The sequence below is a fragment of the Solea senegalensis genome, linkage group LG4, assembly GCF_019176455.1.
Source record: "Solea senegalensis isolate Sse05_10M linkage group LG4, IFAPA_SoseM_1, whole genome shotgun sequence".
Taxonomy (NCBI): Eukaryota; Metazoa; Chordata; class Actinopteri; order Pleuronectiformes; family Soleidae; genus Solea; species Solea senegalensis.
In genome coordinates, this window is record NC_058024.1 from 24,875,039 (window position 1) to 24,996,934 (window position 121,896).

General features: G+C 40.1%; 10 protein-coding genes, 1 long non-coding RNA gene and 1 other non-coding gene across 21 annotated transcripts in view; 5 read left to right on the forward strand and 7 right to left on the reverse strand.

The window, feature by feature from the left end:
• The window catches only part of LOC122768212 (cell death activator CIDE-3-like), a 4,955-nt gene extending 2,402 nt beyond the window's left edge, over positions 1 to 2,553 (reverse strand). Inside the window, exons 1-3 of one of the 3 annotated variants that reach the window (XM_044024040.1) lie at positions 2,283 to 2,553; positions 1,936 to 1,989; positions 1,299 to 1,440 (exon numbers count right to left, since the gene is read on the reverse strand). In XM_044024040.1, the coding sequence (XP_043879975.1) occupies positions 1,299 to 1,440; positions 1,936 to 1,989; positions 2,283 to 2,287 (201 nt within the window). In that variant the 5' untranslated portion in view covers positions 2,288 to 2,553. Of the gene's footprint in view, positions 1 to 1,298; positions 1,441 to 1,935; positions 1,990 to 2,134 lie in introns of all 3 variants that reach the window. The other 2 variants (XM_044024039.1, XM_044024041.1) reach the window with 2 other exon arrangements.
• A 1,787-nt stretch (positions 2,554 to 4,340) lies between these two features.
• LOC122768218 (urocortin-3-like) lies at positions 4,341 to 6,690 on the reverse strand. The gene is made up of 2 exons (XM_044024045.1): positions 6,355 to 6,690; positions 4,341 to 5,092 (listed from the first exon to the last, which is right to left on the reverse strand). Exon 2 carries the CDS (start codon positions 5,079 to 5,081, stop codon positions 4,704 to 4,706), a length of 378 nt encoding a protein of 125 aa, XP_043879980.1. The 5' UTR covers positions 5,082 to 5,092; positions 6,355 to 6,690; the 3' UTR covers positions 4,341 to 4,703.
• A 1,651-nt stretch (positions 6,691 to 8,341) lies between these two features.
• Positions 8,342 to 16,844, reverse strand: LOC122768190 (cytochrome b-c1 complex subunit 1, mitochondrial). The gene is made up of 13 exons (XM_044024002.1): positions 16,741 to 16,844; positions 15,151 to 15,291; positions 14,955 to 15,041; positions 14,560 to 14,689; positions 13,809 to 14,007; positions 13,383 to 13,462; positions 12,568 to 12,683; positions 11,875 to 12,018; positions 10,899 to 11,059; positions 10,739 to 10,824; positions 10,199 to 10,287; positions 9,971 to 10,046; positions 8,342 to 9,258 (listed from the first exon to the last, which is right to left on the reverse strand). The coding sequence occupies exons 1-13, from the start codon at positions 16,801 to 16,803 to the stop codon at positions 9,194 to 9,196; spliced, it is 1,437 nt and encodes a 478-aa protein (XP_043879937.1). The 5' UTR covers positions 16,804 to 16,844; the 3' UTR covers positions 8,342 to 9,193.
• Positions 16,845 to 17,209: 365 nt separating this feature from the next.
• Positions 17,210 to 21,909, forward strand: hmces (5-hydroxymethylcytosine binding, ES cell specific). Of its 2 annotated transcripts, none has more exons than XM_044024011.1 (7): positions 17,210 to 17,351; positions 17,460 to 17,671; positions 18,614 to 18,757; positions 18,856 to 19,038; positions 19,261 to 19,415; positions 20,658 to 20,826; positions 20,944 to 21,909. In XM_044024011.1, the coding sequence occupies exons 2-7, from the start codon at positions 17,483 to 17,485 to the stop codon at positions 21,115 to 21,117; spliced, it is 1,014 nt and encodes a 337-aa protein (XP_043879946.1). In that variant the 5' UTR covers positions 17,210 to 17,351; positions 17,460 to 17,482; the 3' UTR covers positions 21,118 to 21,909. The 2 variants fall into 2 exon arrangements, with proteins under 2 accessions (XP_043879946.1, XP_043879945.1); XM_044024010.1 differs by having other exon boundaries at positions 17,216 to 17,351; positions 20,658 to 20,850; positions 20,950 to 21,909.
• A 136-nt stretch (positions 21,910 to 22,045) lies between these two features.
• On the reverse strand, positions 22,046 to 28,349 carry LOC122768214 (ras-related protein rab7). The gene is made up of 6 exons (XM_044024042.1): positions 27,983 to 28,349; positions 25,862 to 25,924; positions 25,626 to 25,752; positions 24,369 to 24,587; positions 24,040 to 24,168; positions 22,046 to 23,560 (listed from the first exon to the last, which is right to left on the reverse strand). Exons 2-6 carry the CDS (start codon positions 25,912 to 25,914, stop codon positions 23,465 to 23,467), a joined length of 624 nt encoding a protein of 207 aa, XP_043879977.1. The 5' UTR covers positions 25,915 to 25,924; positions 27,983 to 28,349; the 3' UTR covers positions 22,046 to 23,464.
• Positions 28,350 to 29,050: 701 nt separating this feature from the next.
• trnaf-gaa lies at positions 29,051 to 29,123 on the reverse strand. Its single transcript has one exon. It is a non-coding gene; the product is annotated as a tRNA-Phe (tRNA).
• Positions 29,124 to 32,866: 3,743 nt separating this feature from the next.
• LOC122768191 (butyrophilin-like protein 2) lies at positions 32,867 to 71,289 on the reverse strand. 3 transcript variants are annotated; one of them, XM_044024004.1, is made up of 8 exons: positions 71,086 to 71,289; positions 44,367 to 44,699; positions 42,874 to 42,881; positions 41,533 to 41,557; positions 40,298 to 40,582; positions 38,014 to 38,298; positions 33,589 to 33,690; positions 32,867 to 33,135 (listed from the first exon to the last, which is right to left on the reverse strand). In XM_044024004.1, exons 1-7 carry the CDS (start codon positions 71,192 to 71,194, stop codon positions 33,611 to 33,613), a joined length of 1,125 nt encoding a protein of 374 aa, XP_043879939.1. In that variant the 5' UTR covers positions 71,195 to 71,289; the 3' UTR covers positions 32,867 to 33,135; positions 33,589 to 33,610. The 3 variants fall into 3 exon arrangements, with proteins under 3 accessions (XP_043879939.1, XP_043879938.1, XP_043879941.1); XM_044024003.1 differs by lacking the exons at positions 41,533 to 41,557; positions 42,874 to 42,881; positions 44,367 to 44,699 and adding exons at positions 56,818 to 56,892; positions 62,164 to 62,448; positions 67,271 to 67,603 and having other exon boundaries at positions 40,298 to 40,507; positions 71,086 to 71,286; XM_044024006.1 differs by lacking the exon at positions 71,086 to 71,289 and adding an exon at positions 49,329 to 49,522.
• LOC122768220 lies at positions 44,857 to 67,832 on the forward strand. Of its 3 annotated transcripts, none has more exons than XR_006360284.1 (3): positions 44,857 to 44,953; positions 47,783 to 47,911; positions 67,782 to 67,832. It is a non-coding gene; the product is annotated as an uncharacterized LOC122768220 (long non-coding RNA). The 3 variants fall into 3 exon arrangements; XR_006360283.1 differs by lacking the exon at positions 67,782 to 67,832 and adding an exon at positions 48,188 to 48,363; XR_006360285.1 differs by lacking the exon at positions 67,782 to 67,832 and adding an exon at positions 48,188 to 48,363 and having other exon boundaries at positions 47,828 to 47,911.
• A 1,111-nt stretch (positions 71,290 to 72,400) lies between the features above and the next one.
• On the forward strand, positions 72,401 to 74,074 carry LOC122767971 (tripartite motif-containing protein 16-like). The gene has a single exon (XM_044023549.1). The coding sequence runs from the start codon at positions 72,401 to 72,403 to the stop codon at positions 74,072 to 74,074; it is 1,674 nt and encodes a 557-aa protein (XP_043879484.1).
• An 862-nt stretch (positions 74,075 to 74,936) lies between these two features.
• LOC122767972 (tripartite motif-containing protein 29-like) lies at positions 74,937 to 76,563 on the forward strand. Its single transcript, XM_044023550.1, has 2 exons — positions 74,937 to 75,184; positions 75,363 to 76,563. The coding sequence occupies exon 2, from the start codon at positions 75,751 to 75,753 to the stop codon at positions 76,561 to 76,563; it is 813 nt and encodes a 270-aa protein (XP_043879485.1). The 5' UTR covers positions 74,937 to 75,184; positions 75,363 to 75,750.
• An 8,858-nt stretch (positions 76,564 to 85,421) lies between these two features.
• rbpjl (recombination signal binding protein for immunoglobulin kappa J region-like) lies at positions 85,422 to 103,239 on the reverse strand. 2 transcript variants are annotated; one of them, XM_044023992.1, is made up of 13 exons: positions 102,791 to 103,239; positions 102,025 to 102,145; positions 96,948 to 97,092; positions 94,883 to 95,011; positions 94,420 to 94,490; positions 94,172 to 94,287; positions 92,638 to 92,812; positions 91,918 to 92,055; positions 90,697 to 90,809; positions 88,252 to 88,392; positions 88,014 to 88,169; positions 87,291 to 87,394; positions 85,422 to 85,939 (listed from the first exon to the last, which is right to left on the reverse strand). In XM_044023992.1, exons 2-13 carry the CDS (start codon positions 102,059 to 102,061, stop codon positions 85,642 to 85,644), a joined length of 1,623 nt encoding a protein of 540 aa, XP_043879927.1. In that variant the 5' UTR covers positions 102,062 to 102,145; positions 102,791 to 103,239; the 3' UTR covers positions 85,422 to 85,641. The 2 variants fall into 2 exon arrangements, with proteins under 2 accessions (XP_043879927.1, XP_043879926.1); XM_044023991.1 differs by having other exon boundaries at positions 92,638 to 92,815.
• matn4 (matrilin 4) lies at positions 96,791 to 120,215 on the forward strand. 2 transcript variants are annotated; one of them, XM_044023985.1, is made up of 17 exons: positions 96,791 to 97,003; positions 107,255 to 107,392; positions 108,895 to 109,070; positions 109,169 to 109,327; positions 110,374 to 110,605; positions 111,501 to 111,623; positions 111,862 to 111,984; positions 113,267 to 113,389; positions 114,955 to 115,077; positions 115,279 to 115,401; positions 115,797 to 115,919; positions 116,394 to 116,491; positions 116,589 to 116,720; positions 116,886 to 117,069; positions 117,146 to 117,298; positions 118,522 to 118,626; positions 118,886 to 120,215. In XM_044023985.1, exons 2-17 carry the CDS (start codon positions 107,308 to 107,310, stop codon positions 118,942 to 118,944), a joined length of 2,121 nt encoding a protein of 706 aa, XP_043879920.1. In that variant the 5' UTR covers positions 96,791 to 97,003; positions 107,255 to 107,307; the 3' UTR covers positions 118,945 to 120,215. The 2 variants fall into 2 exon arrangements, with proteins under 2 accessions (XP_043879920.1, XP_043879921.1); XM_044023986.1 differs by lacking the exon at positions 113,267 to 113,389.
• The last annotated feature ends 1,681 nt before the right edge of the window (positions 120,216 to 121,896 follow it).

Consider the following 121,896-nt stretch of genomic DNA (forward strand, 5'->3'; position numbering starts at 1 on the left):
CAGTGTACATGCATACATGGTAATGGAGAGAAAGAAACAAACCCAACAGATCACACAACGGAGAGTAAGTGGAGACAGTGGATTAAGAAACTAAGGCTAATATTTAAGCGCAAAGGGAAATTTTAATCTAAATACGTGCAGTCAGTTGTTGCTAAGAAGAAGAAAGTTTACACAACACACGTCTGTGAAGGTTCTCGGTCGTCTTTTCTTTTCTTCAAATCCAGACTGTTTTTCATAAACGTGCTTGTAAATTTAATCTGGATTATTTTGTCTTGTGTTTGTGTTTTAAACGTGTCACTGTCGAGTTGAAAAAGAGGTTCTTAATCTCAATGGGATTTTCCTGGTTAAATAAAAAAAATAAAAACTTCTCATCTTAAACTGTCAGGCCACTTTATTAGGTACAACTGTTTTACTGCCATCTAATAAACCCAGTGCATTTAGGCATGCAGACCTGCTCACTGTTGCCGCAGATCTCCTATCACACAACCATCTGTAGAGTTTGACAGAATGGTCTGCAGCAGCAGTTCTCTGGATGATGTGATGCAAGAAGTCATGAGAGAATAACCAATGTGGCTCAAAAGGCAACAGTCGCTGACACAACACGACTGACAGTCTGCAGAAGATCATCTTTGAATACTTCAAACCTGGAAGCAGATGTTCTACAGGAGCAGAACAACACATGGAATTCTTCTCCTGTACTTTTATTAGATGCTCTGTAAGTGACGGGTCAGTCACTGGGTGAGTAAATGTGACCTGAAGGTCATGAGTCCAGAACACTTCGGGCCTGTTTCTCTACATGAAGACTAGAGGTCATGATTCTCATCACGTGTTTCGTGAATTAAATATTTAGTTTAGACATTGGTCTTATTCAAAATATTAAACTGCAGACAAAAATGCAGCTACTAGCATTATTCAATAAATCTAAGTGCAGTAGCAGTTAAATACGTGCCTGTTTTTTGAGAGGACAGAAGCAGCTCTTTTAGTGACTAAATCTCTTATTTCTTATCTGAATAACATCAGAGTTAGCGGTGAAGACACTGGTTCTCTGAGTAAGTTACTCGTCAAGTTTGATACAATTAACCGCGAACTGTAGAACAATGTTGCCGTTGCCTCTGTCTGTACTGACCTGAAACAAATCACTTCCATTTGTGCAAATTAAACTATATTATGAGACAGCTGCACTCATGTCTTAACATGAAGACACCACAGGGACGATGACGAATGGTGAAGGAGTGAGTCACAAACAACGTAAACCTTCCACGTGCTGCAGAGCGTGAACCCGCTTCATGGCTCCTCACCTTGTTCACGAGGGTCTCCAGCGAGTCCGCGATGATGCCTTTCTTTACGCTGCGGTCAGCGTTCGTGACTCTGAAGGATTTGTTTCGCACGGATAAACCAAACAGGAGCTGCTGGGTCATCAACGCGCTGGCTGACACACACCTGAGACAGAGAGACACAACTTACACAGTAAGAGTGAGAAGAACAGTTAATCCTTCCAATAAACTGCAGCTAAAATGAAATAAAAGGTTGTTTTTTTTAAATAATAATAATAATAATGATAATAATAATAATAATAATAATAATAATACAGACTGAAACCAATCCAAACATAATATCACAGTTTATAAGGGCTTTAGGAGTGTCATCATGATATTGTGATTCCCACCCCTACCGTTTGTTTTTGGTGTAGAAATGAATTAAAAATCGTTTCTTAATTGACTTTAATTTACCTGCACTGAAATATAAAGTTATGGAGGTTTTAGTTTTAGTACAGAAAGACACAGGACACAGTTGTTAAAGTTTACAGAATATTCAATTAGAGAACCTGGAATCCCACATAAAAGACAATAGAATTCAACACAATAAGTCTGAGCACCAGAGTAAATGTAAAGTAAATGTAAAGTAAATGTAAAGTAAATGTAAAGTAAATGTTACCTGGAGAGTGAAGACGGCGTCAACAGGCTCAGAGAGTTCATGGTGTAACTTGACCTGTGACGGAGACACAGGTGAGACAATCCCTTTAAAAACTGTCAAAAACTGCGAGACTTTAGCTTTAACTTGTCAACGTAACGTTGATTTAATCTCGAGGACAGACAAAGACTTTCAACAACAACACAACAGGGCGGAACTTCACCAGACGTCGTTTGTCATTGGCGTGTTGTTCCTAATCCACTCAGGATGATAAACGCTCGGTGTCGTCACTGAACTTTGTGCGGATTATAATCTCTGCCAAACCACGTTGACCAACTCTCCGTGAACATTCACCCTCATACTTCACTTACAACATACACTGATGGTTTAACAAACACCGTCAACTGTCCACAGCACGGACCTGTCTCACGGATGTGTGACTGTGCAGACGACAACTTCCACGGTCCACGGTCCACTGTCCTGTGTCACAAATAGCCCCGCCCCCTCCCAGCCTTAGCAATTAGCTGCAATGTAGCACTAGCTCTTTACACTTTGATCCAGAATCACAGGAAACAGAGAAAAGTGAAAACTTGAATCTCACTCTGTGTTTACACTCGTGAACTCTTACTGCCCCGCGTGCGCGCGTGCATCACTAATGCTGTGTGTGTGTGTGTGTGTGTAAATCACTGTCAATTATTCTGTTTTTATTATTAAATGTAGTTTCTGCATGTTAGTGTCCATAATGTTCTTTACATATCCTCATAACGAGCTGGTGAGACTGTAAATGTAAAACTGAAAAGTCCGTTTATCTTGTAAACTCTTGAACTTTGTGTCTCTTCTGATGTCACGTCATTGCACACACAGCTGCACAGAAGACTAAGTGTACGTGTGTGTGTGTGTGTGTGTGTGTGTGTGTAAATCAGTCTACTCAGATATAGCTGCATTTACAACTGTGCAGACTATGAGAAGCAGAACATCACACATTCTTAATCTAATCAAGTACATTAGTGTAATGTAAACATGACAAAAACATACACAGCAACAACACATGTTTACAACACTGTCTGATTCTCTTCTCACGTGTTATCACAGAGTGTGGGGTGGCCAGTGAATCACCTCTGTAATAATAATAATAATAATAATAATAATAATACAAGGGTTTCTTGTTCAACAAGGATTGTCTGTCTCTAAATAATTCCGTTAAAAAGTGATTGTTTATTTTTACATATAACCTTATTTTAATTAAAGAGCATTTTAACTAAAAAAAAAAGACACCTTTAGGTCATACATCAATGCAAACATGCAAATGTGAGAGTTACTGAAAAAGCACAGCAATTCCCACGGTTTCGTCATTGTTCAGGACATTATCTTACAAGTATAGTATGAAGCAAGCATGGTGCAACTCCCTGAAGTCACTGCGTCATTCTGCACAAGCAGAGCACACGCACATCTGTGTCACCTCACCTGTACGTCAGTTACAACCCAGTCATTGAATATGGAAATAATCTGCTGTTGTACGAGGGGAAACTCACAGCCACAGCCTTTAACATGACACAAAGCAGGAGTTAAGCTCCTTCCTTATTTAAGATGACTGTCTGTGGACTGGATCAGATGTGCCACAAATCGCTGCCCGGCTCAAGGGCACAATACACGAGTACGTACTTGCTTACTTGGGAAGTATATACTTGAGAAGTACGCTGGGAGTACACAAGTATGTGTCTGTTTCTTAATACTCAAGTAAGCAAGTATGTACTGCCCGAACCGAACCCCAGAGAAACTCTGTGATTTTACATCAAGGTAAACGAGAGTTTCTGACCCACCGCTGCCTCCATTATTGAGTTCAAATGTGTTATTTTGTGAAATCCTTCATTTGGATTTAAATAAGCAACATAAAGTCACCAAGTGAAGCAGCAGAGTTCTGACAGTGTCAACACTGGGCCTTTGTTGTGGATTCAGTTGATGAGTTAGTGTAATCTCTGACTCTGTTATTAAAGCAGCCGTAAGTGAGGCATGAACTAAGTCAAGGTCGTGAGTGTAAAACAGAGCAAACTGGAACGCAGCTTCTCGGATGAATCACGACGAATCACGACGAATCACACACACCCCCACACACAAACCCACACACACACCCACACACCCACACACACACACACACACACACACAGCATCCGCGCCTCAAATATCTGCCACTCATTCACCAAATTTATCAAGTACCACGTGAACAAAGGTGCATAGAAAGGGTTTGTTTCTACTTCAGAGGTCAATTTCCTGTCGGCGTCTTTGTCCCGCTATCACACATCAGGTCCCACTGTGGGTGACGCAGACTCATCTGACTCTCACCCATTCATGTGTGCCGTGCTGATGCTTGTAATCATCTTCAGCAGAAATGAATTAAGACTTGAGGGGAGGGGGAAGGAAAAACACGGGTGTGACGTGGAGTTTTATTTCTCTTTGAAATCAAGATTACAACATGCAAACAACAAGAAGCAGATTCCAGAACCTGATCAGAGTTTCTGAGCCACAGGTGAATCATCATTGAGACGAAAGACCTGCTTCATCTACTCGTCCACGGTGTCCTTTTGTGCGATGCTCAGTCCACGTGGATAACATGAGCTAACATGATAAATGACTTAAAACAAGTATGAAAGTAAAGCAGATCTAATCTCTAACGGGCAGATACTGACTGTTTTCTACCCTGACCAGTTACCTGGTGCCACATCGTGTTAACTCCACTGCAAGGTGAGATTTTCTTTTCCTTCAAGCCCCCAAAATGTGCTCCTACACAGGCCCGATCATTTCCGCTTGCCTATTCGTGCCATGAGTTCTGCGTTTGCTGCAGCCTTGGTCCTCATGTCCTGGTTCTTGGCCAGGTCTATGAGGACACTGAGGATGCTCGTGGGGACATCGAGGGACAAGGCAAAGCGGGAACCCTGCTGGGCTCTCTTTGGCACCGGGGAGGCCGGACGCTGGGTGCGCGCCCGCCGGAGCACCGCGTGATGCGAGTTCAACACGCCGCTGCGGTTGAGGATGTCGACGGCCAGCACCTCCCTCTGTGTGTCTTCGTCCAGTTTGGAGAGAGCGGCGCCGCCCCTCTGGCTGTGGGCGCAACGCAGCAGCAGCAGCAGCAGCAGCAGCAGAGGAAGACAGACGCACAGGCGCGCACTTGTCATAGTCAGACTGTCTGCAGGGAGACGAGAGAGAGAGAGAGAGAGAGAGAGAGAGAGAGACAAGGTCACAACTGTTTCACAACCGTTTCACAACCGTTTCACAACTGTGGCTCAGTGACGACATCCACCAGCAACTTTTACTTCTAGACTAAAGGAAGTCTCTTCAAAATGATGATTCTTTAATCATTTCATATAAGAAATTAACTGTCGTTAATGCTGAAAGTCAAAGGTTAAAAAGAACATGCATTACCCAGAAGGCCTGCACATGCTTAAAATATAAGAATACATTAATAATGAATACAAAAGCACAACAATAAAAGGAAGAATATAAATACACATAAAAATCAAAGAAGCTGATGACGAACTTTAGAAATCTCTGCTGATAAACCCTATTTTTCTGTTAACAAATAAATAAAATTCTTGCACTTAAAGAAACATTTATTCATACATTTTTTATCTCCATTCTGATCAAATGGTGCGTTTTATACAAATAATGTATAAAGTACATATTAAATATGTTAAACCAGGTCATAATTGGCTGATGCAGATTATTATTATTACATCTACTATTAGATTAGACGACATTAGATTACACCTACATTCACTTATTATTGCAGCAAAAGGGTCAAAGGTATAATACAAATATAAAAAGCAATATAAAAGAAAAAAGTAGTGATTACTAAAAAATGATAGAATTACCAATAAAAATGCATAAACATAAATAGGGAAAAGAATTTGCAATAAAATTAGGATAGGATTTTTACATATAATACCAAATTTTATATCAATCTGTGTAATCTAGAGGCCCCCACTGTGCAGTAGTTGGATTATTGTAGTTATTATTGTATGTCTACACAAAAAATAATTTGATAAACAATTTAAAGTATTACATAATTGATCATTTATAAACTCTTTTCACACTACTTTATTTTCTCAAGAAAAAAAACGACATTATTTTCTTATTTATGTGCAGATGACCTTGTTAATATACATGATAATATGGGTGAAATGTATGTATAATGTAACATAAAGCAGCAGGAGTGACGGACAACCCTAAAAACTCTAATATCAAACCAGACCATCATTTACCCCAATCTGTGTCGACGTCGAGATTAACTGAGCATAAATGTGTTTACACACAAAAGCATTCTGTATAAAAACTTTAAAATCATTACACAAATAATAACGAATGAATTACACATGAATCCACTTTTAGCCACTTATAAAATCATGCATTATGTTGTGATGTACGTGCAGATGAATCATGCAGACTCACTCAGTGTCACCACGTCTTCTTCTTCTGGACCAACACTCTGACCCTCACACGTCCTGTGATGCTGGATCTTCTTCTTCTCCTTGTTTGAGAGCGACCTGTGTGGATCACGGCCGGATGTTCAAGTGCACTCCCGCCCCGCTCGTGCTGCGACTTTGTCTTCAGCCACATCAGCCTTTTGTTGTGACACGAGCTCCTTCCACTCGCGGTTTATCTTTTACATCTCTACACTTCATCGCACCGCCCCTCATTTCATCTCATTTCCTCCACACTTATCGTCATCGTCGTCGTCCCTCTCTTTCTAAAAATAACAATGGTTATTTGGCCTGTAATGAATTGTGCCCCTTTATCATCATGTATCACCTCCACTTTAAAGAAGATAAGTACCAGAAAACTGCAATAAAACCTGTGGTGTTTCTGTTTCTGTGGCTTTAAAGGCCAGTCCTGTTTCACTTTAAGTTTTAACAACACGTCACATTTCCTCATTAAAGAGTCAGCCCACAGGCCAAACTGCATCCTACGTCACCAACAAAAAACAAAACAATTCTGCATCAAAGAACAGGCCATAAACGTGATTGTATTAAATAAAACTTAACCCTTAGAACACAGAAAATATCCTTATTTAAGCACAACCTAGACAATTTTCACCCACTGTGTAAACACAACGGAGCCAAAAACTACTCAAAATGTTTAAAATGGGATTGAATTTGTGACATTTTGGAAATGGGTTCACTTTCGCTCGTGAACCCATAGAGAAGAAATAAAAACGGTCTAATTTTGTGACTTCTGCACAATTATTGCTACTTTATATCATGACTAAAAATGCAATATAAAACGAATCATAACTTTGACTCAACAACACATAAGACACGTTTTTTAAAAGCCTGAATATGTGACTTAAACACACACCCCCAGGATGTCCATATAAGGACACGTGTATTATGATCACGGGTGCACCTGCGGCACAGATCCATGCCACGTGAGCACTAAAGGGTTAATAACAACAACAGAGTAAAAGCAACATGGATTTGTTTCCCCGGGTTTAAATGTAGAAAAACGGAGCGTGATTAACGATCTAATAATCTGAATAAGTGCTCTGTACTTAAAGGAACATATTGTATGATGACATGTCCGTCTATTTACAGAACAGAGGAGGAGGAGGAGGAGGAGGTCAGACTGAGGAGCCTCCACAAAGAAAGAAAGCCCTCTGGAGAACAAGGAGGAGGAAGAGGCTGTCAGGCCCAGGAGGGAGATTCACCAAGACAGAGTGCACCTCGTTTCCTGAATCACCTCCAGTCCAGCCCATCATGGGACTTATCCTCATCTGACTAATGATATGAATAATAAGTGCAGCCTGATTACGATAGTCGGGCCCTCGGGGGCCCTCAGGATTATGAGCCGTCTCGGTTACCCTCAGATAAAAACAAACACGGGTCAAAGAAAAGTCACACAATGACTGGGTCATACCAGTAAGGCTGTCGTTGTCATGGTTACGTGACGCAAGACGACACACGGACGCGACGTGACGTCACCGTGGGACTTGAAATCACAACACATCCAAGTAGGTGCTGGATAAATTCAACTACTTCATTTTCGCTTTTTTATTCTGCTGTGAGTTTCATATCTGAAATTGTTGTTGTACTCTGGATATATATACACACATATACATATACACATATATATATATATATATATATACATACACATATGTATATATATATATACATACACATATGTATATACATATACACACATATATATATACATATGTATATATATATACATAGTAAATTGTTCACATCTTTTTTATATACATACACATATATATCTATATATGTATGTATATATGTGTATATATATATATATATAAATATATATACATACATTAATATATATATACATATATACATATATAAATATATAAAAGAACGATGTGAACAATTTACCATCAAATTTCACCAAGGGAAATAGAGATATTAATTACACAATATTAATATTTAATATTTCCTTTAATTGTTCCGGGGTTCCTTGGCTGTGAAATAACTGAGAACTAGTGACAGAACACAACTGTCACAGGTCTTAAATGTCTGAAATGGTGAGGGAAGTTCAGCTGCTTCTTCTATTTTGTTCAATTATTATTTTTGTCCACACTGAGAACACTAGGTAACTGAAATACCATCGTTCAATTCTAGTATTTGGACGACAGAGTCGGCCAATGAAACTGTTCTGGATTTCAACTTCATAATTGTACTCATTGTTTTTTGCTTCCATTTGAAATGACTCATTGTTTCTCTAAAGTTATAATGCTAACCTGCGAGCTAAAACCGTTTTTAATTCCACTTTAATATGTGCGGTCTTTTATGATGTTAACACTGAACAAAAAATATCAAACTCATGCTGTATATATTCTTATTAATGCCTGTTATATGCTATTTATTATTATATTAATGGTCAATATTTTGCTGCTATAAGACCATAACTTGAAAATGAAATAAGTAACTTTTTTCTTACAGTCTTTTATTTTGCTGGAATGAGAGCTTCTGTTATGTACAATAGAGGACAGAAACAAATGTTACACAAATTATAAATATACTCCGAGCTGTGTGCAATATGGGCTGTATTGTGTCGATGATGATTTTAATTCCAATCCACCCTCTCTCTCCCTCTCACCCCCCCAGCCTCCCCCTCTGATGAGGACCTGTGTGAGTGGACAGAGGGTGGACAATCCTCATGTGTTCACTCTCACAGTGACGACAGGAGGAGAGTGAGTTAAGTTTTGGGAGGAGGATGAGCGGCAAATGTTGGACACACACACACACACACAGCAAAACCACTGGATGTCTTAAAACCTGAGCCAGTACATGGCACTGCGCATTCTGTTGTAGTCTGGGACCTGCTCGACGGGACCTAGAGGACAGACAGGAAGGTCATATTAGACAAAAAAACAACAAAAAAAACATCACAAAATGTAAATGGAGCAGTTTTTCTGTGCATGAGCAAAGTGTGACGACTTCCTGTTCCTGCTAATGTATGACAAGAGTCGTGGCATGACTATTAAAACTAAACATGAAGCTATTTTTATGGCCGAGCTGTGACTGGAATCCTGATTTCTGAATAATAACGAACACCCTGTTACCACTGATGCATTATGTCAGTTGTGGAATGACTAACAAGACTAAAAATAACAATAACATAAAAACCTTTTAATGACTGGAAGCTATTTTTTAGGTTGATCATAGACAGCGACACTTATTATGAAAGCCAGGTTAGAAGGAAACAGTGTAATGTTACAATTGGCTGAAAATGAACTCCCAATAACTGGTAACGGTCTTGTTTTAAGACGCACAGTATAGATGAACATAACTGCTCTGTTACATGACTGTGGATTTTACAACAAGCTGCATATGTAAAAATGTAGATTTGATTTAATAAAAAGCACTACTAAACTGAAAGAACATGAAAAAGTGCATTTATTTTGTAAGAATAACTACTAAAAACATAATACAATACATTATTTTTTATTTCAAATAAAATCCCTCTATCTGCTGTAAATTGTTTGAACAGGAAGTAGTCATACTTTGCACACATTGGGCAGTGAAAACCACACGGCAGAACTCACCGACAGCTGCTACGGCGAGACATTTGTCGTAGATGTATTTAGAGCAGATGTCGCGCACCATGCTGGGGGTCACCGCCTAAAAGCAAGGATGAGGAGGAGGAGGAGGAGGTCAGAGCTCAGAGCTGCAGGAAGACTGCAGTTTTTACCTGATCACACAATCAGTTCTTTTTTTTACGATAAACAGTTTCACAGTCCAGGGAAAAAAACTACTCGACACCATCAACTCACATCGATGCGAGCGTCCCACTCAGCCAGAGGAATACGTCTGCCGTAGTTCAGGATGTGTCTGCCGATGTCGTCACAAATTGGTGTCGTTCCTAAACAACAACAAAAGATTTGTGGAGTTGTGATTCAGGGAGACTTGGGTGTGACCTTCCACGACCAATTTCCTCAAATACAAGGACTGAATGTGCTGACACAGCTTATGATGGGAGGGCAACTTGTCAGTGATTGTCAGTGATTGTCAGTCTTTGGTGAGACAGATCTTGGAATTTTCCAGGCATCACAGACATTTACGTAAATATCAACCTAACTTATTTCTTTTTTCCCAAAAAGAAAAGAAATTTCAAAAACGTTCAAGGGCCTTGATTTATTTATTTTTTCAAATTCACAAACGTTCAAGTATTTCAAGGACCCGTGGAAACCCTGTTATACTGTGGCTTTCATAATATAATGCACGTTATCCTGGGTCACATCATATTAAAATTGTGTCTCTACAGACACTGAACCGTCCTCTAACACAGAGACGAGACAGACGTGTTCACGTACCGTTGAGCTGTCCAACCAGACTGGCCTTCAGAGCGATCTTGCCTCTGGCGACGTCGCTCTCCGTCACTGTGGTGCACAGGTTGATCCTGCGTCGACACAGGAGTTATTAACACGTGTGTCGTTAACTGACCTAACATTTTACACTTTACACTTTACTCACCAGGCGTTCTGGGTCCAGTGAACCATGTCTTCGATGTGCATTTTATCAGCGACAAAGTAAACTCCGAACAGACCCGTGTCGCTGTAGGAGGAGTGAAAGGCCTGGAAGCTGTGACACAGGTTGTGCTCCACTGCCATGCGAGCGAGGCGGCTGCTGAGATGCTGCAAGTGAGAGGAAGGAGAAGATACTCGTGTTCTACTGTTTCACTGACCCGTTCACACCTCGTAGATATATACATGTGCAGTTCTGTGAGGTACTGGCACACGGACCTGGGCCACACTGGGTGTGTGAGCAGCACTCAATGACTCTCTTTAGCTACCAGCTTCATTATTTTACTTGTGACATTTATCCTTGGTTCGTCCACAGTGAAATGTTTCCATAACTATCTCAGGCTGGTAGAAAGTGTGATGTCATTAAAAAAGTTAATTTTTGATTTACATAATTGACACAAACTCCGAACACAAGAAGACAACGACGACAAGGACAGTGAACGCGAGAGTGAGAGACAGGTTTTTTTCACATTCTTTAGATTTTTAGAAGTGTTTGAAGGCTCCCATGCAGGTTTTCCTTCAGCAGCCATGTTTTCAGTGAGAGCAAGTGCTCGTATGTCAGGCTGGTTTCCCGGCAACAGTGGTGTGCACACACAGTCAGAGCCTCATAGAGCCGCACTTTTAAAAGAACAGAATTATCACTCCAAGATCCCTGCTGAGCTAGTCACAAATCACAGGTGGTTTGGAGACGTGCGGCCTCGTTGTTTAACGCGTGTTAATGAATGTCGGAATCTGCTGTGTGTTTCAGGTCTTATTCCTCCCAACAGGTCCAGAGGCAGAGGTGAGACCCCTGACCCAGGGTCTCAGAGAGAACGATAATCTACCCCTCCATCATGGCCACTCAAGGCATCAACAACCTCGAGTGGGCAAAGCTTAAAGGGGACAGAACTGAACCAGTGCGAGGAATTTATTTCAGGAGTTATTACCGGTCCACCGCCGAAGGTGAGGTCATAGCTGCCGATGATGGAGTTGGCCACCATGAGAGTGACGATGTCTGGGCTAGCAGCACTCGCCCCCTCCACAGCGATGGCAACATGTGCCAGAGGGATAGCATCATCACGCATACGGATCTGAGGAAGGATCAGCGGAGAACAGATCAGCCACGCTAACTGTGGTTAGAGTCCAGAAAATGTTTACACTCTTAAAAAGGCAGACACAATCTCAAGTCTACCAAATATCTGCACTTTAATCATCTGGCTCATGGCACTGGAATAATCTTCAGGTAAAAAAAGATCCCTTTGAATGATTTTAAATATAAAATAAAGGAAGTAATATCTGAGTTGTAGCTGCTTATAGAGCTGCCCCCCAGACACACACAGAGCAGCTGCAGAAATCAGCCCCGTAGTGGTGTGACAGGAGCTCTTTTTCTTTTTTCTCTCTCTAATATCTTCTCTATTCTCTAATTTATTTACACACATATATATATATATACACACACACACACACACACACACACACATATATCTATACATACACATATATGTGTATATATATATACACACACACACATACACATATATATACATATATATGTATATATATATATATATATATATGTGTGTGTGTAGTGACGAAGCTGACAAAAGACAGTGAAAAACTCTCAGTAACGGGCGTCTCACCTCGCTGCCTGTATATCTGCAGGGTGGCAGCACAGGGACAGCATCGTCCTCGTACTCAAAGGAAACCCCACTGAAGTGAGACTGGGCCAAACCGACCAGCTCATCGTGGTTCACACCTGTAGAGGAAGCACATGAAAAAAACACGCCAACTCAGTCACGTAATCCAGGGACAACAGATTAACCCCACACATCATTGGTATAAAGCAAAGTTGACGCTGCTCTACTTTCAGAGTCAGAGGATCACTGTGCGTCCAACACTACAAGAAGTCTTTCTGAGTTCTCACTAAATGAGTGACCAGCAGGAGGAGCTGCTGACTGATGTCACAGAAACACACATGAAAAGTGACACGTGGACACATAATGTGTAAAACCAAAGAATAGGAGCTAAACCAATGTCAGCATCTGCTGTGTATTTCAGGTCTTGTCCCTCCCAACAGGTCCAGAGGCAGAGGTGAGACCCCTGACCCAGGTTTTTAGAGAGGACAATAATCTACCCCTCTATCATGGCCACTCAAGACACCAACAACCTCGAGTGGGCAAAGCTTAAAGGGCACAGAGCTAAACCAGGAAGAGCGATGCTCTCCGTCTCTCTGATGTACCACCGTTTTATTTCCGTCAGCCTTAAGTTGTCACAGACATGAATTCATTTAACACTAAGCTGGAAATAAGATCTGGGTTAAAGGGTCATTGACGGTCTTTAAATATTTCACAATCTGCAAGCGGCTGAACGCGTGCCGATTGTCTGTGACGTACAAAACATGTCGGGCTGAAAATGATGTCGCGTGAACTCGACTTTAGGAGGAAGACGGTTTTACCTCCAGCAGCAGCCAGCACCATGCGTGGGGCCTTGTAGTGGCTGTTGACGTAATCAACTAGGTCCTGACGGGTCAAATTCCTGGAAGAAATGAAGATGAGCTGTGGTAAGTTTTATTTTACTTATGCTTCTCTGGTAAGGACAATGCAAAAAGGTGTCCGGCATATTTTTGTAGCCAAGGCTAAGTTGCAATCAAGATTTCTGAAAAAATATAACAATCACCAAAATGTCAATATTTACATGTTTGTTGATGTGTTACTTAAAGAATCATCACAGACATTCTCTAAACACTGCGTTGTTTTCAAGGTGTAATGATTATATTGTTTCAACGTGATAATTATATAAAGGTGATGACAACAGTTGAAAAAGTTGCACTAAGATGATGAAGACTAATGATAAACTGTGTCTGAGCTGCTGTTCCTCCTACTTGGCATTTTCAGAGGGTCCCAGCACACTGTGTCCCAGTGAAGTTCCCTGGAAGGCCGTGGAGTGCAGCAGGTCCAGACAAACGTCCTGCAGGTTTCCCTCAGCTTCCTCCAGCTCACGCAGCACCACCTTCCTCTGCTGCTCGATCTCTGCCTCGTTCAGTGAGCAGCCCTGCACCACCTCTGACAGCAACTCCACGGCTGGAAGAAGGAAAGATGGTCGTGGTTACTGATCTACCGAGCTTATTTCACTTCCACTGCTGTTATTTATGCTCCATCAGTGGTTTTTAGCTCAGCAGACTGGGAGTGTGCTCTTGTTTGATCAGCTGATGAGAAATCGGCTGATGCTCTGAACTGTATTCTCATGGATTCTTAACTTGTAACAGATAACACTAAAGGATGAGATTAAGGGAATTCTGGACTTTTTTTCTCCACCTGTAGCACAGCTGAATCACAGACGTATGCAAAATCAACACATTTTGAAATCACAATCAGTTCAGGCTCTGGTTCTTTCATGTTGGCTAGGCTTTTTTTCTTTCATGTCAATGTAGTAATGGTAATTTATGCTGCACATGGGCCTGTTAACAATGAGCATACAACAGTAACTTATTCAACTGAATTCCAATTATTGCAATGGTATCAACAGTTTTTCAAACTTGAAAACAATTATCTACACCCAGACAGCTTAAATGTCAGGTTATCAAAACTTCAGTATTGTTAATTCCACTACTTTTAAACAACAGGTCAAGTCACCTTTGGGCAGGTCCTTGGCCAGAGCCTTCATGTAATATGCTGTGTGCTCCCGAGATGTGTAGGAGCTCAGGTGAGCACCCATGGACTCCACCTCCTGCTCCAAAGCTGTCTGGGGGTATTTCTTTGTTCCCTGAGGAAAAGTGAGAAAGGTGAATAAAATGAACAGTGCTCTGTGGAAATATTCATTAACACATACAGTACCTCTGTCATCAAAACAAGGTCAAAACTTCTAATATACCAATGGAGCACATTTGATACCATGTGGCAGTTTTGGAGCAGGGCTGTTGTAAATCTGCCCCATGTTGGAAACACAGCCTGTAAAAGCCCTCATGACATGACATAACAAAACCCAATATTACACAATATAAAAGGTCATAAAGTTTAGTGATGTCCACCTTGAAAGCCAGGTGCTCCAGGAAGAAGCCTGTTCCATTGTTCTTCTCCCTCTCATAGCGACTACCAGCATTGATCCACAGCCCAACCTGTGACAGGAGAGAAACAATGAGAATGGAGGACACGTTCATCTACAGTTCTCTCTGATCAAAACAGTTTTAACAAGTCAATGAAAACCCCATGGTGCTGTGTTCTTACAGTGCATGTGGCATGTCCAGTCTCCTCTGAAGCAACCTTCAAACCATTTTCCAGGGTAGTAAGTTGGGTTTCAGGGGCTCCTGCGATGCTCTGTGCATAACTAATGGAGGCTTGTCCTCGCCTGAGAGACAGCAGAATAGGCTACAAACAGAAGAGAAAAAGGCATGAGCTGTGAAAACAGGGCATTACTCACATTCACATACTTTTCATATTAAACGTGTGTGAGAAACACTTTCAAATATCCATCACACTACACATGATATCATCTGTTGCTGTTCTTTTTAAACGTAATCCAGGAACAACAGATTAACTCCACAAATCATGTATAAAGCAAAGCTCACACTCCTCAGTGTCAGACGATCACTGTGTGTCCAATACTACAAGAAGTCTTTCCAAGTTCTCACTAAATGAGTGACCAGCTCCATCTTTTAGCAGGAGGAGCTGCTGACTGATATGCCATGTGTCACAAAATCACAAATGGAAAGTGACACATGGGGAATGATGGGTAAAATTACAGAATGGGAGCTAAACCAATGTCAGCATCTGCTGTGTATTTCAGGTCTTGTCCCTCCCAACAAATCCAGAGGCAGAGGTGAGACCCCTGACCCAGGATTTTAGAGAGGACAATGATCTACCCCTCCATCATGGCCACTCAAGACACCAACAACCTCGAGTGGGCAAAGCTTAAAGGGGACAGCTAAACCAAAACATCTTCTAAATGCAGTCCACTAGTACCTCGAGTTGCCTCCTGGGGACAAATACAGCTTTATGTAATTGGAACTGAAACAACTACACGTCTGCTAGGATATAGTTGTGCAGATTTTATAAAACATAAAAACTTCCTTTTGCATTTTATGTCTTTAGTATTGTGATATGTACTCAAACTCTTGAGTACAAAGACGTACATATAATTATTTTTGTTTTGTATTTATTGATTAATTTTGCATCATACATGTGTTTATATAGATAACTATTTATCTTCCCATTAAAAAAACAACACTTTTAGGAAATTTAATTATGTGAAATATCATTAATATCTTTTTTTCCCTCAGAAAGCTGGACTTTATTTTCACATGACCGGACCCGTGCTGACCAAACCAGACTCTCAGTGGCACATGTTAGTGTTCGCGTTATAAATCAATGTGCTTAAAATGTGCATCTAAACCAACCAAACACTATACTGTCGTAAAACAAGCAGGATGTCAACTAATGTCTTTCCAAAGTCACTGAGCTAAAGCAGTTAGCCAGGAAGCTCAGCTGAGGTTTGGGGGCAACTGAGGACAATTGACCAGCCTCACGACTGCTGACCTTTAAATACTAACATATACGAGTGAAGCAACAACACTGTGGTTTAAATTAAACACGTTTAAACAGTTAAAATGACACTAAAGTGGCCTTAAATACATGTTTTACCGGAGTTGTCAGGTGACCTTGCATTCGCTGCTAGCCAGCTAGTGCTAACCGGTTAGCGCCCACCTCCCCTTACGCAACTGTACAGCGACCCATTAAACAGACTAAAACCATTATAATGTGAATACATGCGTCATTTTAAACATATATTACGGACTGGTTTTTAAATTAAACACTTACACTACGGGTTTTGGCGAGGGTTTGACCCACGGTGCTCCCGACACGGCACAGGGACGCCGCCATTTTTCAGTCCAGTTATTGAAGAAGACAGGGGGGAGATTCTTCTTCGTCGTCCCAATACAATACATCATAGAATGTCGCCACCTGCTGGACATCATATGTCGGTGTTATATTTGTCTGTGGGGTTTTGGCAATAATTATAATAATACGGTGGCCCTGGAGTGCAAATCACCACAACACAAATAAGAAGCCACAACACAGCGACATTAACTGAAACACGACAAAAATGTATCTGAATTTATTTTGAATTTAATTTAAGTTTTTAATTAACAATACAATGGTTCTATATATAGTGTATATCGATTGACGCGTTCCACACTCCAAAACAGAAGGTGGCAGTAATGCGCCTATTACGCTGGGTTGCCAACCGACATTACAACCAACAAAGAAGAACCTAGGGGTGGGCCTTCGCGGCAAAAGCGCGGGTGGGGCTGCTGTGAGCGCATCTACGTCATACTTCGTCCCGCGTTAGACGAACTCTGTCCGGGCGAATCTCTGCGCAACATCCACTCACAGTCTACACAGTCTACGCAGTCTACGCCAACACAGAGGTAAATAAACACTGTGACAGGTTTTTTAAAAAAGTGTTTCTGCAGCAAATGTGTTCCCTAAAGAGTAAAAGAAGCTAGCGTGCTAATACTGTGGACTTGTTTACTTAGCTTTTCGTTCCTGAGACGTAAACATGTGTGGAAGAACCGCCTGCACTCTGGCTCCCGACGAGCTGAGCCGAGCCTCGTCCTACAGAGACCGAGGTGGACGGAGGAGACAGCCCCGCTGGAGGGACGGAGATGCGGAAAAGTACAAGCCCTCTTACAACAGGAGTCCGCAGTCCATGAGTCCCGTCCTGCTGTCCCAGCAGCACTTCGATAAGGTCAGTAGTGAACAGAACCTGGTTTAACTGAAGGACAGTAAAGTGGACAAGTAGACATGTGAGCAGGGGCGGTTTACAGACTTTTGGGGGCCCGAGGCAAAAGCTTTCCAGTTTTCCAGAAAGATGTGCCTTCTGGGGAAATTTCCAAATAGTTTATATATTATAGCTCATTTTGTTTACATTATAGTTACGTTTGATGAATAGATGAATAAAAATCCTGACTGAGGTTGTTATAATTCATGCATTAAAGGGATATTGTTTAAAATGTTTAGTTTTTTATTGGGTTATCTTTATTGCAATGTTTGTGTTAGATGCACTCGTGGGCACTTGGGGGACTCATAAGTATAAAGACAGGAGTGCACCTGGGTGGGGGGCATATGTTTTTTTTTACCAGAGCAGAAGAGACAGTGGATTTGTTTGTTTTACTGGATTAAAAAAACAATTCAAACCTCAATAGCCCAGTGTGTACATTCAGCTTTCTTTTGCATGAGTATACTACCTGCCCAGGGTGCAATAGTTTTGACATTTCATTTAGTTAAATTGACACACGGCCACTACACTAGTGATGGGAAAATTATTTTAGGGTTTTTAGAATCGGTTCTCTAAACAGTTTTGTTTACTGAATGGTTCGGTTCGTTCTGCATGACTGCAGCGCAGACTCAGTATGACTCAGTGAGTGAAGTGAAACACAGCTGAATGGATTGTGATTCATTTCAGTGTTTCCGGCTTTCGTCAGTGCTGTCGCTAAATACACCAAACAGTTTAGAATAGAAATGTCCGAGTTTAACCGTTAGTGCTCTGTGCCGCAGGTGCACCCTTGGGAATAATACACAACTCCTTATATGGACATCCTTTAAAATATATATATAATATTGTTTTTGTTTAAATCTACCCTGTGGAATAAGTAAATAAATGAAATGTTGAGTCCTTGTGTGTCCTCAGGATGCTCCTGTGGACGAGCGTGTGTTGGCTGTGATGCGCTGGGGTCTCGTACCTGCTTGGTTCAAGCAGGATGATCCGAGCAAGATGCACTACAGCACCAGCAACTGCCGCAGTGAGAATATCCTGGAGAAGAAAACCTACAAGGTGCGTACAGTTACAGATACTTCAGTGTGGAACGCTACTCGCCTCACCTCACCTCACCTCATCTTACTTACCCCATCACTCTTTTTTTCTCCTCCAAGTACCCGATGAACAAAGGACAGCGCTGCGTCATCCTGGCTGATGGTTTTTATGAGTGGAAGAGGCAGGAGAAACAGAAGCAGCCGTTCTTCATCTACTTCCCTCAGGGTTCATCAGGATCCAGTGACCCTGCAACCTCAAAGAAGGCACGCTCTGCAGAAAAGGTCTCCCTGGACATGACAGAGGTTTGTGCCAGGTTGTCTTTAGTTTTGAAGAAAGTAGAGTGAATGCAGCTGTAGCGGAAATTGGAGCGGCTGAAAATCTCCTGCATGAATCCACCAGGTGGTTCCGTAATCACTGGGATTTCCAGCTGTATAATAAAACCTGTTGTTGTGTAGTTGTGGACTTTTCCAGCACTTGAGTGACTCACTCTGCCCGTCTGATCTCTGCTGTGTTGTGTCGGACAGGAAGGAGAAGCTCCACGTGAGTGGACTGGTTGGAGGCTGCTGACCATGGCTGGACTGTTTGACTGCTGGACACCACCAGAGGGTGGAGAACCTCTGTACACTTACACTGTAATCACTGTGGATGCTTCACCCAATCTGCAAGACATCCATGGCAGGTAATCACACCTGTGGTCTGTGTGTGTGTGTGTGTGTGTGTGTGTGTGTGCAGTGCATCTGCGTTGCTTCTCGTTAACATTGACACAAGTTATCGATTAAAAAATAATAAAGTTATCGATTAATAAATCAATGTTCAATGAATTAGATTTTTGGTTTGAGCGTTTTAATAAGTGAGTTTTTCAGCATCTTAAATGTGATTTGTTTTTATTTGTTTCTTTGCTCCATTTAACAAGGAAAGAATTAAACTGATTCATTTTGGTTTGTGGACAAAAAAGACTTTTGAGATCATCATCATCATGTCAAGGTTTGAGAAAACACCGAAACAACATTTCTGACATTTTCTGGTTATAGGAAACAAACGTTGACATCGTTCTTTTTCCTGTAACTTTTAAATGCTGTTATGTGTTATACATGTTCCATGCATGAATAATGGATCTGGGAACTTCTGGGTTATTCTGGGCATTTAATGGTAAGACTACTTGATAAGGTGCTGGCCCCTTTAAGAGTTAGACATTGTTAATGAGAGGCTCCAGTTCACTGTTCACTGGCTGACAAGCTGCAGGTTCTGTCTCCTGTTTAAGGACGGTCTGTGTAGTCTTGTATAAAGTACCTTAAAGGGATACTTGAGTAAAAGTACAAGTATCTTACCAGAAAATGACTTTGTGATTCTCTGACCAGAGTCACATGTGCCATAAACAGTGCTGACTCTATCTCAGCACAACTGCAGAGCCTCTCTAAGAAAATAATAGAAGAATTAATCGTTAAAATGATTAAAAAGTGTGAGTTGCAGCCATACATTCACAGCATAAATAGATGGAGGAATATAATCTGAAACCACAGTTTTAGTGTCTAAAGATCTAAAGTGTCAAAACAACACTTGCTGTAAAAAAAGGAAAACTTTTGTCTTTTGTATCTCTAGATTTCTTAAAACAGCTTTTATCATAGAATAGTCCATTTAAATGTTATTTGGTTAAGGGCCTTGCTTTACGGTTTTACAGACATCTTGTGTTGCCGTTTTTCTACAGTGGACTGAGTGTGCGTCTTACATTCTGAAACTGATGCTTACTGCACGTATGAATGAGAACAGCATTGTTTCTGGTGCAGGTCAAAGGTCAAACATCCTTTAAAAGAAACAGCAGCTCTGTAGCTGATACACTCACCCTGTGTGATGCAGCAGATCAGCGACGACACTGTCCCACACACACACACACACACACACTCACTCTTCATTTGTGTTCCAGGATGCCGGCCATCCTGGAGGGAGAGGAAGAAGTGAGGAGATGGCTGGACTTTGGTAAAGTGAAGTCTCAGGATGCTCTGAAGCTGCTCCAGTCCAAAAACACTCTGACCTTTCACCCCGTCTCTTCACTCGTCAACAACTCGCGCAACAACTCTCCAGAGTGTCTTCAGCCGCTGGATCTCAACAGCAAGAAGGTAAAAATAAAGATAATACTGTGTTTATTCATCAATCACACATTCAGAAAACAGTTGAAACATGTTTCAACTGTGAAATCTGACCTTTGACACCCGCAGGAGCCCAAACCCACAGGCAGCAGCAAGATGATGATGAGCTGGCTGAAGAACGGGTCACCTTCAAAGAGGAAGAAGTCCAACACGTGTGAGAGCGAAGAAGAAACAAAGAAACGACCCAAATCTACAGGAGCTCTTCAGGGAACCAATAAGAAACCAAGAATCCACTGAAGTTCTGAACCTGGACGTAAAACTCAAGTTCTGAACATAGTTTACGTCTCCTCTCTTCTACTTTACGTTTGAGGGAAAACATCTTAACATTTTTCCTTAAATTAGAGGATATCTTAAGTTTAAATCAGATTTTTCAGACAGACTATCACTCGTTAATTGCACAGTGTAGATGTGACCGTGTTTGAGGCACAGGTTTCAAACATGGATGAAATTCAAAATGCAACGATTCATCGTTTTATTCTAAAAAATGGTTTCTTTGCTCCACACACCAAAGAAAACATTTAAACTGAATAGAAGTTTGGTTTGTGGACAGAACCAGACACTTGAGAACATCATTTTGTGGTTTGGGGAAACATTTGTTTTACATTTTCTGGACCAAACTAATCCATTAAATGGGTGAATAATTAACAATCAATCAAAAGTGTATGAACTCCTTGTGAAGATGCCTCGTACAAACTTCTCCATCAACAATGAAAGAGACGGCTATACATTTTAATCTTCCATGTTGTAGTCATGTTTGAAACCATATCACTGAGATTTTACTCTTGCACTGGAGTTCATTAGTTTATGTTTTGATGATCATTTATGTGTTAAAGCTTTATTTTGTGTTCAATTCAACACAAGAAACACTGAACTGAAGTTTGTGTTGAGGAAAAAAGTATCACAATAGATATTTTGATCCAAATCGTTCAGCTGTGCTTCACTTTGATTGTTTTTGATGTGTGGGTCACATGGTGTGATCCAAGACTTCTGATTTGATCTGATTAATAAACAAACAAAACCAAAACAAAATCGGATTCCATGTGTTTGTGCTGTCCAGATTGTCAAAACAAATTTGGATTAAAAAAAAAAGAATTCTGTTTTTCTTCAGATTCACAAAACATAATTTTTCCTGAATAAATAAATAAATAAATAAATAAATACAATGTGCTTTATCCAAGATTTTTTATTACCCTTATTACTTGAAACGCAAAGACACTGAAACGATGTAGATGCAATGCATTGATCATATTAACGATATAATAACGATGAATGCCGGTCCCCCCCCGGCACATTTTTGTTGTTGTATGTAATCTGTGATACATTTTCAAAGTTTAAACACGAACAGATCGGTCAGATATCAAGCACTTTTACTGTTTGCCAACACGAGCATCTGGCAGTCAGATATGAAGATTTACAACACAACTTTTTCATTTCTTTTTAGCCCCAAAACCCATAATGATCGAGAGGTTTGCAAATATACAAAGTCTTGCGGCAGCCGACAGTAAAGAGAAAATGTACTAGTGAACGGTACTGACTTAGAAATGATATTTATACTGTATTATACTGAAAAAGAAAGAAACAACAATCCCTCGTGTCCAGGACTATTTGGTTCATTTCATGTCTATTGTTTCAAGAATAACGAGAAAAACAGCACTCGTGATTTATAATCTGGATTCACATGATGTCCTCGCGCTGGGCTACAACTGCGTTTATTGTCGTAGATTATTGTTTAAAAAAAGAAAAGCGAACAAAAAAACATCTGTACAAACTCGTCTGATGGACTTGGATTTTTCCACTTCTACTCTAATGAACCAGCGCGTTAACGCGATCCACACATGCACCTTCATGCGCTCTGATGATCCTTCACGACTGCAGTGTCCTTGTATTTGTTTCCTTTGTTTTTAAGGTTGCATCAGGTAAATTGAAATCGTGGTGTCGAGTGTTTTTGAGTGCGAGACAAAATTTTAAGCCACAAAATGAGTAAAATGAGAAGGTGGGGAGGGCAGGGGAGTGGAGGGGGGCGTGGCCATGCGGCAGTGGCAGGCTGTGAAATGTACGAAAACAACCAGCACTGCTAAAGAAGCTTTGATTAAAAAGAAAAATAAACAAATAAACAAAAAAAAACCTCCAACACGAACATATATAGAGATAATGCTTCAATCTACTACTTTGAGTATCCAAATAAAAGCAATTAGAACCAAAAGAACTGGGTGTGACAGCAGCATTGTACAAGGAACTGGACTGAGATTGGCCCAAAACCACCACCTGGAGACAAACTGGGAAGTAATAAGCGTCGTAAATGTCATGTTTCCTATAACGTGTTCTTTGGGCTAGGAGACTTGTATTTTATAAAAATGTGTAACTTGTATACATAAGGATGGGAGTGCAGCATGTTCGTGTGTGTGTGTGTGTGTGTGTGTGTGTCGTAGTCGTAGTATACTCTATGAGTGGCTTGCTGCTTGTACGTTGGGCATCAGGGTTTAACACAGTGGGCGATGGGAAAAGGGATATATAGACAAGGCAAGACAGGGTCGTGGGGGCAAAGGTCAACCCCCTGCCACCACACTGGCGATCCCCGGAGTCCTCAGCAGCTGCAGGTCTCTGCCGACGGCTTGGCTCGTTCGTGCCTGTCCAGCTTAAGTGGTTCAGGGAACTCGTTGTACAACTCCACCTCGGTCTCCTGCAATGAGACGGTATCATGTGAGAGTCTGGCAGAGCACCTCCCATCTCTAAAGAGATAGTTCAGGCTTTTAAAGGGTGGTTTTACGTTTTTACTGTTAATACTGTCACAGAGTCAGAGCTGTGTGCAAACACACACATTTTAACCACTTAACTATAAAACACACACATGCTTATATCTAGGACATCTTAGCTCCAATGTCCCGGTGAGCTATGATTGCTGATTTTCTCGATAGACTTTGGTGCAGGAGAGTGGAATCAGTTCACAGTAGGGGCTGAAATATGATTTTTCAATTGCAATTTGACTTGTGACACATTTTGTCCTTGAGTTGACAGATTTTATCAGGTGAGCCTTTTGCTAAGTGGCTAAAATCAGTTTTTCCCCTTGTGAAGCTGCTGGCAGCCATGTTCTAGACAAAGATGGTGCTGACTCAGTGTCAGTCCCTCAGAGACGAGATCAAACTGCCGGCCTCCTGTTACCTGTTTAAGAGCGTTGCGTGCAATAGTCTGGAAGGCCTGCTCCACGTTAATTGCCTCCTTGGCACTGGTTTCAAAATATGGGATGTTGTTCTTGCTCTGACACCAAGCCTGCGCTCGCTTGGTTGTTACCTGAAACACAGAAGAGCGAAAGTTACATTTGGAAACTTTAAATATCTGAGAAGTACAGACGATAAAGTACTTTAAATATGTCTTTTGTCTCGAGATTTAAAGACATATTTAAAGCTTCACTTGTGGCCAATTGTAAACATGCATTTCCCTGCAAATCATGAGAAATAAACACAAAGCTGATGATCCCATGATGGACCCACCTGTCTGTTCTCCAAGTCGATCTTGTTGCCGAGTACCACAAAGGGGAAGTTCTCAGGGTCTCGAGGGCTGGCCTGGATCAAGAACTCGTCCCTCCAGCTGTCAAGGGTCTTGAAGGTGTTGGGTGCAGTCACGTCGAACACCAGGACGCAGCAATCTGCTCCGCGGTAGAACGCAACACCTAAAGACTGGAACCTCTCCTGACCTGCTGTGTCCCAGATCTGTGACACAAAAACAAGGAGAGACAAACGGGTTCAAACTCTGATGTTCAGACTCATTTTTCACCAATTTTGTTATTTTGTAAAGAGTAACTGTGGTTCCAAGCATATACATCTCTGGCTGGACACTGTTATCATTACTAGTTAGAGGTATAAAAAATACCTCTACATGGTATTTTGCATACACCAACAGCATAGCAACATGTCCGAAGATAAAACATGGAAAACTACTATGTAAATGACTGACTTAATGTAAAACAAATAAGACAGAGGTGCGGCTAACCGTAAAAAGTAGCAGTTTTTACGACTGACGTGAGGATATGTGAGGTTGCTCCAACTTTAAGTCGGACATTCCGACTTCCGACTACAATTGGAAGGTACCAAATAAAGGGTACCATTGGGTAAAAGGTGCCGATTTACCTGATTTATTTTTATTCTAGCGTCACGTCAACTCACTTTGTCATCCAAGTGGTTTATGTAATAGATATATAATTGTATTATGAAAGCCATAGTGTTAAATAAATTTGATTATATGTATATATATATATATATGACAATCTATATATATATATATGTATATATATATATGTACATATATATATATATACATATATATAAAATGCTGCCTCCATTTTACTCATCCAGCATTTTAATATAAGTTAGGCTATAACGATTCATCGATTATCAGTTACCTTTTAAGCTAACTGAATTTTCAGGGTGTTAAATGTGAATATTTTGTGGTTTCTTTGCTCCATATGACAAAGAAATGATTAAAACTTATTGATTGTAGTTTAAGACTTTTGAGAACATCATTTCAAGTTTGTAATCGTGAGTTGCAGCCCTCGTCATATGTTATGTTATAGAAACTTGAAGCTTTTCATTAAATCTTCAAATAGACTTTTCTCAAAGGTTAAAAAACATTAAAAGACGAACAAGTTCATTATCATTATGAGAAATACGTATCACATCAGTTTATCACCACTGCTTCATTCTTCTGATTATTTTAGATTTGATCATTTCAATGAGAAAAAAAGTCATTACCTGCATTGTGACAAGTCTGTCATCGACCATGACTTCTTTTGTGAGGAAATCTGCGCCTATTGTTGCTTTGTACTGGTTACTGAACTTCTTATTCACATACTGGTTCATCAGTGAGGTCTTCCCAACTCTAGAGGAAAAAGCATCACAAGACATCGATGAAGAACATGGCAGAGAATCTAATGCGTTGTCTTTACAGTGACACCAGCTGTCGTTGTTTGTTTTTCAACAACACTCACCCAGAGTCTCCCAGGATGATGACTTTGAGAAGAACTTTCTTCCTTGACGTCATTGTGCCACAGCTGAAAAAGACAACATCCAGATTATTCCTTACAGACGCAGACCAGTGCTGGTGCTGCTCACAGACGATGAATACGGCCTCTCCCTCTTAATGACCCCTATGATATCAGCCAACAGTTTTTGCTGAAAGATGATCCGCTCTGCGAGCATCTTAAAATACACCCATTCAAAGAAATGAACAAAGTTCTGTGAATGAAACTAAGAAGTATTTCTTTCACTTCAGAGACAACAAAAAATGTTTAGTTACAGGTTATGAGTAAAGGTGGAGCTGATATAAACCATTTTTAAATCATTGGCATGGGCTGATTAGTATTTATTAATCAATTGAGGCTTTTTTTTGCTCTCATTGATTAATTGATTAATATTTCCAGGTCATCCAAAAATGCATTTCTTTAGGTATCTGGTGACCTGTTTTATGTACTTAATATGTAGTGTATGGGATTGTTTTCATTGAAAATACTGTATATAATTGCTCTGTGGTACAAACCATTAATGGTCAACAGGCATCGGCCATGGAAAACCCCCACATCAGTCAACCTCTACCCATGGGCATTAACAATATGCTGCAAGGCATTGTGTCATGACAAATGAACACAATTCATGGAACGAACAATGCTTTACAATCTGATTTCTCTTTGGAAATAATTTAAACAAAGCAGTACTGGAGCTGCCAAGCTGAGCTGACGTTTGTGTCAACGCTCTGATAATTATGCTTCTTACAAATCAAATCAATAGAAACAAACTCACAATTCTCTTGAATGAAGAAACATGAACATTACAATATATTAGAAAATGGAACATGAGTGGAATTAGTGGAAAATTAATTTGTGTGACCATTGTGTGAGATAATTGTTCTGTATCATAAATCCATGAGGATATCTTTGGTGAACCGTCATCTACTAAGACAAAAATGCCTTTCTTCTGTCATTGAGGAAACTGTGTCTTTTAGTTAGTAAATGTGGATCATCAGAATAGGTCTGCAAAATTAAACTGATTTATAACTGATTACTAAATTATTTACCAGCTATGTCAATCGAATAATTGATTGGAATGTTTTTTTTGTGTTTTCTTTGTTTCTCTACTAAGACAAAAAACAGAAAATGTAGATATCTTCAGTCAGAGGACCAAACAATAAGTCGTAAATGAGATTTCTCACATTTCCCTGTGTTTTGGTCATCAGTTAATCAAGAAACAAAAATCAATAATTAGAATTGTCATTATTGCAGCCCTACATCAAAGCCACAGAATACTTTGAGGGTAAAATCCATGGCTGATCAAACACTCATCTCTGTGGCCTGTTAAAGACATCACTCAGCATTGGACTGTGAGGCTGAGTGTGCTTTGTAATCATAAACAACCTCATACAGCTGTAATGGTCAAAGTCCATAAACTCTTAACTTTAAATGAAAGGCTTAAAACTATCTTTCCATCCAGCTTGGACCTAAATTATGAAAAAGAAAATGCACTTAACACGAGCCACCGCTGATGTAAGTCAAAAGACATGATATTTGAATCCATATCAGTGCTATTGAGAGGCAAGAGTGGCATAATCTGCACCCCATGACACTGTGTCAGGGACCGATCACATGGTTTAAAAACACACGACTAACGGAACCATGACTTGGCAAGCAAGATTAGCATAGCAACAACGCAAGTTAGGATTTAACACACACATATATCGCTGTAACATACACCGTTTGTATCGAGCTGACGATTCACCTGGTTACCGTCAATAAAGCAGCATATTGTACTGACTCGACATTTTGTCAAATGACCATAACTGCATCAAAGAAAAACACTTCCAAGAACGATTAGCAAGTGGTGAAACATTGCTGGAAAACAGTAAAGGAAATGTCTTAGGATTGTTTTTTTTTACCGTTATCTGATAGAAAACATTTTCTAAAACAGCGTTTTTTGTTTTTTTTAAAAAAGAAAGAAAAGAAAAATGACAAAACAACAGTTACACTTCATAATTTAAGCTAGCATTTAGTTAGCTTAGACATAAGTAGAATAATTACTGACAAATAGAAACCGTTAAATTCAAGTCACCACAAACTCACCTGACGGACGGTCCTGCGGTAAAAACACACAAAAACAAATGTCAAAGGTGGACTTTGTTTTCCTCCCTCTGTCTTGACTGGGAACGTTCGCTAACGCGCAGGCTAGCTAACAGGGAAGCTAACAGCGGCGATAAATGTCTGACGTTCACAAAAACAACAACACGTCGACAGCTAAATTCTCTTTGACAGCTACACTCGCGGCTAACCGTGAAATCAACAGCGCTGCTGCTGCTGCCAACGGCGATCTTCTCCTTTTTGTGAGAGAAAAGATTCGCTCGGATGCTCTGTCTGTCTGTCCGTCCGTGTGTGTGTGTGTCGCTCCTTGACGCTTTTGCTTTTCCTGTCAAGCTAACAAGCGCTAGTAGCTACGGCTAGCCTAGCTCCGTCCACTTCCTCCAAAACAAGGTCTGATGTGACGTCACGCATAGGACACGCCCATGACAGGTCGTTTAACATTTCCCTTGTTTTTTTTATTTGTCGTAGTTACATTCAGTGTTGTTATGTTCTGAAGTACAATATTCACGTATCTCTACTTTACTTTGTTATTTATATTTCTAGCTACTTTTACTTTACTAATTCACTCCACTACATTATCCCATAACTATCTTTGTAAATCAATAGGAGAAAAGTTGGTAAATGGTCTGTATTTCTATAGAGATTTTCTAGTCCTGATGAGCTGCTTTACACTATAGGATTCACCCTTTCACACATCTTTCATACCCATTCACATGCTGTAACATGGGGTTAAGTGTCTTGCTCAAGGACACATACAGACGAGCAGAGCCGGAAATTGAACCCACAGCCTTCCAGTTGAAAGACCACTCCCCACTTTTTGTAATACTTTTACTCTACAAGTACAGTCAGACAATTGCTTTAGATACAGTACATATCAAATACTTTAAGACTTTTATTTGAGTAATATTATTAAAAAAATGTGTCTTCAACGTCTACCAATTCCATTTGCAGTTGAGATAATTGTAACTAAGTTTTACATTTAGGAACTTTATAGAAGACTAGCTGACCGGGATTCAAATCTGACCTCAAAAGCACTCTTCCTTGAGTTTGTTCTGCCGAAACCCGGGATCGAACCAGGGACCTTTAGATCTTCAGTCTAACGCTCTCCCAACTGAGCTATTTCGGCTCGGTGAGAAAATTAAGTCACCTGCCGATTCTAATACCTCACTACATAGATATCCCGGTTGTGGTTCGAATCCCGGCCTGATCGGTCGTCAATAGCTGTAGAGGATTTTTTGCATTATTTGGAGCAAAACTCCAGTGTCGCAAGTTCGAATCCCACCTCATAGTTCACAATATGTTGTGTGTACAATGTGTGTTTATACTTTCTCTGTGAGATGAATAAGTATCTGAAGGGATTACATTTAGCATTTAAAGGGAATCAGAGTGCTGCAAAAAATGATGAGGAAACAATATTACTGAGATAATAGATCTTCATTTAATGCTATTAAATGTTGATAGTCGACTTTGAGATCATCGTCGACTTCAGAAGATACCGACTCAGCCACACACCACTCCTCATCTATGATACAACGATGGAGGTCGTCAGCAGTACCAAGTTCCTGGGGGTTCACATCACAGACAACCTCGGGCTGGACACTTCACACCACCTCCCTGGTGAAGGAAGCCCAGCAGCGATGAGAAGGGCGTCCCCAAACCCCCACCCTCCCATCCTCTCCACCTTCTGCAGGGGGACCATCAAAAGCGTGCTGACCAGCTGCATCTCTATCTGGTCTGGGAGCTGCAAGGCCTCAGACTGGAAGACTCTGCAGAGAGTGGTGAGGACAGTGGAGAAGATCATTGGGACTCCACTGCCTAGCCAGAGCTCACCAGATCCTCAGCGAGCCTACCCACACCCACCATGGACTGTTCTCCGTGCTGGCGTCTGGTAGGAGGTTCCGCAGCATCCGCTGACTCAGAAACAGTCACTTTCCTCTGGCCATCAGGCTGCTAAATGCCACACCAGTACTGTGTGGAAAAAAATAAAATGTTGATTTCAGACTTTGCCCACTAGAGGGCGCCACAACATTAAAAATGAGAGAAGGAAAGCTGAGTGAGGAACTTTAAAAATCAGATGGACAATAGACAGAAAGACACTTTATATTTGGTTTTTACAATTTAGTTTTAAAAATGGCAAACTTTTGTTTAAACATTTTAAATGTTAGTGCACAGTATTCTGTGTTTCTCTTGAGTTTGCATGTGTCTCCATATGAACACACCAGTTAACATGTCCATGTAGTTTTATTTGTATTATACTGAGTTTTATTTATGTATTAATGCGTTTATTTCTTGTTAGAATCTGATTAATCAACACAAAACCTAATTAAAGTTAATTTAACAACAAATATCAATATAAGGAAAAACATTTCTGATTGGACAATAGAGGGCACCACGACATCCACGACGAGAGTCTGTGGTACAGATGTTTGCCCCAGGGGAACAGGAAATATATCATATCTTTAAACTACGGCACTCACGGTCTGTATAATGTGTAACTCATGTATTTAAATGTTCATGTTTTTATGAACTTATTTTAATGTGATTACCATCTTCTTCTTCTTCTTCATGTGAGACAGGTGGGGCGTTGCATGAAGTCTGTGTTGTTCCTGTTCCTTATTCTCATCATACACCGACTTCACGCTCAGATGAGTTGACAAAACTTGCCTTTGTTTGTCAAACACTGTGACACATGAAACTGCTGAGAAATGTCAACCAACACTCCACAGTGACACGTTTCTGGCATGGACGCAGTTTGTCTTGAGTCACATCCAGAGTTCCTAAGAAGAAAAAACCCTCAAGACAAGCCTTATCTGGTTTTGTTCTTCCCCAGAGTGTTGAAGAGAGATGCTGTGAAGACCTTGAACCCACATGAGATTTAAGGCTCACCAATAAAATCCTTCTTCATCTTTCAGACAGCACACCCTTTTCCAAATGATAACTGCAATGTTGTAAATCACTTACTCTCCCACACACAGGAGCTGTTGATCCACTGCTGCCTCCACCAATAAGTTCACATAAGTCATTTTGTGATTTTGGCATTTGAAATTTTTCATTCAGAATTATCTTAGTGACACAAACTGACCACACAAGGCAGCAGTAGACTAGTAGCTCCTGTGTCCCCGCGAACTAAAATCACTTACTGTATTTAGTCTATGTTTGGTGCAGGAGAGTGAGCAGAAGTCTGTTTCTACAAAGAAAAACTGGAGTGTAATACATACATACATATATATATATATACATATATATATATATACATATATATATATATATATATATATATATATATATATATATATATATACACATATATATTTATATAAACATATATATTTAAAGACTGGACATTAGCATCAACAGTTTGATATTTCTCCTGTTTTATTCAAAACAGTGTGAATTATGTTATTACTGATTTACAGCGGTGATGAAAAGCTTCCTGAAACAATACACCAGTGTGAAGCTGCGTCAGCAGGTCAGATAAACAAACATTTCACAAACAATTCAAATTCAATTCATTACAGTCAACAACAGCACTGACGAAACAGTACATTACATTTATGAGATATTTACTACCATGGTTTCCATGGTAACCTGCATACGGATCAGAAAATAGTGAGGGCGACATCTGTCTCCATACATTTCTCCCAAGTGAGACAAGGGCAAAAGTGGCTCATTTAGTGATTCATCTTGTCGACATTTCCACCGATATCTCTTAACATTTCTCATCTACACACCTTCAAAGTCTACACTGCACTCACTGGCACTCTTAGAACGTCACCTGCCAAGTTTAACACCCATCAGGCGAATCCTTCTTTGTTTTCCTCACAAAACTTTGATAAAAACAAAATAGAGTAAAATGAAAATCACATTATAATTTTAGCTGCAAACATTTTTTCACATTGATTTACTCCATTTAAATAAGAACAGCAGATTTTGGCTCCAGTGAAGTCTGATGCTTTAAAATAAATCTACAAGCAGAGAGATTATGTCAATTTATATAAAGCTTTATATACACACACACACACCAGCGAGTGAACATACAAGGTTGTTTGGTCACTTTGGTCAAAGTTGAATACGAGGCATTTTCGATAAAGTTTAGTGGATCTGAATACATGTGGATTGTATGGGTTTGGTCAATTCTTTCTTAGAAGCCAGCGAGCTGGTTAGGGCAGTCACAAGTAGCCACCAGTCTCTTTTATCTAGCTCAGAATTTGAACTACAAGCTAGTTAGTTAGTTACTTCAGCTTTTTTGGTCCACGCCTCTTTTAGCTCTAAACACTTTAAAAACTGGAATTGTTCACATTGTTTCTTGAAGTCACTTTTAATCACATGCTTTGTTCCATTTTTTATCTTATGTGCATCACAGTTATTCTTGTCACTTTAGGACGTATTGCATCATCCTGTCGTCTAAACATTGCAGCAGAATCCAGTAAACTGTACACAGTCGTGTAGCATGTGGTCCAAAAAAGTCGTCGATACAAAAGCATCAGTAATTATCATGTTTCCCAGTTCCACTCACTCACTCACTCACTCACTCACTCACTCACTCACTCACTCACTCACAGTCAGACTATGCTAACTTAAGTGATAATCAGTGTTGGAAAACTTTCCTTTAGTAATTACAGTTATTTCCTCCAAAAAGTAACTGAATCAGTTACTGCGTTACAAATTGCAAAGGGTTTTAAGTGCTCAAAGAATTTGAAACCCACCTCCACACCCTCTTAAACAGAATTTAAAATCCATGTGCATGTTCAATTATTTATGATAAATCTGAATATTATAATGAAACACTAGAATATAAAGCGTTAGAAATAAAATGTATTGTTATTATTATCATCATTGTTATTATTTTTTAATTTTTTAAATTACTAGTTTACATAAATGTAAACTATTTTAATGTTGCTGTGGGACAAAGTGAGTCAAACATACCTGGCTACCAGTTTGTTAAACTCTGTTTGAGACAAACGTGTGGGGCTGAAAAAAAAGCTTGAGTTGTTTTGATTGCGTAGCACCGTCTTCGTCTCCTTTGGTGTTCATGGTCACTCATTACTCATACTCCCATCACTGGTGATAATGCCATATCTTTATGTTCCATAACATGCAGAGGTAAAATCACATCACATCACCACCGTTGCATTCACCTAGAAAACAAAAACAGAGAGTTAAGAAAATCAGTCGATCAAACACAGAGAGGAAAATCTCTGTGTGAAATGAAAATAGCATTGTTATGATTCATGAGATCTGATTATTGATAATCTGACAACATACAAAGTTTTTTATTAAGCAGTGTCATTACTCTGTGACTCCTAGTGGTGGCACCATTTACAGTGACAGAAAAGAAAACAACTCAAAGACTGTTTTTATCACAGTCCACAATTATCTCACTGTAAACTTCAGTTAAGAGAGAATTACAGATGTTTTTTAATCAGTTACTGCAGAATTGCTCTTTTAGTGTGTATTTTTTTATGATTTTCATCACTGGAAAATACCGACCGAAATCTTTGTGAACTGTCAAAACTGTTAGTGTAAACAACATGTTTGTGTTTTTCTCTGATTGTTATGATTTTACTGATATAAACATGACTCAAACTCACCCTTTATTTGTTTTTTGGCGATTTATAACCAGAAGAACAACCAGAAGAACAACAAGCAAAAGCCCCTCCAAAAATCCACAACAATCCATCCAGAGCGATTGCCTGAAACAGAAAGTTCACGTCACTGATTATCATCATGTAGAACAGACTGAAGATATTTTTACTTTGTTTATTTTTACTTTCATAGTAATTTTATTAAAGCTGGTGTAGACAGGACACATGAGTGGATACTGATCAATGATTCCATTAAAAAAACTTTCATTCATGTGAAAGACAACTGGACGTCTGCTGTGTCACAAGGGTGAATTTAAAGCAGGAGCTAATGAATGTGTTAAAGTCTCTCTCTCTCTCTCTCTCTCTCTCTCTCTCAGGGTCCATTAACACCAGGATAGTCCGGTGCACTTTTGTGAAGACACTGGTATTTGTGGACCCAACGCAGACCAGATTTTGAACCGCACGCATTGGGTGCGCAAACTGAACTTTCGCCCCACCAGCAGGTGGAGTATTAAGCCTCATTCACCAAGCAGAAAAACCATTTGGACAATAGAAGTCGCCAAGGATGGACATCCGAGCCTCGACCTGGTGACCCTCAAACTGGCTGACACCCCGACTCCTGTGCCAGGCAGACCTTTCAGCCGTGAGCCGCTAGAACCAGACGTGTAGCATCGCTCTCTTCTTTGGTAGGAATGCATCCTATGCCGTGTCCAGACTTGTACCATCACCCGATGGTGAAGTGGGATACTACACGTGAGCCTGACGAGCTGAGTATACCAGGGTCAGTGATATTTGACAAGCAATGCAACGCTCACTGCGGTGCGAAAGTATACCACAGGCTTTAGTGGGCCAAACCGTCTGGACAACGTTGCATGTCTGAAACACCCTAACACTAACTAGGAGGAAAAAAAGTACGAGCAAGAAGATAACCTGGCTCATGGATCAGCCAGGACAGAAAATGGAAATCCACCCCCTTCAGTCAACTTGTTCACCACAAAAACAGACAATGGAGAAACTCCAAACGTATGCAGTCTTGGGGTTTCTGTTTTCACTTTGGTGTTCAAACTGAATTTTGAACACCAAAATGAAAAAAAGAAGCTGCCCAGTATGAGCAGCAGGCAATGCAGCCAGCTATCCTTACTTCCTGTCTTTGGTTCACTTCCTTTCTTTGGTTCCCTGGACAGTCTGGCCGTTTCTCAATATCCATACTTGTGTGTACTTGTGTGTACTTGTGAAAACGTCATCAGTCTCAGTCCAAGTGCTGTTCCAATTCTCAAGTACTTGGAACAGCGAGGACGGTTCTCAAACCCGGAAGTGTTCTCGCTCCGCCCATGTTTACCAAGTATGCATCGGAGGTGACTCAAGCATACTCGTATTTATATTTTGTTGTGTCTCATTAAGTGTTAAGTCTCTTGTTGTGTCTTATTTAAATGCCTTTCGTCATGTCTATTTAAATGTCAAGTCCTTCGTTATTTTCGTTATTTTTGCTATTTTATTGTGTACCTCAAGCCGGGAGTCTCTGCAAAAATTTCATTATGTCCTCATAATGACAATAAAAACTTCATGATTCTTGATTCTTGACTTGGGATCGCCATGTATCCCAGAATACATTTCGGCGGAGCATAGCAGCAGATAATAGAAATATAAATCTGAAATAAATATTTTTCTGTGTCCCGGAACAAAGTTTTAACATCATTTGAGGCGAGAAATGAGTCATTTAGAATTCAAACATGTGGTTTATGTATGAAGATATGACGTATTTATAGTTTGGCAGCGACATTTGTCAGAGGTGATCAGCTCACTGTGCCCGGCACAGAGCAGCGTGACCTCGGCCTGTCCTGATGAAATGATCCGCTGGCTCAGACGTCGCCATCATTAGATGCTCGGTGTGATCCATAGATTTGTTGTTGACGTGTTATTTTGATTTTAATGGAAACGTTTTGACCTGACAGTTTGAAAGTTTGTATATTATTAATTTTTTTTTTATTTTAACTTTGAATGTTAGATTTATATTAAAGTCGCACGGTCATTGTATCTGTACTTAAGTACAATATGTAAATATTAGCTATGTAGAGTAGTATATATTTGTACACGTCATATACACATATATATATACACATATATATATATGTACATATATATATATGTACATGTATATATATATATATATATACATACATACATATATATACACACTACACTACAATATTCAATGCTGTACTATATCTATTTTCCACATTGTATTATTTGTATTGTATATTTTAAATGTAAAAATGATAACAACATATATATGCATTTATTAAAAGTATTTCATATGTTCATTTATCAACACCGTAGGTGGCGGTAATGAGGCTGCAGCACTTGGCGCCAGCCACCATTCAAACAGCAGAACAACACATACATACATACATACATACTTGCATACTTGAGTATTGAGAAACAACCACATACTTGTGTACTTGGCAAGTATATACTCCCAGCGTACATCTCAAGTATATACTTCCCAAGTAAGCAAGTACATACTTGCTAACTTGAGTATTGAGAAACGGCCTCTGTTTCCCACTGTAAGCAAACCTCACCAGGGTTCACTTGCAAGCAAACTGAGACCCATGTTTTCAGGCTTGTTTGGTCCACACCAGAGTTGGGTGCCGAAAACACGTGCCGAAAAAGGACGCAGATGAACCGAGGAAACTAGCTCAGGTCTGTTTAAAGTGGTCCAAAACTGGTTTCAGCTCTGGTGGGAAAGTGACCTCAGTTTTTTTGTGAGCAGATTCACTTTCACTCTCGTTTTCATGTTGACACAGAAGCCGATGTTTAACCAGATTGTGTAAGAACACTGTGGCTTGAAGCCAGATTCTTCCTGGAGGCTGTTTCTCTTCACATGCTCCCTCTCCATATTTTACCGACCACATTGTTCCACCGTGTACCCATAAAAGACACGATTTATTAATTTACATGTCTTGTCCTGTTTTCTGTCCATGTTTCTGCTTCTGTGCCTCATGTGTAAGAATCGCTGCGCTTGCCCACACTTAAAAAGGAATTAAAAACAATAAATAAAATAAAATAAAAACTCCCGACATCCTCTGTTTTTAACACTTGTATCAGCTTTGATACAAACCTGCAACACATCAACAGTTATTTAAAAAAAAACAAAAAACAAAAGGGACAGTGCAGCATTAACCAGAGCAGAGAGAAACCTTTATAAAACTGCTCACTCTCTCACACCAGAGTGAGAGAGTGGTCACTTTGTTTTTTATATTTTATATATATGTAAATCATTTTAGGTCGCGGGGACACAGGAGCTGCTAGTTTCTGAGGAAATTAGGCTCAACACACTTGTGAGTAAAACCACACAAACTGGTTCTACTGTTTACAGAGAAATAAATACGATAAGGTCAATAAGTTTATACTCACTCACTCTCTCACACCAAATCCAAAGTTTGAAAAACTTTGTTCAGATTTACCTCAGTGACACAAAGTGACCACACGAGGCAGCAGTAGCCGAGCAGCTCCTGTGAGCTAAAATCACTGTTTTTGTGAGTGGACTGTGTGGTTTATGGAGAAAGTGAGACCTATGTTTCACCAACTAAGAGCTCTAACCACATGAAAGCAGCTGATTACAGCCCTGCATTGACACATAATCCTGCCGGAGCTGGACAATATATATTTTTATATTTTTATATTTTTTAAACATGTTTCATCCAACAATTTTTATACGATCAGATTCACACATGATGTCGTCACCTCGCGTTACGACTGGTTCTTACAGAAACAATCCTTCATTGCACCAGTGGACACAAGTAATTGTCCTTGTGATCTTGGTTAAAGTCAGTCTTTGTCTACTCTGAGACAGAGATCTTGGAATTTTAATTTTCCAGACATCACGTCGTCATTTACTCATTACATTACATTACATGTCATGTCATTTAGCAGACGCTTTTATCCAAAGCGACTTACAATGGAATCTAGTACAATAAGCCAGGGGTGGAATCGAACTTGCGACCATGATGTCTTTCGCACACAGGGTACCGGTCTTAACCAATGAGCCACTCCACCTCCTCTCTCTCTCATCTTAACTTACTTGCTCATTGTTCTGCATGGAATCTCACGTCAACATCGGAGAGAGACAGCGGACAGTGTCCACAACCCAGTCCTAGTAATTATGTGTCCATGTTTGTCCTGTGTAGGCCTAGTCTACGTACATCAAGCAATGCAGGGCATGAGACATAGCTCTCGTCAGATTGGTACATGCTGTACCATCAGCTCTTGTCGACATCAACAGGAACCTGCTTTATAGTCAATTCAGCAGCTTGTTGACTCGACATCCATCAGTGAGCGATCACTGTGATTGGCTGTTTAGCTCCAGCCAATCACAAGATGAGAACAGACGTGGAAATGACAAAGCAAGAAGCAAAAATACAAAAAACTCACCAGGAACATGAACAGGCACAAGTGTCTCAGTATAAACCCGGTGTTCGATTTCCTTCTGTGTGGCGACACACTGATAGTAGTCAGTCTTGGTCACAGTAGTTTGAAGGATGACGTCGTAGCTGCCTCTTCTTTCAGAAACCTGTGGTTCTTCAGCAGGAACAATGTTTCCAGCTCTGTCCTTCCACTGGACAACTGGTTTTGGAAAAGCTCCTTTAACAGCACAGTGCACCTGAACACCTTTGTCTGTTTCAGCAAGTATCTTGACGATTGGCTCTGGAGATGCACCTGTGAACACAGTGTAAACAGTAGATAATGTGAGACAAGTAGAACCATAACCTGGGTTAATGTGCTCATCTTTATTCTGCTTGATGTTTTTGGTTTCAGAGAAAGAGGAAATTGCAGAAGAAACATTTATCAACATCCAAAGAAAAGATTCTCATTCATTCAGGTCATAGTTCAAAGGCCATTGACATTTAAGCAGCTAGACTTAGGAGATTTCTTTCTTAATGTTCTCTACAAGTCCAGTACAGTTATACTGATACATAGACTTTTTAATATTTTTCCAAAGAATCAAACATTTTATCATATTCCAGTTTGTGTCAGTGCTAAGTTTTATGACTTATATCATCACAAAAACTATAGAGCTAAACAATAATTCAATTATGAATAAAGGTAGTATGATATTTACAACAGCAATTTAAGTAATGGTTAATATGATTTGATTTAAACACACTGATTTGTAACATAATCAACGATCAAAAAAATTCAGTTTGTCATCTGTACAGTTAACAAAATTAATTACTTCAACTTAAAATCAGTGTAAAAAAAAACAAATTTCTGACAGCTATGAGATTTGATTATTTAATGTTGGAATAAAATTCTTTGCTCAAATCATCCAACAATAACAGAAACATGATTAAATTATTTCTTCATTTTCATAACAAATCGTATAAAAATTGTTGGATGAAACATGTTTAAAAAATATAAAAATATAAAAATATATATTGTCCAGCTCCGGCAGGATTATGTGTCAATGCAGGGCTGTAATCAGCTGCTTTCATGTGGTTAGAGCTCTTAGTTGGTGAAACATAGGTCTCACTTTCTCCATAAAACCACACAGTCCACTCACAAAAACAGTGATTTTAGCTAACAGGAGCTGCTCGGCTACTGCTGCCTTGTGTGGTCACTTTGTGTCACTGAGGTAAATCTGAACAAAGTTTTTCAAACTTTGGATTTGGTGTGAGAGAGTGAGTGAGTATAAACTTATTGACCTTATCGTGTTTATTTCTCTGTAAACAGTAGAACCAGTTTGTGTGGTTTTACTCACAAGTGTGTTGAGCCTAATTTCCTCAGAAACTAGCAGCTCCTGTGTCCCCGCGACCTAAAATGATTTACAGTATTTTTTCTATGGAGTTTGGTGCAGGAGAGTGAGCAGTAGTCTGTTTCTATAAAGAAAAACTGGAATGTAATACATATATATATATATATATATATATATATATATACATATATGTAAACATATATATTTAAAGACTGGACATTAGCATCAACAGATTGATATTATACAAGAACTAGTATGAAATCACACATGATGTCGTCACCTCGCGTTACGACTGGTTCTTACAGAAACAATCCTTCATTGCACCAGTGGACACAAGTAATTGTCCTTGTGATCTTGGTTAAAGTCAGTCTTTGTCTACTCTGAGACAGAGATCTTGGAATTTTCATTTTCCAGACATCACGTCGTCATTTACTCATTACATTACATTACATGTCATTTAGCAGACGCTTTTATCCAAAGCGACTTACAATGGAATCTAGTACAATAAGCCAGGGGTGGAATCGAACTTGCGACCATGATGTCTTTCGCACACAGGGTACCGGTCTTAACCAATGAGCCACTCCACCTCCTCTCTCTCTCATCTTAACTTACTTGCTCATTGTTCTGCATGGAATCTCACGTCAACATCGGAGAGAGACAGCGGACAGTGTCCACAACCCAGTCCTAGAAATTATGTGTCCATGTTTGTCCTGTGTAGGCCTAGTCTACGTACATCAAGCAATGCAGGGCATGAAACATAGCTCTCGTCAGATTGGTACATGCTGCACCATCAGCTCTTGTCGACATCAACAGGAACCTGCTTTATAGTCAATTCAGCAGCTTGTTGACTCGACATCCATCAGTGAGCGATCACTGTGATTGGCTGTTTAGCTCCAGCCAATCACAAGACGAGAACAGACGTGGAAATGACAAAGCAAGAAGCAAAAATACAAAGAAACTCACCAGGAACAGGAACAAGCACAAGTGTTTCAGTATAAACCCGGTGTTTGATTTCCTTCTGTGTGGCGACACACTGATAGTAGTCAGTCTTGGTCACAGTAGTTTGAAGGATGACGTCGTAGCTGCCTCTTCTTTCAGAAACCTGTGGTTCTTCAGCAGGAACAATGTTTCCAGCTCTGTCCTTCCACTGGACAACTGGTTTTGGAAAAGCTCCTTTAACAGCACAGTGCACCTGAACACCTTTGTCTGTTTCAGCAAGTATCTTGACGATTGGCTCTGGAGATGCACCTGTGAACACAGTGTAAACAGCAGATAATGTGAGACAAGTAGAACCATAACCTGGGTTAATGTGCTCATCTTTATTCTGCTTGATGTTTTTGGTTTCAGAGAAAGAGGAAATTGCAGAAGAAACATTTATCAACATCCAAAGAAAAGATTCTCATTCATTCAGGTCATAGTTCAAAGGCCATTGACATTTAAGCAGCTAGACTTAGGAGATTTCTTTCTTAATGTTCTCTACAAGTCCAGTACAGTTATACTGATACATAGACTTTTTAATATTTTTCCAAAGAATCAAACATTTTATCATATTCCAGTTTGTGTCAGGTTTTATGACTTATATCATCACAAAAACTATAGAGCTAAACAATAATTCAATTATGAATAAAGGTAGTATGATATTTACAACAGCAATTTAAGTAATGGTTAATATGATTTGATTTAAACACACTGATTTGTAACATAATCAACGATCAAAAAAATTCAGTTTGTCATCTGTACAGTTAACAAAATTAATTACTTCAACTTAAAATCAGTGTAAAAAAAAACAAATTTCTGACAGCTATGAGATTTGATTATTTAATGTTGGAATAAAATTCTTTTCTCAAATCATCCAACAATAACAGAAACATGATTAAATTATTTCTTCATTTTCATAACAAATCGTATAAAAATTGTTGGATGAAACATGTTTAAAAAATATAAAAATAAAGATTATTTAAGGTTTGTGCTATAAGAGTAAACGTATATAATTGATAAACAGTTAATGATGAATCAAAATAAAACTGATGATATTTTTTAAATATTATTTTCCCAGGCATTATATTTTACATTTTATCAGTGAACGAAGCAAAAAAAAAATAAAAAAAAAAACAAAACAAAAAACAACAAAAATGAAAGTGTTGATTTATGCCAACAAAAGAACATTTTCTAATATGTGAACTTTGACTCAGACTCACCTGAGATGTCGGGTCTGTTTTTTAACCCTTTGAGGCGCGGAGGTTGCCTGCGACCCGACATTTACCCGTAAAACTCAAGTAATACATATACACATGTTTACATGTTGACTCTGAACGTAAATACAAACATATTATAGCTCGTTTGAAAGCTCAGCTGCTCGTTTTTATGAAGAATTTAGGCATATTCACGGGGGATTTACGACAGAACACGAACGTCTGACTTTACGGCAGTAAACAGTTTAGAAATTCACCTGCTAGCATGTCTCACCGCAGGTAAAGGACACCTTTGGTCTAAAAATAGACGTTTAAAGACAATCAAAGTCCGTTAAAATGAAGCGGAAGTGAAAAACAACCGGAATACATCGGACTAACTTCGCTGTTCGGTCTTTAACGAAACTCCTCAAACTTCCGAAACAACGTCATTTCTGTTCAGTTTAATTAGTTGGTAAAATATTTGACCAATCATGTTCAGTATCTCTGGAATCAGGACACGCCCACAACGAAAAGAGCCAATTATCTTATTCCTACAAACTAAAGCGACGAACCTAACCTACTTTTAACTCCGTCAGCCAATCAGAAGTGAGCATCCTACCACGAGCCGCACATGACTTTGATTGACAGCTGCTCTCATCCAATAAGTGAGCACCGAGAGAAAACCGGGAGTTTGTCGCCAGGCAAAATACCTGTGTGACCATATATGGAAGTGGACGTTGCTGGACTTCCGGTGGCAGTAGGACATTTCACATCACAGAGAAACGTGATTATCAGCCCAAAGAAACGAGATTTAACGAGACTGAACGTGTCAATCTTTATCTAAATGTCAACAAAGTCTTCTTTTAGTCAACGTTGACATTTAGAGACAGTTTTTCAGGGACATTAAAGACGTTTATCATCATTATTTGGCGACTTTTGGGAAGTTTTCTCAAACTCTGTGGCCCTCTGATGGAGATGATCGGTACTGCACTTTGTCAAATATCTCAGAGCCACTTCAGTTCATCAACATGAAACTTGGTGCAGATGTTGAAGACGAGTGGAGGCAAAGATCCTGTGAATTTCAGCCTGATAGCTCTGATTATGACTGATTTATTGTGCTTTAAGTGTGAATTAAAGAGAAGAGAAGAATAAAAGTTGTGTTTTTGTCTGTTTAATGCTTCACTACATGAACTGTGTGAGAGCTGTGAGTGAGATCAACACACCTGATGGAACTTATGACAGATTGTTTACAGTGATGCAGCTGAAAATGCATCACTTCCTCCTGGTCTTGGTATTAATCGCTGTTTAAAATGGTAAAGTGTTAAGAGACTGAAGTGCACATGAGAAAAATGGGCCCTAAGAGGTTAAGACAGGATCTAAAATGGGAAATATAACATTAGTGTCTGTGTGACATCATACATTTAACAAAAATTGTGATCATGGAAAAAAACAATATACATTTATAACACAAAATGGAGGTAAAAAAAACAACAAAGTGGTTTAAGTGTGCAGCACATTTACAGATGAGACTGGTTTGAGTCAGTAAACACATCACACAGCTTTCTGCTGTCAGTCACAAACCTGCTCATGATTCATTCATTTATACACAAATACATTTACAATATTCATTGTGTCAACATTAGAGATGTGATGATTCACAATTTCATCTCATATGACAATAAAAATCTGTCGCAATAAAGTGATCGTCGTCATTTCGTGGAAAATCGTAAACAGGTCAATCTGTTAATATTTAACTTGACTGACTTGGAAATGTCTGTTCTTAGCAACAGACATTCATATTGTTTTATTTTCAACAGCCACAAGAGGGAGCCTGTGTCTCTTCACTCATTACAGACTTCACTAAAAACTATGGCTCCAAGCTATGATTTAAATATAACTGTTAATTTCATTAAAAAATATAATGAGATAGAATTTAATAGAATTTGATGTGTCATGTTAAGAGTTTAATACTGATTTATCGCAAAAATTTATTTATTACTATTTTGGTCAGAATAATTGTGACATAAAACGTTCATATTGTCGCACATCTACTCTATTTAGCCTGTTTACAATCTGCATTCACTTCCTGGTCACGTGACTCAGCATTGACACTCCTTTATTTTGGTTTGAATTTGAGGGTAAATTTATTAAGATCAAGATCACTTCATTAAGGTGAGGCTAAATTTATTCAGGTTAAGATCATTTCATTAAGGGTACTTTATTAGGGTTAGGGTACATTTATTAAGGTTAAGATCACTTTATTAAGGTGAAGGTAACTTTATCAAGATTAAGATAACTTAAGTGTAAGGTAACATTATTAAGGTTAAAGTTTCTTTAGTAAGGTTAAGAGAACTTGTCTGATTTATGTATTGTCTTGTATATACAGTGTTGTTTCCTGCCAAAGGGGGAGCTGCCTTGTTTGCATGACATTAGCTTGTGTAGCTGTAAACACACACTGATTTTAATAGAAAGAGAATGTGGACATGTTTGTACAAGCAGAATAAATGAACATGATTTAAAACAAAGTCATTGTTCAGATTTTTACTTCATCCCACTCAGTGGGAGTTAAGTATTGTTTTTGGTAGCTCTGTGTGTGTCTGTGCTTCCGCACTTGCCACTATGACACACAGAGGTCGCCAGAGGCTAGTTGTGTGAATGGGTTGAAGTCTGCCATCTCTGCCTTGTTGTAACTGTGATAAAAAACAACATTGTAGCTACTAGCTGAAGTGAACTCACAGCCTGGTCCATGACAGATGTGTCCTTCTAACCTTTTAAAGACAATTTGAGTTGACGACTTGAACCAGTCCCGTCTGTAAATGACGATCTTTTAGTTTTTGTCTGTGTTTAATGGAAACACTCACCAACAACAAGAACAATGTGTGATCTTCTGCTTGGCTGATGAAAGGGAAAATCACAGGTGTAGCTTCCACTGTCAGTCACCTTTGTTGGTCTGATAACTACAGAGGCGTTACCGACATCCAGCTGCTGTGCAAAATGAAAGACTCGTCCTCTGAAGTCGGGGTCTTGGTTTGTGGGGTTGTTGTTGTAGTGAGTGCCCCGATCGTACATGAACACCTCCTTCTGACCGTCCTTCTTCCAGTCAAACAGCTCCAGCTCGGTGCTCCTGCTGCCAAAGGAACAGCTTAAAACTGCATCGTCCCCTTCTCTCACCACCATGTTGATGACGGCTGGAGCTGGAAGACACATCAGTTCACACGCAGAGTAATCAGATTACACTTGTCCACCACAGTCACATTTAGATTTACTGTTTGTTCTGCTCTGGTTTGTGTTTGTGACTCAACATCCACAAGTTTGACTGTCAATGAAATCACAGCAGGGCTCCTCAAGGCTAACATCACTTTAGGTTAAGGTAAGGGATACTTTATTAAGATTAACATCACTTTAGGTTGAGGTAAGGGTTACTTTATTAAGGTTAACATCACTTTAGGTTAAGGGTAACTTTACTAAGGTTAACATCACTTAAGTTAAGGTAAGGGTTACTTTATTAAGGTTAACATAACTTTAGGTTAAGGTAAGGGTTACTTTATTAAGGTTAACATCACTTTAGGTTAAGGTAAGGGTTACTTTATTAAGGTTAACGCACTTTAGGTTAAGGTAAGGGTTACTTTATTAAGGTTAACATCACTTTAGGTTAAGGTAAGGGTCACTTTATTAAGGTTAACATCACTTTAGGTTAAGGTAAGGGTAACTTTATTAAGGTTAACATCACTTTAGGTTAAGGTAAGGGTACTTTACTCACTTTATTTAAGGTAAGGGTAACTTTATTAAGATTAACATCACTTTAGTTTAAGGTAAGGGATACTTTATTAAGGTTAACATCACCAGTGTGCATTTGGACTATCTGGGTATCTCATAGGACTACTGGAATTAAGCTAAGTATCACTTCTGTAGGTCTTTCTTATTTGGTTGCTATTTCATTAATTGCTATTTTATTTAGCTGTGTTGCTTGACTTTAGTGACTTTTGACTTGTCTGTTTAGTTAAGGTGAAAGTTATTTAAGATATTTTGTCTGCTAGGTCAAAGACAAAGTTGTTATTGTTGCTGTTTTGACCTATTTTCTATTGAGCCATCACCATCACCAGGTGAGAAGTTTCACTGGCTACAGGGGAGTGGCCACTCAGCTGCAACCAATCAGCACCTATTCAGGTGTCTTTTAAAAAGCAGCACTCACTTTGAAGCAGCAGCTTCAGCGGCAGACTCCTCAGACGAAGACTCAGGAAGACAAAGACCCTCTGGTTACAAGTCAAGTTCCCTTTCCACTTGGCCACGGGCTGCCCCCCAACAAGGAGGCTAATGAGGCTAAGTACCCGTCTGCAAGTGTTTTTCTACCTTTTCACACATGTGCCTTTTTTCCATTCCTGTTCATGTCTCTTCTCACAGATATTACAAACCTCACAATCACTCACAGCACCACCGTAACCTTTCCTCACTTATCTATCCCACCCGCTCCACACACATCCAACACCTTGTTGCAGGTGGCCTATGGAACTGCCAGTCAGCTACCCGCAAGACTGAGTTCATCTCTGGCTTTGCTACTGAGCAATGTCTGGACTTCCTTGCTCTCACAGAGACTTGGATAACACCCTCTAACACAGCCACCCCTGCGGCTCTCTCCTCTGCCCACTCCTTCTCCCACACACTCAGATCCACTGGAAGAGGTGGCGGGACAGGTCTGCTTATCAACCCCAACTGGACTTTCACTCTTTTCCCACTGCCTCACTTCTCTTCACAGTCGTATGAATTTCATGCTGTAACTGTAACTCACCCAGTAAAACTCATCATTGTTGTCATCTACCGTCCACCAGGCCCATTGGGACACTTCTTGGAGGAACTAGATGTCCTCCTCTCAAACATCCCAGAAAATGGTCCACCACTTGTTCTTCTTGGTGACTTCAACATCCAGTCAGAGAAGTCATCCGATCTACTTCTTCTTCTTTCATCTCTTTCTCTCTCACTTGCTCCTTCTCCACCAACACACAGAGCTGGCAACCACCTTGACCTCATCTTCACCAGAAACTGCTCCACCTCCGACCTCAAGGTAACCCCACTTCATGTCTCTGATCATTTCTTCATTTCCTACTCTCTCCCACTCTCCCGATCTGATGATCTCATCTCATCAGATATTGCACTTGTCCATCGCAACATTCGCTCTCTCTCTCCCTCCTCTCTCTCCTCAACTGTTCTATCAGCACTTCCTTCAGCTGACTCCTTCTCCCTCATGCATCCCAACTCTGCCACAGACACCTTCCTCTCTACTCTGTCCTCCTCTCTTGACTCTCTCTGTCCTCTTACATCACGGCGGGTTCGTAAGTCCTCCCCAGGCCCGTGGTTGTCGGACTCAGTGCGTGCTGAGAGCCACGATACTGGCAGCAGAAAGAATGGAGGAAATCAAAACAGACCAAACCGTCACCCTCGACAACTCTGTGGTAACTCCTTCTCACACCGCAAGGAACCTGGGTGTGACACTTGACGACCATCTCTCCCTCACTGCCAACATTGCTGCAACAGCTAGATCTTGCAGATACATGTTGCACAACATCAGAAGGATTCGGCCTCTTCTAACCCAGAAGGCGGCACAGGTTCTGGTCCAGGCTCTTGTCATCTCACGCTTGGATTACTGCACCTCCCTCCTGGCTGGTCTTCCTGCATGTGCCATACGACCTCTGCAACTCATCCAGAATGCAGCAGCTCGACTGGTCTTCAACTTACCAAAATTCTCCCACACTACACCCCTCCTCCGCTCCCTTCACTGGCTTCCTGTAGCTGCTCACATCCGCTTCAAGACTCTAGTGCTTGCGTTCCATGCTACAAACGGATCCGGTCCAGCCTACATCCAGGACATGATCAAAACCTACACCCTAGCCTGCCCACTCCGCTCTGCATCGACAAACCGGCTTGCTGCTCCCTCACTGAGAGGATCGCAGAGGCACTCGCAGAACTCGAGACCGTTCACTGTCCTCGCTCCCAAATGGTGGAACGATCTCCCCATCGACATCCGGACAGCTGAAAGCCTCCACATCTTCCGACGCCGACTAAAAACACATTTCTTCCGACTCTACCTCGACTAAGACGACAACAAAAAAAAACAAAAAAAAAACTTGTACATTGCACTCATGACTAGCACTTCATAGTTTGATCTACTTGAAGCTCTTACTTACTTCTAGCTCTTATTTGTACTCAAATGTTTAAATGCACTTTTGTAAGTCGCTTTGGATAAAAGCGTCTGCTAAATGACATGTAATGTAATGTAATGTAGGTTAAGGTAAGGGTTACTTTATTAAGATTAATATCATCACTTTAGGTTAAGGTAAGGGATACTTTATTAAGGTTAATATCAATTTAGGTTAAGGTAAGGGATACTTTATTAAGGTTAACATCACTTTAGGTTAAGGTAAGGGCTCACTTTAGGTTAGGAGGGTTACTTTATTGGTTAACATCACTTTAGGTTAAGGTAAGGGTTACTTTATTAAGATTAATATCATCACTTTAGGGTTAGGGTAGGGTTACTTTATTAAGGTTAACATCACTTTAGGATAAGGTAACTTTATTAAGATTAATATCATCACTTTAGGTTAAGGTAAGGGTTACTTTATTAAGATTAATATCATCACTTTAGGTTAAGGTAAGGGTTACCTTATTAAGGTTAACATCATCACTTTAGGTTAAGGTAAGGGATACTTTATTAAGGTTAACATCACTTTAGGTTAAGGTAAGGGATACTTTATTATGGTTAACATCACTTTAGGTTAAGGTAAGGGTAACTTTATTAAGGTTAACATCACTTTAGGTTAAGGTAAGGGTAACTTTATTAAGGTTAACATCACTTTAGGTTAAGGTAAGGGTAACTTCATTAAGGTGAATATCACTTTAGGTTAAGGTAAGGGTTACTTTACTAAGGTTAGCATCACTTTAGGTTAAGGTAAGGGTTACTTTATTAAGATCATCAACACTTTAGGTTAAGGTAAGGGTAACTTTACCAAGGTTAACATCACTTTAGGTTAAGGTAAGGGTTACTTTATTAAGGTTAACATCACTTTAGGTTAAGGTAAGACTAACTTTATTAAGGTTAACTTCACCAGTTTAAGGTAAGGGTATATTTGTTAAGGTTAATATCACTTTATTCAGGAATGAGTAACTTAAATAATGTAAGGGTACATTTACCTTAATGTCAAGTTCACTTTTGTGTCAGTGACGAATACACATGCACACACGTGGACGCAAACACAAACACACACAAAGAAATTAGGTTCTGCCTCATTAGGACCAGGTTTTGGTCTTAGTAGTCCTGACGAGGTCAAAAACCCTGAACTATTACCCTGAAACCATGCCCACTTAAGTTTCTGTTCATATGCAGATATGACGTCATCATTTATGAAATAATAAATACGAGAACACACACACACACACACACACTGGCTTTACAGTTCAACTGATAAATTCTATTATGTGTGTAAAAGAAAGAAGGAAGAAAGGAAAACAGACACAGTGCCACCTGCTGGAGTCAAACCACAGTTTCTGTGTGGATTCACAGTTGAGACAGTGATGTTTAGATAGGATAGAGACCACGCCCTGCATCTCTCTCTCTCACACACACACACAAATGAGGTTCTGCCTCATTAGGACCAGGTTTTTGTCTCCATGAGGACTACTGGTCCTGACAAGGTCAGTGTTTATGACAATGTCCTAAAGAGGCAACAAATACAAGAATACACAAACACTCTGCAGCAGTGACGTCACGCGTACAGTCTCCCTCACGCTCTCTCTCTCACACACACACACACAGACAGTGTTACTTTTCTCACCGCTTTCATCAGCAGTTGTTGAAACGAAACAGACAAACAAGAGGACAAGAAGAAGCTCCATAGTTGTCCGAGTCACGTGATCGTCCATCGTCGCTGTCCGTCACTTTAACGTGTGTGAATAACGAGGGTTCAGCCGCTGCTCTCAAGTACTGACGAAAACACGCCCACCAACCGGAACCCGGACCCACGCACTCAGCATTGGGAGCATAACCAACACTTTCACTTTCCTCCACTTCCGGATATGGTGTATGAAGGATTACAAGTGCCATACAGTGACGCAGCATTTTGTCAATTCCCTACTTATTAATTAGAATTTATTCCTGAATTTATGACATTCCTTGAGTTATTAGTGGGGAAGTGCAGAGTCAGTGTTCATAACTGTGGTTTTCCTGTTTTATTTTGTTCAAAACAAACACAGTGAGTTTTCTCTACAAAGACACGTGGACAACACTTTCACGTCACATGATCAGCACATGAATCCCTCACATCATGATACCCGACACACACGTGAAACTTATCGGTTGCTCCAGTTGAAATATTTTAAATTTGAGTAAAAAAAGTTGCAATTTTTTTGTGTAAATGACATGTCTGATACCTTAACCTTTGTTAATGCTTAATAAAGGTTAACAATTGTTAATAAATGATTCATTACAGTTAAGCAATGCATGTTTTACACTTTAATAAGGGTCACAAGGAGCATTAATAAAGGTAACCTTATCTTAAGTAAAGGTTATTCAGTGTTATTTTACTTAAATTAAGTTTCACTTAAGGGAAACTTTACAGACACAGAATTTATAGTTGAAAACTTGGAATTTCAGAGGCCATGACCTCAGATTTTAAAATGGCCTCATGTGTAGTCTTTGAGTTAAAAGACAGAAACAATCACAACACATTTATTGATTTTTTAATGTTTATTTGTCATATGTAATTCAGTTGTGATAAAACTGTAGAAACTGTACCTGACTGACTCTGGATCAGCGTTACAACTAACACAAACAAGCTGCTCATGGTTTCATTTGTCACTCATAAAACTCAATAAAAACAACAAAAAACAAGGTAAAAATAATAATAAAATAAAAATCACATTATGATTGACTCCTAGATTATTCACATTGGTTTAAATCAGAACAGCATACACACACTGCATATTTCTACTCACTCATCTCACCAACTTGCTCACCCACTCACTCACAGCTAGCCAGCTGCTAGTTTAGTCTTTTAATGTAAATGTAAATGATATATATATATATATATATATATATATATATATTGATAAGTCATTATGTACATTTCCACAACATTTCCAAGTGTTCAGACTGTCACAGTAAATATGTTTCAGTATGTATGATCATGTGACCACCTCTTTAACATGTGACCATCAAACTACTGGAGATTCTTTGGTCTAAGTCACACAAAAAAAATATCAGTGGAATTGTTAAAGTTGGTTCTTAAAGTATCTTCAAAAAACAACAAACAATAACTGCTGAGTGTGATTCTTTATGTTTGAGAACCACTGGTTAAAGTGATGTCACAGGAGTGTGAATAATGGATTCAAGAGGGTCAAATGTCAAACACACAAGTAAACACTCATCCACACACACTTACTGTATATGTGCCAATCACACAATGCTGATTTTTTTTTTACATTGTGATAGAGCTGCGTCATCATGACATCATGATCCTAAATAATCTATAGAAGCTTCAGGTCTTGTCCGCTGTCCTATAGGACATATTTTTAACTCCAGTGTGAGAGACATTTTTCTGATTTTACTATGACATCACTGATGAGACAACGTCACATGATGGCGAATCATTTTCTGACGTGAATTTATGTTTAAAAAATAAAAATAAATAAAATAATAAAAATGTGTGTGTTTTTGGAGCAGATTGTTGTCAACCTTCATCTTCAGTCAATCGTCTTCCAAAAAGTTCTGGATAAAGATTGAGCTTCATGCACGTTTACAACCTTGAAAAAATGACCTTTCACCTTGTGGACACAGGTCAAAGGTCACAGACTGGCCTAATCAGTGGGGACTCTGGACTTTGTTGGTTGACCTGCAACAAGAAAAAGAAACAAAGTGACAGTAAATTAATCCATGTGATGATAAACAGAGAGAAAACACTGTAAACAAGTGTTTGTGTTGTTCTCTAATCTTTATGATTTTAATGAAATATTAAAACATTATTTAAACTTACTGTTATTGCATTTGCATCGCAGAAACCGAACACCAAAAACAACAAGAAGAGTCACAACAACTGCTACAACAACTGCAGTAACAACCATCCCTCCAGTGTAATTCTCTGAAACACAAAGTAACAGATCAATATTAATCATTATCATTTCATATTTTACATTTTCCTTTTAATGAACTCATTATCTCACTCACACTAGAGTGTATTGACAAAAACAGTGATTTTTAGCTCAGAAACACACAGGAGCTGCTGCCCCCGTGTGGTCACTTTGTGTCACAGGTATGTCTGAAGAAAGTTGTTTTATTAGAATACATAATTTTTTACAAAATAACACGTTTGAACCTTACTGATGTGGCAGCAGTGGATCAACAACTCCTGTGAGCTGTGATGTTAAAATCACTCATTTTCTCTATGGGATTTGGTGTGTGAGAGTGAGTGGTTTATAAACAGTTAAATATGTGATCATTCATTCATTCATCAATGGTCTTTCTGTTCTTCTCTGATGATACAATGACAACCTACAAGATGGCAGCAACTCAGCAGCAGCGAGTGGACTACATTAGTGTTTGTATAAGTACTTTCTGAGGCTCCATGAATGCATCTCGTAGCTGCTTGTCTGAGCTCAACATGCTGTGGACCCTGCATTACTGTCACTAACTCTCATGAGGTGGATTTTGTTGTTGTCTGTTTTCTTGGAGAAGTATTGTAAATTATGTCTCATGTAGAAATGTCATTTAAAGTGTGTGTCACAAAGTTTGTGGCTGAAACACGAAAAACAAAATGTTTTCTTTGATCATAAAAGACCTCCCACTCTCCCAATCTGATGATCTCATCTCATCAGATATTGCACTTGTCCGTCGCAACATTCGCTCTCTCTCTCCCTCCTCTCTCTCCTCAACTGTTCTATCAGCACTTCCTTCAGCTGACTCCTTCTCCCTCATGCATCCCAACTCTGCCACAGACACCTTCCTCTCTACTCTGTCCTCCTCTCTTGACTCTCTCTGTCCTCTTACTTCATGGCGGGTTCGTAAGTCCTCCCCAGCCCCGTGGTTGTCGGACTCAGTGCGTGCTGAGAGAGCCACGATACGGGCAGCAGAAAGAATGGAGGAAATCAAAACACCCTGATGACCTGCTTTCCTATCACTCTCTTCTCTCCACCTTCACTGCCTCTATCTCTGCAGCCAAACAATCTTTCTATCAGACTAAAATTCAATCCTCTTTCTCTAACCCCAAAAAACTTTTCTCTATCTTCTCTAACCTCCTTGATCCCCCCCCTCCTTCCTCCCTTCTACCAATTCACTTTGTCAACTACTTCACAAAAAAGGTAGATGACATTCGCTCTTCTTTCTCAACCCCACCTTCTGATCTCACCACTCTACCAACCACAAATTCAGCTCCTTCTCTATCCTCTTTCTCCCCTCTATCTCAGGATCAAGTTCTTTCCCTAATAACCTCTGCCCGCCCCACCTCCTGCCCCCTTGACCCTATCCCCTCTCACCTTCTTCAGTCAATTGCTTCTGATCTTCTTCCTTTCCTCACCCACCTCATTAACACATCTCTGTCATCTGGTTGCTTTCCGGACTCTCTTAAAGAGGCCAGAGTGACCCCCCTCCTTAAAAAACCCACCCTTGACCCGTCTGAAGTAAATAACTACAGACCTGTCTCTCTTCTTCCTTTTCTCTCCAAAACTCTGGAGCGTGCTATCTTTAATCAACTCTCCTCCTACCTTCACCGGAACAACCTTCTTGATCCTCTTCAGTCTGGTTTTAAAGCAGGTCACTCGACCGAAACTGCACTTCTTGCTGTCACTGAGCAACTCCACACTGCCAGGGCTGCCTCTCTCTCCTCTGTGCTCATCCTCTTAGACCTTTCTGCAGCGTTTGACACAGTTAACCACCAGATCCTGACTTCCTCCCTTCAAGAACTAGGTGTCTCAGGCTCTGCACTTACCCTACTCTCGTCCTATCTTCAAAACCGAACATACAGAGTAACCTGGAGAGGATCCGTGTCGGAACCCTGTCCTCTAGCTACTGGGGTCCCTCAGGGTTCTGTCTTGGGCCCTCTTCTCTTCTCTCTATACACCAACTCTCTTGGTTCGGTTATTCGCTCTCATGGTTTTTCCTATCACAGCTACGCCGACGACAACCAACTCATTCTCTCTTTTCTCAGCTCCGACACACAGGTAGCAGAACGGATCTCCGCTTGTCTGACCGACATCTCTCAGTGGATGTCTGACCATCACCTGAAACCCAATCTCGACAAGACTGGGTTTCTTTTTCTCCCACCACAGATCTGACCATCACCCTCGACAACTCTGTGATAACTCCTTCTCATACCGCAAGGAACCTGGGTGTGACACTTGAAGACCATCTCTCCCTCACTGCCAACATTGCTGCAACAGCTAGATCTTGCAGATACATGTTGCACAACATCCGAAGGATACGGCCTCTTCTAACCCAGAAGGCGGCACAGGTTCTGGTCCAGGCTCTTGTCATCTCACGCTTGGATTACTGCACCTCCCTCCTGGCTGGTCTCCCTGCATGTGCCATACGACCTCTGCAGCTCATCCAGAATGCAGCAGCTCGACTGGTCTTCAACCTACCAAAGTTCTCCCACACTACACCACTCCTCCGCTCCCTTCACTGGCTTCCTGTAGCTGCTCGCATCCGCTTCAAGACTCTAGTGCTTGCGTTCCATGCTACAAACGGATCCGGTCCAGCCTACATCCAGGACATGATCAAAACCTACACCCCGGCCCGCCCACTCCGCTCTGCATCGGCAAACCGGCTCGCTGCCCCCTCACTGAGAGGATCACAGAGGCACTCGCAGAACTCGAGACTGTTCACTGTCCTCGCTCCCAAATGGTGGAACAATCTCCCCATCGACATCCGGACAGCTGAAAGCCTCCACATCTTCCACCGCTGACGAAAAACACATTTCCTCCGACTCTACCTCGACTAAGACGACGACAAAAAAACAAAAAAAAACTTGCTTATACGTCGCACTTATGACTAGCACTTTATAGTTTGGCTTACTTGAAGCTCTTACTTACTTACTTCCAGCTCTTGTTTGTACCTAAATGTTTAAATGCACTTATTGTAAGTCGCTTTGGATAAAAGTGTCTGCTAAATGACATGTAATGTAATGTAATGTAATGTAAAGATCGCTGTTACGGCCTCTGCTGTTTTGGGTTTGTTGTTTGTGTGTTGTCCCCAGGATGCAACGGTGTGCGAGTGCCCGTCTCCGATTGTTCCCCTGTCTGGAAGCTTAGACGTGTCTATTCTCCACTGCCAATCAGAGGAGCCCAATTGCTGTGATGCCGTAACTTCCCTTATTTAACCCGCAGCCATTGGAGCATCAGGGCGGCTCGTTTTGTGTGTTACTGAGCTCGAGAGAAGCGTATGTTACCTGGTGTTAATTCGATAATGATATTTGTGGAGGTCAGTTTCGTTGTTGCGGGGACTGGGCAGAGTTTAGTGGGGGAAAACACTGATTTACACGCAGACAATTTCTGTAACGCACATTAGTTTAGGGGTGCTGTTCTTGTGTGTATTTTGGTTTTTAGTGAGCAGTATAGTTAGTGAGGTTTTCCTTAATCGCTTCTTTTTTTTAACCTAGGCTCCAGGTTAGAGAGTTCTCCTTTTGTTCTATTTATTGATTTGAACAGCATCCACTTGCCCTTTGTGTCCTGTTAATACCTCACCTCCTTTTGTTTGTTGAAACAATTTGAAATTATAATTAATAAATAACTTTCTTCACAATGAAGTTTGTGAGAAAAGACAAACGGTGTTGGATGTGTAAGAGTGCGTGCGTGCGTGTTTCCCTCCTCATCCTGTCATTCTTCCTCTTCTCTGTACAATAATGAAGTTGAGTCTCATAACTAATCTGACTAGTTATAATAATCATAGAAAAATGAAATCACACATTGCGTCGTTTAGGGGTTGGCGGTATACCAGTGTCATAGTCAGCACCGGTGTGACATTGCGCCATGATATGGATTTTGCAATACCGTCAATACCGTGATAAATCAATTGAGCGCCAATAATCTCCTAATTCTAAATAATAATGCATTACATTTTCTTCAAACTTTCAGTGGTCTGAATATCTGTCCTTATATACTGTATATCTTGTTGCAAATAAAAAAGTAAAACCTATTCGGTGGTAAAAGGGGAGTGGCCATTAAATTAGCGTAACAAGCACTTGGGTAATCAATAAAGAAACAACTGCTCAAACATCGCCAAGAAAGGTCGGGTCAATAATATCTGAAAAAGGATGAGTGGAGTGTTGGAACGAGAGGGAGAGACCGAGGCCGCTGGAAGTTGCGCAGCAGATGCCTCCAGACCGCCTTCTTCCCCGAAGACCACACCGGAGCAATAATTGCGTTAGGATGCACTTTCTGACTGGTGCTTGGATGAAGCGCGTCTGATGTGCATGACAACTGACAGCGGTGCAAACATGGTGCGCGCTCTGGAAATAAATAACACGAGACTCGCATGTTTTGGACACAGACTGTACAACGCTATTGGTAAGTTACACTATGTAAACCTAACATTTCATATTCAGAAAATTTGTCAAGTCCTTTTCTGTTTGTATTAAAAAAAGAAAACAAAAACAAATTTAAGGCCACCACATTAGTATTGTATTGTTCGTTGTTAGTATTGTTTAGCCGTGATACCCCTGGGGACCGGATCAGAAAGGAAAAAAAACCTACAAATATCAGATTAGAATATTATTAAAAAATATGTACTCTCCCAAAACCTACCAAAAAAAGTAATACCGTGATATTATATCGTCACCGTTCAAAAGATGAAAAATACCGTGATATTAATTTTAGGTCATATCGCCCACCCCTAGCGTTGTTTTTCCCAAATTCACAAAGGATTTCAAGGAGCCGTGAAAACCCTGACATACTGGTGCTATCCCAGTCTAGCAGTGAGTTGAGCAGTGATGTCTCCTCTCTGTCCCTCTGAGTCTCATGTGGGTGAAGTCAAACAGTGAACAACATAAATGTGTCACAACTGTTACATAATCACACTGAAGGAGATGATTTTAGAAATGGAAAATTATCTGATTATAAAAAGAAACTCACCAGGAACGACCCGGACAAGTGTCTCAGTATAAATCTTATGATTGATTTCCTCCTGTGTGGCGACACACTGATAGTAGTCAGTCTTGGTCACAGTAGTTTGAAGGATGACGTCGTAGCGGTCTCCTCTTTCAGAAACCTGTGGTTCTTCAGCAGGAACAATGTTTCCAGCTCTGTCCTTCCACTGGACAATTGGTTTTGGAAAAGCACCAAGAACTTCACACTGAAGCTGAACTCCATTATCTGTTTCACTGAGTGTTATGATGTACGGCTTTGGAGCTGCACCTATGAACATAAACAATGATATAAGGAAATAATAATTCATGTTTACAAAAGTATAAAAATCTGATCTAATATCTGTAAAATCTGATTTGAACTGTTATTTAAAGCAGATGATCCATGTTGTGTTATTAATTAGAAACATAACTATCCTGACTTGTTTTTCAAAAAACATTTTATAAACTATTGTAAAACTTTATCACTCGAAATTTAATGTGTTACATGGTATAAACCACATCAATTATTATATTTAATGGAAAATAAATTGTACTTTTGGGGAGTTTGGGTGATCAGAGTTTGTGCTGGAGAGAACAAACTGACTGAGCTGAACTGAAAATTAATAAATCTATTGTCATAAAAGTTTTGTTTTTGTTTACACAACCTGTCTTTTAACTGTTTATAATCTTTATATAATGTGATTTATCTCTATTTTTTCTTATTGTAATATAGTTTAGGTAAGTAAATTTCCAACTATTCTTCATTAAAGTTTGGTTCTTCAGAAACGTTTTGTTTGGACGTCGACTCAATTAGAGTCTCACGTCAGATTCTGACTCTTTGTGATATTAATATTTTCCAAACATGTTTATTTTATTTACAAGTTATTGTCAAATGAAGGTAATATTCCTGATCAGTTTAAGACAAACAGATCACATTCTTACTCAACATGTAAATCAAGAAAAACTCCATCTTCCCAAGTTTCTCACTGTGAAATTTATCTTTTTATTTTTATTTTTTTATATACACGATATTGAGTAAAAGTAATGAAACTAAACTACAGATTAGAGGTGCAGTGTCCGTTACCATGGTGATTTAAGAAGTGAAGCAGCTTCACAGGCTTAAAAAAGCCAGAGTTAAAGCTGAACTGACATCAATAAGCACAGATCCTGCTTCATAGTAAAGAGCACAGAATCTTCCTGTTCACTTCCACTCTGCATCAGTGGATCAGTGTGTTTCATAGACATAAACAAACAGAAACACAAATGTAGAGAAGTTGAAGCCGGTTTCACAGAACATGACTAGGCAAATAACAACAAAAAAACACCTTCACAACAAAAATCACAACAGAAACACAGTGAAGACGATCGAATCACGTCTGGATTTATCATCACTTTCTACTGATACAAGAAAAATCACATGAAGTTAGACATTCTAACTTAATAAAGATTAATACCAACAATAAAATAGAGTCAAATAATACCACTTTTAAATGTGGACTATTAAATATAAGGTCTCTCTCCTCAAAATCTGTTTTAATAAATGATCTCATTTCTGACAATTGTATTGATTTATTCTGTGTAACTGAAACTTGGTTACATGAAGACGATTACGTCAGTCTAAATGAATCAACTCCACCCACTCATGCCAATACCCATATTCCTAGAAGCTCAGGCCGAGGAGGAGGAGTAGCAGCCATTTTTAATACTAGATTATTAATCAATCCCAAGCCCAAACCAGGATATTCATGGTTTGAAAGCCTTATTCTTAATCTATCTCATCCTAGTTGTAAATCACAGAAACCAATTATAATAGTCACAGTTTATCGTCCACCTGCACCTTATTCAGAGTTTCTATCAGAGTTCTCTGAGTTCTTATCTGAGTTGGTGCTTAAAACAGATCAAATCATAATTGTAGGGGATTTCAACATCCATGTAGATGTTGACCGTGATAGTCTTAGCTGCGCATTTAACTCGCTGTTGGAATCAATAGGTTTTATTCAACACGTTAATGAACCAACAAATTGCCTTAATCACACCCTCGACCTTGTTTTAACTTATGGTATTGATATTGATAATTTAAACATAGTTCCTCAAAACCCTCTCCTTACTGATCATTATTTACTCACATTTAATTGTACAATAATGAACTACAATAACATAAATAAGAAATACTGTCTGATAATAATATGAATATATTCAAAGAGACAGTGCAACCTTTATTTAACTCAGTGCCATATGTCAGTACATCTGAAGGTACCTTTTGTGATTTTACTCCCGCCCTCATAGATAACCTTGTTGATAGTACAGCAGCCTCACTGCGTACTACATTAGATCGTGTTGCCCCTCTGAAAAAGAAAGTGGTGAATCAGATGAGACGAGCACCATGGTTTAACTCCAATACTCGTGCTCTTAAACAGACGTCCCTCATATTGGGACTGACTCATCTTCTAGCACAAGAGCTTTAGAAGCACCAGGTGCACAGTTAGACAGTTTCTCCCCTATAGATCTCCCTGAGTTAACATCATTAGTTTCATCATCTAAACCATCAACCTGTCAGTTAGATCCTATCCCCACCAAACTGTTTAAAGATGTGTTTCCTTTAATTAACAACTCTATATTAACTCAATTCTAAAATCTTAGAAAAGGCAGTTGCTAATCAATTATGTGAATATCTGCGCATTAATGGCCTGTTTGAAGATTTTCAGTCAGGTTTTAGATTAAACCATAGCACAGAAACGGCACTAGTTAAAGTTAGTAATGATCTTCTCTTGGCGTCAGATAATGGTCTAGTTTCTTTACTTGTCCTGTTAGATCTTAGTGCTGCATTTGACACCATTGATCATGATATTCTACTGCAGAGATTGGAGCAGACTCTTGGTATCACAGGTGCTGCCCTCTGCTGGTTTAAATCATACTTATCTGATAGATTCCAGTTTGTTCACGTTAATGATAAAGCCTCACTACAAACAAAAGTTAATTGTGGAGTTCCACAAGGCTCAGTGCTTGGGCCTATACTTCTTACCTTATATATGCTTCCTCTAGGGAACATTATTAGAAAGCACAACGTACACTTTCATTGTTATGCAGATGACACACAGCTATATGTATCAATGAGGCCGGATGAAATAAATCAGGTTGTTCAACTCCAGGAATGTCTCAGAGACATTAAGTCCTGGATGACCTGTAACTTTCTACTTTTAAACTTTTATACTCGGCCCTAAACACCTCAGAGAAAAACTTTCTGATCACATTGTCACTTTAGATGACATCACCATGGCTTCCAGTTCCACTGTGAGGAACCTTGGAGTTACTTTTGACCAGGAAATGTCATTTGATTCACACATAAAACTCATTTCCAGAACAGCCTTCTTCCACCTGCGGAAAATTATGAAAATTAGAAACATTCTGTCTTTACAGGATGCTGAAAAACTAGTTCATGCTTTTGTCTATCTAATCTAGATTAGATTACTGTAACTCCTTATTATCAGGATGTTCTAACAAGTGTGTTAGAACCCTTCAGTTCATTCAAAATGCTGCAGCACGAGTTCTGACAGGAACTAGAAAGAGAGACCATATAACTCCAGTGTTAGCTTCTCTACACTGGCTCCCTGTACAGTTTAGAATTCAATTTATAATCTTCCTCACGCACAAAGCACTTAATGGTCAGGCCCCTTCATACCTGAAAGACCTAGTCTTACCCTATCACCCTAACAGACCACTTAGGTCACAAAATACAGGTTTACTTGTGGTTCCCAGAGTCTGTAAGAGCAGAATGGGAGGCAGAGCCTTTAGTTACCAGGCTCCTCCTCTTCCGTGGAACCAGCTTCCAATGGCAGTTCAGGAGGTGGAGCCTCTCTTTGTATTTAAAGTTAGACTTAAAACTTTCCTTTTTGATAAAGCTTATAGTTAGAGCTGGTTCAGGGAAACCTGGACCATCTCTTAGTTATGCTGCTATAGAACTAAACTGCTGGGGGATTTTCCTGTGGTACACGCACATTCACTCTCTCACACTCAGGGTATGAATATGACTTTTTATATGTCATTAACCTTGTCTCTTTCTCTCCCTAGTTTGTGTCCTTCCTTCCTTCCCTCTCTCTCTCTCTGTATTCTCATCTTGCAGGTTGCAGGATCCAGATCCAGTTTTCGAGGCTATCCATATCATACATATCATCACCATTATTATTGTGCTATAATTAAAAGTCAATATCATTAACCGTATAAACTTGTAACTTGATACAGTTGATGTGTATCTGCTCCTGGTCTCTCTCTCTCTTCTGTCTCTACCTCATCTCCCTCTTGTCCTTTCTCTCCCCCCATTTTCTGTCCCCCACCTCTCCACTGTCCCCCATTTTTCCTTTCACCCCAACCGGTCGAGGCAGATGACCGCACATCTCTGAGCCTGGTTCTGTCAGAGATTTCTTCTTCTGTTAAGAGGGAGTTTTTTCTCTCCACTGATGCCTAGTGTTTGCTCATTGTGTGAACTGTTGGGGTTCTCTGCTCTCTTTGATGTTGTCTATGTACAGAGCCTTGAGATCAAGTATGTTATGATTTGGCGCTATACAAATAAAATTGAATTGAATTGAAAGTCTGTTGACGACACACGTGTGAAGATATAAACAACATTATCTTTGAAGTTAAAATGTGATAAAACATGAAATATGTGGTGCTGTTCTGAAAACATGTTGAATTTAAATCACGTTTAAAAAAATGAACAAACGTAAACAACATTTTCTATTTTACTAAAACTAATATAAAATATGAAACACTGAGTCTGTTAAAACACAATGTTTTCTTTGTGTTCTCAGTGACACGTTCACTCAGTGTTCACTTAATTAGGTACACCAGTACAATCTGATGCTGTTCTGCCATAGACTGCCAATGACCTGTTAATCAATTTAATCAATTACTGAATTAATCTATGCTGAGTTTTTTTTGAAGAATTGAAAGTTCGTAAAGTTTTTATCTTCTTAAATGTGAATATTTTCTGGTGTCTTTGCTCAAAATAACAAAAAACATTATTAAAATTGATTAGTTTTGGTTTGTGAACAAACTTGAGCAGAGTCTCCTGTGATGATGAAGTTTGTTGTGATTCTTGAATGAGTTACCTCTTCTTAGTTATCCTAAATTTAAAGTGATCTTAACCTTAATAACATAACCCTTACCTTAATCTAAAGTGATCTTAACCTTGATAAAATTTACCCCTACCTGAACCTAAAGCGATCTTAACGTTAATAACATTACCCTTACCTTAACCTAAAGTTTTCTTCTGTGGAGGACAGCAGCTGAAAACAGATGGAACTGGAGTGTGGAGAGCCCCAGCATTTATTTTTATTTACTTATAAACCACACATTTGTTCATGTTTCATCGTTTTTAAATTAAATCCTCTGAACAACATCACATATTTTTACAGATCAATCCAGCTTTGATGAGACGAAAGCTGAATTTACATGTCCACACGGTCTTCATTGTTCTGATTTTACATTCACACTTCTTCATTACACTTTAGTCTCAACATGAGTTAAGTATCTGTATTATAAAATACAAAACAAAAAACCTCACCTGGGACAGGAATAGACACATACGTCTCCTCAGAAACCCGGTGTTTGATTTCCTCCTGTGTGGCAACACACTGATAGTAGTCAGTCTTGGTCACAGTAGTTTGAAGGATGATGTCGTAGCTGCCTCCTCTTTCAGAAACCTGTGGTTTTTCTGCAGGAATAATGTTTCCAGCTCTGTCCTGCCACTGGACAACTGGTTTTGGAAAAGCCCCAAGAACTTCACACTGAAGCTGAATCCCATCCTCATTTTCACCTAGTGCCCTGATAAATGGCTTTGGAGCTGCACCTGTGAACACAGTTTGATAGAAAACATGGGATGGACAAAATAAGACATTTGGGAACATCATTTCCAGGTTTGAGAAACATCAATCAACATTTACTGACATTTCATCGACCAAACAAATAGTTATCGAGAAAATAACTGATAGAATAAAATAATCATTAGTGACAGCCCTATCTTACACATCATTAGTTTAGTTCAACATCCAGAACTAAACATTTTAACATCTTCTCACTACAGAAACTCATATCAGAAACGTTAGGGCTGTGCAATGCAAAATAATAATCTTCAATAGCGATGACACATAGGGTCAGTATAAACTGATATGTTTATTCATTGTCACAAACAAACGCTGGGATATAAGACGTAGAGCTACTTTGTTTTTTGCAGCATGTGTGAAAAAGTGTCCATAAATACGTTTAAAACCCAAATTTATTCAGATTTGGCTTAAGAGCAAATATAAACAATAATATTTTACATCAAGTCTATCATAACAATTTTGGTAATAGTCATGTGATAACAGAAACAAATATTAACACACAAATATTTATTTATTTGATTTGAAACTTAAATTTAAAAAGAAATCACGTTAAAGGTGTGGTAAATATATCAACATAGATTCTTGAAGTTCTGTGCTTCAACACTATTCTTATATCATTGAGAAATAAGTGAATTATGTTAAAAAGTTGTGTTTTAAACTGAGCTGGTGATATCTTCCTCTGCATCATATTTTATATTTTATCAATGAAAGAAGCAAAATTAAAAACCTCAGAGTCAAAAATGAAAGTGTTGATTTATGTCAACAAAACTAAACTTTTTAACATGTGAACTTTGATCTGAAAACCTAAAAGCAGCTCAGACTCACCTGAGATGTCGGGTCTGTTTTTAAGACAGGATCTAAAATGGGGAAATATAACATTAGTGTCTGTGTGACATCATACATTTAACAAAAATTGTGATCATGGAAAAAAACAATATACATTTATAACACAAAATGGAGGTAAAAAAAACAACAAAGTGGTTTAAGTGTGCAGCACATTTACAGATGAGACTGGTTTGAGTCAGTAAACACATCACACAGCTTTCTGCTGTCAGTCACAAACCTGCTCATGATTCATTCATTTATACACAAATACATTTACAATATTCATTGTGTCAACATCAGGGATGTGATGATTCACAATTTCATCTCATATGACAATAAAAATCTGTCGCAATAAAGTGATCGTCGTCATTTCGTGGAAAATCGTAAACAGGTCAATCTGTTAATATTTAACTTGACTGACTTGGAAATGTCTGTTCTTATCAACAGAAATTCATATTGTTTTATTTTCAACAGCCACAAGAGGGAGCCTGTGTCTTTTCATTCATTACAGACTTCACTAAAAACTATGGATCAGATCTATGATTCAAATATAACTGTTCATATATATAATATTTATAATAACAAAATATTATAGGATAAAAAGATTTCAGTGTGCCATGTCAGTGTGCATTTGGACTATCTGGGTATCTCATAGGACTACTGGAATTAAGCTAAGTATCACTTCTGTAGGTCTTTCTTATTTGGTTGCTATTTCATTAATTGCTATTTTATTTAGCTGTGTTGCTTGACTTTAGTGACTTTTGACTTGTCTGTTTAGTTAAGGTGAAAGTTATTTAAGATATTTTGTCTGCTAGGTCAAAGACAAAGTTGTTATTGTTGCTGTTTTGACCTATTTTCTATTGAGCCATCACCATCACCAGGTGAGAAGTTTCACTGGCTACAGGGGAGTGGCCACTCAGCTGCAACCAATCAGCACCTATTCAGGTGTCTTTTAAAAAGCAGCACTCACTTTGAAGCAGCAGCTTCAGCGGCAGACTCCTCAGACGAAGACTCAGGAAGACAAAGACCCTCTGGTTACAAGTCAAGTTCCCTTTCCACTTGGCCACGGGCTGCCCCCCAACAAGGAGGCTAATGAGGCTAAGTACCCGTCTGCAAGTGTTTTTCTACCTTTTCACACATGTGCCTTTTTTCCATTCCTGTTCATGTCTCTTCTCACAGATATTACAAACCTCACAATCACTCACAGCACCACCGTAACCTTTCCTCACTTATCTATCCCACCCGCTCCACACACATCCAACACCTTGTTGCAGGTGGCCTATGGAACTGCCAGTCAGCTACCCGCAAGACTGAGTTCATCTCTGGCTTTGCTACTGAGCAATGTCTGGACTTCCTTGCTCTCACAGAGACTTGGATAACACCCTCTAACACAGCCACCCCTGCGGCTCTCTCCTCTGCCCACTCCTTCTCCCACACACTCAGATCCACTGGAAGAGGTGGCGGGACAGGTCTGCTTATCAACCCCAACTGGACTTTCACTCTTTTCCCACTGCCTCACTTCTCTTCACAGTCGTATGAATTTCATGCTGTAACTGTAACTCACCCAGTAAAACTCATCATTGTTGTCATCTACCGTCCACCAGCCCATTGGGACACTTCTTGGAGGAACTAGATGTCCTCCTCTCAAACATCCCAGAAAATGGTCCACCACTTGTTCTTCTTGGTGACTTCAACATCCAGTCAGAGAAGTCATCCGATCTACTTCTTCTTCTTTCATCTCTTTCTCTCTCACTTGCTCCTTCTCCACCAACACACAGAGCTGGCAACCACCTTGACCTCATCTTCACCAGAAACTGCTCCACCTCCGACCTCAAGGTAACCCCACTTCATGTCTCTGATCATTTCTTCATTTCCTACTCTCTCCCACTCTCCCGATCTGATGATCTCATCTCATCAGATATTGCACTTGTCCATCGCAACATTCGCTCTCTCTCTCCCTCCTCTCTCTCCTCAACTGTTCTATCAGCACTTCCTTCAGCTGACTCCTTCTCCCTCATGCATCCCAACTCTGCCACAGACACCTTCCTCTCTACTCTGTCCTCCTCTCTTGACTCTCTCTGTCCTCTTACATCACGGCGGGTTCGTAAGTCCTCCCCAGGCCCGTGGTTGTCGGACTCAGTGCGTGCTGAGAGCCACGATACTGGCAGCAGAAAGAATGGAGGAAATCAAAACAGACCAAACCGTCACCCTCGACAACTCTGTGGTAACTCCTTCTCACACCGCAAGGAACCTGGGTGTGACACTTGACGACCATCTCTCCCTCACTGCCAACATTGCTGCAACAGCTAGATCTTGCAGATACATGTTGCACAACATCAGAAGGATTCGGCCTCTTCTAACCCAGAAGGCGGCACAGGTTCTGGTCCAGGCTCTTGTCATCTCACGCTTGGATTACTGCAATTCCCTCCTGGCTGGTCTCCCTGCATGTGCCATACGACCTCTGCAACTCATCCAGAATGCAGCAGCTCGACTGGTCTTCAACTTACCAAAGTTCTCCCACACTACACCCCTCCTCCGCTCCCTTCACTGGCTTCCTGTAGCTGCTCACATCCGCTTCAAGACTCTAGTGCTTGCGTTCCATGCTACAAACGGATCCGGTCCAGCCTACATCCAGGACATGATCAAAACCTACACCCCAGCCCGCCCACTCCGCTCTGCATCGACAAACCAGCTCGCTGCCCCCTCACTGAGAGGATCGCAGAGGCACTCGCAGAACTCGAGACTGTTCACTGTCCTCGCTCCCAAATGGTGGAACAATCTCCCCATCAACATCCGGACAGCGGAAAGCCTCCACATCTTCCGACACCGACTAAAAACACATTTCTTCCGACTCTACCTCGACTAAGACGACAAAAAAAAAAAACCTTGTACATCGCACTTATGACTAGCACTTTATAGTTTGGTTTACTTGAAGCTCTTACTTACTTCTAGCTCTTATTTGTACCCAAATGTTTAAATGCACTTTTGTAAGTCGCTTTGGATAAAAGCGTCTGCTAAATGACATGTAATGTAATGTTAAGAGTTTAAAACTGATTTATTACAAAAAAATTTGAATCTTATTTATTTTGTTCAAAATAATTGTGACATAAAACTTTCATATTGTCCCACATCTACTAAAGGTCATGACCTCAGAATATTTTGCCTGTCCTCCACTGTTTTCCTGTTAACATCAGGACTTTATCTGCAGCGTTAATGATCACAATCTGCATTCACTTCCTGGTCACATGACTCAGCAGTAGACGCAAAAATAACACTGGGTTGTCAATCTATAGGGTAAATTTATGAAGGATAAGATCACGTTATTAAGGTGAGGGCAATGTTATTTAGGTTAAGAGCTATTAATTAAGGCTAAAGTTATTAAGGTGAGGGTAAAGATATTCAGATTAAGATAACTTTGTTCAGGTTAAGGTAAATTAAGATTAAGGTAACTATTCAGGTTAAGGTAATTTAAGGTTAAGGTAACTTCATTCAGATCACTTAATTAAAGGTAACTTTAATAAGGTAAGAGTAAAGTTATTAAGGTTAGTATCACTTTATTAAAGTTAAACTAACTGTATTCAGATTAAGATCACTTCAATAATAAAATAATAATAAGGTCAATTTTTAAGGTTAAATTAGCTTTATCAAAGTTAAGGTAAAGGTAATAGTTGAATGTCTTATGTGTTTTGGTGTCAAAAAGACATAAAATAATGGAGATGCTTTAAAAGGAAGGTAAGATGTGGTCACTGCTAGAAATTCATGAAAGATTAAATCAGATTTTTGTAATTGTGATAAAAACAACACTTGAACAACAATGTTGTTGACTAACTGAAGAGAACTCACAGCCTGGTCCATGACAGATGTGTCCTTCTAACCTTTTAAAGACAATTTGACGACTTGAACCAGTCCCGTCTGTAAATGATGATCTTTTAGTTTTTGTCTGTGTTGAATGGAAACACTCACCAACAACAAGAACAATGTGTGATCTTCTGCGTGGCTGATGAAAGGGAAAATCACAGGTGTAGCTTCCACTGTCAGTCACCTTTGTTGGTCTGATAACTACAGAGGCGTTACCGACATCCAGCTGCTGTGCAAAATGAAAGACTCGTCCTCTGAAGTCGGGGTCTTGGTTTGTGGGGTTGTTGTTGTAGTGAGTGCCCCGATTGTACATGAACACCTCCTTCTGACCGTCCTTCTTCCAGTCAAACAGCTCCTGCTTGATGCTCCTGCTGCCCAAGGAACAGCTTAAAACTGCATCGTCCCCTTCTCTCACCACCATGTTGATGACGACTGGAGCTGGAAGACACATCAGTTCACACGCAGAGTAATCAGATTACACTTGTCCACCACAGTCAGATTTAGATTTACTGTTTGTTCTGCTCTGGTTTGTGTTTGTGACTCAACATCCACAAGTTTGACTGTCAATGAAATCACTGAGTCACAGCGGGGCTCCTCAAGGCTAACATCACTTTAGGTTAAGGTAAGGGTTACTTTATTAAGGTTAACATCACTTTAGGTTAAGGTAAGGGTTACTTTATTAAGGTTTAAATCACTTTTAGGGTAAGGAAAGGGTTACTTTATTAAGGTTAAAATCACTTTTAGGGTAAGGTAAGGGTTACTTTTACTAAGTTTAACATCACTTTAGGTTAAGGTAAGGGTTACTTATATGAAGGTTAACATCACTTTAGGTTAAGGTAAGGGTTACTTTTACTAAGTTTAGCATCACTTTAGGTTAAGGTAAGGGTTACTTATATGAAGGTTAACATCACTTTAGGTTAAGGTAAAGGTTACTTTTACTAAGTTTAACATCACTTTAGGTTAAGGTAAGGGGTTACTTATATGAAGGTTAACATCACTTTAGGTTAAGGTAAGGGTTACTTTTACTAAGTTTAACATCACTTTAGGTTAAGGTAGGGTTACTTATATGAAGGTTAACATCACTTTAGGTTAAGGTAAGGTTACTTTTACCAAGTTAACATCACTTTAGGTTAAGGGGTTACTTTATTAAGGCTAACATACTTATACATACTTTACTTTTACTAAGTTTAGCATACTTTAGGTTAAGGTAAGGTTACTTTATTAAGGCTAACATCACTTTAGATGAAGGGGTAGCTTTATTAAAGGTTAACATCACTTTAAGGTTAAGGTAAGGGTAACTTTATTAAGATTAACATCACTTTAGGTTAAGGTAAGGTTTACTTTTACTAAGGTTAACATCACTTTACGTTGAGGTAACTTTAGGTTAAGGTAAGGGATACTTTATTAAGTTTAAGATCATCACTTTAGGTTAAGGTAAGGTTTACTTTTACTAAGGTTAACATCACTTTAGGTTAAGGTAAGGGTAACTTTATTAAGGTTAAGGGTAACTTTGACATTACATTACATGTCATTTAGTAGACGCTTTTATCCAAATCAGCCAGGGGTGGAGTCGAACTTGCGACCATTGCGACCATGATGTCATTCGCACACAGGGTACCGGTCTTAATATGGTTAAGACCGGTTAATATGGTTAACATCACTTTAGGTTAAGTAACGGGTAACTTTAATAAGGTTAAGATCACTTTTGTAAGTTGGGTTAAAAACCCTGAACTATCCCTTTAACAGCAGAGGCAATGAAACTACGGCCACTTAAGTTTCTGTTCACCTGCAGATATAACGTTATCAGGTTTGAAAAAATAAATTTGAGAACACACTCATGGAAAACACACACACACACACACACACACACATTGGTTGTACAGTTCAACTGAATCCTCCTTAGCACTGGACGTGTCCCAGCCACTTTTAAACACGCTGTTGTGCAGCCGCTTATCAAAAAGAAAAATCTGGACCCCTCAGTGCTCTCAAACTTCAGGCCAATTTCTAAACTAAAAAGTGTTTTTTATTCAGATCCAATCATTCCTGGTGGCCAATGACATCTATGAAAAGTTTCAGTCTGGCTTTAAACCATGTCATAGCACTGAGACATTATTGCTGACAGTTTTCAATGACCTGATGGTAACCATTGACTCAGGAAGCTCAGCTGTGCTAGTGCTCCTTGATTTGACTGCTGCTTTTGATACTGCAGATCATGGGATCCTCTTGGCACGACTGGAGCAGTGGGTGAGTATTACAGGCTCTGTGGAGTGGCTCAGTGGTTAAGACCGGTACCCTATGTCCAAAAAACATCATAGTCGCAATGGTCGCAAGTTCAATTCCACCCCTCACTGACTGTACTCAATTCCACTGTAAGTCGCTTTGGATAAAAGCGTCTGCTAAATGACATGTAATGTAATGCTCTCTCATGGTTCCAGTCCTACCTGACTGATCGCAGTTTTTCTGTGCAGCACGGTGAATTCATACTTATCCTGCTTTATATATTGCCACTAGGATCAATTTTCAAAAATCACAATCTTTCTTTTCATTGTTATGCTGACGACGTTCAGATCTACCTGCTTTTAACATCAAAATCCACTGATTCTGTACAAACATTTCTTGACCGCATATATAATGTTAAATCTTGGATGACCACACATTTCTTGAACCTAAACAAATCCAAGACTGAAATCATAATGTTTGGATGTGGGCCATCCAAACATCTAGGCCCCTTACACCAAACATCTGGTCTTCAGTAAAAGATCTTGGTGTTATATTTGATAAAAGGCTGAAATTTGATCGCCAGGTTAGTTCTGTCGTGAAAAACTGCTTTTATCATTTAAGGATAATAAGAGTAAAGGGGTACATGCCATATAGAGATTTAGAAACTGTAATACATGCTTTTATTAATTCACGACTGGATTACTGCAACTCACTGTATGCTGGCCTAGACGACTCTCTTTTGCCTGCTGGTTCAAAATGCAGCTGCCCGCCTCATCACTGGCAAACACAAACCTGACCACACATCCCTTGTCTTAGCCTCGCTGCACTGGCTCCCGGTTGCTTTTAAATTGTATTGCTTGTTTTTAAAGCGCTTAATGGCTTAACCCCCCAATATTTAACTCAGCTCCTCCATATCCACGCCCCTGCCAGAACACTGAGATCTGCAAATCACCTTATACTGACCACCCCCAAAATGATGCTAAAAACCAAAGGTGACCGAGTCTTTGTGGCAGCAGCCCCTAAGATCTGGAACAACCTGCCCTGGCACATCCACTCCTCGGGATCCACTGAGGTTTTTAAATCCTCAGTAAAGACATATCTTTTCTCCCTGGCTTTTAACCAAGTTTAAGTGGACTTTAGGCAACACTTCCTTATATTGCACTGTGTTTATGTATTTATTTTATTTAATGTAACTGTGGCTTTGTATGGGCCATTTTCTATCATTGCTTTTAATCTGTACAGCACTTCAACCCCGGTTGTTTTAAATGTGCTCTAGAAATAAAGTTTGAGTTGATATGAGTTGAATACAACTATATGTGTGTAAAAGAAAGAGGAAACATGGAAGGAAGGAAGGACAGAAAACAAACACAGCTACAATGAGACACAACGTCACCTGCTGGAGTTAAACCACAGTTTCTGTGTGGATTCACAGTTCAGACAGTGATGTTTAGAGAGGATGGAGACCACGCCCTGCATCACACACGCGCACACACAAACACACGCACACTCTGCAGCAGTGACGTCACCACATGTAAAGTCACAGACCACATCTTTGAACTCCTTCATACAGCTACTAAAGAATAAAGAACACATGTGACGTCACACTATGCCGATGACGTCAGAACTAAGCGGTGATTGTGTGACAGGTGCAGGTGCACGACACACACACACACACACACACGCGGCGTTACTTTTCTCACCGCTTTCCTCAGCAGTTGTTTTTCCACAGCGAGTCACGAAAAGAAGAGACACGAGGACAAGAAAAAGCTCCATCGTTGTCCGAGTCCGAGTCACGTGACCGTCCAACATCCGCTGTCCCGTCACTTTAACGTGCGTGGACACCGAGCGCCGCTCACCGACACCGTCACTGACACCGACGCATCACTAACTCCTCTTTCTTCCGCCTCTGGAGTATGGCGGATTGCAAGTGCCTTACAGTGACACAGCATTTATGAATCCATGACTAATGCCACAAAGAAATGAAATGAAATGAAATGAAATTAGATGTGCAGATTGTTGATTAGGGAAGTCACTGAACCTTCATTATATGATTGCCAGGAAAGATATTTGCCACTCAAAATCACAAAATACATCACATTTTATTCAGAAATTCATCCACTCATTCAGGTTGTTCCGCTTCCTCCACCCTGTGAGGTCATATCTTTAAATTTCATTTAAAAAAAACATCTTTAAATAAAAGAGAAGGTGATCGAGAAGATGTGTCAGAAAATGAAATATCTGTTTTCTTTGCTTTCGTTCGTGTAAAATGTCCCGTCCCGTCACACTCGTCGAGTGTTTAGAATTCATTTCCTTCACGATCCCAGACTGAGCTCCTGCTGACGCCCGGATTAGCAACATTTACCTTAGATCCCAGATTGAGAACATTATACCATGATAGAGAAGTGGACTGAGAAACAGGAATGTAGATTTTGACCTGAAAAGACTGATATCCACTCGTTTGGACGATATAAACAAAGCGTGGTAACTGACCTTTACCCTAACCATAATTCAAATTTTCAAAGTTGTACATGAAAACTACTGGTCCTGACAAGGTCAGTGTTACAAATACAAGAACACTTATGAATATTTTAAACTACATAATATTTCATAGTATTATTTGTGAAGTTGAGAAAATCTCTTTTTTTTGGGGGGGGTTTAACGACAGTTTGCATCCATAATTCTTCTAAAAAAATAAATAAAACATCCTGTCCTTGGTTTGGTTGCCATGGCAACAGTCATGGACCATACAAATGTTTCAATTTTGGATAAAAGTCATCAAAATTCCCTTTGCCTTTGATGATTGTGGTAGGGGTGAAACAGCATGGTCAGTGTGACGACGAAGAGGGAGAAGAAAACGTCTCATCTTCTCTGGAACAACTGCGACTGATTTGTCCACCGAGGACTCAGAAGGATGACTGCTGCCACAAAAGAAGGCCCTCATGTGACATTAAACTGCTAACTACCATAAAACACTGACGAAGAAGAAGACGACGACGACGACATCGGGGACAAAAAATGGATGAGAACGTAGATCAGCTGGAGTGGGAGACCTTTTCTTGTCCAATGTGTCTGGATCTGCTGAAAGATCCAGTTGCTATTTTCTGTGGACACAGCTACTGTATGAACTGCATTCAATCCCACTGGGACACGGAGAGTGGGATTTACAGCTGCCTTCAGTGCACACAGACCGTCCTTGGAAGACCGAGACTGATGAAGAACATCTTGTTAGCAGATCTGGTGGAGCAGCTGAGGAAAAGTGCAGTCCAAGCTGCTCCTGCTGATCACTGCTATGCTGGAGCTGAAGATGTGTCCTGTGACGTCTGCACTGGCAGGAAACTGAAAGCTGCCATGTCCTGTTTGAACTGTTTGGCCTCGTACTGTGAGAAACACCTCCAGCCTCATTATGAATCCCCTCCATTTAAAAAACACAAGCTCGTGGACCCCTGCAAGAAGCTCCAGGAGAACATCTGCCCCCAACACAATAAGATGATGGACATGTTCTGCTTCACTGATCACCAGCATGTCTGTTATCTCTGCTCTGTGGACAAACACAAAGGTCACGACACAGTCACAGCTGCAGCAGGAAGGATGCAGAAGCAGAAAGAGCTCGATCTGAGTCTCGAAGAAATCCAGCAGAGGCTCCAGGACCGAAAGAAAGACGTGGAGATGATTGAACAGAAAGGGAAGGACGTCAATCTCTCCGTGTTTAGAGCCCTGGAGGACAATGAGAACATCTTCACTGAGCTGATCCAACTCCTGAAGAAAACACGCTCTGGTGTGATGCAGCGGCTCAGATCCCAGCACGAGCCTGAAGAGAGAAGATTCAAAGATCTTCAGGAGAAGCTGCAGCAGGAGATCACTGAGCTGAAGAGGAAAGTCACTGAACTGAAGCAGCTGTCACTCATACAGGATCACAACCAGTTCCTACTCAACTACTGCTCACTGTCAGCAGCACTCGGTCCGTCCACTCACTCGTCCAGCATCAACATCGCTCCTGCGAGATTCTGCGAAGACGTGACCGCTGCTTTGTCACAGGTCAGAGGCCAAGTACAGGACGTTCTGACCAGGACATGGACACACATTGGACTGACATTGAATCAAGATGATGTTTTACTGCCACAACCAGAGCCCAGGACCAGAGTGGAATTCTTACAGTATTCACGGGAAATCACGATGGATCCAAACACATTAAACACATGGATAATATTATCTGAGGGAAACAGAAAAGTGACATTAATGAATCACAGACAGTCTTATTCTACTCACCCAGACAGATTTACTGACTGGTATCAGGTCCTGAGTCGAGAGAGTCTGACTGGACAGTGTTACTGGGAGGTGGAGTATCGAGGATTAGGAGTTTATGTAGCAGTCACATACAAGACCTTCAGGAGAGCAGGGAAATCGGTGAAAGGTGTATTTGGATTCAATGACAAATCATGGGCGTTATGTCTTGGCTCCCGTTGCTATTACTTACTTCATAGCAGTATCAGCACAAAAGTCTCAGATGGATTGTCCTCCAGACTAGGAGTGTACCTAGACCACAGTGCAGGTCTTCTGTCGTTTTACAGCGTCTCGAACACCATGACTCTCCTCCACAGAGTCCAGACCACATTCACCCAGCCTCTCTATGTTGGAGTCGGGTTTAAGCATTATCTTCCTGGAGCCACTGCCGAGTTCTGTGACGTGTAAATATAGACCAGCAAGGCCTGTGATAAGCTTGTGTCATTGTCATCTTCCGTTAATCCGGGTCTGGGTCGTGGGAGCAGCAGCCTTAGCAGCCTTAGCAAGGGGGATCCAAGGTGTTCCCAGACCAGCCAAGAGTTATAATACCTCCAGTGTGTTCTGAGGGAACCCCGAGGTCTTGTCCTGGAAGCACATGCCAGAACCACCTCCACACCAAGTCTCAAAACAACACACATTTGAATTTACTGATGGAGGTGTGAAATCACTGATTTGGTACAGGTAGAAAGTTAAGTCTCCAACCAAAAACCTCTCACCTGCTTTAACAGCAAAGTATTGTTATGATTTCCTAGAATTTTTTCAATTATATTTCAAACAGAAAAAAACAACCCTTAGTTTTTCTTTTTGTTTTCTTTACTGTATTGTCTGTGTTACCATGTTACTTATGTCTACGACATGCACAGTACTGAGTTTGTTGCACTGCAATAAAAACTTAAGTCTGTAATTTGTTGAGTCACTTCAACGTTTATTCCACAGATAAAAGAACAAAGAATATGTTTTAATAATGCTGTTCTGGAAGATTCTAAAATGAGTAGAAGATTCTAAAATGAGTAGTTTTACAGGTAACAGGTAAGATTATCAAGAGTGCGTATAAAAGGAGCCTCCACCAAAGTTTTAGTCTTTGTAAAAGAGGGATGGAACGTGGATCCTTCTCTTTTCTGCTTGTTTTTGCCAAACTTGACAAGAGACTTGTCTGTAGGTAGAAATTGTTTTTTTTCAGCACAAAATAGTTCCTCATTCCCCAAAAGTCAAAGTCCACTCCACAGGCCTATTAAATAACGTGTTAGTGCACAAGTTGAACTTTGGCTGTATTTGTGCTTTGCAAACTGGACAGAGTGAGACAATCTGTTGCGGAGCTTTTGCATCAACGTTTGTCTGTTGAAATGGCAGAACCATCTCTTCAGAGGTCGGCATTTCTGGGTCAGGTTGAGTAGCCTCAAAAATAAATCTCTGGGATGCCTTGTGGAGGTTTTCTGGGAGTTTGAGTATGAAAGGAAAACTCAAATGTCCTTCCTCTTATGAGATGGATTGCACAAAGCATTGCCCTGGTTCTTAGAGGTGGGTAGCTTTCATTGGGGTTTAATTGGCCTTGTCTTTTTAAGAAGAACTTTGATCTGTAATGGGAGGCTTTGAACACAAGAGTGGTGCGGTTGAAAGGCAGCGTTCAAAGTTCCCAATCACATTTTCCTTTTCAGTCTCATGTTTTTATTTCCTGTCTCCACATGTTCTCTTCCAGCTGTAGAGGGCAGCACCGCGCCTCTCAGTGTACATCCTGCTGGAAGTCATTGGAAAAAAGATGAAAGGAACAGATGACATCACACACCACCAGAATCTGTATGAAAGCTCCTCAGTTTAGGATTAAAGTCGTCAAATTCCCTCTGCCTTTGATTAAACAAAAGGCAGGGATTGACAATACTGATCACTGCCAGAAAACAACTGTGTGAGTTAGTTTGAAGAAGGAAAAGAGGAAAGAGAACGCAGAACATTGAAAAACTATTAATCAGTGTTGAGGAAACTCATTTGAAACATCTCATCTTCTCATGTGCAACAACAGCATCATTTAAATCCTGATTCATCCACCAAAGACATCACAATAACTGCCATAAAGTTGAAGAACGAGAAGAATGAGAAGAAGTAAAAGAAGACAGCAGGGACAGGAAATGGAGCCGAGAGAAAAAGCTTCCAAGTCCTGTTTGGATTGTTCGGCATCTTCCTGTGAGAAAGACCACCAACCTCATTGTCATTCACCACCATTTGAGAAACAAAACCTCCAGGAGAACATCTGCTCTCTTCACAATAAGACGATGGACATGTTCTGCTACACTGATCAACAGTGCATTTGTTACCTTTGCTCCGTGTATGACCATAAAGACCACGACACGGTCTCAGCTGCAGCAGAGAGGTCGCAGAAGCAGAAAGAGGTTGAGCTGAGTCTAAAAGAAATCGAGCAGAGACTCCAGGATAGAAAGAAAGATGCGAGGAAGCTTGAAAAGAAGGGGAAGGGCGTCAATCACTCTGTGGATAAAGCAGTGGAGGATAGTGAGAAGATCTTCACTGAGCTGATCCAACTCTTGAGGGAAAGAAGCTGTGATGTGACGCAGCTGATCAGATCGCAGCAGGAAAATGAAGAGAGAAGATTCAAAGACCTTGAGGAGAAGCTGCAGCAGGAGATCACTGAGCTGAAGAGGAAAGACGATGAACTGAAGCAGCTGTCACTCACACAGGACCACACCCAGTTTCTACTCAACTACCCGTCACTGTCAGGAGAACTCAGTCCATCTACTCACTCATCCAGCATCAGCATCGCTCCTGTGAACTTCTGTGAAGATGTGACAGCAGCTTTGTCACAGGTCAGAGGTCAAGTAAAGGGAGTTCTGACTCAGACATGGAAAAACATGGGACTGACACTGAGTCAAGACGATGTTTTAAAGCCGTGACCAGAGCTGAATTGTTATAATAGTCACAGGAAATCACACTGGATACAAGCAACATAAATGTTATGATGAGAAGAAAACAAAAAAGTAACATTAATGAGTTACAGTCTCATTCTTTACAGAGAATCTGACTGAATGGGCTTATTGGTGGAATTTTAAAGTCTTAACCCGTGCATCCCTTGACAGATTTGACAGATGTGAGTTGTTTTTCTTTTCTGACTGTACTGTCATGTCATGATACTTAGATCCACAACATTCAAAACCAGTATTGTGAATCATTTGAAACTTTATTCAACAGATAAAAGTACAAAGAAATTGTTTTGGTGTGTTTTCAGTGACAAACCTAATTGTATTTTGTACAGAAAATGGCACTTGCACCACACTCAAAAACAGTTGGAACAACTGGCAAGAAAAGATGATACAGGTAATGCTGTTCTGGAAAGTTCTACGATCAGCAGGTTAACAGGAAACAGGTGAGGTTCTCAAGATCGGGTTTAAAAAGGAGCCTTCACCAAAGTTTTAGTCTTTGCAAAAGTGTGGATGGGTCATGGAACTGTGTTAAGCCCACCACACACTAGAGGATAATTGGCCAGATTTTAGTCACGATCTGGTCCTTCCGACAATCGTGGGTGTCTTCCGATTTTAGGCAGATTTGAACAGATGTTGTGGTCACATTATCCTGTAGTGTGAGGGATTAACAAACACATGTTTGATATTCACGACAGGACAGTGATTGGGGCGTGAGCAGTCGACCGGGATACGGATGTTGCATACTTTTGTTTAGAACTAACTTGGCTTGCACTAACTTGTACAAGCCAAGTTGATTCCATCCACAGTTTTTGTGTGTTTCTCAGCACAAAACATCGCGCACACACAACAGCTATCAACTGACAACGCAGACAGTCAGTTTATACTGTATTCTGAAGTCACGTTAAATCATGTGACTTTCTGTGGGATCACAAATCCCAAAGGAGGATGGGTCATGGATCATGATTCCATCTGTCATAGAGCGAAAAGTGGTCACCAGTGATCACAGGACCAACGTACATAAACAATGGTCACTCTCACATCCACATCTACGGCTAATTAAGGATGTCCAATTAACCTAATCTGCATGTTTTTGGACTCTGAGAAAACTTTATAAAGAAAGGCCCTCAGTTGAATCCAAACTGGTGACTTTACCAGTGACAGTAGTTTCTGAACATAGAGCCCTCAAGTGATTTTATGTGAGAAACCATTATCAAGATTGGGCATAAAAGGAGCCACAATTTTACTCTTTGCCAAAGCGAGGATGGGTCATTGAGCTTCTTTCTTTTTTGTGTCAAACTGGGTCTGGATAGTGTTGAATTTCATAGCCTTAAACGTTGCTCAGGTAAACTCATTAGTTCTTATTCAAGTTTGTTTCACAGGCATTCTTCTTCTTCCAATAATTCTGTGCAGGCTGTACACCAAGGAGTGTAATGCTGCCATCCACAGTTCGGAGTCTCACAATTCAAAGTTCTCTCTAATCTAAAGTAACTTATTGCAAATTATTAATAACCATAAAGATTAACACACATCACGTGTCACTGTTCACAGAGTATGAAAGCTCCTCAGTTTGGATCAAAGTCATCAATTTCTTTGCCTTTGATCATTAACAAAGAAGACAGTGATGAAAACATTACTGATTCTCACAGTCAGAAAACGACCACATGCTCACAGTGTGAAGAAGATGAAGGAGAAGAACTTCAGCTTCTGATTGAGAACTTTAAATTGTGGAAGGCATCATTGCACTTTTCGGTGTGCAGCCTGCCATGAATTAGAGAAAAAAGCACAACATTGAGAAACTAACAATCAGTGTTGAGGAAAACCAATTGACAGCGAAGACTCAGGAGGACGACTCGTGACAAGAAAGGGAGGCGGTAATGCAACATTGAATTTCTAACTACCAAAAAGTTAAAGGAGAACAAGAAGCAGAATGAGTGTGAGAAAAAGAAGACACCAGGAACAAGAAATGGAGCAGGATGAAAATCAGCCAGAGTGGGAAACCTTTATTTGTCCAATCTGTCATGATCTGCTGAAAGACCCAGTAGCGATTCTCTGTGGACACAGCTACTGTATGAACTGCATTCAATCGTACTGGGACACAGAGATCGTCTTCAGCTGCCCCATGTGTAGAGAGACCTTCAAAATGAGGCCAAAACTGACGAAAAACCTCATGTTAGCAGATTTGGTGGAGCAGCTGAAAAAGAATAGACTCCAAGCTGCTGGAGCTGAAGACGTGTCCTGTGACGTCTGCACTGGGAGGAAACTGAAAGCTGCCATGTCCTGTGTGAATTGTTTGGCCTCGTACTGTGAGAAACACCTCCAGCCTCATTATGAGTCACCTCCATTTAAAAAACACAAGCTGGTGGAGCCTTGCAAGAAGCTCCAGGAGAACATCTGCTCTCTCCATGATGTGGTGATGGACATGTTCTGCTGCACTGATCAACAGTGTATCTGTTATCTCTGCTCTGTGGATGAACATAAAGACCACGACACGGTCACAGCTGCAGCGGAAAGGACGCAGAAGCAGAGAGATCTCGATCTGACTGAAAAAGAAATCAAGCAGAAACTCCATGACAGAAAGAAAGATGTGGAGATGCTTGAGCAGCAGAGGAAGGACGTCAATCACTCCGTGAATACAGCAGTGGAGGACAATGAGAAGATCTTCATTGAGCTGATCCAACTCCTGAAGAAAACACGCTCTAATGTGAAGCAGCTGCTCAGATCCCAGCAGGAACCTGAAGAGAGAAGATTCAAAGATCTTCAGGAGAAGCTGCAGCAGGAGATCACTGAGCTGAAGAGGAAAGATGCCAAACTGAAGCAGCTGTCACTCATACAGGATCACAACCAGTTTCTACTCAACTACCCGTCACTGGCAGCAGAACTCAGTCCGTCTACTCACTCACCCAGCATCAACGTCGCTCCTGCAAGCATCTGTAAAGACGTGACAGCTGCTGTGTCACAGGTCAGAGGTCAACTAGAGGACATTCTGACTGAGACATGGACAAACATCGGACTGACACTGACTCAAGACGATGATTTACTGCCATGACAGCGCTGAATTCTTACAATATCCACAGGAAATGGAACTGGATCCACACCAGAAGGTTATCATCTGAGGAAAATGGACAAGGAACATTAACAAATCACTTTTTCTAGTCATCCAGACAGATTTACTGATCGGTGTCAGGTCCTGAGTCAAGAGAGTCTGACTGGACGTTGTCACATACAAGTCTTTCAGGAGAGCAGACATCAGTGTGTTTGGATTCAATGACAAAATGACTTTGGCGTTACGTCTTGGTTCTGGTTGTTGTTGCAGTTTCAGGACTCAAGTCTCAGCTTGATTGTCCTCCAGAGAAGGATTGTATCTGGATTACAGTGAAGGTATTCATCACTGATTTTCCTGATGGACTTTGGTCCTGGTAGAAAGAGCGTTTTACAACGTTCAGTTCCTAGAGTTTTTTCAATTACATTTAAAATATACAAATAATTTACAAAAATCATTATTATTATATTTATATTTAAACAACATGTTTTGAAGTTTAAAATCTAATAGAACCCTAGTGTCTCTAATGTTAATTTTACTTTTACATGTCAATTGTTTTAGTTTTTTCTTTTCTGTGCTGTGACACTTTTCTACGTCCATCACAATACAAATGTACCAAAAACATTATTGGGTAAATAAATATTTACTAAATAAGATTTGTTCCAGCCTGAGAACCGGTTTTACTCGTGTAACCCCAGCACTGACCACCAGATGGTGTCAACGAGTACTTACCTCTGAATTAATGTAAGAAGAACCTGTTGAGAAACATCTGTATGCCAGGCGAGTTCTGCTCCGTCTGTGAGCTGCAAGTTTCCCCCAGTGAAAGACGTTTACACTGTCACCACAGCTACATCCTGTCTGCTCTTTCAAAACAAGAGCCATATGATGGCTTTCAGAAATCAGACTGGGACTAACCCCCCCACCACCACCAGTGAAATGAACCATAATTACACGGCAATGTCAGAAACATGTCAGGTCAACAACCTGCTGATCGACTTGTACACTTGAGTTATTTTCTCAACCAGGTGATTTCCAGAAAGTAGGCCATGTCAGGCTTGTTTGACTCTTTGCCGATGATGGACGATGTTCGCAGTGAGCTCGTAAAACACAGTTCACACCACGATACGAGGCATTTAACGTCTGTGGAGGCTCATAAATGTTTCCCCTCATTGCAGTTCTGCTCTACATGTGACCCTGGACTGTCTGGGTATCTGGGGTAACTTCCTGTGGTGTGCACAATTACACGACACATACACACACAGGTTTGTGCAGCTATCCTTTGAAAGACTTGCACTGATTTCCAATCATTTGGACATCCTTAACCTCCCTTTAACTTAACCTTAGCCCAACAACCAAAGCATTATCTCTACCAGTTAAAACCCAAGCCTACTTTAACCCTAACCACCACTTAAATCTTAGTTCTTCAGAAACAAGGTTCTCTCTCCATGAGGACTACTGATCCTGACAAGGTCATTGTTTATGACAGAAAATGGTCCTGAAGAGGTAACAAATACAAGAACACACACTCACATACACAAGAAGAGGTGAACAGGAGGAATGCACATCTGTATTTGTTCCTGTCAGGACTAGACTAAAGGGACTCAAGGCATGTGTGTTGTCCTGGTTATATAATAAAAGGATTTCTTTGATGATTCAAAGGCTGTATTATCTTTAGTGTGTGTGTGTATGTGTATGTATGTGTTTGCAGTGGGTTGTGAGGACACAGTTTGATTCAAACCTATCAAAGTCCTGGTCCTCACAAAAGGGTTAGAAGTAGGTTTAGGTTAGTTGTGATGGTTTGTGTAAGGTGCTAAATAATGCATCATGTCATTGAATGTCCTCATTAAGGATGCTGTACATGTTCACGTTGACCCAGATCAAGAGAAACTAAGTGTCAGAAATGACACGACTACTGCTACATCCACACTAATTCATTCAATTAACAAAATCATCTAAAGCTTTTATATATTATAGGGGCAGTGCAGAGGCAGTAATGCCATTGTCACGATGTAGTTAACCTAGGGTCCTTACATATGATCTATGGTGGAGCAACGATAGCCTTATAGCTTGATCTCAGAAGTAAAGTGAGGTACAATGAGGTACTGCATTTCAAACCAGCAGGAGCCAAGCAGACAAGAGCCGTGTTTCCACAGTGCATATTTTTTTGCGTTGCCATTAGGAATAGTACAAAAATAATCGTCCCCAACTGTTCCATTATTTGGTACCCTTCCCTTGGGGTACCAGAGTAATGGTATGGTATAGTACAGGTGGAACTGACCTACAGAAAAGCCCTGCCTACCAAGTAAAGGTACTGTTCTCTATGGAAATGCAAGCCTGAGGGCTGTAGCACCATATTGTACCATACTCCGAATCATTTGCTGCCTTTTCAAACAGGAAACAGAAGTTTTGTAAACCACAACCTCTCCCACACCAAAGTCCATAGAGAAAATCATCAATTTTACATCATGGCACACATAAGTCGTTGATCCACTGCTGCCTCCACAAACAAGTTCCAATAAGTTATTTTGGGAATTTTGTGTTTTAAACCCCTTGTTCAGATTTAACTCAGTGACACAAACTTATCAAACAAGGCAGAATTACACTAGTAGCTCCTGTGTCCTCACAAGCTAACATCTATGATTTTCTCTTTGGTTTAGGAGAGTGAATGGTTTAAAAACTTTAGCTTATGGTCAGAAAATGGTTGTCTTAACAGTGAGATAATGTGGAAAACACTTTGTTGAGACATTTTAGACTTGAGCTGGAACAGATTTTATTTGGTGAACCTTTTGGCTAAGAGGCTAAAATCAGTATTTCTTGCTGTAGTTTTCAGGAACACACGGCGCTAACTCAAAACTTGAACTTTCCCTTAAAGTACAAGCTAACTCAACAGTTAACATCCTCCATTTTAAAACTAGAATAAAGACAAATGGGGTCAACCACACAAACATTGTGGCTAACTGTTGCTAAGACAGTTTGTGCCGCCCTCGTCGTCTCCTCGTGCTTTGTGGATGGTAACTGCTGCTGCTGCCACCTGGAGATAATCTCCATTAGCCATCATTAGCATTCCTCCCATATTTCTCATGCTCCGTTAGCTTTGGACAATTAGCTGCTCTGCTCATATTTCTCAGATCACCTGACAGGAGGATTCCTCGCCGACAGCTCCCGTCAGCGGCGGCAGCTGAACAGCTGTGAGCAGCTCCTCCTGAAGACGAGCGGACAGTGTCCTGTTGTCAGAGCGTCTGTGCCGGGACAGACAGTGTCTCCTCTTGTCTCATTTTGTCTTTTATCAGCTCCTCTCTGCTGTATTTATCATTTCATTCGACCTCTCCCAGCCTTGATTTCTTTGCTGTCCAAAAGAATTTCCGCTAACGTGGACACTCCTCGTCCAGACTCCCTGTTTTCCTCGTCTTCTCCTTTTTTTTGCCTCTCTGCATTTTCTCCTGTTTTCCGCTCTCTCTCTCTTCGTCCTGCTGTCTGTCCATCACAGTGATGTTAAGGTGATGATGTGTAGGAGCAGAGTTGGACAGTAGGTTCCTTTATGCCACTGTAATACACAAGAAACCCCACTGTGGCCGGGGGCCCCTCGGCCTCACTGTGAAGGATATTAGAGCTAAAGCTGCGAGGGACGAGGGGCCCTCAATAACACACACACACACACATATGCGTGTGCACATGTCCCTGTGAGGATTCAAAAATGTACTTTAATCCAGTTTCCCTTTAAACTGTAGAAAGAATCCTAAGTCCTAAACACAGCTCTTTTCCATTAAAATACAATATTTTTTTGTAAAAGCTGAAAAAATATAGAACAGACTTAAAGGTTTTCACAGTTTTTTAATAATAGTCGGGTCCTGATTTTCACATTTTGGAACTGGCTTTATTTGGACTTGGATGAGACTGAAGATTCTCATGTTTTTGTGTAACAGGTCAAATAAATTTGGTATACAACATTAACATTTTACATGACCTGTGCTTACAGATACATTTGTTTACCCTGCAGTTGTAAAGCGATAGTCGTGGCTGTTTAAATTGTGATTATATGAACTGACGAGGGCTGAAACTAACAATTATTTTCATAATTTACTAATCTGTTGATTGTTTTCTCTGTGAATACTTGTCTGGTCCAAAATTTTTTGAAAAATGTCAATCAGTGTTTCAAAAACTTGAAAATCATTATGTTATCGAATGTATTGTTTTGTCCACAATCCAAAATGGTTCAGTTTCTTGGATGATGATGGTGGATCATCATCACTGCAAAGGTCATCTTTCATCTTAATTATCTGACGTCAAACAATCACGAAGCAGAGTAAATGTTGTGATGACAGAGTGAGGTTGTGAAGAAAGGCTGCATTCACAGCCAAAAACGAGCCGAGAGCACAGAGAGTGCAGGAGGTGAAGGGTCTACGTGAAGAGTGGAGGTGTGTTCCTGTGGACGAGAACCTAAGAATGGTTCTTTTCATTCATCAGGATGAAGGGAAAAAACGTGGCGTGCGCCAGTGTTTAGGGCACGTGAATCTGTGCGTTTGAAGCTTCTCCCTCATGACAGAGATTAGGAGTCTGGAGTCCGCTGGGTCTTGTGCTCCTGCCCGTCGTCTTCCTCCTCCACTCCCACACGTGTTTGTCTTGTTAATGATGAGGAAAGAGAAGAACAGGAAGGGAGAAGGAGCGCAGGAAGAAAGACACATGCCGCCCTGTTCCCGTCAGAATATCAGACACGTGAGGTTTGAAGGTGGTGGAGGGTCGGCAGCATGAAGGAGCAGCTGCTGTGAAGTTATGCAGCAGTCGAGACCTTAAACAAATATCACGATTAATATTGAACGTGTCACTCGAGAGGAAATAAAAATCTCGTCAGGAAAAGAAACAGAGTTGATGGTTTGTGGTTGTTGGTTAATTGATTGTCTGATGTTGAGCGGTTGTGGTTGTTGGCTGGATGACTGGTTGGTTGATTGATATTAGTTGTTGGTGGTTGGTTGGTCGGCTAGTTAGTTGGTTGGTGGATGGTTTCTGGTAGGTTGGTTATAAACTTGTGAGTTGATTTGTTGTGGTTGGCAGTTGTTGGTTTTTGGATTGACAGAGGTTGGTTAGTGAAGGTTTTCGGTTGGTTAGTTGGTTGACTGCCTGGTGGTTAGTGGTTGATTGGTTAGTTGTTTGGTTGACTGACTGGTGTACATTGTTGGTGGTTGGTGTTTGGTTGGCTGGTTGATTGACAGATGTTGGTTGTTGGAGGTTTATAGTTGGGTGATTGTTTAGTTGTGGTTTCTGGTTGGTTGGTTGGTTGGTTAATTAATCGATTCCTTTCATCTTTTGTCAGATTTGCTGTTTCCCTGGAAACAGACGATCTGAGCGAATGTCCTCATATGACCTGAGAATGAGAAGTCATCACGGTAAGTGTGAGAACTCTGTAAGAGATGATAACAGTGGAATTTTGATGTACTGTGATGGGAAGTCCAGTCACGGTTGTGTGATCACCTCCTGCTACGCTCAGTCAGAACCAAACTCTTCTTGTTCCAGCTTTCGACCACACACTTAATGAATCATAACTCGAACACTGAGTAAACACAAAGAGCAGTGAAGGGTTAGACCACGGCGGCTCCGCTCCACTGGTTTGTTGCTGCTACCTGACACTTTGATAAATTAGATTAATATAATTTGGGTGTAAGCTTGAAGGAACAGTAGTTTATGTTGTTACTCTGAGATTAAGAACAAAACTAAACACTATTATTCATCATTTTCTCAGAAGAGTCATAAACTGCTCACATTTTAAAACAGATTTTTATGCAGGGAATTCATGTTGTACTTTTAAATAAGTTTAATGATTAGAGGGAACTGGATTGTCTCTATTGATTCTCACAGTTTCCACTGAAACGATTCAGAATTTTCTGATTCAACAAACATAATTAATGATAATAGAGTCAAAATCTCTAACTCAAGCTTGTGACTTCAACATTGGGCAGTTCTTCAACTCCAGCTGATAATCAGATTGTGCTCCAAACCTTCACTGGAAGACAGCTTTGTCAACTTTGCATGAAGAGGTGGAAGTTTGCTCGGGTGAACTCCTGATGGATGGTCTCCAAGAGGACGTCGTCCTCCTGGCTTCTGTCCATCCCCCCTTCTCTTCTCCCTCCTCCAGCCCCTCGCACAGACGCAGCCGGCTTGAGTTCAGGGGTGTAGGTGAAACTGAACGACGTGCGATAAATCAGGCCGTCCAGTCGAATGAGAGACAGAGGGACGGTGGTGACGCAGCGCTGAGAGCGCCAGCCGTCACTGAACGCAGAGACATCGGGGACGACGCAGAGCAGAGATTTGGGAGACCTGAGGAGAGAAGTCACACGACGGAGGTCAGACGTGGTGATGCAGAATTTACCTGTAGATCAGATTTACGTAACAGTCAACGATCATAGCTTTGTTTCCATGGCAGGAACCAGGATCCTTTACCTGGAAATTTGTACTTTACGATAAAGTATAGGAACCTTTGGGGAGGAGTTTGCAGAGATAAACAGTCAGTCATTGTCCTGAATATCTTTTAAAATAAACTTCCTGATTTAACGTTTTCATTGCAGCGCTGTGTGCACACTTTACATATAACACATAAACATATGGTATTTAGATGAGATTTTGAATGACATTATGTAGTTGAGAAGACAGACTAAACACAGTCGTGTGGCTGATATGAAATACTAGCGAGGAGCAGACACATTGAACTTCCTGCTACAAGGCGCTTCATTCACCTCTGGCTTAAACGGCAGTGAAGGATCATGTTCCTAATTGGCTGCAGCCTCTTGTGCAAACAACGTCGTGTGGTTGAGCGTTGTAGAAACACGGATTACCTCCCGATGATGGGAGGTGTATTTGCTGGTGGTGAGCCGGTCTCAGCCAGAGACCCTGGCTTACGACGTCTCAGCACTTCTGCTGCGGGATCTGAGGTGGATTCTCACGTCAGAGACGCTTGTTTTGCTTTGAGACGCGTCATGTGAGATTCTGTGAGGAGACGCCTGGATGTCAAGTTTCTGCAGGGCCCTTATGTCATTTAGAAAGTGAGGAAAGCTGTGTTCCCTGTGAGCCAGACTCAGTTACTCCAGGTGATGAGTTTAACATAAGACCCTTTAAGCATCACACCTCTAGTCTGAGTTAATATACATTCTTGTACAAAGTTATCAGGTCTTGTTGTTATGTTTTAGTGGAATTCCTCAACAAATACCAAAGAAACTGCTTTTTAAAACTGGGACAAATGAAATATAATTTGGGTTCAAACGTCTTGGTTACATAATATGTTGATATTTAGGTCAACTTTTATGAGCAGTCTCACTTAAAACTGTAATTTGTACATTGTGCTGTTCAGATTTGACCAGCTGCATCAGAGCAATTATATTATGAAGAGTCATTATATTCAGTAATGAAAGCAAAGAAACTGTTCATAAATTGATCCAATTGATTAAACTCAGAATGATAAAGTGTTTCCTGTTTTCACAGATACATTTTTGTTTGTTTAAAGAAAAAAAAAAAAGGCTAAATTTGAGCCTCAAACGAGAAGAGAACGTGTGCCTCAGAACTACATCTGTTATTCAAGCAAACCAGGAAAAACACCTGCTGACCAATAAAAGTACAGTAATGATAACTGTTGGTACAGTAAAGTAAAACTGCTGCAGATACTTTTATAACTTACTTGAACATAGTTTCAGTTTCATTGTTTCCAAACCAGACTTTGAGATGAGGGCTGAAGTTTTCTCCGTGGATTTCTAGCATCGCGACGTGTCCTCCACCGTTTACCTGCGGTAACAAAAACAGAAACATATGTGTTACCTCCGACCGGGAGGTTCTGTTTTCATCGATGTTTGTCCTGTTAGCAACTTCCTGTCCACAGTTTTTGACGGATCAATCTGAATTTCTTTGCACCTCTTGAAGCGGGAGGTGATCACACCTTTTCCAGTCTGGTATTAATGACATTATTCACACTTATAAGATGCACTTAAGTTAAAATATTTCAATATCACACCTAGATACATTTGCATCTACTCTAGTAATGTGTTGTTAAGATTGATCACCAACCCTTACTAATCTACCTTAGCTAAAGTTGGTAAGGTAAATAGTTTGTTGTTCCCTAGCTTATATTTGCCTTTTTAGCTTGTAAAGCTAGTAATGTCTTTCAACTTTGAACACCAGCTCTTAGCTTCCTTGGCTAACTCAGCTTGTAAAGGAAATAGTTTGTTGCTAGCAATAAATAAACCATGGTCGTGTTCCCTAGTTCATGAGCCAGATGTAGGAAACTCAGGATTTCTGAATAAAATAAAACACTCCCTTTGATAACGTAAACATTCTGAATTCTATATGACTAAAATTACAATTATTAACTTACATCCACCAAATATTACCTGCATTACAAACTCACCTCCAACCCTGAGATCACAGGAAAAGGACTGACTGGTGTCTGGATGCAGGCCAGACCCTCATTAAAGGTGAATTCCACCATTTCTACTCCAATGATGGTCCAACAGGCTCCGTCGTTCAGCACCACTCTGCTGGGGTCTTTGGCGCTGGAGGGAGCCTGGAGGAGAAATAAAGAAAGAGTATGAGATGTAGGGAGGAGATGTATATTTGGACGCTGGACAGAGAGGGACCAGTCTCACCTGGTACTGTACGATGTTGTCATTAGATAGACACAGGTAGGCGTGGCGGTTGTCTTTGAACTGCAGGGCGCATTTATGCAGCTGAGACACGGGCTCGTCCACGTCTAAGATGGCGTGCTGCTTGTTGACTTTACGAATCACCTAACACAGTTAAGAAAGTTTAATATACACATATTTATGGATTTATATGTGATGAAACGAAACCAGATGAGCACAGATAGTCATACGTGACAAATGACAAAATATCCAGATATTATTTATCGCCCATCTTTACAGAAATAGTGATTTGATTTATATCCTGATATTTATTGATATTGTGATATTTTTTTCCCCTATATCGTCCAGTCGTACACTTAAATCGGACTGTTTTTGTTAGGGCTGATGCTGATGCAGCTGAAAGTGCGTCTCTGTTCACGTGTGCAGTCTCTGAACGTCGACCACTGGTCACGCGAGGCGAGATCCTGCGTCTTCAAACAAACCAGAGCAGCCACAGGCCTTGGCTACATAAACATGGTGAGGTGTAAAAGTGCAGGTGCAGAGAAAGAGAGAGAGAGCGCCACCCGGCTGAGACTGTTATTGAAGAGGTGCTGAAAAGAAAGTTTTAAACTGTAACCTTTGGGATTAGCAGATTATGTAACACACACACATCTGTGAGACACATGGAAAATAAAATCTTTCTGATGATGCTAGATGATCAAACCAAGTATATTTTTGTTAAGAATCCACACACTGATGATGCTGACGATGAAATGTGGTACGCGTATGCAAAATCAGGCTAAAGCCTGTACCACACTAGAGGATAATCAGACAGATTTTAGGCCTAATCTGGTCCTTCCAACGTGGAGACTTTGTCTGATTTGAACAGATTATCTTGCCAAATTATCCTGTAGTTTGAGGGATAAACAGATTAACAGATTTTAACTTGTGAAGTATTAAACATGTTTGATATTTTAGGACTGAACAGTGATTGGGGGCGTGAGCAGAAACCCGCAATAACCAATGAGAGCGAGTCGACTGGGAAACAGATGATTGCGTATTTTTGTTCAGAGCCCTAACTTGTACAAGACAAAGTCAGCACAAAACATCAAACACACGACGACAGTCCACCTATAAGTCTGTTTATAATCTGAAATCACGTTAAATCACTCTGTGAGTTTCTGTGAGATCTCAAATCCCTGGAATCTCGTCCCTTGACTGTCTTGACTGGATCAATTTCTCAGGATTAAAACATTGAAAATCGGTGGCACAGTTGGTTTGTGGGTGTGGTCTCCCCACTCTCTTCTTAAAATCAAGTCAGATTTGAAAATCCTCTAGTGTGGAGCGGGATTAAGTTTCATCTGGATTTGATCCAGTTTAATGTAACTTGGTTCAGTCCTGTTGAACAAGTTCAGATCGGGCTGAATGTCGTCATGTTTATGTGAGATGGTAATAAACAGGACAAAGTTCTACACAGATCCAGATAGTTCTTGTGGATCCAGTGGTCTGGTGAAGTCTGTGTTCTCTGAATCAGTCTTGCTTCTTCTAAAGCACTTAATGTTCTGGCTCCACAGCACAGTGGCAGTCTTTTATCCCAGGATAAGCCCGTTCATATCTTAAGATCGTCTGACAGAGGCCTTTAACTTTCCCCTGATTGTTGGCTGAAAACAAAAAACGGAGCGACAGAGCTTTTGAAGTCGGAATCCTCAGACGCTGGAACTGCCAGAGTAAATAACGACAGAGTGACTTCCTATAGAACTTAAGCTTTAGTGGATTTTACCTGAATCCAGCTTTTATTATGTGTTATATTTGGTCTAACGCTTGTTTTTATTGTTGAATATTATTAGTGTGCACTTTATAACTGAAGATTATTAGATTACTATTATGTTTCAGTGTGTGTATGTGTGTGTGTTCATTTATTTGTTACCTCTTAAGGACTTTTTCTGTCATTAACAACAGAGTAAGATGCAGCGAGAGATAAGGTGACTTTAATTATTATCATTTCATTTATAATATACTTTTTGTTTCTGGTCAAACAATCCTCAGCTCCACTCTGATCACATACCCTGGTATATACTGTATATATATAGATAATCAACCATTGTATATAAAGATAATCAGTGACAGTATATATAGACGATCAATAATTGTATATATAGACAATCAATGACAGCATATAGATGATCAATCACAGTGATCAATGACATACATATGTATATGTATATATATATATATATATATATATATATGTATATATCTATAGACAGACACAAACTGCAACAGCCATATATATATGTGTATACAGATGAACAATGATTATAGAACAGTATTTGTTATTCTCCTTCAGTACCATCAGAGGAAGCGTATGTACCACTGATGGTACACATGCCACAGTTTGAGAACCATGGGTGTTAAGGTTAGTGTGTGTGTGTGTGTGTGTGTGTGTGTGTGTGTGTGTGAGTGAGTTACCATCGGTGGCAGAGCTACTCCAGACTCGGTGCACACTAACTGGACCACACATCCATAACAGACGAAGCCTTCGCTCAGCACAAAGTCTCCTTGGTCAGCGCTGTGGTCCTCCACTACACACACACACACACACACACACACACGCACACACACCTAATATTCATACCTGTATAAATGGCACACCTTCACAGCAACCCACACATTAATTTAGATCTGTACAGACAGATAGTGTGTGTGTGTGTGTGTGTGTCGCGTGTGTGTGTGTGTGTGTGTGTGTGTGTGTGTGTGTGAGACAGATAGCATAGAGGACAGAGTGCTGACAGATGAAGGACTGAGGTTCTGGTCTTCAGGTCGTGGTGGTGGGAGGTCCACTGGTGAATAAATAAGCTCACAGACGAGTGTGAGGGAAACTCTGCTGAGTCACCCCGGCCACACACACACACACACACACACACACACACACACACACACACACACACGCACACACACACTGACAGTATTAATGCAGGGTGGTCGTCCGCTGATATCAGGTGTGTTTCCTTTCAGCCTGATTTTATACTCGTTTTTAAATGTTTACACATTCAAGGAAAAAACAAGGGAAACAAAGAAGATCTGAAAAAGTCTTGAAATTTAGCATTAAAAGGTTTTTACTTGAAGGAGAATGAAAAATAGAAATTGAATATTGATAAACGTTTGATGCAAATAAATGCGATGGAAAAAGATTCAACAAAAAATAATCATTGAAACATTAAAAGAGTTCAAGAGCTAAAGTTTGTGTTCCTTTAACGCCAAAGAGTTAAATAAAGTAAAAGTTATATAATATTATTATTATGTAACAATGGAAAAGTTTAAAGTTAAACAAAATCACTTTGTCACCACAATCATCAGAGTAAAATATTATGACATTTTAACATTACAATGGAAACCAGATTTTCTACTCGCTTCTTTGTCTTCTGACCAAAGGCTGACGAGTTCAGGAGGAGACACAATGCTGAAGTGTAGATCAGTTAATGCGTTAATGTCCGTATTTAACAGAGGAGTCTGGTGTATTTAGTGACAGCACTGCTGACAGTCGACAGTCGTGATGTTTTTTGATTTAAAGTCAAACAGTGAAACCCTGACGTGACCGACCTGAGACTGAACTTTACAGAGAACAAAGTCAGAAAGAAGTCAGGAAACAGTGACACACACACACACACACACACACACACACACACTTACCCATGGTGATAGTGAAGGCCGTCCACTGTCTGGCACTCGCTACAAAAGCTCCTCTGTCCACTGAGAGGTAACGAGTGCTGACCGTCTGTGAGCGCAGGCGGTTGAACAAAGCCACTCTGGAGCACGAGGAGATACACACTGACAACACACACACACACACACACACACACACACACACGCACGTTCAAAGCATCAACATCACAATGATCAGTCTTTAACAGGAACCTGAGTGAGTGAGTGAACGTCACCTCATCTGAAACCTCAGCTGTCAGGATGACGTCTCCTTTTAGTGTGTGTGTGTGTGTGTGTGTGTGTGTAGGTTTAGACCATGTGACCTGCAGTGACCTCACAGTCGAGGGTCGTAACACCTGTCAATCACTGTCACTACACCTGGGACCTGTCTCTGTGTGTGTGTCTTCTTGTATTTGTGGCCTCTTTAGGACCATTTCTGGCATAAACACTGACCTTGTTGGGAGCTGTAGTTCTCATGGAGACCAAAACCTGGTCCTAATGAGGGAGAACCTCATTTCTGAGGAACCGATTGGGTTTAGGACCAAGATTTGATTTGTTGTTGTGGTTAGTGACAAGGCTTTGTTTAGTCTGTCAAATAAGTTTCCATTGTGTCATAATTAACACTTTAAACCACCTTTGATCATAGAATTCTAATAATCTTTTTTCAGTTTTTGAGGATGTTCCTGAGATGTCCTCAGACAGACTCACGGTCAGCGTTCTTCATGGACTGTCTCTTCTGCGAGGGTTTGGAGATGACTTTGATCAGTCGGCTGTGGAACGATCCCACCTCCACTCTGTTTCCCAGGAAGAGTCTCAGCAGCAGCCGGAAATGTTTCCTCTTGTCTTGATCAGAGATGAAGAGCGACTTGGCCGACGCAAACATCTGCTGCAGAGACACAGAGGACAACTGTCTCACTGTGAGTGAGTGAGTGTGTGTGTGTGTCAGAGTGAGACAGGGTGAAGGATGTGTCTGGAAAATGTTAACTAGACTGAAAATTCACTGCAACACTGAAGCAGGTTTGTTATGATTGATCCATGTTCAGGGGCACGAAAGCTCAGAGACAATGACTCTATATAAAGATGATCAATAACTGTATATACAAAAGATCATTGACAAAGACAAATAATTACAGTATATATAGACGATCAACACCTATACATTACAGATGTCCAAATAAGACAATTAACAATGAATAAAGCCGACAATTAATGGCTGTATATAAAGATGACCAAAATCTGTAGTTAAAAACTGTTAAAAAATGTATGTATATATATATATATATATATATATATATATATATATATATATAAAGACAGTAGCAGTATATATATATAGACGATAAGTGACTGTATATTAGGATGAACAATGATTGTACACAAAGATATATAACTGTATATAAAGACGATCAATAAATGCATATAGAAACAATCAAAGATTCTAAATAAAGACAGTCAGTGACTGTATATAAACTATCGTCTCCAGCAGCATTATTTACACATCCAGTGATGTGCTAGAGGCGGGGCTTAACACATAGACAACATAAAAGTGACGTCAAGCAGCTTTTGTATACGTCCACTGATGAGCAGCTGTCTTAAGATTCGGCTGCTGCTTCCATTTTAAGCGACTTTAGACGTGAGACGCCATGATCTATGTCTGCTGGTCACGCCTCTTAGAAGTGGGAGGAGCTACACCCTTTTCCAGACACATACTCAATCTGCAAACTTCCTCGTTGACTGTAGAAAAGTAAGAGTTAAATCTGAGAGTGAGCTTTGAGTCCAGTCACCAGCTGTGGACGACAGACTGATGGACACTGAAGCCACAGTCACATGTTTGTCCAGACGAGACGACTGTTGACTCGACAAACAGTCGTCTCGTCTGAGAGAGAAAAATAAACGACTGCTTAACTCACTGACAGAAAACAGAAGCAGCAGACGGCCGCCATCTTTGTGCTAACTGTGTGACGTGTCAGCTCAGAGGGGGCGGAGCTAAAATAAAGTCAGTTTAAATGTGGATTATTTCATCTGGAACAACATTTTTGAATAGAAAAATCTGTAACAAAACACATGTTTTAACCCTAAAATGTAGTAATATATGTTATGGGAACTTGATTTGTGTCCCCATAAGGAAGACAAGTCCCCATAATGTGGCTGTGTAGGTCCCCACAACATAAGGAATACCAGGTACACACACACACACACACACACACACACACACACACACACACACGTGTCTGCCTCTCACCCGTGAATTTGGCTGCTCGTCAAAGACCAGTTTGAAAGTGTCGGCCTGAGACTGAGTGGAAGTGTCCAGACACATGTAACCACTCAGCCGATACACAGAGTCTCCATAACCAGCAGCTGAGACGAGGAGACGAAGACAGAGGGACGAAGAAGGGAAGAGTGGGAGGACATAACAGAGTGAGGAGGGAATGGTTCCTGTGCATTTGATAGTTTCCTCTAGAATGGACCGGAAATGTTTGTTTTCCTCACCTTTCAGATGGTCCTGCATGACCCTCCATCCATGTCCACTGACGTAGACACAGGGAGGAGGACAGAAGAACCTGCGGGACATCATGGAGCAGAATTCAGATTTTAATCAATTAGACCAACTTTTCTGACTGAAAACCTCCATTTGTGTCACTTTGTAATCCACTCACTCTCCCACACCAAAGTCCAGAGAGAAAATCAATGATTTTACATCACACACACACACACACAGGAGTTGTTGATCCACTGCTGCCTCCATCACCAAGTTCAAAAGTCTTATTTAAATTCTGTGTTTGAAATCCTTTGTTCAGATTCAGTGACACAAACTAACCACACGAGGCAGCAGAGCAGCAGCTCCTGCGTCCCGCGAGCTAAAAACGAGGATTTTGGTGTGGGAGAGTGAGCGTTTACGTACTTTAGTTATTTACTGTAGTTTGTTGTGATGACACAAGTATCATCACCAGACCTTTTCTCGTTGCCGTAGGATTTCTGAGCCACTTTGGCGTGGAGGATGACGACGCTCTGGTCTGCGTGAGCTTCTCTTCCTGGTTCCATTGTTGTTTCCATGACGTCCTGAAACCCTGGATCTGACCTCCTGATTGGACAACAACACTGTGAGTCACAATGGTTTCAAAAACTTTTTTAAATCTAAGAATTGGAATTAGTTTTTTATTTGCATACACACCAATCTGACCTCTGGATTTAACCATCTTTTTACACACAGTGGGAGCGATGGCAGGGGGGTAACTTGCTCAGGGGCACTCCAGCCCTTGACCCATCCCGGGAATTGAACTGGCAACCCTTTTTCCCAATTCCCTTCCGCTCAGCTGTGTGCTGTCATAATACCAATGTTTATAGGCTTAATCCCAAAATTAAATGTTCATGTTTATGGGTTTAATCCCTTCATTAAAATGTTTTTTCTGGGTTTAATCCAAAAGTTAAATATTCATATTTCTGTGTCTAATCCCAAAATTCCAATCTCAAAGTGAAATACTACTCCTGGTTTTATAAACGAATGTTAAATATTTCACGGTTAAATTCCTGGGTTTAATCTCAAATTTTAATATTTATGTTGCTGGGTTTAATCCCAATTTTTAATTCCTGAGTTTAATCTCAAAATGTGATATTCATGTTGCTGGGATTAATTGTTTTGATCTAAAAATTAGATATTCATGTTCCTGGGTTTAATCCCAAAGTTAAATATTAATCTCCTGTCTATACTCTTTGATGACTCATCCTTTCTCAGGGGGCGTGTACTCATTCTGCATCCAATCAGAGAGCTTTCTGGACATTTTAACTCCTCCTTGCCCTGAATATAAATCCTCTCAGTTAGTGAGTCTGATTCTTATTAAATTTAAATTCACAGATGTTGGTAAAGGTGGTGGATGTCGCTCACACAGAGCAGGCGGTCGTCATGACAACCACTGATACAGGCAGCCATAGAACACCTGAAGTCGTGATCTGTGATGTAACATTTGTCTTTAGACTCTTCTGTCCAGAAAATAACAATAATCCTCTGACTCACAGCTGGTTCAAGTTTCCACCTGTTGTTTATATACGACTAAATAGTGCATGTATTCAGAGGAGGAGGAGGAGGGGGCGGAGTCTACGTGCTGAACTGGATCCTGACTGTTTGTTCATAAATGACCTGGTTCTCCACTTTCCACACTTGACTGACTGTGTGTGTGTGTGTGTGTGTGTGTGTGTGTCCAGTCACCAGGATGCCACTGGAAATCTAAATTAGACCTTCCCCTCCTCAGAGGTCAAAGGTCAGTGTGTCAGGAGCTCTGGCCCCCTGGTATTTCACACCAGAAACATAGAGGTGAACTGAAGATGGCAGCGAGACCGTGTGTGCATGTGTGTGTGTGTATGGGGAGAGGAAGTAGTTTTATATAACTAAAAAATAAAGTTCATTTTCTACATCTTTGTCTTATTTGAATAAATTGACCACAAGACACACACACACACACACACACACACACACACACTCCTTTAAATGAGAAGTCCCGACACTATATGACATCATTCGTAATTCAGGAGGCTACAAACAACAACAAGTGGCTGCGGAGCCCTTACTTTGCTTATTATCGGCCCTGCTCCCCCTCACCAAAATGTGAAAACTCATTGTACGGTGGCCTGTAAGTGCAATAAACCATTATTACATTATTTTGTACATTTGTTTTCAAAAATTTATAAATCTTATATTCATTTGTGTTGCAATTTGCAAAAGTTTTCCACATTCTGTGATCATGGTTTTATTGCACTTCGTGCCATTGCGCGTGGATGTCAGAGGGAGGGTGAGGGTGAAGGGGTGAGGGAGAGGGAGAGGGAGGGGACTCTGCTTCCACAAATAGTTTTTTTTTTCTCCCTCCAGACGTTTTAATCCCGGCTCATCATCGCTGCACCAGCTCAGTCCAGCAGAGTTAATCCAGAGGAGAAACCCGGGATAAAATAACCCGCAGTGAGTTCTGACCCGGGACAGTCCACTCGTGTGTTCCAGGACTTTGTTTGTTTTGTTCGGAGCGTCTCACCTGTCGAAGCCGCTCCTCGGTGCGTCGTGTCCGGACAGCAGCAGCAGAGAGCCCAGGTGAGTGAGCGGACTGACCGAGTCTGGAGCCTCTGAGGCGGGGTACAGGAGTGCGGAGTCCGCCTGAGAACAACCAGGCTGCGGCATCTCTGCGGGAGACAGAGTCCAAGACCAGAACCAGAACCAGATCAGACCAGGGGAGACAGAGTTAAGGGGACTTGATGATGAATTTTGTTTCAACACAAAAAAAATAATTTTGATAATTGTCTGTTATAAACATCAAACGATCAATTAGTTTAATTGAAAACAGAATTTCTTTATATTTCTTTATATTAATGGTTTCAATATATATTTCTTTATATATTGAAACCATGAAGGAATTTAATTTAAGAAAAATCAAGATTATATCAAATGTTCCTGTCAGTGATTTAGTCCTAAAATCCTGGAAAAATAAGTTTAAATTCAAATTTTTTTTGGGTTAGATTAAGGGTTTGACATTTGGTTGTGATGGTTATGCATTATGTCTGTTAGTGTGTGTGTTCTTGTATTTGTTACTCATTTAGGACATTTTTCTGTCACGAACAAGTGTGTGTGTGTGTGTGTGTGTGTGTGTGAGAGAGAGAGAGCGAGAGAGAGAGAGGGTTCACACTGGTTGCCTGGAGGTGACACTCAGCTCTGCTCAGTTCAGTTCAGTCCAGTCAAAAGCTGGTAAATAAGACAAAATAAAGGTGTATCTTTGTGTGCGTCCTCACTACAACACGACCACACTAGTTTTCAAAAATAAAAGTTAGCTGAAAAATTCTATTTGTCCACACCAACTGTAAACCATGTGCGTTTTCAAAGTAAAAGCCTCTTGTCCACACTAGTTTAGCCTGTTCAAATGAATGGGAGTCAATGCAGAGTCCTACCAAGCAAATCTGTGTGTGTGTGTGTGTGTGTGTGTGTGTGTGTGTGTGTGTGTGTGTGTGTGTGTGTGTGAGAGAGAGAGGGTTCACACTGGTTGCCTGGAGGTGATGCTCTGTTCAGTCTGTGAAAAGCTGACATTCAAGAGGAAAGAACTGCAGACTGTGCAGACAGACAAACAGACAGACAGACAGAGATACACAGACAGACAGACAGGTAACAGTCTGTTCACTGACCTGACAGACAGACAGTCAGTCAGTCAGTCAGACAGACAGACAGACAGACAGACAGACAGACAGAGATAAACAGACAGACAGACAGGTAACAGTCTGTTCACTGACCTGACAGACAGACAGTCAGTCAGTCAGTCAGACAGACAGACAGACAGAGAGACAGGTGGTTGTACAGCAGCTATAACACAGTGAGATATCAGATCACTGTGTGGCAATAATAATTGTTAAATAATAACGAGTATAACCATTAAATGTGCTTTTATAAAAAGAGGTGAATCTCTGGAACAATCTAGACCAGGGGTCACCAACCTTTTTGAGAGCGAGAGCTACCTTAAGGGTAGATAATAATATGGAGGGCTACCATATTCATTTTTATTATTTTGTGCAATTTACCATTTAAATGATGAATATTATGCATTCAATTGCATACACATTAATTCCAGTGCTTACTCCTAATGATTATCACAGTTTGTATAAACAATATCAAGGACATTTTACTCAGTGATCATATGGATACATGCAAGTGAGGTGAAGTGAAATGTGCCCACGGGCAACTCGTTGGCTGCTCGCGGGCTACCAGGTGCCCGAGGGCACCACGTTGGTGACCACTGATCTAGAACATTTACAGTTGTAAAAGATTGTTTTTAAATGGATAAATGTAAGTTACTGATAGTGATGGGAAGTTCTGACTCTGACTCAGATCTTTTACTCTCGGACAGTGAGTTGAACTCATCTTTTTTTGAGTCGTTCATTTTTACAGCGGGTGGTGCTGTCGCCCTCTTGTGGTCGTTCTCAAACACGTAACACTGAAGGCAACATGGTTTGCTTCAGCTGACAAAGTATAATAAACAAAATGCCACAAGCAATTCAAACCACATGAAACCCTAGGAAAGCAAATACACACTTCAATAAAGTGACTTGTGTCCTTTATCCTCTCTGACATTGTTGTTTAACAGCACAACTGTGACTAGGTAGCTGTCACATGACCTGAGAACGGACGCTTGGTTGAGTGAATCCTGAACTAATCATTTCTGTTTCCTGTCCTGCTGAGCTTATGCAGCTGCCTGCCATCATGTGGCGAAGGAAGGTACTGCATGAAAATGAACGAATCACTCACTGAGACGACTCATTACAGTCATACTGAGTCATACAAAACATTAGTTCATATTGAACGAATTGTTCACGAACGACACATCACTAGTTACTGAAGGATTGATATTTATTTAAAAATGGAATTAGGAAACTGTAAATGCTGTCAAATATATAATAATAGTAATTATTGATGTGTAGGTTTACAATTTTAACTTATTATTAATATTAATACTAGTTGGAGTGATTAGGATGTGTGGAGCCATCAGAAGGTGGCGCTACAGGCTGTGTTGTCACTGTCGCTAACTCATTTGTTTTATAAACCGTATTTGCTCTCTGCATGTGCTGATGATGTCACTTCTTTTCAAAACTACTTGTGGCAGTTTTTTGAAGAAAATAACGTTTTAGGTAAAAATACACACTAACATGTTTTAGGTTTACAACATTATTTGAAAACTACACTAATCTGTGTCCACACTAAAACAAGACTGCACAGTTTTCAAAATTAAAATCATATATTTTCCGTTTGTCCACGCTAAAACACAACACAGTAGTTTTGAAAATAAATAGTCTCCAGTTTGCGTTCATCCACACTAAAGTCCTGGAATTTTCAAAATTCCAGGATAAGCACAATCTAATCTTGTGCTTATCCACACTAATTCACAACAAAGATCTAACTTTCTGTGTCTACTCTAAAACATGACCACCCAAATCTTCAAAACTAAAAGTCTCAGTTCCTGTTTGTCCACACTAAATTAAAAGCATGCAGTTTTCAAAAATAAAGTTCTGATTGGATTTTGCTGCCACTGCTCAGCTTTTTTTTTTTTAAATATCTACAAAAAGTTTTGATTTACCTAGAATTAAATTAAATAGTAAATTAACTCTAATTAAGAAAGTGAGTAACTACAGTTTAGCCCTAAACATCTTCTGGGCAGTTGACTGCCTTTGGAAAAGGGTAAGTTACTATAACTAAATAACTATTCAACTAATATAATTAAGCTATTGCAACTGACAAATAGCCTTAAACTTAGTTACAAAACTGAAATTTAAAATCATTTCTATTTATGTATTTTTGTGACCTGTATCTGCAGGTCCTGTACAGACCACTAGGGGGCCACAGTACACACTTCACTGTGTTATTCAATTAGTTTGATCTGAAGTGAGTGGGTGAATGTTTGTGGAGCTGACACCAGGTCAGGGACAGTGAGTCGTGTGGACAGAAAATGAATCAGTCACACAGTCAAACAGGAAGTCAAGAGTGAGAGAGACGGGCGGTCGAGTGAGCCAGGGGGCGGGCGATCGGGTCAACAGTCGGTAAAACAGTCGTCTCTCAGTCAACATCTGGATTTAATCCACAGCAACTAACAAGACGTGCTGTGTCTTCATCTCAGTCTGGTCTCCAGCTGTCAGTCAAAACCAGAACCAGTACCAGAACCAGGGCCAGGATCAGGACTGAGTCTGAGCCCGCCTCACCTCTCCCTCCCTCCGTCCTGTACGAACTCTGCTGCCACAGTTTATGTGAACATATGGTCTCCATCAAACTCTGAAGCACAGTGTGGCTCTGTTTTCATCTCAGTGTGAATCCAGACTGACAGTCACTGAGGAACCGCACAGACCTGCAACCTCCTCCTCCTCTTCACTGCTTTTAAAGAATATTTTACTCAAACAAAAGATATGTCACAATCTCTCAGATGAACAAAAACATAAAATAAGATGCTTTTTTTTTGAGTAAAAACAAAATGGAGATAATTGACAACAAGAATATCAGTAAAATATATAAAATAATATAAACAAGATTGATGATTGTGATAATTTTTCAAACTTTTTCTGTCAGACGGTGGAAAACACAAAATAATCACTACCAGGAAGGAAAGACAGAGGGCAGCACCGAGCTGTTTCTTCACGGACAAAAGTGGCTAAATTTCACACACTGAACCTTTAACAGAGACTCTTTGACAAAGTGAGCAGCAGAAACACGAACGCGTCGACGAGAGTCAAATATCTGTCACATGTCACCAGCTCTCAATCTCAGGGTCGCGACCCCGGCAGGAGGTCGTGGGATGGTTATCAGGGGTCACGAGTCACATGACCGTTAGAATGTGAATGTGAAATAAGCAAACAGATGAAGATCTACAGATTCTTCAGCGTGACTCAAGTTTGGAGAAAAAAGACTTACCGAATAAATTCTACACCTGCTGAAGTCTATTTTTATCTCCACAATATTCAGTTCACTGCTTTATCTCACTGTTACACTCTGTAAACTGAAGTTTTCAAGTCACTCACTCTCCCACACCAAAGCCCATAGAGAAAATCATTGATTTTAGCTCCCCGGGACACAAGAGCTGCTGATCTACTGCTGCCTCGTGTGGTGAGTTTGTGTCACTGAGCTTAACCGGAAAAAGAGGCTTTCAAACATTTGAGTGAAAAAAATAACACAATTAACTTTCTGATGGAGGCAGCAGTGGATCAACAGCTCCTGTGTGTTGTGATGTAAAATCGATGATTTTCTCTATGGGCTTTGGTGTGGGAGAGTGAGTGACTTGAAAACTAAGCGACACAAACTTCAGTTTCCTGTTGGAAATATTAGCGATAGATGTCAAAGACTTTAACAGGTGTAGAGTTTGTTAAGTGAGTCTTTTGTCACTTTTCTTCCTTGTGTCCCTGCAGTGCTGTCAGCCATGTTTTTTTTCTCAGATTGACTGTGTTTGTACCTCATTCCACCAGACTAGAAATAATCCAATCCAAATAATACGTTGACTTGAAAAACCCCAAAAAGCCGTTTTTGCTCTCAAATTCAACAGCCGAGGACTAAACGTGTATCGCAGCATAAACACTGTGACAGAATCCTCTGCTCACCTTTGTTTCCATTTTCCACAACGTCCGGTTCCTCCATGACGGGAATGGGCGGAGCCTCTGCACCTGTCACTTCAGGAGGGAAGCGCGTTCCTCGTGTCCATGTCCAAATGTCAGTGTTGACCTGTCAGTGACATGGACACACGGAAGACGTCATTTACAAATGTGAGGATGTCGCGATTGTCTTCAAGTGTCCGGCACCGTCTGTGAGCTCACGCTGCTTCCTGCAGAAGTTTGATGGTCTGCTGAGATTAAGACGTTCCCGAACCTGTTCATACGTCATCATCTGAGTAAACTCATCGTACATCGTACAAAACTAAGCATCGCAGGTTTGGACGTGTTAGACTCAAAGTCAGAGCATAAGAACGTCTGTGTCTCCAACGTTTAACAGGCTATTTATTCAATGAACCCAACGTTCAGTGGTATTTCAGTTCAGTGACAGAGTCTGTGATCCAGTCATGCAGGAAACGATTCTGTGAACAAATCTTTTTAATCAACTGATTCTAAAGATTCAGTTACACTGAAAACTGTTGTTTTACAAGTCACTAGTTTGTGTGTTTGTCTAGAGTCGAGTCGTTCTAGAACTGTGTAATGGAAAAGTAGGTTAACATATTGTGGATTATGGAAACCTCAGTTCCTGTGTGACTGTTTCTATAATAACTCAAACACGAACACTGACCCTAAACATTCTACAACTTGATTAAGCTGCGACTTTAAAACCCTGAAAATGGTGTCGTTGTCTGAACTTCAGACTTCAGCTCAGTCTCACCTGAAAATCACGATCCTCCCGGCGTCGTTCTTCTCATTCTGCTTCACTCATGATCAGGCTCAGTTCACACGTTCATGCGCTGCAGTGATGAACGTTAGGTCTCACGCACACGTTCACCATCGTCACATAAATCCACTGGAAAAGACAAGTTTAACCACAGAGAAGTTAGTCTCCTCTGCAGTGTACAGTCAGAGACACTTATTTAAGTGTGTGTGTGTGTGTGTGTGTTGTCCCGGATCTCTTATCTGACCACAGGTCTTGGTGTGTGTGTGTGTGTGTGTATAAGGAGATAATCACCTGTTGCCGTGCGGCAGGTTTCTCACACACTCCAGCTCACACTTCTGTCCTGGTCACACTTTGTTTTTATCTCACTGTAAAGAACTAAAACCTAAAAACCTCCTCAAACTAACATCAAACCCTCTGATTTCAGACGTGGAGCTGCAGGTTTTTTTTTTGTTTTTGCGTCTTTGTGTGTATGTTACAGGCTGATGTGTCCGACCTCTGACCTCTGACCTCTAGCAGCTCCGTCAGAGACTGGAGCTGCTAAAAACATCAGGATGTGATGAAAACAAACAGCAGGACTCGTCGACGTCGTCTGTGTTTTCTATCAGTCGCGACTAAAACAACAGAAACACAGACTTGATTTTCACACACTTCACATCAACATACGTAGTTTTATTTTTTCAAAATCATCACACACTGCTGTTTTCTGTGAACGCTCTGGAAGCAGAAAATCATCAGAATATTGTTTTTTAAATCTCTGATGTGAAAAATCCCAAAAGTATGTGAACCCTGCGGTGACCTTTGACCTCTCACCTAAAGCAGCTGACACACACACTGAGAGAGAAACACTGAAGTCACTGGAGAACATGTGAGCGAGTGTGCAGAGGAAATCTGGAGAATGCATTAACATGTCCTGCTCCCTAGGGGGCAGCACTAACAGGAAGCCCATATGTACGGCAGTTTAAGTTGATGGATGGGATGAGGGAGTGAGGGGAGTGAGAACTTCCTCTCAGGGAGAAATATTACACTTTTTAAATCATTAAATAATCAAGATTTACCACTTTACATCTACAGAATGATAAATTAACAAAATATAATGTAGAAGTTGAAGGTTAGTTTCCTTTTAGCCTGTTTTTAAAAAAACTCTAAGACTTTACTGTAACTGTGTAACTGTACATAAACTTATCTGATTTATTTAGTTTGAACTAAATAAATGAACTGAGACAGTTATGTTCCACTTCTGTTTATTTAATAAACTTATAAAACTTACTGTACTACGTATATATGCATATATGTGCACATATATCGTGACAATATATCGGATGTAAATATCGCGATAATATCGTATTGTAACGTAAATATCGTGATAATATCGTATTGTAACGTAAATATCGCGATAATATCATATTGTAACGTAAATATCGTGATAATATCGTATCGTAAAGTAGATATTGTGATAATATCGTATTCTGATGTAAATATCCTGATAAAAATCCTATCATGGCGTCTCTTGCTACTCAGTAGCGGTTTCGTGATTTATTGCGATACGGGTCAAAATCACTGGATCCGATTCTGGAAAGAGAAAAATGTTAAATCCAAATATATTCTCACATATTCTCACATTCTTCACTGTAGACACAGATTGTAAGCAACAGCATTTTAGCTGAGTCATGTTTTATGGGGAGCAGAGTCATTGTTCCATCCGTAATATTTTTAAAACTCTTTTTAAAACATTCAGTTCTATTTTCCTACATTGTTGCTTATTCTAGTTCTATAGAACTAAGAATTATTTTCATTACTGATGAAACTGAATAATAATAATCAGTAATTAAAATAGTTGACACTTTGATTTTCTCATGTTCTCCAACAGTAAAACAAACATATTTGTTTTGTTGGTTCAGAAATGTCTGGAAACTTTTAAAAGCTTATTTTTCTTTGATCTTATTTAAGTCTGAAACTGAAGCAGAGGGAAACTGTTTGTTGGTGTTTTGTTTTTTTTAGCTTTAACTTTTACAGTTTACAGTTTCATTTGTTGGTAAATGTCTCGTCTGTACCAACGTCGTCCACAGCTGCTGCTCTTTGTCTCACGTGTCTGTGAACGCGTCTGTGGCTCGTCAGCGTCTCCTGGTTTTACTTATTATCTACTTATTTTCATCCAGGTTAGAGTGAAATAACCAGGTCAGTGGGTTAATTACATACTATCATTCTAATCATTTCATGCAGCGTTTACACACGACAACGTAATTGTATAAATACCACGTGAACTTCTTTTTTTATATTAAAGGTTTAATGGAACGTAACAGTTTCTATTTTTAAAAAGCAAACGGAGAAAGAAACTCAGTGAGCAGACGTCAATGAAGCGTTTAACGAGAAAATATCACGTCTGAGCTCAATGATCCTCTGTGTGGATAAATATAGAACATGTGTGTGTGTGTGTGTGTCGTAGTAGATTGTTGTTCAGGAAAGGGGGCGTCGGTTACTGGGAGAGTTACACTGAGGAGGCTTTGTCCCACACCCACACACACACACACACACACACACACACACACGTCAGTTTAATGTCATAAAACCTGAGACCAGCCTGAAATGAACTGATATGAAAAGTCTCTTCTGTGTGTCGCTGTGTTTTCATTTCATACGTTACTATATGTCTCCTGTACTGTGTATACTATGTGTATGTATTTAAATACTACACATATATATATTATAATGTGACACAAGCTCTTACAAGTTGTCTGCCCGTCTCAAGCTGAGTCAGCTCATTCAGTCCTTGAATTTGAGGGGATTGGTCCTGGGAAGTCCTTGAATATGATGTCCACTGACAGTGTGAATGGTTGTTAATTGTAGTGTGAAAGAGGTCAGTGTTTCCATGATTGTGTGGACGGGTAATTCCCCACATTGTCATTATCTGCTGTGTAAAGAGTAAGAGCATGAATAAACGTTCACAAACACGCCAGAGCGATGACAGAGGACGTGGGCGACGAGCCCAGAGACAGACAGAGAGACAGACAGAGAGACAACGAGACAAGCAGAGACAAACACACACAGAAAAGACTCTTTGTGCTCGGGCCTCATGTGATGACTCATCACTCTGACTGTGAGCCAGAGATGAAGAAGAAGACGACGCCGACTGCGACGACTCTGGCTGCTGGTCAGACAGCAATAAAGAGGGGCGTGTCTTAAAGTGTCTGTTTGAATTAACGTGGTGATAAAGCTCAGTCACAGAGCTGATGGTTACCAGCGATGACACACTCCACAGACTTCTATTTACACCAACGCTGCACCTGATCCAGGTGTTTTGGAGTCTGGAGGTTTTACAACAGGGGCAAGACTGGAATGTAACACACACACACACACACACACACACACAGCATCACACACACACACACACACACACACACACACACACACACACACACACACACACACACACACACACACACACACACACACATGCAAGCATCACAACACACACACACACACACACACACACAAGCATCACAACACACACACACAGCATCACACACACACACACGAGCATCACAACACAAACACACACACACACACATACACACTGGAAGATTTTCAAATCTGACTTGATTTTAAAAAAGGTCAGAGGTCACAGACACAGTGGACTTTGTCACCACATGTAACTTCAACATGTGTGTGTGTGTGTGTGTGCTTTATAAATAAATGTAACTGGATAAACTGAACAACTTCAATCAAACTCTCAAAAAGGGAAACAGAAGCTTCTGAGGCAGCTTTGTTTTCAGGAAATATTCTCATTAAATCATTCAAATAATTCTCATTAAATCATTAAAATAATTCTCATTAAATCATTAAAAATAATTCTCATTAAATCATTAAAAATAATTCTCATTAAATCATTAAAATAATTCTCATTAAATCATTAAAAATAATTCTCATTAAATCATTAAAATAATTTCTCATTAAATTTTCATTAAAATAATTCTCATTAAATCATTAAAAATAATTCTCATTAAATCATTCAAATAATTCTCATTAAATCATTAAAAATAATTCTCATTAAATCATTAAAAATAATTCTCATTAAAACACAAAAAATAGAATTTTTTGGGGGCTTTTTATGGGGGAAAATGTATTTTTAATAATTACTTACTGTTATAGTAAGTAAGTATAGTAAGTAATTAGTTCTAGTACATGTACATATACTTATACTTTAAATTGTCTTACCATATCTTTATTAGCTCTTCTTATATTTCATAAATACACTTATATTTGTATTATTATTGCACAGTCAGTTTCTTTTCACTGCTGCACACGTGACAAACAAATGTTTAAATCTTGTCGTTTATATAAACCCAAATAAATATTATGTGTTATTTTACCGTGATAAAAAAACTGTCAAATAAAATAATATCTGATCATATTTTTCTTCTGCCAAACCTTTGTCTCTCCAAACTCCTCCCCCTTCAACAGTTGAGTCCAGTTCCAGTGAAGTCTGCTCCATCATCATCATCCTCATTATCATCATGATGAAGATGAAACATCTCGCAGCTCTGTGTGGATTTATTCTCCTGGACCTGGTCGTCTTCACCGCCGCCAGACCACAGACAGGTCAGTCTGTGCAGGATAAACAAACAATAAACAAACAATAAACAATAAATAAACAACAGAAAAACCTTATTTTTATAGAAACTTAATGAAAAACACGCAGACGACATTTGTTTAAAATGCACAAAAACAGGGAAAAACATAAAATTTGGGGGGGAATTTTTTTTGGCCTAAAATGAAAAATAAGTCACATTTTAAGTTTAAATGTACAACTTTATCTTGAAAAGATATAACAGCGTACTTTAATCTTTAATTACCAGTAACAAGATAAAACAATCCTGGTTTATGTGTTTACTATGAACGTGTGTTTTATTCACTCTCACAAACTGTGAGTGTGAATAAATCCTTAAACTGAGCTTAAGTAAGAAAAGGAAAACTTTTTCACAGTTTCTTACATTTTGTCCAGTTTCTCCTCATTTTAATTTACAGTTTAAAAGTTTACAAACATTTAGTTTTAAGACTATTGACTCTGCTGAAGGATTCTTTTCTGTCTGTTTAATCCAAAAAGTCATGACTTTACATGAAGACATTAATGTGATGATGATGATGATGATGATTCATGAGAGCAGACGCAGAAACACACACGTTTATTAAAACCACGAGAAATCCATACGTATGAAATCCACAAGAATCCAAACGCTGCCTCCCACGAGTTTCTGTGAAAGTCCTGGATGTTCATCAGTCACATGATCGTGTGCTCAGACCTCAGATGATGTAACACCAGTGACAAGCTTCTTCAGAAAGACACGGGAAAAGACAGTAAAGACAAAAACAGGCGCAATAAAAACGGAAAAAAAAAACGAAAAAACGAACGAACGAAGGAAGGCCTCTGCTGTGGAATTGTTTCACACACACATGCTTGTGCAGTATACATTGTGAGGACACTCAGACATAATGTGTTCCCTCGTCCCTTACCCTTACCTTAACCATCACAACTAAGTGCTTAACTCTAACCCTTAACCTAAAACTATGTCTTAACCAACAAAAGGTTCTTTTAAGGAGTGACAGAATGTGAGGACCAGAAAAAATGTCCTCATCCTGTAATCCTTTGGTCCTCACAAAGATACTCAAACAAGATTACACACACACACTTGGGCAGCATTCAAAATAAGCATTCCCTAGCCCCTTACCCTTACCCTTACCTTAACCATCACAACTAAGTTCCTAATCCTAACAATCTGTCACACGCACACACACACTGCATGGATTTTGAAGATAAATAAAAAATCATCTAGGATAATCTTGGCTTGCAAGACAAAAAACAAATTGACTTTGTCTTAATAAGATATTAATATTAAGTGACCAGTTTGTCTTATTTGGAGAATAAGACTTGAAATCTCAAATTCATAATATACTCACAATATAAACGTATCACATATTTATCATGTGAAATTATGGGAATAACCTCTGCTGTTATATCACCACACTGCACATTGTATACGTGTTTTTGTTATCTGTCAAAGTTGTTGTGTAAAGTTTCTTCTTCTTCTTCTTCTTCTTCTCAGGTTCGGAGCAGAAATGTAAGTCTGGTCCCGTGGATCTGGTCTTCCTCATCGACAGCTCCCGCAGTGTCAGGCCACACGAGTTTGAGACCATGAGGAAGTTCATGATCGACATCCTCGACACTCTGGATATTGGACCCAACGCCACCAGAGTGGGAGTGGTTCAGTACTCCAGCCAGGTAACCAGATCTTCATCCAGGTCCAAACATGTCGTCATCATCTTCCTTCTGGTCTGGTCTGGTCTGGTCTGGGTATGTTAAATGTGGTTGTCCTGCAGGTTCGCAGTGAGTTCTCTCTGAAGACGCACAGTAAACTGGAGGCCATGGTGAAGAACATCAACCAGATCGTTCCCCTCGCTCAAGGAACCATGACGGGACTCGCCATCAAATACGTGATGGATCTAGCGTTCACTGCAGAGGAAGGAGACCGACCCAAGGTACTGCACGTGTCCGAGAATAAAAACAGCTGATTCAGTTTAGAAGTCAAACCAACACTGTGATGTCCTCGCCTCAGTGAATCCAGTTTAACTCTGCACACACATCTGACAAATGCTGTTTGGATAACTGCTGAATGGGAACCGACCACAAACAGGTTTTTCCTCTGGTGCTATAGAGGCAAGCTTCAAACGATGAAAGTCTACAAGTTTTGGGATTTTAAGCGACTTGCTCCACGGAGTTACCGCGGGCAAAAGTCGTTAGAAGCCATTACTCGATGGCCAACAATCCAAGAAAACTACAAAGTTGTTCTGCATACGTCGTCTAGATCGTTGGTCTGAGCAATCGTGAGTGTGCCCAACAGAGTGAGAGACATTTTGAGACCTTGAACCAGAACCAGGAAGCACAACTTGCTAACTTTCTGCCCTGGGCAAGAATCTCAATGCTGATTAGCTTTCACGATGTTAGAATCACACAAAACGTTTCACGCTTGCTCAAATATCCTGGAGCTTTGCAGTATTTCTGCGATTTGTCTCGACTGTGGGAAACACCACAATACGATATTATCACGATATGTAAGTCACAATATGATATTAGCATGTAATTACATGTATATTTGTAACAAAATATCGGTTTTATCGGATATTTACGTACTGTAATTTAGAAAAACATGTTCAGTTGAAGGAGCTCTGAAACACTCGATAGAAACCATTAACTTAGGTGAGAATTAAGCTTAATTTCTCTTACCTACAAACCAGTAGAGTCGCCCCCTGGTGGACATTTAGGAGAATACAGGTCGAAGGCACTTCAGCACTGGCCTCAATATTTAAATAAAGTCTTTGTGTGTTTCTTATTCTGCATTCTGGGATTAAATTAGTTAAACTCTGGGCAGAAACTTATCTACTGATCAACATTTTTCTATGGAAACTCATGATGTTAATGTCTTTGTGACGTAACGTTATAACCTAATAAAGTTTTAATTGAATAATACAGAGACTGTTCTCTGTGATCTTAGTGAGCTCTGATCCAGAGGTTTTCTTCCCCTCAGGTCCCCAACGTGGCCGTGATCGTGACTGACGGACGTCCTCAGGACCGCGTGGCGGAGGTGGCGGCCGAGGCCAGAGAGAAAGGCATCGAGATCTACGCCGTGGGCGTGGCCAGGGCCGACATGGCGTCGCTGAGGGCCATGGCGTCCCCGCCGTTCGAAGACCACGTCTTCCTGGTGGAGTCCTTCGACCTCATTCACCAGTTTGGACTGCAGTTCCAGGACAAGCTGTGTGGTACGACTGCAGGGGAAATGAAATGATCTCACTCACTGTATCACTGTACGACCTTTTTTAATGACTTCATCTTCCAAAACAGAACAGGATCTTTGGAAAAAGGCCCGGCTTCAGCTCCGTCTTCTACCGAGTCCAAGAAGCATTTGTCTTGTGCTTTTTCCTCGGCTCTAATTTTCATGACATTATTTCCTGTGAGATTTACGAGTGAATGTGAAAACTCAAACCACCAGTTTTCCAAACGCCAGACGAAATTGAGACGGAAGAAAGTGAAGCTCATAAAACACCTTAACCTATGAGACAAAATAAAGTCTTTTTTCTTTCATGGCGCGGATGGATTACTTTGATTTTAAGGAACCTCAGCGCGATTTTTTCATTTGGCGTAAAACTAGATTTTCCATAATCTTACGTTTTTCTTTTCTTTTTACTTATTATGCCCTTGCACATTTCTGCACCTCTTGACACTTTGAGCTGTTGTAAATGTGTGTTTAATAAAGTCATTCATTCATTCCAGAATTTAACGTTAAAACTTGTCACGCTGTGTCGGTAACAATTGTTAGCAATACCAGTCGATAACAATCAGTGTAGCAACATCTAATGTGAACAGTACGGATGTGAAAGACTTAGATCTACTGTGAGACTGTGAAGACTATTAAGTAGAATAAACAGTAAAAGAAGTTTGGGTTTGAAAGGTTTCTCTGCTTCTCTGAGGTGGAAAAACGAGTTCCAACTACAACTGGAATGCACCAATAATCCTCCTTTACCTCTTCACCCTTTCTTTTTCCTTCTGACTTAGGATCCTCATTCAAGGTCATTGATGTAAAAGGTCATTGATGTAAAAGGTCATTGATGTAAAAGGTGTGTCAGGTCCTTACTGCTCTGCTCTTCTCTGCTGCAGGTGTGGATCTGTGTCTGGAGTCGGATCACGGCTGCGATCACATGTGCGAGAGTTCGCCCGGCTCGTACCACTGCCTCTGTCTGCCGGGGTTCACTCTGAATGACGACGGCAAAACGTGTGCAGGTAAAAAAAAAAGAAAGAAGAAGAAGAAGAAGAAACAGAATTTGAAAGTCACTCACAAAACTACTAAAACAACGATCGAGACTTTCCGGTCAAAACATTCACAGACAATGAATGAAATGTAAACTTTGCCCAAAGTTTGAGATGCTAAACAATAAGTATAATGATTTCTTTTTTTCTTTTTACTTTATATTTACTAATGGTGACTGACTTTAAGCGTGTTTTGTTGCGTGTGTTTCAGCCGTTGACCTTTGTGCTGAAGGGAAACACAACTGTGAGCAGGTCTGCATCAGTTCTCCAGGATCCTTCACCTGTGACTGTAACAGAGGATACAAGCTGAACGACGACAAGAGGACGTGCTCGAGTTAGTCTGACACACACACACACACACAAATATTAACATAAAGCCACAAACCACATCATAAATACACTATTTTTGTTCAAATATTGATATTAATTCATGTTTGAACATTACATCGTTACATTACACTGACAGAAACTTTCCTGGATCATGAACAAAATCTCTTGCCTTTATTTTGCTTCATGCTTCGAGCGACAACTCTGATTCTGATGCTAACATGCTGCTGATTTCTTGTCTGCTTGATGACGCTCAGTGTGACTCTGTGTCATGTTCCCGTTCCTGCTGTTTTAAAAAAGACAATAAAAGGATTAACACGCCAACATTCATCTAATGTTGGCGTGTTATCGTTTATATCTTTAAAGCTTCAAACCTTCAACTTTTATAAAAAACTAAGCAACTTAATGAAATGCTCACTTTATAAAATCTATACTTGCTTAAGTACAATATTTACAATATTTGAAGAATATTTTAGCTACTTATTTTTGGCTGTTAGACAGCATTTTCCAACAGGAAACTGTTTTATTCCTCCACAACAAACCCCATGGAGAAAATCATCAAATTAGCCATCACAGCACTCAGGAGTTATTGATCCACTGTTGCCTCCATCAATAAGTTCAAATGTCTTATTTTGTGAATGATGTGTTTGAAATCTTTTATTTGGGATTTCCTCTGGAACACACATTTACTTTTGTAGGCAGCAGTGCGTTAACAACTCCTGTTCTCTGTGAGCTTAAATCAGTGTTTTTATCAATGCAATCAAAGTTACTCAAACTTCTGTTTCCTGTGGGAAAAAGCCTTGTAAAGGAGAGATAAAGCAATTCATATCATATCATAAAGCTCTCGGTACATGCAGTTCATCAAGATTTTTACATTTTCTTTATAAAATAATACAGGTTTAGTGACTTAGCAACATTTATCAAGCGTTATTATGTTATTGCATATATTATTATTGGGGGTCCGTTTTTAGCCCCTCCCACTTCCGATTTCAAACCACTTTCAGATTTTCACCAGGTCTGATGCGGTCGCAAAAATCCACGAGGTTTGGGGCATCGCTCAAAAACGCTAGGAAAAATAAATAAGAATACTTTCACAACGTTTGTAATAATCGGCCGATCAATAAATGTCAATGATCAATAATTATAATCCAGATCATTAAATGATACATGTGCTGCAGTTGAAGGTTGAGATGTGGTCAGTCAGTAGAAACATGGACACAGTCACACGTTGTCCGTTGTTTCGCCGCCACTCTTTCACGCCTCCTCCGCTTGCTTTGCCTCCCCCTCAGTGATCGACTACTGTTCGTTCGGGAACCACAGTTGTGATCACGAGTGTGTGAGTGTGCTCAACGGCTATCACTGCCGCTGTAACCACGGATACAGGCTGCAGGACGACGGCAAGACCTGCCGCGGTGAGTATGAGGCCAAGAACACGTGGACGGGGTCATGATGGGTCAGGTCCACAGGTCAAACTTTTCTCTTTCACAGGCTTCACTCACAGTCGCTGCGTTTGATGCGGTTGTAACTCGATGACACTGTTTTTATCTTGTCTTAGTTTATAAGCACGATGAAAACCATTTATTATATAAGTCAAGAGGCAGGACTGCGATTACTAAGGTGATTTTTTTTTTTTCATTATTAAAACAGATACATTTTGGTTTGAACAATTCATCGCAATATTTGTTAAAGCCAAAATGTGTGAAAGAAATGACCATTTAGGATTCAATATGATGCTGACTTATACACATCGTACTCTACAGATCGAAGAAAACCTCTTTGTTTCTCACAGATCTGCACAAATGTCACACGGTCGTCATCTCAAATATATATAATAGTTATATATATAATTGTATATATAATAGTTATATATATATATATATATAAATATAAATAATTGTATATATATATAATAGTTATTCAAATAAAAATGATGACCATTCACACGTCACAAATTATATCGTAATCACAATTTCAGTCAAAAAACATGACATTTCCAGTAAAACACTGTGTAACTGTGTCGTCCATTTAACCCACAATATCACAGAGAAAAGAGACGTACGTTAAATCACAGACTCTTCCAGTCAGTGTTTATTTTAAAGGTTAACAAAATGTGGCTGAATTTGAGCTAATTCTTTTCCAAAATACAATTACTTAAAAAACAAAACACAAACCTTACATAATTGATTTAGAAAATGATTTATATTTGTTTCTGTTTCAAATTCCAGCTTTAATCATTAAAATATGCTTTGGAGCTCAATTACACATAAATCTTTCCAAACTGTTTCCCAGAAAAGAGTTTTTACCTGGAAAGACGATAAATCGTCACACACGCACACACACACGCACACACACACACACTCGCTGTGTGTGTATTCCTCGGGCATAAACACTGACCTTGTCAGGACCAGTAGTCCAAAACCTGGTCCTAATTAGGCAGAACCTAATGCCGCTTTTCCACTACACAGTTCCAGCACGACTCGGCTCTACGGTATCAGTCACGTCATTTTCCATGACTTCATAGCTCCTCCTCAATGTGGGCGGAGTCGTCATAGCAACGGATGCGTGAAACTGCCGTGACGTGATTTTATACACGACACAAACACACAAACTAGTGACTCGTAAAGCAGTTGTTTTTCAGTGTAACTGAATCATTAGAATCAGACGATTAAAAAGATTTGTTCACAGAATTGTTCAGTACGTCCTGCATGACTGACACAGTCACTGAACTGTCTTTTAAACTGATCGACAGATCGACGGCATTGTTCGCTTTGATTCTTGTGTCGGGCGTCGTGCTCGTGACTCGTCAGTGACTCAGACTCTGAACATCAGTGGCCAGAGTCTGATTCATTAGAGCCGAGTCGTGCTGGAACTGTGTCGTGGAAAAGCACCATAATGGTCCTAAGAAGAACATCTGTTCAAACCTGCCGTGTGTGTGTGTGTGTGTGTGTGTGTGTGTGTGTGTGTGTGTGTGATATAGCCATCGACCTGTGCACTGAGGGGAAACATGACTGTGAGCAGATCTGCGTCAGTTCACCGGGCGTCTTCACCTGCGACTGCAACGATGGATACACACTGAACGAGGACAAGAAGACATGCACACGTTAGTGTACAACACACACACGTACACACACACACACGCACACGCACACGATGAAGAGACAACTTCTCTTTCTGCCCCGAAAATAAAATAAATAAATAAAACTATTCACATTTAAGAGGCTGAAAAAAGATACACAGTGATATTCAGTGTACCGTTGTGTGTGTGTGTGTGTGTATGCGTGTGTGTGTGTGTGTTCTATAGCCATCGACCTGTGCACTGAGGGGAAACATGACTGTGAGCAGATCTGCATCAGTGCACCGGGCGTCTTCACCTGCGACTGCAACAAAGGATTCAAACTCAACAAAGACAAGAAGACCTGCACAAGTCAGTGAAACACACACACACACACACACACCCAGAAAATCTCATTAAAATCCGTCCTTTACATTTTGTGTTACGCTGCTCACAGACAAACATACTGAGTTAATGTTTAGAAACAACAATATACAACAAAATAACAAACAATTATTTTGTAATTGATCACAACTGATGAGCCGCGTGTGTGTCTTCACACTCATGTTATGGGGACTTGTCTTCCTTATGAGGACAAACATCATGCAGCTTAAATGATGACATTATGGTTATGATGAGGTTATGGTCAGGGTTAGGATTAGTCCTGTAGTAGTTATGGTTAAGGTTAGAGTAAGTCAGTGTAATGTCCTCTGTGTGTGTGTGTGTGTGTGTGTGTATTGACGTGTTGTGGACTTGTGTCTGTGCAGACATGGACCTGTGTAAGACGGTGGAGCACGGCTGTGAGCACCAGTGTGTCAGCACTCCTGGATCATACTACTGCGTCTGTCCGGACAGTCAACCGCTGCAGGAGGACGGCAAGAGCTGCGGCGGTGAGTCCACACTGCCCTCTGCTGTTACAGTCGCAGCACTACAACCACTCAGCCAACTCAGCCAAAAAAGAACGTTTTTTAAGCTACTGTTAAATATAGAAGTAAAAATCACTATCACTGATTGAAGTGTATGCAAATAGAAAATTCTATTTATATTTATAGGTAAAAACAGCTTATTCAAGTGAAGGAGTTGCCTGTTTTTCTTCATTTTACTGAAAATTGCAGTCTGAATGTGACTATATATAAAAACTACTTAGCCAAGCAACATTTCCAACCTCATTGGCAGAGTTTTTTTTAAATAATTGAGGAATATTTGGCTTATTTCTAGTAGTGCAGTTTGCAGTGTGTTACTATGACAACTGTAAACAGAAACCAGAAAACCTCTATTTTTTAATATTTTTCTGTATCTGAATATTTGTCTGCTAATTTAAAATGTATTTATATAAAGCAAACACAACTTCTTCTCTTCTTCAGCCTGTAAATCTGCAAACATCGACCTGGTTCTGCTGATCGACGGCTCCAAGAGCGTCCGCCCTCAGAACTTTGAGCTGGTCAAACAGTTTGTCAACCAGGTGAGGAACGTGTTTCTGTCAGATGATCTGTGTGAACATCACCGTCGACCACATGTGACATTAAACCTGTCTCTCACCTCGTCCCTGTGTCTCTCAGGTCGTGGACTCGCTGGACGTGTCTGCTCACGGCACCAGGGTCGGTCTGGTCCAGTACTCCAGTCGGGTCAGGACAGAGTTCCCTCTCAACATGTACCACTCTGCTGAGGAGATCAAAGCTGCCGTCATGAAGGTCAAGATCTCTGTTTACATTTGAGAAAAAAACTTGAAAAGTGAAAGATCATGAAAAATCAACCGCGATGTGAGAACTCTGTGTAACAGAAACTGTCCCGTGATAAACACTCATGGTCATTTTAAGGATCGTCTTTATATGAACTTCTCGTCCGTCCTTGTGCAGGTGGACTACATGGAGAAGGGAACCATGACGGGTCTGGCTCTGAAACACATGCTGGAGTACAGTTTCTCAGAGGCAGAGGGCGCCAGACCCGCCAACCGCCACATCCCCCGCATCGGACTGGTCTTCACAGACGGCCGGTCGCAGGACGACATCACTGAGTACGCCAAGCAGGCCAAAGAAGCCGGTAAGAGGTTTGGTCTGTGGATCTGTCGCTGCTATACAGTAAATGACGTTTATGACGCGTGTCTGATCGTGCGCAGGTATCACCATGTACGCCGTGGGCGTGGGGAAAGCCGTGGAGGACGAGCTCCGTGAAATCGCGTCAGAGCCCGTGGAGAAACATTTCCACTACACCACCGACTTCATGGCCATCAGCAACATCGCAGAGAACCTCAAGCTCAACGTCTGCCCAGGTACAACGACAATCAACATGCTTATATGCAGATTATCATCATGGACACAGCACTTTTTATAATCCAGATTAGAAAGGAAGGTATTAAAATCACCAGAATTAAGTCTTCATCAGAACTTAAAGGAGAAATGTTTTGTGATGCCAAACTAAGAGAAGCCTGTTTGTAGGTCAGTGGTTTTGGCGCCATCTAGTGATAAAAATACCACATGACAGCAGCAGATTTTAGGACGCAGGACCGTTTTAAGTATTTTATACAAATTCATCAATTCATTTACATTTCAATCCAATTTTCTCTTGATTTTCTTATACCACACTGCTATTTAAATTAATTGTATCTATTTTTTTTTATTATTATTTTGCAAATCAGTCTATACATATATATGTATATATATGTATAGATATGTATATATCTATACATATGTATATACATTTTCTGTTTTACAAAATCTAAATCCCTGCTGTTGATGTTGATAGTAAAAAAGAAATTGGATTAAAATCTTACATGTTCTGTCTGTAGCTGAAGCTGAATAACAGTAGAAAGTTTTGATTTAATGCATTTCAAACATAAATATGATAAGATGATGAGTTTATTGACTTTAATCCATAACTTCGATGAACAACTCGGTGCATAATTTTAAACTAAATGCACAACTCCTTATACTTCATCGTGGCGTCTGTGTGTGTGTTTGATGGTCACATATTCACGGTTTATAAAATGCATTTTTTGTCTTCTTATGTGTCAAAGTTACGATTCATTTTATTTTTAATATGCAATATAAAGTTGCAATAATTGTGCAGAAGTCACAAAATTAGAACGTTTTTCTTTTCTAAAATAAAAGTGAACTTTGAACACTGACGTAGGTCCAATTTTTTCCCAAATTCTTTCTAAATTCAAACTGATTTTAAAAATGTTTCTGGTCCTTTTTTTCAGGTGTGTTTATGTAGTTGGTGAAAATGAAAAAAAAAAATGCAACTTGGTCAGATTGGTTGTGCTGAAAAACATAAGACGCTCTATACTGCACACTCTGTATATACATATACATATATATTCTGTATAGTCATGGAAAACAACAGCTCTAAGGGATAAGAATGTATTTATTTATTTATTTATGATAAACTCTGCCTCTGTTTGTTTTGTTTCACATCTTTGTATGTGAATGAACACGCTGTATGTGTGTGTGTGTGTGTGTGTGTGTGTGTGTGTGTGTGTGTGTGTGTGTGCAGAGGAGAGTCAGGGGGAGATCGAGGTGAAGGACCCGTGTGCCTGTGAGAGTCTGGTGGAGTTCCAGCAGGCGACCATGAGCAGCCTGGAGCAGCTCACACACAAACATATCCTTTCAAACTTCAATCATCATTAACATGTTGTGAAGAACAAATAACGTGTTATTAAGGGAAAATAACACATTATTAAGGATGAATAACATGTTATTACAGGAGAATAACATGTGCAATGTCATCACATGACGCTGTAAGCCTGAATTTCGAGTGACGTGAACTTAGCCTCTTCTTATCACAAGATTTGTGATATTTGTGAAGAACAGTGAATACCAATAAATTGTGATTTATCTTTCCTTAATCAAATGTCCACTGGCTGCAATGACTGCTCGTCTGGAGCAGCTGGAGAACCAGCTTCTCTCCAGGAAGTGATGTGGAGCAGAAGACCAGAGGACGACTAACAGAGTCAGGAGGACGAGGAGGACGAGGAGGACGAGGAGGACGAGGAGGGAACGTCCTGGAAACATCATCTCCAGTAGATTACAAGCCCTCTAATCAGTGGATAATCCAAAGTGTCTTTTCACAAAAGCCTTTGTAGACTTTCAGCAGAGCCGTCGATCTTCACGTTAACGAGGACGACGTTTATGTAACAGCTCGTGATATTCATTCATTCATATTTCCTGTTTAGATGTAAAAAAATACTTAATTTGGCTTTTGAAAACAATACCCACAATTTTTCACTCTTATCCAAGAGATCGTTTCACAAAATCGATGAACATTTTGGGTTTTTGAGGTTTGGACAGAAATGGCTTCCAGTGGGGACGCAAGGAAAAAAGTGGACTTCATCAAATCTAAATCTAGACAGACTTTTCCAACAGGAAACAGGAAGCACTCTCCCACACCAAAGTCCAGAGACAAAATCAGTGATTTTATCATCACAGCACACAGAAGTTGTTGATCCACTGCTGCCTCCATCACTAACTTCAAATGTCTTATTTTTTTCACTTTGGTGTAAAATCCTTTGTTCAGATTTAACTCTGTGACATAAAGTGACCACACGAGGCAGCAGACTGGCAAATACACCTGTGTCAAATAACGTTTAACGAATTTTATTAAGAACAAATAGCATGTTGTTATGTACAAATGACATGTTATTATGGACAAATAATGTGTTATTAACGATAATTAACATGTTATCAAGTACAAATAGTGTATTATTAAGGGCAAATAACACATTATTAAGGGAAATGACACATTATTTAGGATGAATAACATGTTATTCAAGATAAATAACATGTGTAAGATACTGTAGATATTGGAAATAATCTCAGCAGCAGTTTTCATCACTGTTAATGTCCCAAACTCACTCTGCTCATCTGTTTGTGTTAGCGTCATATTTACATATTTATACTTGATCTGTTTTGTACGGGATGTTGAATATGATCTATTTATAGCATTTCTTTTTTTTACTTTTATTTTTTACCAACATTAGAATAGTGAATAAAAGAGGAGTCAGTGAAATGGGAAAAGTGATGTCATCATAAAGTTAGAGGAACAGTTTTTACCCAGCAGGCCTCAGTGGGACAACTGTAAAAGGGAAGAGTCGACACATCACTGTTCACTGAAGCTGAATGAGTTGTTCATATTATTGTAATCTGTGACATTTTACTTTGAATAAACGTGAAATTTCTAATAAATAAAAAGTGTTTCCCTTTCTGTCCAAATACAAGAATCAGTTAAAATACAGTTTAACTGTCAATCTATTTACTTTGTTTTCTACAAATCACTCATAGTGACATATTCAATAGAGCTTGGCAGAAAATCGTTAACATTAAAATGACATAAAACACAGGTAAAAATAAATAAATAATAAATAAATAAATGAAAACACAACATTGCTAAAATATTTAAAGGCAACTCATTCCAGAGCAAAAGACCGGTCCCCACGTTCCTTGTGTCCTCTTTTAGCCTTTTGCAAAACTTTCAAATCGGACTTGATTTTAAAAAACTAAAAACTACAGACACAACAAACATGTCACTGATTTTCATCTGATTTTCAGTAGACGATCCCAGTCAAGACTCAAGACCACACGCACTTCAACGATTTCAGGGAGGAGATTCCAGGGATTTGCGATCTCACGGAAACTCACAGTGTAATTTAATTATGATTATTTCGCTGTCACAGCTCCAAAACTTTGGAATGATCTGCCTCTGCACATAAGAGAGACCTCGTCCTTGTCTCTTTTTAAATCCCTTCTTAAAAACCACCTTTTCTCTTTGGCCTCTGACACTTCATGAGATGTTTGGTTTTATTTATTTTACATATTTTAATTTGAATAGAATTTATTGGTTTTTTATTGTATGGCTGCTAATTCTTATCGTGTTTATGATTCTAATTTATTTTAAGCTGTTTTATCTAATTTTGAACCTTTTATCTATTAGGCCTTTTATTTATTCTGTACAGCACTTTGGTCCATTGTGGTTTGTTTAAAGTGCTTAACAAATGAAGTTGGATTGGATTCAAAGTGTCTTCAGAATATAAACTGTCAGCGTTGGCAGGTAAAAGCTGCTGTGTGTGTGTGTGTGTGCGCGATGTATCGTAAAACAAACGTAAAAACACAGAATCAACTTTGTCTTGTACAAGTTACGTTTTTTAAATAAAAATATGCAACATCCATTTCCCGGTCGACTCGCTCTCATTGGTTGTTGCGGGGCTTCTGCTTACGCCCCACCCACTCGGTTTTATGATTTTAAATCGGGAAGATGACGTTAAAACCGTGTCTGTTAATCTCCTCACACGACAGGATAATCTGGCCAGATAATCTGTTCAAACCGGCCTAAAATTGGAAGACACGCACAATTGTCGTAATGGCCAGATCGAGACTGAAATCTGGCCAATTATCCTCCAGTGTGGGGCGGGGCTTAATATCATATTTTTTGTTATGTTATTTCTTTAATGTCAGCCCGAGAGCAGATGAGGCAAATTCACCACAACTTTACTCCCAAGTAAGATAGAGATGTGTTGTGTTCCTTTAGATAGAACCTTATTTTCTCAGGAGAGACACGTTGGACATTTCTGTTCAAACAAATAATATCTATGCCACCCCAAAATGATCCATCCGGGCCACCATACTGAAGATTTCCTGGCTCCCCTTAGTTGAATTTGGACTTATTAAGTCATAAATACTGTTTTGTTGTTAAAAATGTGCTTCTCAAACTTTTTTATACCAAGAACCGCCTGAGAAAATAATAAATTATAAATCAGGTGTAAAATATCACGATTAGCAATGTCTTTAGGATCTGAAATCAATTAGAATCTGCGCCACATGGAATCATCTGCCTCCATCCTGCTCCATCCCTCGTGTCCTCTGCTATTTCACCACA

What these genes read in the sequence shown, in the direction of transcription:
- LOC122768218 (XM_044024045.1), bottom strand. Translation starts at nt 5,081, where the DNA reads ATGACAAGTGCGCGCCTGTGCGTCTGTCTTCCTCTGCTGCTGCTGCTG.
- LOC122768214 (XM_044024042.1), bottom strand. Translation starts at nt 25,914, where the DNA reads ATGACGTCAAGGAAGAAAGTTCTTCTCAAAGTCATCATCCTGGGAGAC. An exon ending in ATCATCCTGGGAGACTCTGG is followed by an intron (nt 25,753 to 25,861) that starts GTGAGTGTTGTT and finishes TTTTTCCTCTAG; the next exon opens with AGTTGGGAAGACCTCACTGA. An exon ending in ACAGACTTGTCACAATGCAG is followed by an intron (nt 24,588 to 25,625) that starts GTAATGACTTTT and finishes TTTGTGTCACAG; the next exon opens with ATCTGGGACACAGCAGGTCA.
- matn4 (XM_044023985.1), top strand. Translation starts at nt 107,308, where the DNA reads ATGATGAAGATGAAACATCTCGCAGCTCTGTGTGGATTTATTCTCCTG. An exon ending in CGACAAGAGGACGTGCTCGA is followed by an intron (nt 111,985 to 113,266) that starts GTTAGTCTGACA and finishes CCTCCCCCTCAG; the next exon opens with TGATCGACTACTGTTCGTTC. An exon ending in GGACGGCAAGAGCTGCGGCG is followed by an intron (nt 115,920 to 116,393) that starts GTGAGTCCACAC and finishes TCTCTTCTTCAG; the next exon opens with CCTGTAAATCTGCAAACATC.
- LOC122768190 (XM_044024002.1), bottom strand. Translation starts at nt 16,803, where the DNA reads ATGGCGGCGTCCCTGTGCCGTGTCGGGAGCACCGTGGGTCAAACCCTC. An exon ending in GGCCAAGGACCTGCCCAAAG is followed by an intron (nt 14,008 to 14,559) that starts GTGACTTGACCT and finishes TCCTTCTTCCAG; the next exon opens with CCGTGGAGTTGCTGTCAGAG. An exon ending in GGTGCTGGCTGCTGCTGGAG is followed by an intron (nt 12,684 to 13,382) that starts GTAAAACCGTCT and finishes CTTCCTCTACAG; the next exon opens with GTGTGAACCACGATGAGCTG.
- LOC122767971 (XM_044023549.1), top strand. Translation starts at nt 72,401, where the DNA reads ATGGATGAGAACGTAGATCAGCTGGAGTGGGAGACCTTTTCTTGTCCA.
- LOC122767972 (XM_044023550.1), top strand. Translation starts at nt 75,751, where the DNA reads ATGAGAAGAAGTAAAAGAAGACAGCAGGGACAGGAAATGGAGCCGAGA.
- hmces (XM_044024010.1), top strand. Translation starts at nt 17,483, where the DNA reads ATGTGTGGAAGAACCGCCTGCACTCTGGCTCCCGACGAGCTGAGCCGA. An exon ending in TCTCCCTGGACATGACAGAG is followed by an intron (nt 19,039 to 19,260) that starts GTTTGTGCCAGG and finishes TGTGTCGGACAG; the next exon opens with GAAGGAGAAGCTCCACGTGA. An exon ending in CTGCAAGACATCCATGGCAG is followed by an intron (nt 19,416 to 20,657) that starts GTAATCACACCT and finishes TTTGTGTTCCAG; the next exon opens with GATGCCGGCCATCCTGGAGG.
- LOC122768191 (XM_044024003.1), bottom strand. Translation starts at nt 71,194, where the DNA reads ATGTTGGACGGTCACGTGACTCGGACTCGGACAACGATGGAGCTTTTT. An exon ending in GCTTCAGTGTGAAGTTCTTG is followed by an intron (nt 40,508 to 56,817) that starts GTGCTTTTCCAA and finishes GTGCTGTTAAAG; the next exon opens with GAGCTTTTCCAAAACCAGTT. An exon ending in TGTGCCTGTTCATGTTCCTG is followed by an intron (nt 33,691 to 38,013) that starts GTGAGTTTTTTG and finishes TTTCTGTTTCAG; the next exon opens with GCAATCGCTCTGGATGGATT.
- rbpjl (XM_044023991.1), bottom strand. Translation starts at nt 102,061, where the DNA reads ATGGAGGAACCGGACGTTGTGGAAAATGGAAACAAAG. An exon ending in TGTGGAAAATGGAAACAAAG is followed by an intron (nt 97,093 to 102,024) that starts GTGAGCAGAGGA and finishes TGTCTCCCGCAG; the next exon opens with AGATGCCGCAGCCTGGTTGT. An exon ending in GAGTAGCTCTGCCACCGATG is followed by an intron (nt 88,393 to 90,696) that starts GTAACTCACTCA and finishes TAACTGTGTTAG; the next exon opens with GTGATTCGTAAAGTCAACAA.